A 144,179-nucleotide genomic window follows, 5' to 3' on the forward strand; every position below is an offset into this window, starting at 1 on the left:
TATAGATATATCTATATCTATCTATCTATCTATATATACATATATATATATATACATATATATATATATATGATAAAGTTTGGAAAGAGGTAGGGATAAAAGAGACCCTTCCTTTGCCTAATGGTCATTATAGATTACTTCTAAAAGGAACAAGAAATCTCTTTAGGACTTTAAAAATGCTATTATGAAAATAGTTTTAAATGATGTTAGAGTTATTTTAATGACTATTCAATATGGGCCATATCTTCTTTGTGAAGCTAAGAATTCCTCATTAACCTCTTGAGAACTGAATTGGCAAGCCTAAGTATAAAGCAGCAAGAACTGTCACATCTTCCAAGGTATCATTTAGTATGGATGATAAAAGAGAATTCATTTTCCTTATCACTGCTTCTGATCAGTAATTTGATGTATTGATTCTACTGGTGAGAATTTATGGTCAAGTCAGTGGAAGATGGCACCATGATAAGCTAATGTGGGAGAAATATCTTGGAACTGATAGAGCATGACAATATCCTTCAATCACACAGAATCACAAAAGATAAGAGGGAAAAAAGTATCTTAGAGGTTATCTAGTCCAACTTCCTAATTTTACAGATAAAGAAACTGAAGTTCAAAAGGGGGAAGTGACTTATTCAAAGTCACACAGGTTTTAAATGGCATTTAAACCCTAATCTTCTGGCTCAAAGGTTCTGGTCATTTCTGCTATTCATTGATGGCAACTTAGCTAACCACTCACTGCCTCTGCCTATATTCAGAGCAATGAGGTATGGTATTCTCACTATGTAAAATAAAGCAACCTTATTTTCTTTCTTTCTTTTTCTTCCTTCTTTTCTTTCCTTCTGCCTTCTTTCTTTCTTCTTTTCTTTTTTCACTTTCTTGCTTTTCTAGAGTAAAACTCACACAAATTGAGCACACCAGAACCCAAGCACAGTTTGTATAATACAGGGTGTACCAAAAGACTTGGTGTGGTGTTAAGTTTTATTTACTTAAGGGTTTTTTTTTGAAAATCTTAAAGTTGCCCCCAAATTTTTTGGACATCCTGTTTATCCTGGTGATTAAAAAAGAGAAATTTCATATGAATTTTTTTTAAATCTCACATTTTGGGGTTGTGTTGATTTCTTCCTGCTTTTTCTTCTCTTCTTCTATCACCTTCATTTTTTCATCATATTCATCAGCTCGGGATTTCCACTCCACCCTGTTGTTTTGAAGGCCATTCAACATTGGTGTAATTTCTTTGTGAAACCGGGAGAATTCCTAAAGAAATAATTATTAGTGGCTGATTGTACAATTCAAATCTGAAGCTTTTGTTTTGCTTGAGAATAATGACATGTCATTTGGGGAATAATAAGCCAGAATTCAAGGCTGACTTAGAAGGCCAGAAACAAAAGTTTGGCAAATTTGCTTTCCAATAGAAAGGTAGGATGACATATGCTATGAACAAGAACAAGGTTCAGATTCCTAACTCCTCTTTAGGTCTTGGTGACTCTAAGTAATCTTTTAAATTCTCTGAACCTCAGCTTTCTTATCTGTAAGGAGAGGATATTAAGACTTGCATTATCTCCCTTGATCATTGTGATGATGAAGTAAGATAATACATGTAAAACAGAACATCTCAAAAATTTTAGGGTGGTTTCAATCCTACTGTAGCTTAAAACTGCACTAAGACATTTGAGACCACCGTATAAATGAAAACACTTCTTTGTTCTTTAGAATTGGCAATAGTTTTAAGGCTAATAATAGAGTATAATAAACCTGTTAATTGGGCAGCTATGTGGTACAGTGACTAGAGAGCTGAGCCTGGAGTCTGAAAGATTTATCTCCCTGAGTTCAAATATGACCTCAGATACTTACTAGTTGTGTATCCCTGGGCATGTCACATAACTTTGTTTGTCTCAGTTTTCTGGAGAAGGAAATGGCCAATCATTCCAGTATCTTTGCCAAGAAATTCCCAAATGGAGTTAGAGATTTGGACACAACTGAAACAGCTGAGCAATAGTCAACTGGTGAAATATTATTATCTCTATTTAACCTCCCCCCCAAATAAGGGATTAGGATGGAATAGCTATTACTATTCACAACTATTCATTACTAATTTTTATATAGTAACTTAAGTTTTGTAAAGTGATTTACAAATATTTTATCATTTTATCCTCAAAACAACCTTGGGGAAATAGGTCCTATTATTATATGGATTTTACAGATGAGGAAAATTGAGGCAGAGTTTAAGTGACATGTCCAGGGTGAAAAAGAGAGTAAATATCTAAGGTTGGATTTGAATTCTTGTCTTCTTGAATTCAGGTCTGGTGCTCTATTCAATATGCCACCAAGTGCTAAAGTAAGACAAATGTCAAAATGCCTTATGCATTCATTCTGTGCTCAGGAAATGCCTTCCTGGGTATACTTTTAAAAGATCTCTCTTCATTTTAACTGAAGCCTGCATGAAGAAATGATCTTTCCAACAATGATAATCACAATAAAAGAATCAAATCGAACCTTCTCACCTTGTATATAAAAGTACACACAAAATCGATGAAGCCAACTTGGAGCTTGGGAAGTTCATCTCCTTTTTCTCTGTCCATCATAGGCTAGAAAGGAAGAAATTCCCTTATTTGCTATTTCTAACTTTTCATCACCAAGGAGACTCTCTTATTATGACTGTTTTTGGAGGAATGGGATGCTGCAATACTTTCTGTGATTCATTGTGGGGTTCCCTTTTCCACCCATGAATATCTTACCTCCTCTGCCCCTTAGTAAGAGGGTCTATGAAAGCTGCTGTGGCTAAAACGTTCATCTCCCTCTGATGATATGACCGACCTGGGAATGTGCCAGGCTGGTCCCCAAAAGATAGATGTGCCATCCATTACCACATTGAGTCTCACCCTATCTTACTAGGTTCTGACAGGGATTATGTTTTGCTGGCACAATTTTAGAGTGCCCATGCTCTGCTCTATATTGTGATGAGGCATCAGAATAGGATACTAATGAAAGATTTCATAAGGATTTTAAGTTTTCATAGGATATTAATTCTAGTTAACATATCAAACCCCTTACAATTGGTTGTTGTTGCAATACTGTTCTCTCCAGGTCTCCTTGTTCCCAAAATTCATTTGCAACCATAAGGGCTACCTGCAATTAAGAAAGGTTTAGTTTACCAAAACCTGATTATTAACAGAAAAAAATGTCAGTAATAGAGACAAGCCTTAAACTCAGATTTTTGTGACTCCAGGAAACCTGTTGTTCCTGGTTCTATCTTCCAATACCAATCAGAATAAATTTAATCTCTTTTCTACTCATGAGGAAAATAAGCTTCTTGAGGTCAGGGAACACAGCTGATCAGTACCTTACACTGTGATTTCATATAGCAATTTATTATTTATATATTTTTATTTGTTTTTTATATATATATATATATATATATATATATATATATATAATATTAGATGTTGATGTTTATCCTTCATTCTCAAAGAAAACCATGACATTAGGAGGTGCCATGACAAGCACATGAATTGGATTTGAGTGAGGAGTGCTGTGCTATGTCACCAGCCTCACTTTCTCCTCCAGAGCCAACTGGGTCCAGTGGACATATATGGATCAGGACAACTGGAGATGGCCTTGGAAGTGAGACAATCAGAGAAATATATATATATAGAAAATAGTTATTAAGGATCTACTGCATACAGAGGAGTAAGGCAACATGAAATCATGGCAAGACCTCCGACTCATACTGCCTTTGGGACCTTGGTCAAGTCATTCAAGTATAAGATGAAGTGGGGCAAAAGAAAGGAAGGAGCCTTTATATAGCACTGTGTGCTAAATGCTAAACCATTGTAAACAAATGTTATCTCATTGACTTCTTGAAACAACCCCATAAGGTAGGTACTTATATTATTACCCATTTTATAATTGAAGAAACAGGCAAACTGAAGTTAAATGACTTGCTCAGGGACACACAACTAGTGTCTGAGGCTAGATTTGAACTCAAGGACTTCCTGGCTCTAGGCCCAGCACTTATCTGCCCTTAGTTATATAATAGCTTATAATAAAATAACTTATAAATAAAAACAATAGCTATAGCCTTGCATCTGCTGAAAGGGTTCTAAACCAAAAGTTTCCTATATGAGTGAAAAGTTTACTATACCATCCTCTTCCCTATCCGCCAAAGTACATAGCACCATTTTAAGTTCTAAGATGCCAAGGCAAATATGAAATAGCCATTAACTGCAAGGAAATTCATTCTCCTGTACATGTATGCAATTAAATACAATATATAGAAAATTAAGGTGTGATTAGTCCTGGTATGTGGAGGGATCAAGGAAGCCTTCCTAGGGATTGTGTCCCCTGAGCCAGTTCTCAAATGAAGACAATATGTTAAGGCAGAAATGAGTAGAGAAGTGCACAGAGGATAATCCATGAAGGCAGGAGACAGGTGGAATGTCACATCTGGGGAACAGCTAAGAGTGCAGTTAGGCTAGAGTAGAGTGTTCTTGAAGGGGGAATAATGTGAAATAAAGCTGGAAAGTTAGGTGGGAGTCAGAATATGGAGGACTTCAAATATCAGTCTGAAGAGTGTTTTGAGCAAGGGATCAACATGAACAGACCTGTGCCTTAAGATTATTTTGGAAATGGATTCAAGAGGGAGAAAGACTCCAAGCAGAGAGCCCATTTTATTTGGGAAGAACAAGAAGGGGACTAATACAAGAGATGTTATGGAGTTAAAACTGGTAGGATTGGATCACTGAATGATATAGAGGGTAAGAGAGAAAATAGAATCAAGAATTATCTCTGAGGTTGTAAACTTGGAAGGATGAGAAATAGGGAAAGGTTTAGAGGGACCTAACAAGTTCTGTTGGAGTTTGAGACAGTTATAGTACACCTAAGCAGAAATGTTCAGCAAATTGATGCTAAATTTGAGACTAGATTTGATAATACATAATTAAAGTTCTCAGGAAAAGGAACCAGATATAAATATATATATTATATTATATATATATATATATATTACACACATGCATATGCACATGTATAAACATACATGAGTATATACATATAGACAGATATTCATATATATATATCCATATCCACAGGTATATACTTATACAAATATGTATAGGCATTTCCACACACATACACAAGTCATCTGTGAAAAGAAGATATTTGAAATGAGAGGGGTAGAAAACATCATCAAATGAAGTAAATTTTTGCATAAGAGAACATACCAGTCCTTATACTGGCTTTCATCATTAGATGAGACTTCCACTCCTTCGACATTGAAAAATCTCTAAAGGTGAATTTCTCTAGATCTTTCTTTGAACTGGAGGGTCCAGATTTTCATCAGCATTTCTTCCATCTTATTGAAAACTTCCACTATAGTGACATAGCTTTTCAGGATTATTTCCTAAACTCTCTGCCTTCAGTGCTCTGAATGGATTGAAGTTGTCCCAATCAACTTCAAGAAATGAAGTTGACCCAATCAACTTCAAAAAAAATCAAAAAAATTTAGATATATGGAGACTGGTTCATTCATCTCTTTCTGATATTTGCATCATCTCTAAAGAATGCCAAAATGAACTATGACTATAACCCAAATATATAAGTGGTTCTTCTTTTACAATATGAAAAGTCCTAGTTCCTATAGGGCCTAGAAGTGTTCACTGTAGTATTCATAAAATAACTGAAATATCTTTTTTAATATAATTTTCTGGTACCCCAAATGACTCCTTTACACCTTCCAGCCTAACCATCACTGCCACACAGGCTTCAATAACTCCTGATGGAAAGGATCCAAGGATCCAAGAAAGGTTAATGGGGTCTCGGTCTATGACTCCAACCCACTTTATACTTCTTAATGTTAATTTAGTGTAATTCAGCTCATGATAAAGGAATTTCAAATTTTTCTCCAAAGTATACCCAAAAAGCCATGTTTAATTGTGGCAGCTGAAGGTCACTCATCCTCTTTAAGATACTCTGTCTAGGTGGATGCTGATGGGAATAGCCTTGATCTTTAAATCTAAAACTCCTTGAGTCTTTGGGAAGAAGACTCTGACTAGTGATCAAGCAAACAGGAGACTTGACTTTACCAGCAACACTGGCATCATTTTGGCCTCTAAGTACCAAATTGGTGGGGGTCACTTTTTATTGCCTTAGCATGTCTGTTCTCTCTGTTTGTATGCTTTTCCTTTGCCTCCTAAATTGGTTTAGTTCCTACCATTTATTGTTTTGGCAATTATATCTATGCAAATATGACTGATGTTCAAATGTTCCACACCATTTGGAGTTTTCTTGACAGAGACACTGGAGTGGTTTTTCATTTCCTTCTCCAGTTCATTTTACAGCTGAGGAAACTGAGGCAAACAGAGTTAAGTAACTTGTCCAGGTTCACACACAGCCAATAAGTGTCTGAGGCCAGATTTGAACTCAGGAAGATGAGTCTTTCTGACAGGTACTCTATCTACTTCACCTCCCACCTACCCAAATTGGCAGCTAAATTATAGTTACAGGTTCAGTGTAAAAGAGATTTTAATTAAAAATAACTTTTGATTTAGAATACACACAATTTTTTTGCTTGCTTACATGATTCATTTTGTGAGAAGCCTCACTTCATGGATCTCTCATCCTAACAGAGTTAAGAAAATAGTGCTCTAGAAAGCATACTGATCCTCATATATTGATCTCTCCTATTTTTACATTCCCTACCTATCCCATTTATTCGATACTAAGAGAATCTGCTCTGGAAGAAAATTGTTAACCTAAAGTATAAACATTAAAATAATAAAAATTGTTCCATTGGTCCCTCTAATCATATACATATATATGAGATTACACATGTTTTACATATTATTTTACATATATTTTATCAAGTTATATATCACAATATATCAAATTTATGATGCAACAATTATGTGCCTAAAATATATGGCCTTGCATCACAAATTTCCATATAAGCAGACTCATTGCATGTGGGTCCCTTAGTCATGCTCCCAAGACTGGTCCCTCAATGGATAATCCCCCACTATAATAAACTTGAACCCAGATAACTCCAGAGCCTCTTTTTGCCTGGGTTTATTCTATAATTTCATTATTGTTCTGAGGCCTCTCTTTTGGGGGATCAAAACCTTGTCAAAGACTCAGCACATTTTTATACTTGGGAGTGTTCTTGAGAGGTATAACCTGGTATAATGAAGAAGGTCCTTATCATGCAGACCAGAAGACCTGCATTCAAATCTGTCTCTGATACTTACTAGCTGTGTGTGTGTGTGTGTGTGTGTGGTTATTTAGCATCTCTGAGCCTCAGTTTCTTCATCAGTAAAATGAACATAATAGCTATAATATTCACCTCACAAGGCTGTTGTCATGACCAATGAACTTATGCATGTAAAATGCTTTACAAAGCCATCACACTAAAAACAGATTCCCTCCTTTCCCTGTCCCCTGACATCTAACCTCCCAGAACCCATCTGACTATTCACATGGTTTGGATGAGGTGAAAATCACCAACTGTATTTCTTCATGTAATATGGAAAGCCTCCAGGTCTTGCTGTTTTCAATGCAGCTGAACTTACTTTTCATGTCTTGTTTTCCCCCATTAAAGTGTGAGCTTCTTGAAAGAAGAAACTGCCTCAATTTTTCTATTTGCATCTGAAGTGATTAGCACAGTTCTTGAGACATAGTAAATGCTCAATCAATCAATATTTTTTTGACCTCAAGGAGCTTACAATCTAATGGAGCAGACAAGCCAAAAAACATGTACAAACAAGCTACATGTAGTATAAATAGAACATAATTAGCCTAGGGAAAGCACTGGAACTAAGAGGGGTTGGGAAAACCTTTCTGTAAAAAGATGAGATTTTAGTTGGGACAGGTAGAGTTGAGAAAGGAGATAGGGAAAAACCAAAGAGAATGCCCAGAGCTGAGAGATGGAGTGTCTTGTTCATGAAATAGCCAAGAAGCCGATGTCACTGGATTGGAAGGAATATCTTTGGGAGTGAGAGGCAAGAAAACTGGAAATGTAAGAGGGGACTAGTATATGAAGGGTTTTGAATGCCCTTCATCATCATCATCATTAGTGATACAATGGAAGAAGGCCTATGGGAATCAGGAGACTTGGCTTCTTGACTTAACTTGGTTACTAATCAACTAGGTGATCTTGCACTGTCTGTACTTTAGGTCTTTTATAAAATGAGGAATTGGACTTGGGGAACTCAAAGGTTCATTCTGACTCTTATTCTGAGAAGCAGCTTTCCATCTCTGTCTCCTTTTAGCCCGATGTAACTGCTCCTCCCAAACAACTCTGAAATTCCCTGAACAAATTTCAAATGCATTTTTACAATCTGTTCCATCATTGGTAATGCTTTCAGATAAGCTTTTATGATTGTTATCTAGGTTACCCAGGGAAACCAACCTCCCCTCCTATTTGCCTTGGCTAAGATCTGAGTCGTCTCCCTGGTGCTTGAAACCTTGAACCACCTCAGTGCTCTTTCATATTTTGCACTCATTGAGGTAAAACAGAAAAATATATCTTCTTTCTAACTATAACTTACTTATTTGCCTCCCTCCTCTCCTTCTTGGCTGAAGAGATAAATTCAACCAAGTAAAGGACAATTATCTGTATAGTCTTCATAAAAGACAAGTGTGACTAAAATCGGCTGGAATGGTAAAATACACTTAGATAAGACTTGGACTCTAGTCGTGTCACAGAAAAAATCTAAAGAGACTCAGACTCACCTGGCTTTGAATCTCCCAAGGCTTGGTTATGGCAGAGAGGTCACACCCTGTCATCATCATTGCCCTTTGTGAACAAAGCAAAGAAAGGCTAAGCAAAATCATGGGAAACACAGATTTGTATACAACAATTTAGAATTAAAAGGCAACCACCTACATGATAACTTCTTTTTTGGTTGGATCGATGGATATGTACTTAATGATCTCCTCTTCAGTTTCCATTTTTTCACAAGTGTCAATAATCTTCTGAAACATGGTTCTTTTTCTGCAAAAGGTACAAATGTGTAGGTGTAATAACTGGGACAAACAGGAAGATCTGCAAAGTTCTTTAAGTTCCTAAGCACCAGACTTCATAGTCATATATATACATATATATATATATATATATATATATATATGTATAATAGTAATAATAAATAATAATAATAATAGTTCTGTGATAGACACTGTTCTAAGCACTTTGCAATTATTATTTCATTTGATCCTCACAACAGCTCTGGGAGGAAGGGGCTATTATCCCTTTTTAGAGCTGAGGAAACTGAGGCAACATTAAGTAGCTTGCCCAGGGGCACATAGCTAGAAAGTGTCAGTCTGGATTTGTACTTAGGCATTCTTGTACTCTATCCACTGTACCAACCAGCTACCTCAAATATAACCTTAGCAGGGGGATGTCTATGGATGGGAAAAAATTTCAAATTCTTGGGGGCCCCCAGAAGGAAAAGATCTAAAGGGAGATGAATTAGGAGAGTTGAAAGATAAGGAGTGGCTGGAGATTTGTGAAATGGGTGGGGTAGCATTACAGGGCTAGTAAAAGTAAGAAAGCACAACACATAAATTCAGAACAAAATGTCATTGTAACAAACAACAACATTAGATTTCACTCAACTCTTTTGCAACTTTCCTATTTATGTAATGTTGAATATTATAGTGATGTGTATTTATGTCTTATTTCCCTTTTAGGATGAAAATTGCATGAAGGCAGGATCAGTATTTTACTGAAACTTTAAATCTTCCTTGGAATCTATTACAGTATTCTGTTCACAGTAGGCATTAAATAAATGTTTGCTGAGTGAATTGTTTCAACATTAGCTCATTGTATGTGTATCCACATGGTGATGTTGCCATGTAACCTATTGGTCTACATTTTGCTTTTAAAAAACCTACCAAGGGGAGGCTAGGTGGTGCAGTGGATAGACCATTGACCCTGGAGTCAGGAGTACCTGAGTTCAAATTTGGCCTCAGACACTTAATAGTTTCTTAGCTGTGTAGTCTTGGGCACACCACTTAACCCCATTTGTCTTTCAAAAACCTAAAAAATAAAAAAGCCTACCTATTCCTAAGAAAATCTTTTCTTTTATCTGATTTGACACAGGAAAGAATCAGTAATCTGATCAAAGATTGTCTATATTGTCTTGGAATATTTGGCGTTTGCCACATTAAGTCAATTCCTTAGTGGTTTAAATGAAAAAATTAACCTTGCTCTATTAATGGGAAGATTAATTCAGCATTCACAAAATGCAATCTTGTATGAGTCTAGTAGTCTCAGCGTCTGACCTAGCGGGACCTTATTTTCATTGCTCTACTTACACACTTGCTTGTGTATGTAAAGTGCTTTTTTTTTGCCTCTTCTGGTGAAGGTTTATATGTGGGGTAATTATCTCCGTGTCACGGACCCCTTCAGGGGTCTGGTGAAACTTATGAAGTTCTTCTGAAAATTATATTTTTAAATGCACAAAATAGAATAGAATGTATAGGAAACCAACTATTTTGAAATCTATTTATCAAAATTTTAAAAGAACAAGTTTAAGTTCACAGACTTCATCAATGCCTCTGATTTTGGTTGGTTTTAAAAGGTACAAAAAAAGGAAAAGTATTTTATTTGTAGGGGAAGAGGAGAGGGACAGTGTTGAAGAGTAGGATCTGTTATGTATTTTTTAGAAGATTCAGCCTCTCCGAGCCGTGGCCCTGCAATTGGCGACATGGCTAAACTACAAAGAAGGTCGGGAGTGTTGGTAAATATGGAACACGTTATGGTGCAACCCTCAGAAAAATGGTGAAAAAAATTGAAATTAGCCAGCATGCCAAGTATACCTGCTCCTTGTGTGGCAAGACCAAAATGAAGAGATGGGCCGTGGGTATCTGGCATTGTGGATCCTGTATGAAAACAGTAGCTGGTGGTGCGTGGACATACAATACCACCTCTGCAGTCACAGTCAAATCTGCCATCAGAAGACTGAAGGAATTGAAAGACCAGTAAAATCTTTTTATCTATTATCTGCAGCCCATAGTCCAACAATAAATGGATTAATTTGTGGAATAAAAAAAAAAGAAGATTCAGAAAATAGGAAATCTTATTTTGTGTACCCAGGACCAAACTGAATTTCTATACCTTCTTTTGTGAGTTAAAAATCTCTTAAGGGATTGAAGAGTGTACTTCACAAGAACTAGATGCACATGAAAATTTCTTTAAAAATGTAAAGATTTGTCCGGTAGAAAAGAGATTAGGCCTCTCTGGTTTGGCCCCAGAGGGCAGATTTTGGCAACAATTTACAACCATCCCCGAGCAGAGAGGGACACCTTACAGAAAACTCAAAGAGGAAAATGAACATTTTCTTTCAGAATAATGACCTTATAAACATCAGCTCTGTAATTATCTCTCTTTTTTCCTTTTTTTTAAGGTTTTTTTGCAAGGCAAATGGGATTAAGTGGTTTGCCCAAGGCCACACAGCTAGGTAATTATTAAGTGTCTGAGACCGGATTTGAACCCAGGTACTCCTGACTCCAGGGCTGGTGCTTTATCCACTGTGCCACCTAGCCGCTCCTGTAATTATCTCAAAGAAGAAAAAACTCTAAGTTAAAATGTGCAAGGAACCCTACAGAAACCCAAGGACTTACTTGAAATATAAAGCCAGGTCAGTTGCTATTATTGCCACTTCAAATAGGTGAATGACAGTGTCAAATTGGCGCTTATTGAGATTCTGGAAGATGTTTAAACTCTGTAAGATGGAAAATCACAAGACAATGAAATCATTCGTGTGTCTTCAGTTCTTTAAACCAAACCAAATAATGACCATAGCTGATATTCCCACAATGCTTCAAGGCTAGGGCTTTCCATACATGATTCCATTTGTCCTCAGAATAGTGCTGGTTGGTAGGACTGAGTGGGTTTTGTTACTCATCTAATAGTGTTAGTATGTCCATTTTATGAGAACTTGAGTAAATTGCTACAGACCAAATAGAAGACAGATGCTCTGGTATCTTATTGTTCTATGTTGTTGTTGTGAAGTCAGTTCATTTATGTCTAACTTTTCATGACCTCATTTGGGCTTTTCTTGGCAGAGATACTGGAGTGGTTTACCATTTCTTTCAACAATTCATTTTATATATGAGGAAAGTGAGATGAGCAAGGTCAAGTGACTTGTCCAGCTAGTAATTGTCTGAGCCCAAATTTGAACTCAGTCCTCCAGTCTCTATGCTTGGAGCATCACCTAGCTGCCCAAAAGTTATTCTATAGCTTCTTTTCATTTATTTATTTAAGGCAATGGGTTTAAGTAATTTTCCCAAGGTCACATAGCTAGGCAATCATTAAGTGTATGGGTTCAGATTTGTACTCAATCCTCCTGACTCCAGGGCTGGTGTCCTATCCACTGTGCCACCTAGCTGCCCCTATATCTTCCTAATAATAGCTTGTTCGTTGCATGGCAAGGGCAGCTAGGTGGCACAGTGAATAGAAAATAGTGAAAAGGACTTCAAATTCAGTCTCAGAAACTTATTAGATGTATAACCCTGAACAAGTCATTTAAACCTATTTGCTCCAATTTCCTCATCTGTAAAATGAAGAAAATGGCAAGCCACGCCAGTATCCTTGACAAGAAAACCCTAAAGAGGGTCACAAAGATTTGGACATGACTGAAATGACTCAGGTTCACAAAAATTGATTGTTAAAATAGTCGTTACAGTTTAGAGAAGAAAAATTTCAATACCTCTTTGCTTTGGCATTTACCCTAAGGAATGAATCTACACACACATAACACACACACACACACACACACACACACACACACACATCACACACCACACACATCACACACCACACACACAACACACACACCACACACACCAAACACAACACACACACCACACACACACACACACACACACACACACACACACACATCCTTGTACTTCATCATCCTCTTGCATTTATAGATTCAAAGAGTGAGGTCACAAGAATCAAGAGACCCACCAGTCTGTGGGCCCTAAATAACTCAAGTCTTCCTGATGTTAGGTCCAGTTTCTATATCCTCTGAGCCACCAGCTACCTCATATTACTACATATTTGATCTTTACAGTTACTCAATCATCAAGTACCTATTAAATTCCCATTATGTACTCTGGACTGGGAGCTGGAAATACAAATAAAAAGAATGAAACAATTGCCTACTTGCAAAGAACTTATATTTTAATGGAGAAGACAAGTACCTATGCCATGAATACATGTATTTGTATGTATGTATGTGTATAGATACATAGGTAATAAGCATATGATAGTGTGTATGTGTATACACATACTAATGTAAATACAAATATCCATGCATATGTGTATTTATGGATGGATGGATGGATGGATGGATGGATGGATGGATGGATGGATGGCTGGCTGGATGAGCTCAATCTCCCATCTTTGAGGAAGACAGACTAGAAGTAGAAAACTTGGTGAGGTGGGTGTAACAGAGCTGGTGTGGAGGGGTTTGACAAGGTGCATAGTACCTAATATAAGCAAAGATGAAAAAGGGAGGAGCCTGGCAACACTTCAAACAGAGCACAATGAATCACCATTCTGCCCACAACAGAAAGAAGGCATCTATTTTAGTTAAAGAATGCCCAAGGGCCCAAACCCAGGTTCACTGCTTTTAATTAAGAATTCTCTCTAGATCCACCAATTAGCTGTTTGTTTACTTAGCTAATGAAGAATCACAAAGATCAAAGTATTAAATTATAACCCTTGACTTCATCTGAGAACTCTAATTGCCTATTACTGTTAGCATTTATTTTTCTAATACAAGTACTCTGCACTTCAAGAAATCAGATTATGGTCATAAAACTTCAAAAACAAAATTCAGCCTTAGAAAACCTATCTATTGGGGATGATTTAGCTTCATTAAAAATGTGAATCCTTCACTTTATAAGGGAATTTGTCACTGGATCTTTTTAGAAAATATTCCCAGAAGCACAGAATTCAAGAGTTGGAAGAGATCTCAGCTTCATGTCCTTCCCATGTATGAAAAAGAATCCTACCTAACCCTGGATCATAGAATCATGTATTTTCATGGTGGGCAAGCAACCGGTCCAGCCTCTGCTTCAAGATCTCCAGAGAAGGGGTCTCAAAGTATCCCATTCCATTTTTAAAAAGTTTTCTTTGTTAATAATAATGCAAATATTAATAATAATAGTTATTATTCACATTTATAGAGCACTTTCTCTGGGTCTGACACTGTGCTAGGCCCTTTACAATTATTTCATTTGCTCCTCACAATGACCCTAGGATGTATGTCCTATTATTTCTCACATTTTACAGATGAGGAAATGGAAACAGAGGTTGAGGGAGGTGTTCTTATTAGCTCTATTTTATATGTGAGGAAAATAGGGGTTAAATGATTTGCCCAGGATCACACAGTTGGTAAGTCTCTGAGGCTGGATTTTAACTCAGGTTTCTTCTAGCTACTGAACCAGCAGATACTCCCAGTTTTTCCATCACATCCAAGCTAACCTGGTCTCTTTGTAACTTCCACAAATTGCTCCTGGCTCTTCCCTCCCAATCCAAATAAAATGCATTAAAGCCCTTAAACAAACAATATAACTATCATGTTTCCTCTTTTTTGGACTATGGATGCTCATTTCTTTCAACTGATTCTTATATGCCATGGAATTAATGCCCTTCATTAGTCTTCCTCTGAACATTCAAGATATGTATTTCTTGAACTGTTGGGCCCAGAAAGGAACACAGATGAGGTCTGACTAGGACAGAGAACAGTGAGATGATCACTTCCTAATTCAGGAAACTCTGTCCCTCTTAAGGTAGCCCCAGTTTCCATAATTTTTTCTTGTTTTTTCCATACTGCTGCTAACTCATTTTGAATTTGTGGACCACTAAAACCCCCAGGTCTTTTTCAGAATGTCTATTTTATCAAGCCTGCCTCATCTTGCTCTGGTGAATATACCTTTTTTTGTGCCCAAAATGTTAAATCTATCCCTATTGAATTTTATCTTAATGTTGTTGTTCTTCATTTGAGACTCTTTGTTGACCCCATTTGGGTTTTCTTTTTGCCCAAGATACTGGAGTGGATTGCCAAGTCCTTCTCTAATTCATTTTATAGATAAAAGAATTGAGGCAAACAAGATTAAGTGGCTAGTCCAGGGTCACACATCTGATGAGGGTTTGAAGTCATATTTGAACTTAGGGAAATGAGTCTTCCTGACACCAAACCCAGCATTCTCCACTGCGCCATCTAATTGTCTCATTTTATCATTAGATTCAGTCTAATCAATCCTGATTAGAATTTTGGATCCTGATGGTATTATACAGAACGTAAACTCTCCCTTCTAAAGTTGCATCATCTAAAAATTTGATTAACATACCATCTGTACTTTTACCAGAATCATTGATAAGAGGGTGAAATATTCTTGATCTTCTGGTCCAAGGATAGGTCCCTGGAAGACTCTGTGGGATATTTGTTGTTACAGTGACACAGAACCATTAACAATTTTTATCTTGAGTTTGGCTGTCTGATCATTCTGAATCCATCTGATTTTATTATCTTAGATCCCATCTCTCTCCATCTTCTCTACCATCAGAGTATGATTATTTTAATAAAAACTTTGTTAAAATCTAAATATGCTATAATCCACAGCTCTCCCTCATTTACTGGCTTAGCTCCCTGCGACATTTAAAGGGTGGTTCAATTCACATATATGTGTGTATATGTATGTGTGTGTGAATGCATATGTCTCTTTATATATTCATGTATGTATATTCATCTATATTTAGAAATACTTGTATTGCATTAAATCAGAAGTCTCTTCTCTTGCCAAAGTCCTTCCTGCTCTTCCTATCTGTAGAAATCAGTCTTGAGTGTCCTTTTTTATTTGTTTAATTCTGGATCCACTTAGAGAAGAAGGGAATGTCTTCCTAGCCTAAGGAAGGCATTTAAAACAATTTACAGAGGAGGTAGCATTTTTTTAGGGTTTTTTTGCAAGGCAATGGGGTTAAGTGGCTTGCCCAAGGCCACATGGCTAGGTAATTATCAAGTGTCTGAGACCGGATTTGAACCCAGGTACTCCTGACTTCAGGGCCAGTGCTTTATCCACTGAGCCACCTAGCTGCCCCTGAGAAGGTAGCATTTTACACATACATACAAAGAGATAGTTGTACATAAATATATCTACCACATGATGAATTTTTTTCTGACCCACTTAGTGATTTTATAAATGATTTAGATGAAGATATAGCTCCACAGAGAGGTGACATGACACCAGGTGGGATTATCAGTATGACAGGTAACTAAATTGGAATTCAAAATGATTCAAAATTCAGATTAGAATATATGCTAGGTCAAACCAACAAGTTAAAACTCCCAGAGAGAAACATAAAGTTTTGCATTTATGGCCTTCATTACCTAGTCCTCTCCTGTCTTTCCAGTCTTCTTAAACTTTATTCCCTAATATATATACTCTTTCCATCTAGGAACAATGACCTCCTGACTGTTCCATGAATAAGATCCAACAACTCTCAGCTCTCTGGCAGATAAAATCTGGATCCTTGGAATGCTCTTCCTCCTCAAGACTTCCCTAGCTTCCTTTAAGTCCCAATTAATATCTCATCTTTTGCAGGATGCCTTCTCCTATCCCTCTTAATTCTAGTGCATTCCCTCTAATGATTATTCTCAAGATGCTGTTTGTAACTTATTGACATATATATTTATGGCTGTCTTTTGTCTCTCTTTGTATCCCTTTCACCACAATGAATGGCAGATCGTAGGCACTTAAAGAATGTTGATTGATTAATTGATTGATTTAGGTTTCAAAACTTAATTGTATAATTATAAAAAACAGAAAGAGATCTTTTTTGATAATAGTGTTATGTGAAAAAAGACCTAGGGGCTTTAGCTGATCATAAGCTCAATACAATAAGTCATGTAATATAGATGCTATAAAATCAAATACCATCTTGAACTTTATTAATAAAACATCTACTTCAGGAAAGATTAGAGCTCTGCTGGTCTTCAAAAGGCCAATCTTTTCAAAACAATACTTGGTTTATGGTGAAACCATAATGAGAAAATAGCTTTCAGTTCTAGGTAGCATAAATTTTGAACAGCTTTCAAAAACTATAGAAAAGAAAGAAAAGGGTGGTGGAGGGTCAGGTAACTAGGTCACACAAAGAATAGTTGAAGGAATTGGAGAAGAAAATACTTTAATTGCCAACCCTAATTGCCCAAAAAGAAATGCTAAATATTAGATCATTTCTATGGTCCATTGGTGGTGCACCAGGCCTGGAGTCAGGAAGATATGAGTTCAAATCTGGCTTCAGACACTAATTAGCTGTGTCACTTAACCCTGCTTGCCTCAGTTTCCTCATCTGTAAAATGATCTATAGAAGGAAATGGCAAACTACTCCAAATTACTACAGTATCTTTATCAAGAAGACCCCTAAAAGGGATCACAAAGAGTTGAATATTACTGAAAAAAATAACTTAACAATATCAACATGGCCCATGACCTCTATGAATGTTGCTTCCATTAATGACTTCCATCTCTTCACTGATGTATCACCATAACCAAAAAATACATCACCAGTAGCTAATCTATAACTGGTGAGTCCCTCCACACCTATCTAGCATGGTCCTTCTGTCATTGGTTTCTTCTAGCTTTGTTAGGACCTTCTGCCAGACCTCCCCAGCTTGACCTTTAAAAACCACAAAACCTGGTCATGCTACATCGAGGCACTTGAGAAAATTTTGGTTACCCATTATGTGACACAGTAGATCTGTTTCTGATATTTCATTGATCTAATGGGTGACAGATGATGCAAGGGACTTGGAGAGATTTTTAGTTGCAAACATTAAGTATAAAAACAAATAAAAAATTAGCTGGGTAATTAAAGTACATTTCATCCATGATTGCATTCATTCTAAGAATTAACTTTATTTTTAAAACAAAGTTTGACAATTATAAGTCAGATGTATTGTCTTGGTGGTGTTAAAAAAAAAGAAATTGATGGGGTTGCTAGGTGGCACAGTGGATAGAGCACTGGCCCTGGAGTCAGGAGTACCTAGTTCAAATCTGACCTCAGGCACCTAGCTGTGTGGCCTTAGGCAAGCCACTTAACCCCATTGCCTTGCAAAACCCTAAAAAAAACTTGAGGAATATGCTGTTTACCAAAAAATATAACAGGCCTCTTCAATGACTAAAACCTTCAAAACAGTTCAGTGTTATTGACTGTATGTCAATAAGCTTTGAATAAGTCCACTGCCCGGCAACATTGTTGACAATGATCTCCAACTCGCACTTTAGCTGGGTGAGTCGTGCTTCAGAGAAGCTCTGTCAAAGGTGTTATGGATTATCGATGGGCAATATTTCTTTTTAGAGACGACAATTAAGTCATTATATGCCCATCAGAACCAGTTCAGACTACTGAGCAAATAATCTGAATAAATGAAAAACTTTTAAAGCCTCCCCAACCCCATTATAAACTCTTAGACTGCAGAAAGGATGCGTAAAGAATACTTGCTATGCCAACTCTATCCTGCAGTGCCAACCACTCAACATTTGAATGTTGAGGTGATTAGTTCTAATATAAAGTCAAACCCATGTGCACTAAAGGAGAAATGATTTCTGTGATTTTTGTGACCCAGAAATCAAAGGATTTAACTCATCAAGGACTTGATTCCTCACAAAACATTAGGTAAGGCTTTACATAACTAAGGGCAATATACATAGATGGAATATTTATCCCTGAAAAGAAGTTTCATATTTATTTCCTTCTTTTATATTTCACAATCTGGCAAAGTAGATAGGTGTTATTACCATTTTACCAATAGAGAAAGAACAAGAACCCAAATATCCTATGTCTACTGGGTGGAATGAATGGTCACTCTAGATCAAATTCTGGGGCCACTGACCATTTGCTCCTCTCTTTCCCCACATATGTATCTATGTTTCTATTAGTAACTTATTCTAGAATTGCCATCTATGATATAGTGAACAAAGAACTGTTTCTATGTTTCATATCCTGAGTTCAAGTCTGCCTCTTCTATAAACTGGCTATCTGATCCTGGGCAACCTCAGATCCTAGGTTGTAAAGTAAGGGCGATGGACAGGATGGCTACCATAGTCCCTTCTAGCTTTAAATGTATAATCCACGTTCCTATCATCCTTTTGAAAGTATAAAGACATTTGCAACCAGCACCACTTTTTTTTTTAAGTTTTTGCAAGGCAATGGGGTTAAGTGGCTTGCCCAAAGGCCACACAGCTAGGTAATGATTAAGTGTCTGAGACCAGATTTGAACCCAGGTACTCCTGACTCCAGGGCTGGTGCTTTATCCACTACGCCACTTAGCTGCCCCTCCAGCACCACTTCTGTAAGGAACTGATATCTGTGAGTTTTCCTACCAGCTGAGTAAAATTGTGCTTCCTTTAATTTGAACCACATTTCCCCATTTCAAACTGCAGCAGGTAAACTTCCTATTTTCGTGTTTCAAGGTCTGATAAACTAGGTCTGATATTCACCTTAACCATGCCCTTTGTGATTTCCTAGACTTTGGTCAAATGTCCCCTGAGTCTTAATCTTTCCAGATGGAAGAAACTTCATCCCTTTTTCATCTGACCTCCTATACAGCTTTTCAGCATCTCTTGTTTCAGTTAACAATTTTGTACTTCCACTAGTATTAAAAATAATAGCTAGCATTTATATAGTTTCTTACTATTTGATATCTAATATATATATATATATATATATGTATATATATATAATATACTTGTAAAGTACCTTACAAATATCTATCTTATCATCATACCCTGTGAGGTAGGTGCTATTAATATCTTCATTTTATGAATGGAGAAACTGAAGCACTCAGAAGTTAAGTCACTTGCCCAGTGTTAGTCAGCTAGTAAGTGCATGAGGCAAGATTTGTACACAGAGCTTCCTGCTCCAGGTCTAGTACTCTTTTGTTCCTTCTTGAGATCTGTGCTTAGAATTCTTGGTTTAACATGCACCGAGACCTTGGAGGACAGACAGCAAGATCCTGTTTTCAGTTTTGTTCTCAGCTTTTCCTGAGAATGTCTTGAGTTTTGATAGCCTTTTAAAACCACAAAAAGGCAATGAGATGTAGTAGAGAGTATTTTGGGCTTGCCTCCACCTTATACAATCTCTGTGGTCTCTGGGTAGGTCACTTACACCTTCTGAGCCTCAAACAATTCTCTAAAATTTATCTGCTAAGATTGTAAGTGGGTTCTGATTTTCTTCATTGGAGAGAGTTCCTAGACAAGAGAAATCTTTTGTGTATTTTTATTTATTGCATTCTAATGGGAAGAAGCTTATTAAGAAAATGGGATGCCATATAAATATTTCCAAATGTGATCATTATGTTTTATTTTCTAGTATTGTCCTATTCAGTTTTCCCCTATAATCTTTTGTATTATGGATTAAAATTTATAACTATTAAAAATGGGATGGAGGGAAATACACAGTTAACAGTCATAACTGTGCATGTGGATGAGATGAACTCACCCATAAAATGGGAGTGAATAGCAGAAGAGATTAGAAACCAGAATCCAACAATACGTTGTTTACAAGAGATGTATTTGAATCAGAAAGAAATATGCAGAGTTAAAATATTACCAGTATCTAAGATGCTTCAGCTGAAGTAATCATGATAGCAGACAAAGCAAAAGCAAATGTAGACAATTAAAAGAGGTCATTGGGTAAATTAAATTTTGCTAAAAGGTGCCATAGACAGTGAAATAACATCAAACATTTAACAATAAGTTTCTCTGATAAAGATCTCATTTCTCAAATATACACTTCATATAGAACTAAGTCACATTTATAGATTAAGATCCAGTCTTAATAAATGATCAAAGGAGATAAATAGGCAATTTTCAGGAGAAGAAATCAAAGCTATCTACAGTCATAGGAAAAAATGCTCTAAATCATTAGAGCATTATGATATTAGAGAAAGGCAAATTAAAACAACTAAGGTAATACCTCACACCTATCAAAAATGAAAAATAGTAGAAAGAATGAGGGGAAATAGGCAGATTAATGAACTGTTGGTGCAGTGAATTTGTCCAACCACTCTGGAAAACAATTTGGAACTAGGCCCAAAGGGCTATAAAAACTGAATAATATCTTTTGACCTAGCTACTATGTTTTGACTCAACTACTATGTTTTTATCTTAAAGAGATAAAAGAAAAATGAAAAAGACCTATACAAAATTATTTATGGTATTTCTTTTTGTAATGGCAAAAATTAGAAACTGAGGGGAAGTTCATTATTTGTGGAATGGCTGAATAAGTTGTGATATATAATTATGATGGAATTCTATTGAAAACTAAGAAATGATGAGGGTGATGGTTTCAGGAAAAAAAAATACATGGCAAGGCCTATTTGATCTGATGTAAAGTGAAAAGAACCAGGAGCTATTTTTCACAGTAGCAGCAATGTTGTAATAAGGATCAACTGTGAAAATTTGACTATTCTGCTCAATACAATGATCCATAATAATTCCAAAGGGCTCATAATGAAAACATGCCATCTATCTCTGGAGAGAAAACTGATGAACTCTGAATGCAAACTGAAGTATTTCTCACTTTATTTTTCTTGCTATTTTTTGCAATATGGTTAATAAGAAAGTGTATTTTATATGATTTCATATGTATGATTGATATATTGTTTGCCTTCTCACTGAGTTGGGGAGGGGCAGGAGGGAGAGAATTTGGAACTCAAAATTAAAGAAAAAAGCTAAAAAGAAATAATGTTAAAACGGTTCTAATTTAAAAAAAAAAAATCAAGAGAACAGACAGATGGGAGTAGTACCAAGCAAAAGCTGTGTCCAAACCCCACCCCTCAAATCCCAGAGATGATGATCCAGGAGAAGATGGTGATCAACAAGGTAAAGGGAAGAGAGTTCTAAGTTAGGTGCTGAAGGATGTAAGCATATCTTTGACTTGGGGTAAGACATAGTCTCCCTCTAGCCCTCAGTTTTCTCATCTGTAAAAAGAGGTCATTTGACCAGGTGACCTCTGAATTCCCTCTCAGCTCCAAATCTATAGATTCTCTTGGACCGTTGTCATTTGGCTGTTTCAGTCATATCTGATACTTTGTGACCCTGTTTGAAGTGTTTTTTGGCAAAAATATTGGGTTTGTTTTCCATTTCCTTCTCCAGTTCATTTTACAGATGAAGAAAATGAGGCAAACAGGAATGAGTTGTCCAGGGTTACACACCTAGTAAGGATCTCAGACAGATTTGAACTTGGGAGGATGAGTTTCTTTGACTTCAGTTCCAGAACCCTATTACATTGTGCCGCCTAACTTCCCATGCAACTGTTATGCATAGAGCTACAAAACTTGTTACAAAATTTATGTTGATACAATGATGTTTTATATTAAGTTTATAATAAATCACTTAAAATAACAGCTTAAGTAACAAAAATAAATAGAAACAAATATACATAAATGATAGATGATAGACAGACAGACAGACTGACAGACAGATAGAAACAGAAGAAGGTTGATTACTGGACAGTTAATAAATATATTAAGAGTTTTTTATTTTTCCAAGGACGTTGATAACTGTTGAGGTACAAAAAAGACAAATCCAGTTTCTTTCCTTGAGAAGCTTACATTCTAATGGGGAAGAAAACAGTTATATAAAAATACCATATGAGGTAGTGGATTATTACAAACAGACCCTATTGGCAGATAGAGTCATTGTGTTCATTTGTTTTTCTTAATAGTATTTCTTTGTTATAATGGAATTTTTAATGAGAAAAAAGAAGTGAGAGCTATGTAAAAAAAAAAAACAGGCACCAAAAGGAAGGCTTCTGCAATTGAGGGAATCTGGAGAGGCTTCCTCTAGAATCTAGAAAGCTGCAATTGAGCTGAGTCTTGAAGAAAATCAGAGATTCTAAGAGTCAGAGGCAAGAAAGGTGAGTATTCCATGACTGGGGGTTCAGTCAAAGCAAAGGCCCAGAAATTGAAGGTCATTATGGATGGATTGTAGAGAGTACAGAGAAGAGTAAAGTACATAAAGACTAGAAAGTTAGGGAGAGGAATCAAGCTGTTAAGAGTTTTAAATGTAAGAAAGGACTTTATATTTGATCCCGGAACTAATGGGTAGAGAGTGATGTGGTCAGATGTCAAGAAAGTTAGGGAAATCAATTTAAGATCAAAGAAAATAGAATTAAGAGAAGAATATATAAAATGACCACAAAAATGTAAAGGAAAATTCTAAAAGGCATCAGAATTTAAATCATTGCCAAAGTCAACAGAGAACTGATGATGACATGAGGTGGTAGACCACAGACAGACCCTATTGCAGATTGAGTCAATGTATTCATTTGTTTTTCTTAATAGTATTTCTTTGTTATAAGGGAATTTTATGGGGGGAAAAAGTGAGAGTTATATAAAAAAAATACCAAAAATCATTAAAAACTTTTCCAAAAAATTAAATAAAAAAAGAAGTACATTGAGCCATTGTCTCCAGCACTTTTCCTGGCTCACTATTGGTTGCTCAGAATCCATTATCTTATTTCAAGCATATATTAAATTGTTTTCTCCTGAAAATTTGGTACTTTTTCCATGTACGGACCAGAGGGCAAAAAAGCTGTGTTCACATTCCAGCTCTGTCATTTACTAGCTGTGTAACCTTGGACAGATCATTTTAATTGTTTGATCCCATTTACTTATCTGTAAAATGGAACCTAATTCACAGGGTTGTTGTAAGAAAACAGTTTTGTGAACAGTGGAATACTAGATCCATATAAGCTATGATGATAATATTAAAGCATTTGCCACTTCCAAGATCTTTCCACAATTTATTCCCATCAGTTTGATTTTTTACTACTGAAAAGGGCAGTGATGTGTGAAAGCTTCTGTTTTACTGGAATTTCCCATTTCCAGAAAATATATATATATATATATATACACACACATACTAAATATATTTAAGTATGAAGACTTTCCTCACAAAGAAGTTCAAATTGCCTACTTATTCCTGTCTCTTAATTTCCTATCTTTAAATATTCCCTATCTATGACAAAGGAGCACTTTCCCCACACTTATTAAGAGTAGTTCTTTTTTACTTTTGATGCAAGAACTCATAAAAGATTCTTGAAAGTGTAAATAGATTATATTCACTGGTACCTTATAGCCACATTATTTTCAAGCCCTTGAATATATATCTAATAATTTAGAGGGGTATGACTTATTCTTATAGAAATTATTGCATTTTTCATAGAGGATATGCCTGTATAACCATTCCTAGACTCTTAGTTATTTCTCTACTCTCATCTCAAACCTCAAAACTAGGTAAAGAAATGCTTGCCTCCATTGTATTACTTTGAAGGAAGGCAAAATGACTTATCCTTTAGTTCATATATGAAGAGACTGAGACATAGAGTTAGCTTTAAATTATGGTAAAACATGGCTAATATAGAAATTCATTTATATGAATTGTGGAAATTCAGTGCTGAGTCTGAGTACTATTAGAGCTCTCTGATTCCCAGGAGGTATGGTTTAATGGAAAGTCTACTAAATTTGAAGTCAAAAGACGTAGTTTTGAATCTCAGCTCTATAACCCTTGATTGATCATTTTCTTTTCTAGGGCCCCTTCCAGCTCAGGTCCTAAAACATTTCTGCACATTATTATTTAAGTTGTTTAGAAGCTTACAGCAAATAATTCATCAATTGCTATGTTCACATTTTAATATTTGCTTTGTGGGTTTGTTTTGCCATTAGGGACATTCATTAATCTAAAACTATGTCAGGAGCAAAGTATTAGATTTGCTCCAGACTCAAATATTTCCATACCTCATCACGCAGCAGAGTCTTGCTGAACTCCAGGTGATGTCTCTCTAAAATGGAAGATCCATGAAGCTTGGCTAAAGGAGATGCTGATCTAGGAAGAAAAGCAATGTGCCCCAAATTACATTTACATTCTATGGAAATATCAGATGCCTAAGACATTTCCCTAAGAATGTCTGAAGTATTCTTTGTTATACTAGATAAAAGAGCATCATAGAATCATAGAATAATTTTGGAGTTAGGAGAACTCAGTGGTCATCCAATCGAATACTGCCCCCCCCTTCCAAAAAGTATTTTCACTGCAAGATAATGGTCAACCAGTCTCTATTTGGACTCCTAAAAGAGGGTGAACCACACAATGCTGACCATTTCATTTATGGATAGTTCTACTTGTTAAGAGAGCTATCTTGAAATTCATTTTAAATTCACATTTTTTTTTTGTTAAGAGTTAAAGGGTTTTTTCCCTAAAGCTACATGTTCTAGTAAAAACATCACTGTATCAAGAAACCTGGATTCATATTCTGATTATCAAACGCATGTAACCTTGGGGCAGTCATTTCATTTACTCCTATGTTTTAGTGTTTTTATCTATCAAATGAGAGCCTTAGACTGAATGATCTCTAAGACTCCTTTTCCTATGATCTTAATCCTTTTGTTTCTTGTGGTTCCAAAAGAAACTAATCCCTGGAACAGCATCTTGCATGTAGTAGTTGCACAGTGAATATTTGTTGAGCCCAATAACAACAGTAACAAATTAAGATTCCTGATCCCCTATTCCTTGCATCTGAAGTACAGAGAATTTACAATTGTAAATTATCTCTCAGGTTATCTAATCCAAGATCCTAACTTACAGATAAGAAAAGTGGCACCCATTTCAGAAAAATCTGGAAAGATTTATAGGAACTAATACAGTGTGAAGTGAGTAGAACCAGGAGAACATTATATACATTAATAGCAACATTACATGATGACATAATAGCTTTTCTCAGCAGTACAAGGAACAAAGATAATTCCAAAAGACTTGGGATGGAAAATGCCATCAATATTCTGAGAAGGAACTATGGAGTCTGAATGCAGATGAAAGCATACTTTTTCCACTTTTTAAAAATTGGTTTTATGTTTTTTAAAAATTTCTCATGGTTTTCCCTTTTTGTTCCGATTGTTCGTTCACACTATGACTAATATGGAAATATGTATGTTCAAAATGATTGTACAAATATAACCCATTTCAGATTGCTTGCTGTCATAGAGGAGAAAGGGAGAGAGGTAGAAAAACGTGGAACTCAAAATTTTCCAAAAATGAATGTTGAAGAGCAGCTAGGTGGCGCAGTGGATCTAGAGCACAGGCCCTGGAGTCAGGAAGACGAATTCAAATGTGGCCTCAGACACTTAATAATTCCCTAGATGTAATACCTTGAGCAAGTCACTTAACCCCATTGCCTTGTAAAAAATTAAAAATAAAAACAAAAACAAATGAATGTTGAAAACTATCTTTACATCTAATTGGGAAAAAAATTTAAAAATTTTTAAAAGGGGGGCAATTTGTTCAAGGTCATCCAGGAAACAAGGATAAAAATCTAAGGTTCAAGTATAAAAAAAAAATCAAATGAAAAATTGTAAAAACACAAAAAATTATAAAACACAATTTGTCACATTATAATAGGATATGGATAGAGATAGGGACTGGAATTCCTAGATGAAGAAACTTTCTCTATGGATGCAGAAGACCTTATCTGCAGTTATAGACTTGAGAGTTACCCAGAGTCACCCTCCTGGGGTCACATAACTAGTATAGGTATGGGGCAGGACTTGAAGTAAAGTCTTTCTGGTTTGGAGACTGGCTCTCTCTCCACTATCCAATGCTGTCTCCCACTATAGCCTGCACAGTCTACTCAAGTCTCCCTTTGATTTCTTCTCATGATTTGGTAATGATACCTGGCTTCTCAAAGATCGATATCAGTGAAGTATGCTTATTTACCAAAACTGACTTTAAAAAACTTTCAACTCTGACCACAATTCAAACCCTTATCTCTTTATATATTTGCAAAGGAGAAGCTTTGGGAAGCAACAAAATTGGAATAACCTTCACCAGAAGACTATTTTGAAAGAAATATTTCATGCTTTAAATTTTACTTATTGGATGATGTCTAAAAGACCTACACTTTATTTCTTCCCCATTTATCTGTTTATTTGTTCCTTAGGTATCAGAAAGGAACTTCAGGTTGAAATCTAAATAAATTGGGTCAGGCAGGTGGTGCGATGAATAGAGCACCAGCCCTGGAGTCAGGAGGGCCTGAGTTCAAATCCTGACTCAGACACGTACTGATTAACTGGCAAAAACCTAAAAATAATATATCTAAATAAGTTGTAAATAGTCTAAAATGATCCTATTTTCACAGATTGAGTTTCTGATTCAGTTTTCACAATTAGATTTTGTTCCAAAATATGGAGAATGTTTATAGAAAGACAACTTGGCAATGAGCATGGACAGTCTAGCATAGCTGGGTTAGTATATAAGGTAGGTGGATACAAGAAAGATCTATGATTTCTCACTACATCAGTAGATCACAGTCCACTATGGTAGATTGGAACAAACCATTAGATTTGGAAACAAATTGTTGCTGTTCAGTCATTTCAGTGAGGTTAACCTCTCAGTGAGGTTAACAGGGATAAGTGACTTCCTCAAGGTCACACAACTACTAAATGTCTGAGGCCAGATTTGAATTCGGGAAGTTGAGTATTCCTGACTTCAGATGTAGCACTCTATCCACTTCATCCCCCACCTGCCAGGATCAGAAGACTTGACTTAAAATCCCAGTCACCCAGGTTCACAACCTAAGAATCATTCTTGACTGCTCACTTTCACCATCTCCCCAAATATAATCAGTTGTCAAGTCCTTTTGATTTTACTTTTGTAACATCTCTCAAACATGTGCCCTTCTCTTCTCTGACACTGTCACTTCCCTGGTGTAGTTCCTCATAACTTTATTCTTAGCCTACTTCAACAGATTGCTGATGAGTCTACCTGGCACACGTCCCTCTCTCCTCCAGTCCACCCTCCACTCAGCTGCCAAAATTGATCTTTCTCAGGCACAGATCTGACTGTGACATGAATAAATTCCAGTGACTCCCTATTAACTCCAGAATCAAATATAAATTCCTCTGTTTGGGTTTTAGAGCTCTTTATAACCTGCTTCTCTCTTACTCTTCCAACCTTCTTACACCTTAGTGTTCTCTCTACATGGTCTACAATCCAGTAACACTGGCTTTCTGACTTTTCCTCACATAAGACACCCCATCTCCCTTTCTCAAGCATTTAACTCTCTCTCTCCCTCTTCATCTCTGCCTCCTGGCTTCTTAGCTTCCTTCACCTAAGAAGACTCTTCCAATCCTCTTTAATCTTTGATACTTTCTCTCTGAGATAATCTCTCATTTATCATCTATATATTTTTGTACAATATATATGTTTGCACATAATTGTTTGCATGTTGTTCCAGCTGTTAAACTGAGATCTCCCTGAGATCAGGAGTTGGTTTTTGTCTTTCTCTATGTCCTCAGTGCTTAGCCTACAGTAGTCACTTAATCAGAGCTTAATGCCTGACTAATACTAATACACAGCTCAGCAGGATTGAGAGCTTTTGACTGAAAATGCAAAGGTCCTCGATTCAGTTCCAGCAGAATGTGTCAGCCTTGTGCTGATGCAAATTGTTGTAGAAGAAAAAAAATGCTCTCATAGAAAGAAGTTCCAACCCTGAATAATAATCTTTGTTCTATCTATCTACAAGGTAGATGATCATATGTATGTATAATATATATATATATATGTACACAAAGATAGATAGACATATAGATAGATAACTAGATAGCTAGGCAGACAGAGAGATGAATGGACAGACATAAAGATGTTAGATGGATAGAGACAGACACACACACACACACACAGAGAGAGAGAGATGGATGGATGATGAATGGATGAGGATGGACAGATGGACAGCCAGACAGAGATGGTCAGATGGATAGATAGATGATAGAGTAGATAAAAAGTACAGGTCACTGTAAAGTGTTATGAAAGTGAAATATTGTTGAAGCAACCCCTTTAAATTCTAGTGCCTCCCTATGGTTAATTATTTGCTATTTATCTTGCATAGAACTTGTTTTGAATATATGTTTGCACATAATCTCACCCATTAGATTGTAAGCTCCTTGAAGGCAGGGACTGTCTTTTGCCTCTTTTTGTATCCTCAACACTTAGCACAGTGTCTGGAAGATTATAGGTGCTTAATAAATGTTTATTGATTGAAGATTCAATGGTCTGAGAGTAAGGAAACCTGGGTTCTAGTCCCAGGCCTCTAGCTAAGTCTGGATAATAGAGTTACACTGAGAGGCAGCATCAGGTGGAATTTAGCATCTGGCTTCAAACCCCAGGTTACAATACTCCTTCCTATGGAAATAACCTCAGTCCACTAACTTAATCTCTGTGGGTATCAGTTTTTTAATCTGTCAAATGAGGGTATTGCACTAGATGACCTCTGAGATCCCTTTCATCTCTAGTATTCACTTATTTTAAGATTCTAACAATAACAGTAATCATCATTAATAACAGAAATGCAGGAGTTGAACAGAAAAGGATTTTCTTTTTTTTTTTCTTGGGTGGGGAGGGGGACCTGGGTGCTCCATGATTTCTTCAAGAATCCATCAATAGATGTCATCATGACCCTCCATTTGCACTTACTTCATCTGAAACAAGTTGTTGGTACCTCTGTGGTCAATATCATGACAGAAAGCAGCTGCAATCATAGCAAAGACTTCTAGATCAGTATAATATTTCTTCAGTTTTCCTGTCTGTTCAAGGAAAAAACCACTAGATGAATAGAAGTATCCTGGTATAGTGGAAAGAACACTGTGCTAAAATGTCGGAAGACCAAGATTCCCCAGACCAACTTTGACACCTACGAGCTGCATGTATTTGGATAAATCAGTTTATTCCTCTGAGACTCAGTTTCTCTATCTGTAAAATGGGAATAAAAATACACTATAATACTTCCACTTGCATGGTTGCTGTGAGGAAAGTACTATGTAAAAGAGCTCTATAAATATAACTTGTACTTAGTATGATCTACTTCCAGAGGTATAACTAGGACAGGATAACTGGAGCATTGTCCCAGGATGCCAAAATTTAGAAGGCACCAACAGTGTTTATATCTGTTCAGTAGCACCGAAACAATAGACCCTTGACTTTATTTAGAAGGAAAAATAAGTTAAAAAGAAGAAACTACCAAATGGCACTGTTCAAATAAGAGTCTTGATTCCTCCTTCCCCATTAAGCTTTGGCAATAATTTCTCAGACAATCTCTCTAGGGTCTCTTTCCATAATTAGGAGCTTCTTTTCCCCACCTCCTCAAACAAACAAACAAGAAAACCCTTGAATTTGTCTTTAAAAGCTAACATCAGGGCAGCTAGATGGCTAGTGGATAGAGCACTGGCCCTGGATTCAGGAGGACCTGAGTTCAAATCCAACCTCGGACACTTAATAATTACCTAGCTGTATGACCTTGGGCAAGTCACTTAAACCCATTGCCTTGCAAAAACAAAAACATAAACAAAAAAGTTGATATGAACCTGTATTTTGTATTGCTTGCTTCATCTGGAACCTTAAGATATCTCTGATATATAAGGGGTGTGTGTGTGTGTGTGTGTAGATAGATATGTGTGTGTGTGTATGTTTGTATGTATGTATGTGTAGGGTATATATATATATATTTAGTCATAAAAATTGAAAATTAGTGATTTCAACCTTTTTGAGGATGAGGCTTGCTTTTTGATGTCAACAAAACTGTCATAGCATCATATTTTCATAGTGTTAATACTATTGAAATCTAATGATTGTGGATAATATGGACATAGGTTTTATATTACTGCACTGATAATCTAAATCAAACTAGTTACCTTCTCAAGGAGGGGGAGGAGGAAGGAAGGACAAAGAGAATTTAGAACTCACATTTATAAAAATTAAGTTAGAAAATTTTATTTAGATGTAATTGAAAAAATAAAATACTTGATAAAAACAAATAGTGAAAATTTGAATATTTTTCAATTATTTCATCATATTAATCATAATAGTATCTACATACATTTGAAAATAATAATTCATAAAATCATAGACTTAAAGTTGGAAAGGATCTTAGTGGTCATCAAGTCCAACTTAGTTATTTTGCAGTTGAGAAAATGGAGACTCAGAGAGGTTGTAACTTTCCCAGGATCTGAGACAGGATCTGAACCTAGTTTTCCTGACCTCATGTCTATTGCCTCTATCCACTACATCAAGTTGCTATGTGAAACATACTTCAGAGGAGGGGGACCAGCAAGGAGGATATTAGACTTGCAGACAAAAAAACATTGGGTTCAAATTCCTTCTCTGATATATATTAGTTTTGTAACCTCAGGCTATTCACAAACTTCTTTGGACCTCAGTTCCCTTTTCAGTAAAATGAAGAAACTGGACTAGAGAATCTTTAAAGTTCCTCCCAGCTTGAAATCTTCAATCACTGTGACTCTACTGGTGATTTCTTTAATCAAGCTTTCCTTTGTGATGAAGTCTTGGCAGAGCTAGGGAAAAATTGGTAAGCCTTGAAATTCTGTAGTGATATAAAATATCATACTTATTGATATTATTATTATTATATTATCTTCACTATAATCATCAACATCATCACCACCATTATCATCATAAAAATATAATTTCTACCACCACCACCATCACTACCATCATTATCATCATCATCAACCTTTGCGATTTTCTGCAAGGTTCCTGAACTCACCATTAGCAGGGTAAACATTGTCTGTCCCACATTGAATCCATGCCGCCAATTGTGATAGGTGACAGATCGGTAACCTTTTCTCACTGTGTACATCCATCTGGTAAGGACCTGAAGAAAAAAGAAAAGAAAAGAAAAGAAGAGAAGAGAAGAGAAGAGAAGAGAAGAGAAGAGAAGAGAAGAGAAGAGAAGAGAAGAGAAGAGAAGAGAAGAGAAAGAAAGAAAGAAAGAAAGAAAGAAAGAAAGAAAGAAAGAAAGAAAGAAAGAAAAAAGACACGAAGGAAGAAGGAAGGAAGGAAGGAAGGAAGGAAGGAAGGAAGGAAGGGAGGAAGGGAGGAAGGGAGGAAGGGAGGAAGGGAGGGAGGGAGGGAGGGAGGGAGGGAGGGAGGGAGGGAGGGAGGGAGGGAGGGAGGGAGGAAGGATTAATAAGGGGTAAAAAAAAGTTCAGACTTTGGAATATAACCCCAAAGGCTAAGAGGGTCTGGGATGGTGTAATTGATAATCTCTCTTATCTTAAATAGGTCACTTAGTCTTGTTTAAGTAGGTTTTCCCCAAGAATATTAGCAAAGTTAATAATAATTCTTCTCAGTCAAAACCCGAACTGAAAATTCACTGTTTTTAAACCCAAAAGACATTTTTCATAAGAACTATAAGTGATCAAGTAAATATCATCTGACCTCTACCGGCACTTTGAACTTTTCCACAGCTTTTATTTCAAAAAATAACTGGATCCCACATTTAATCAATTCATGCTCTGTAATGGGAAAGTCACTGAAGTGGAATTCATAAAGTTCTACGTCCTTTGGGTTCGGCAGCTCTTCTTTCTGTTAAAACAAAAATGATACATGCCAGATAAAACTGACCTTTCAGTTCTTTTTATACTCATAGCAGTGAAACACTCACAATGATGGAGGGTTGGTCAGTGGGAAATCCATCCAGTTATGAAGTGGAAAGTAGGTCCTCCATTACAAATGCTTGGAACCAAGGCTGACTCAAGCCTCCACATGTTGTATGACAGTGGGGAAAACATTGTAGGCTGAGAGGATGGGGTCAATCCTTTGTTAAAAACGGCAAATTGGGGCGTCCAGGTGGTGCAGTGGCACGGGCCCTAGATTCAGGAGTACCTGAGTTCAAATCCATTCTCAGACACTTAATAATTACCTAGCTGCGAGGCCTTGGGCAAGATACTTAATCCCATTTGCCTTGCAAAAACTTAAAAAAACAAAACAAAAAAAATCCAGCAAGTTGCTTGGATAAAATATCTAATGTTGTTAGCAGTCAGTGAGTGCCTGTGTTCTCTCTCTCCAGCCCCCACCTTTTCCTATTGTTTCATCGTTAATTAGAGAATAAGCACTTTGAATTTAATTCAATTATTTATAAGATGGTCCAAGCACTGAGATACTAAAGAAAGAAGTAATACAAGGGACACAAATGAACAGCCCCAACTTTCTACATCTGGTGTTCTTAAACTGGTGCATGTGTGAAACTCATTTTTAAACATGTACACATATATGCATTATTTTAATATAATTAATTTTTTTTATAATCCTATGAAGTTTATATTCAACAACCTTATCCTGAAAAAGGTATTCTTAGGTTTCATCAGATTGTCACAAGGGTCCATGATACCAAAGAGGTGAGAAACTATTAGTCAAATCAATCCTGTTCAGACTTGAGCCAATGTAAGTCAAATCGATTTTGTTAAAACATCTATGAGAAATATAAATCCTAATCCTGGAAAGTAGGATGTTTCAAAGAAATCCCTTCCTCATTGAATTACAGGCTCTTTATTCAGAGAGACCAAAGGAATGCTGAGGAGGCTTAGAGAGATTTATACCTTTTTATTGTATAACCTTTGCAGCAGGAAACTGCAGGGTCAAATCCACACATAGATCTATCTGCATAGCCCAAGTTTGCTTATCAATTCCCTAAGTTCCTAGTCCACTTCTCCCTTGTCCAGTCTTCTCCATGTGGTGAGTCATTGCCCACTTGGCCCAATCACCCTTGAGCTGTTCTCCGTTCACTGATGTCTATTCATCTGCCCCCATGTTGTTGTCATTGTTAAGTGAGAGTCTTTATGACCCCATGGACCTTCTTTCCTTCCAAAGTTTGTCCAAGTTCATATTCATTGTTTCTATGATACTGTCTCATTCTCTTCTGTCCTCTTTTCATTTTGCCTCAATCTTTCCCAACATCAGGGTATTTCCATTATGTGGTCAAAGTGTTTAAGCTTCAACTTAGTAGTTGGTCTTCCAGTAAATAGTCTGAATTAATTTCTTTAACCATTGATTGATGTAACTTCCTTGCTGTCCATGTGACTTTCAAAAGTCTTCTCCCATACCAAAATCCAGAAGTGTCAATTCTCAGCTTTCCTTATAGTTCAATTCTCACAATAATATCTTGCTACCTGAAACTACATTGCTCTTGTCTCCCCATAATTCCTACATAGGAGGTCCTTCCCACTAAGCTGTTGCTTTTTTCCTAGTTCTCTTGGCTTTGTGTGGATAACAGGGGAGGATATCATGGAGTATCCCTCGTTCTTGCTAGGTAACTGGTCTATTTTTTTTCGAGTCACATACTTCCCTGAAGATAACCTTTATGTGTCTTCTCTTGTGTAAATTCTTCATTTATAATGTGTTGCCTATGACTAAAAGTTCAGTATATGTTCCACTAAACGCTTGAGAGACAAATAAGTAGAATCAGATGAGAAACTGGAGATTTTTCAAGCAGAAATGACTTGTGAAAAAAGGCAGAACAGGGTGAGGAGGCTCTAGAATAAGAAAGGGTAACTTGTGGCTAAAGTTACTGTAAGACTTAGCCTTTTCCCAAATAAGTAGGTATATAAAAGTTTTATATATATATATATATATATATATATATATATATATATATATATATACATATATATAGATGTAGAGATAGGGATAGAGATAGAGATAGAGATAGAGATAGAGATACATAGATATATATATAGATATATAGATATAAAATTAAAATAGCCATGTCTTTGACCTTCTGGGCAGCATGGTCTAAATAGATAGAGAACTACTACTCTGAGAGTTAAAAAGACCCCAAATCAAGTCTTACCTATAACATATACTAGCTCTGGGAACAAGGAAAAAAAAAACCAGTGTCCCCAGGCAACTAATCTAAACTATTCAGTCCTGGATGAGTTTCTGATCTGCATTAGAAAAGGGAATTTCTGTAGAAGAAAGTTCCTTCTCTTTAGATTTAAAAAATAAAACCCTAATCAAGATGGGAATATGGTTGTAGGATTTGGGATGAGGCTCAGGGTTCACAGGGTAGAGTATGAAAAGATAAAGGAGGAAAATCTCAGAATATGATAGAAATTTCAGTCCACAATATTCTCCTAGCCTCAAATATACCATCAGTGTCAAGGGGCCAAGCTTCAAGACTCCAAGCTATAAGACAACTTACAAAAGTATCAGGAACTTTCCTACTTTCCTATATATGACTGCCTCCCTGTTAGGCAAGTCACTTAACCTCCTCTCATTCCTTATATTAAAATGAGAAAAATGGATTAAATGAACTCTAAGGTACCTTCCAGATCTAAATTTACTACTGAATTTGAATTCTAGATCAAGGAAATATGATCTGGACCCCCCCCCCCCCATCCTGTAAAAACTGGAGTTAATTGCCATTGGCAAATCTCTGCTCTTATCTGGTGGTCCAGAAATGGCAACATGCCTGAAAGATTGGGAAATGAAGAGTGTCTGCTTTCAGGTGCCAATCACCCTATTAGCCAAGTAGATCTCATGTTCTTTGCCACATCTGGAAAGCCATATGGTTGAGATGTTACTTTTCTGAGGACACAAAATCATAGAGGAAATTGAGGAGGCAATTCAGAGCTGTCAGGGTTTTGTTGAGTTGATTGGATTTCCAAACTCATCTTGATAACATGGATTAGGAGCTATGTGTCAACAGACAAAAAATGCATTTGTTTTGCAACTATAATGGGAAATGCCCTAAACCACTGAATGTGGCAGTGTGTTCCTTCTTGAAAGGAAAACCTTAGAGACATTATTTGCTAGTTTTTACTCATTGCTGGGATAATGTGAAAGAAATCAGCTGGTCTAAACTGGTTTTCTAAGTGTGGCTGGGTCTGAGGAGTTAATCAGTAAGAGGAATCATAACATGGAGGCTTTTATCAGCATGTGGAAGGTTGACCAGATTAGCCAGGATAGGACTTGATAATTCCATTCTTAACTCTCCAGGGGACAGAGTAAACATCCACAAGGAGAGACTCCACAGGACTGACTCCTTAGGGACTCAGCTTAGGACTTCATGGGGGGAAGGAGAATGTTTTTATTTGGGTAACAATCATCAGAGGATTATTCTCCAATTTCTTCATGCTAGGGGGTTAACTTAACCAATTTTCATTGTGAGCATTTGCATCATGAAAGCCATCTAACACTATAAATCAGGACTTGGCTTCTTGTTTTGTTGATTATCTAGACATAAGAAAGTGTAGGAAAAAATGCAAATGATGTAAATTACACTTCAAAGTGTGTCTTGAACACATTTCCCCTTCCCTTTCGGATGAACCCTATTGGAACCTTTAATTCAGTGCATCTTAAAATGATTTGGGAGGTGATAGAGAATTAAGGAAAATAGGTAGTTAACCTCTCTCTTCAGAAGATTATATCCTAACCCTACTACATGCTAAGATACATGTATTTGTCTGTAGGAAAAGTAGAAGACTCTTAGTAGGCCTATCTGCCAAATGGCATGTCATGGAGTGTGTGTCAGTAGATTGTAGAGATTTTTGAGTACATATTCAGTGTATATGCATCAATTTGTACAAAATGAAGCTTTTGCCTTCACTGAGTCTCTCTTATCTTCTAGGAAAAAAGTGATTTGGCGTTGTTGGCTTACAAATGGGTTATTCCAAATGTTAATTTTTTAAAAATTTTGTTGTTTGGGACTTGAAACATAAATCTTCTATAACCTATTAGATTATTGGGTTTTTCTGCAAAACTTTGTCTTACTTCTAATATAATATGAATAGAATAGAACTATAGTATTTCTAGTGGCTTAGAACCTAGTTAGAATTGTGGCTACTCTGAAGGGAACAGCCAAGCCATCCATGAAAAAAAACCAAATGGAAAAATATTGTATAATATCCAGTTTATGACAAATAGTTGGATGGCCAATCCACTGAATTGTTCCATCAATGCATGTATTTTGGACAGACAGACAGACAGACAGACAGAAAATATGGATAGTGACCTGGGCCCAGAACTGAATAGGAGTGGAGTTAGATCACATTGGGAAATTTTGACCATGATTCCAAACTAGCCCATGACACAAAAGTTGATCTTTTAGCACCAACATTCCCTTAGGCATCCTCCAATGCTCCGTTGTGATATGCAGGTAACCACATTTTCTCAAAGACCCTTCCACAAACTTGGGGTAGATCTGTTTTGCTAAAAAGACTAAGTATGGTCTTGCTAAAATAGGGATAGAAGTGAACATGACTTCTTCCAAGGGACATGCTATCTCCTCAAATGAAGGTTCCCAGGAAAAATTCACCATTTGGAGCAGGAAGACTTGTTTTTACATTCCCAGAACTTAGAATGTCCAGAACATAATAAATTCTTAATAAAAGCTTTATAACATCTAATCTACTTGTTATCCTGTGATATTCTGTCTTCTGTCTTCCAAACCCAGAATGTGCTTCTTTACCTCTACTCTTTGGAGTTCCTAACTTCCTTCAAGAATCATTTCAGGTGCCATCTCTTCTAGCTTAACTGTTAGGGGCTGACCCTTCCCTCAGAGATAATGTCTGTATATATTTTGTGTTTATCTTTATGCACATTTACTCCACCACTAGAATGAAAGGCAGAGACAGTCTTTGTATTTCCAACTCTTGGCATAATACCTGTTTCATAGAAAACTCTTAAAAGTATGTTGAATTAATGAATGAATGAGTTAGTAGCCAAGTGAATGCTCCTTAGGCAAAACAAGTACAGCAGTGTGAACTATATCATTATACATCTAATCTGCACGTGGACAGCTAGGTGGTTCAGTGAGTAGAGGACCAGCTTGGAATCAGGGTGCCATGAAATCAAATGTGACTGCAGGTGTTTCATAGCTGTGTGATACTGGGCAAGCCACTTGATGTTGCAAGTTCAGTCTTTGATTAATAAGAGTAATCTCTCTCCACATTTTGCCCAGGGTGCTAGGAGAGGTAGTCTGAGAAACTAGCAAATTTCTCTTAACATATATATACATATATATATATATGTATATATATACTATATATGTTATATGTACATATAGGAGCAGCTAAGTGGGGCAGTGCATAGAGCACCAGCCTGGAGTCAGGAGGACTAGAGTTCAAATTCTGCCTCAGACACTTAATAATTACCTAGTTGTGTGGCCTTGGGCAAGTCACTTAACCCCATTGCCTAAAACGAATATATATATATATATATATATTTATATTTATATTTATATTTATATATATAAATATATACACACATATATGTGTATGTGTATACATATTTTATATTATATATAATATAATATGAATATTGTATATATAACATATATAAGAAGCCCTTTTGCCTCATGAAGTCACTAAATGTAATATGGGAGTACTTACCAAAATCTGAACAAGTTGTTTTTCTTCACAGTCTTCAATAATATTTGTATTCAACTTCTCTTTGTATTTCTAAAATGTAAAAGTCATTGAGATAGTAAATTTCTCTGACACAGAAATTAACCCCCACTGATTTCTTCTACTATTAATAACAATAATGTTAATAAGATTTTAAGAGGAAGCCTAATTTTGTGAGTTTCTGGGAGATGGACTTTTAAAGTGAAAGAACTATTGTATTTTCACTCTGGAAGAAATTTGAGGACTCTGTCCATTGGAAAATGTTTCTCTTTGTAACCATGCAATATGACATATACTTGGAACTGAAGCCAAGAATATAGGGGTATGGTTTTAAATATTTCTTCATTCTCTTGAGGTGGCTATTTTTCTCATAATGTCTTGGAATATTCTTCTTCCCCCCTCCCAAACTTCTTTCATACTCTCTCACCATTTGTAGAGAGCAACAATCTTCCTACTGACGTCTAAAGCAATAATTCCCAAGATATGATCTATAGACAGTCAGTGCTCCCCAAGAATCTTTCAGTTATTGTCTGATCTGGTTCCTAGAAAGAAGAATATTTCTCTTCTGGAGCTTCATCATCAAGTCATCCTCATGGGTCTGTACTATGAAATTGCTATATTTTTATCCTATGTTACCTTTCAGATGATCTTTCTTTAAGTAAATGAGAGAGGTGAGAAATGAGAGGTAAAAGATCTGGGTTCTTGCCCCATAAGATTTTAGAGTTAAAAGGTTCCTTAGAGATTGTCTAATCTAACCCCTTCATTTTGGAAGGGACCTGCCAAGATCCCATAGTAGGTAAGTAGCAAAACTAAGACTTCTATGTCTCTAACACATAGCTCAAAGCTCTTTCTAGTAACAACACTGCCATTTGTTGATGGGCTCAATGATGATGATGATGATGATGATGATGATTTTGAATTTTTCCAAGTTACTGCATTAAGTTCTGGGCACCACTGTATAAGAAGAATATCAATAACATTGTTGAGTATATAAAATATAAAAAATGTAGTATTACTATTTTAACTGCACTTTCTCAAAAGTGATTTAATTATCCTATTTGCTAAAGTTCCTGCTTATTAATCATTTTATATTTTATTTTATTTTATAGCTACAACGGCAGCACATGGAAAAAATTGCAATGCCTTCATTATGAAGATAAAAAAAATAAAAATAAGAGTCTTGAGTTGATCAACAAGACTGTTGTTGAAAGGACATTGTTCAAGTAACGTGGAATTGCAAACTATTTGATTAAGTAGTTTTTCCTTAATAACCACTACTAGATCTAAATTCACCTTTTCTACAGTAAATCAATGGATGTTTGCACAAAACAAATATAAGGTATCACTACTAATAAGTCCCTTTGAACACAAGTACAAAATTTCTCCATGATAGATTTTATTTACTTTGAATTCCATACCTGTCTGGTATAATGTAAAGATCCTTAATCTGAGAGTCAGGAGGTATGAGTTCTAGTCTTTGCCCTGCCACTGACTAGTTTTATACCTTGGACTTTGGGGGGGCTTTCAGTTTCTTAATGATTAATTAATTAATAATTAATAATTAATAAATAAAATGAGGGATTATTCCTAAAGTCCTATGAATGGTGAGTTTCCAGTGTAAGGTGACAATATCGGCATGCCTCCCCCCCACCCCCAAGTACACTCCTTTCTTTCATTGATTTTGTTGTTGTGGATAGCAGCTATTGACTTGACTGTCCTGAAGTCAGGAAAACTCTTCATGAGTTCATGACTCTGGGCAAGTCACTTATCCTTTTTTGCCTCAGTCAACTCATCAGTTAAATGAGCTGGATAAGGAAATGGAAAACTATTCCAGTATCTTTGCCAAGAAAATCTCACATGGGATCATGAAGAGTCCACATGACTAAAACAACTGAACAGCAACAGCAACAACAGTTTGGGGCATTTGCAGCTTGAAGGAATTGGAATCTGCTGATCATAGAGTCTATGCAAAATGACAATGCTCCCTTCACCCAAATCAAATGAGCTTGGCTCATAGAGATTTTGATTGTATTAGATAGGGTCATAGGAAATGATCTTTCGCATGTCAAAACATCAAGGATCTGTGATTTTGTCTATGAAACCACACATTCTATCCAAGACAACTCTGTAAAAGAATATCAGTTGAGAGTACAGTGATGTCCCCAACATACAGTAGGCTCTTAATAGTTGTTTTGACATGATTGATTTACATGACTCAATGGATCAGTCTCAGAGTTGTCTGAGGTTTAGAGAGATTAAATGATTTGCCCATGATCACAGAAGATGTAATTTCTACCCAGATCTTTTGCAAGTCTGACATTCTATCCATTATTCCATGGAATAATTCATATGATAAAATCAGAGATTTAGGTGAGGTCCAGAGATTTTAAGTCTCTAGCCAAAGGTCAATTATTTAAAATAATTATTTTTTAGCTCAACTACTATATATGCAAATGTTTTCTAGCTAATTAAAAAAATCCATACCATTTTAAACCCTAAGTAGGGTGGTTATTCCTAGCATCCATGCTTTTGAACTATCTCATATGTTTTAACTATTGGTATTTATGCAGAAAGCATGATGACTTGCTAACTAGTCACTTCCCTCTCTGTAGAATGAGCAGATTGAACAGAAAAGGTCTCTTCTAGCTCCAATACTCTCTTCTTCCTCTGATCCATGAACTGGGAAGAGTGAAGGGTTAGAGGTGGTCTGGGCATGAAAGTTCCTCTATAAGGGACAATTCTTTTTACTCATCAATGAACTTCAATGAGCCCAGGCACTGCTTTGTTTGATCTGCTCCTGAAGTGTGAGAATATAATATTTCACTGTGTTTAATGAAATTCCATTTTAGAAATTCTGGGTGGGCTGAAGAATTTATCATATAGAAATCTTATCTGTGGTAATTCTTAGATTGGTCAGATTAGCTAGTCTTCCTCCCTTTCATGGCCTCTCGGTAGGAGCAAAATCACAACTCACAAAATGCATGTTGTTTCCCACTCCAACATGAGTTAACCACACCTCAATTCTAAGTAACTTGGGGGAATTCCAAAGAAAATAGGTAGGTAGTTAACTGTCTGGAAAGTTAAACTATACACTTACCAAAATAGACTCAATTTCACCAGCAGTAGCTTTGGTCTGGTACATGAGCATTTCATAAGCGATGTCCTTTCTATTTTCAAGTTTATTCATTTTATCATAGGTGTCAGTATTTAAAAGAGACCAACCAAGAAACTGTGTGAGAATCTGAAATAAGAGAAAATAGTCTGCTTCTTGAAGGTAACTAGAAATAGTGATTTGGGTATGAAAAACTTTGTAGCTTCTTGTCAGTCAATGTCCTCATTCTCAACCTTCTAGATTCTTGCTTTGATCAAGTAAGAACAATACTAATAATTATGATAGCAATTAGGGTCAGTCTTGATTGCAGATCAGAGGTAATTGGGTGGGACAGTGGATATAGAGCACCAAGCCTAGAACAGGAAGAGCTGAATTCAAATCCAGCCTTAGATAATTTTGTGTGACCCTATTTCAGGTTCTACTTCTAAGGATAGATAGATAACATTCTTAAAGCATGTAGCAAATTTCAAGGGCTATATAAATGCTATCTATTATTATTCGATAGACTCTATGACTAAAGTGGTATATTTCCACCTCCAAATTTTTTTCTACCTACTAGTTGCTGCCTGAAGTTCCACCATTAATACTGAGCAATAGTTGCCTTTATTTTAGGGTTTGATCCGTGTTAGACTAAAAATACTTCGAGAAGGAGAGATAAAAGTGATATAAACCTGAATGAAAAAAGAATCTAAGGACAATGTTGTTAGGGAAGATTAGGAGTATATAGGGGAAGACCTGGAGAGTTATATTTATCTATTACTCTGCCTAAGATTGCCCTCAATGGTAATATCATAATATAGTGAATGTGAAAGCTACAAAGGAATTTTCATCCACTCTTCTGAAAGATAATTTACTTTATGTCAGCTTTTAATAACATGATTTGGAATATAAGATACAGATTCAATTGACCAAATATTTAATAAGGGATCATTATATGAAAAGCACTGTACTGAGAACATACAAATGAAATAACCCTTAGGAAGGTGACATTCTACTGCTAATTGTTAAATAGCTAAATCCTAGGGGAATTTTACTACAGGTGTTAATAATGTCTATGACCAGTAAGGTGAAACAGAGCCTCAGATGGAGGTAAGAAAAAAAAAGGGCAGTAAAGGGGAGGCGGAAGCATCACAGGATTATGGGATCAAGTATCTAAATCTGAAAAGGTCCTTAGGGGTATTTCAGTCCAACCCTCTCTTTGAGCAGATGAGGTAAGTGATGTAATTTGTTCCAGGTCCAACAATTCTCTTAAAAATGAGAAAATGAGAGTTGGAAAATAGGATGATAATGGGACTATAGGAGAGAGAATGAAATAAGAGAGAATAGAATGAGTTGCATAAAACAGCCAGAAGTTCAGCTACCCACCTCACAACAGGAGGTAGAACTATCTTCTCTCCATTACCTAATTTGAGGAAACATCCTGGCAAGTCCACATTTTAAATTCTGACTAAAAATGTACCATGGGTTGGATAGAAAAGTAGCAATTTGGGGAGGTAGTTATTTTGAGCACTCGTGAATCACTACATAATGAAGCTTTCAAAGGAAATACAAGCACAGGAAAGCAATAATTAGACATTTATCCTACATTCATGAAACTCACCTCAGTGATTTGCTCATCATATTCATCAAAGGGCTTTGCGTCTTTTCGATTGTAAAACGTCACGACTCCCACAATATCTTCCTTCTTGTTGACTATGGGCAGGGAGAGGACATTTTGAATGATCCAGCCTGTTTCATCCACGGGTCCTTTCTATAAAGGATAAAGAACTGTGGTCATTTATTGACAGTCAGAGTCGAGAAGGGATAGCTGTGACCCTGTCCTGAAGGCCTGAAAATGGTGTTTTGGGAGAGACCAGGTCCTTTCTTTGAATAAGAAGCTGCCACTGTGGGCAGACACTATCAGACACTAGAAATAAATATGTCCAATGCTTCAAAGAACCCAATAGTCTATTCCTTGCTGTTCATAAAATGTGACAATACTCAAGAGCAAGAATTTCCATTCAGTGAGAATAAACCTGATAGATATGGGGCTAGCTCCTGGATTCCCAGCCCCTCCCATAACCCCACTGGACTGACCATCAAGAATTCTAGCCCCAAGCTTTGCTACAAATGACTTCTCTGGGCTTCAGTTTCCTCATATGTAAAATAAGGAAACTTGATTAGCCAAAACAGTCACCTGGAGTAGTAGATAGGATGTTGGACTTGGGAATCAGAAAGAGCTGAGTTCAAATCTTATCTTAGACATATACTGGCTGTGTGAACTTGGAAAAATTATAACTTTTCTGTGCTCAGTTTCTGCATTTATAAAATAGTGATAATATCCTACTAGTAACAGTTGTTACTAACTCTTTTGGTGATGATGCCTTCTAGTTTTGAAAAGAAATGATTCTAAGATTCTCTTCTATCAATTCATAAGCAGAACTTTATTTTATCTAAATTTCAGATTTTCCCAGCATTTAGTATAGTACATTGTGCTGAATATCTATGAATAAATATCCATTGAATGATTTGATCAATTCTCTTTAGGTTCACATACATTTAGGAAATCTGATTCTCCCTCCTTTGTGTTCTCTAAGTTCCAAAAGAAATGATTCTACTCATTTGTCCTGCCCATGACCATGGCCCCAGGCAAGCTTTGGTTGCAAGGAAAAAGCTATAACCCTATCCTCCAATTGGTGTTTTCATGCTTTCCATATGATTAAGCAAGTAGATTAGCACATGGACTAGTTAGTTGCTTTCCCTGGAACTGAACAAACATCAATGCAAGCATGTGTGGATGTATAGACATGCATGGTTCTTTGATTGGCCTGACCACTGAAGCTTTGCTTTTTTTGTTAAGAAAGTAATGCATAAGAGGCAGCTAAGTGGCACGGTGGATAGAACACCGGCCCTGGAATCAGGAGAACCTCAGTTCAATTCTGGCCTCAGACATTTAATAATAATTACCTAGCTGTGTGACCTTGGGCAAGTCACTTTAACCCCATTGCCTTGCAAAAACTGAAAAAATAGAAAAAAACATAAATAAAGAAAGCAATGCATATTCAAAATCAACTCAGCAAACATTTATTAAGACTGTATGATGTGCAAGACACTGGGCTAGGCAATAAGGAAAAAGAAAAAAATGAAAGTCTCTGTCCTCAAAAAGCTTCCATTCTAAAGGGTGATACAGAATATACAAATAAAAAAATTCAAAAAAATAGAGAGAGAGAGAGAGAGAGAGAGAGAGAGAGAGAGAGAGAGAGAGAGAGAAAGCATTAAAAATTGGGAGAACGGGAAAGGCTTGTTGGAGGATAAGTACCAGAACTGAGATGGGGAAGAAGACAAAGATTCTGAGAGGCAACGATAAGGGAAGAAGGAATTCTGGGAATGGGGGGGGGGGAGAAATGCTTTAAGTGAACTGTATGGGAGGATAGCTTTGAAAGGAATATGTCTCTATATATGGCAAGTTATATGTCTTTTTATAGGTTATATTTTATGTACTAAATCTATATATTATTTGCCATACTCATATAAGTTACATGTCTCCATATTGTTACATAAGTGATATCTTTATAAGTTATGTCTCTCTATATTGTTATATAAGTTATTATATATTATATATATATTATTATATTATTATTATATTAAGTTATGTTATTGTTATCTTTTGTATCAAGAGGGCAAGGTTTTCACTTGCAAGTGAATCAGATTTAAGTGAAGCAGAGCTATGCAAAGTCATCAGCCTTACTTTATCCAGCAAAGTCATTGGAGTACAATGGCTACACATAGGTCAAGACAACTGGCCATAGCCCTAGATGCAACTGGAGCCCTTGTCCTTTTTATATTTTGGTCAATATAAGTATATATCTATATATTATGTTATATGTTATCTCTATATATTTTATATATCTCTCTAAAAGTCTCTCTATAGTATAAATATATATATATATATATATACATATATATATTTTAAATCTATATAGTAGGGGCGGCTAGGTGGCGCAGTGGATAAAGCACCGGCCCTGGAGTCAGGAGTACCTGGGTTCAAATCTGGTCTCAGACACTTAATAATTACCTAGCTGTGTAGCCTTGGGCAAGCCACTTAACCCCATTTGCCTTGCCAAAATCTAAAAAAAACAAAACAAAAAAATAAAATCTATATAGTATAGAAGAAAAGAAAAAGAGAAGCAAGCTGTATTTGGAGTTTTATGTATAATATTCTTTTCCTGTTTTAATATATATTTAGAAATCTTTATTTTATTTGTTGCTTGTTAAAGTCATAGAACAATTTTATATATATGTATTATGTCCAGATAACAACTCATCATCCAGAGTGGTTGTGGCATAGATTAAATGAACAACAATAATATAAAACTAGATTGGAAAGATAGGTTGTGGAAGATACTATATTCTAGTCTGAGAAGATTATATTTTATCCTAGAGGCAATAGAGAACCATTGGAGATATCTGAGCATAAGCGTGACATAGCCAAATTTTGCCATAGGAACATTATTTTATTCATGCACACTGTATTTTTACCATATATATATAGACAAGGGCTGAAGTGGTATGTATGTCTGTATATGTGTCTGTGAGTTCATAAGTGTATGAAAATTAAACTTCCTGAATGTTCCAGATTTGTAGTAGGCAAGTCCTAAGTTAGTCCTTGATTCTAACTGGGAATGGATCTTCTAGCTTTAGCCAGAAGCTTATTAAACATAAAGGGATAAGTCCCAGAAAAACATGTCCCAACATCAGTGCCAATCATACCTCCAATAGACCCAGTAGGCAGAAGTAGGGCACTGATGTCAGAGAGGGGAGAAAGGAGGAATCTAAGTTGAGAGATGTCACTAGATCCATGATTGTGATGTAGGATGTTGTTGAGGAGGGGGAAAGTTGGAATGAGTGCCTAAGGTTATGTCTATCTCCAAGAATGATGATAGAAAAAAAAGGGGGAAAATTGGGGAGGGAGGTACTGTAAGAATTAGCATTCCAAGACTGTCCTGGATGTATAGTGAGGTCCCAAATAGGGGAGTTGTCCTAAGGAAAGCAAGATGATGAGTAGTAGCATGAAAGGGCATAGCATCAGTCAATGGAAGTCATATTTTGGGGTGTGGGGGTGAGAAATTTGACAACAGAGAAGTTCAATAAACACAACAAAATCTAAGCAGCTTGAATGCCACCAAAGAATTATCAGAGGGAACTGATTTCATGATGAAGGAGGTATATTTCTGCCACTGAGAGTAGGAAAGGATGGTATTGTGGTAGGGGTACATCCCCTCTCTAGGATGCAGGCTCCCAAGTGCCAGAATGAAGAGCAAGGTATATTTTTCTCCTCTCACTTTTTTCCCCCTCAACTATCTCCCTCCTTTCTCTCTTCTTCCCACTTTTCCCTCCCCTTAAGTATCTGTATCTAGAGTAAATGAAGGAATAAACAAATTTCTACTTTTGTATCCTCATTGTGTGTTTTTCTCCAAGTGGGTGTTTCATAAATGTTTGTTGATCAGTTGCCAAAAATTAAACCAATTAATATTTATATTGCTGAACCTGCCAGTCACTCCCAGCCACCAATCAATAAAATATCTGTACCAATTTGGAATAAGAGAAACAAGATTGAAACTTTGTCAAATGAATTTCTCTTTCTGGGTCTCATTTTTCTTATCTGTAAAAAGGAGGGGGTTGGGCTAGATGAGCTTTAACTCTTAATCTTATAATTTATTAAAAAAGAACTTGAGTCTTATTGTCTCCTGGAATAGAAGTGGAGAAAAGGAGGGGAGAAAAAAAGGTGAGGATGGAGCTCAATAGTGCCTTACCTGAAATGTGAAATATTCATCTGCTGGTGCATTCATCATATTACAAATCTGCAGGAAGAAGAAAGTGTTCAGAAATAGTGGGACTTAAAAAATAAGAGGCAGTAAAACTTACATCAAATACAGCAATTAGCTTTTTTATTTAAATATGTGTATATGTATGTATGTATATATATTTGTTTTTCCAACAATATGCAACAGTAGTTTTCACCAATCTTTTTTTTTGGAAAGTTTTGAGTTTTACATTTTTCTCCCTCCCTCCTCCCCTCTCCCCCTGACCAAAAGTGATCTAAGATAGGTTTTATGTGTATAATTATACTAAACAGAGATACATGTTAATCATTTTGTGAAAGAAGAATCAAATTCAAACAGAAGGGGAAACCAACATGGTACATAAGACAACTTTTAAAAATTGAAGATAGTAAATTTTATAGTATAATTACTTTCAAAATTATAACACTATTTTAATAATTGGTCAGTTACCAATTTCTACAGCATAGAAATGATATGCACTAATAGAACCAATATTATGGGATTTATGTTACTGTTTTATGGGGGTATTTTGTAGGTCTTTGATGTGACAAAACAAAATTATTAATATCATGTCATGAATCATTTGAACCTACCCAGTTATGTGAAAACTAAAGCCCAGTCATTTTCTTTTAGAGTACATATGGAGTCAATTCTTAATGAACCAGGCAGATTTTTCAAATAGCAGCTTATCTATAGAAAACAGTCAGCTAGGTAGTGCAGTGGATAGAGCACTGGCCCTGGAGTCAGGAGGACCCAAGTTCAATTTTGACTTCAGACCCTTAATAATTACCTAGCTGTGTGACCTTGGTCAAGTCACTTAAACCCATTGCCTTGCAACCCCCCTCAAAAAAAGGAAAGAAAATATTCATCAACTTCTTATTAATATTAACATTTATTTTGCTTGTCATTTGTTGATTTAGTTATTTCTGTTGACCCATACTTCCTTATGCAACCTGATTTATAAATCATTTGAAACTAAAGCATTTTATTTCTCCTCTTCCAGTAAGATAGGGATGCAGTGTGTGTGTGTGTGTGTGTGTGTGTGTGTGTGTGTGTGTGTGTGTGTGTGTGTGTGTGAAATCTTGCTTAGACTGGTGGTTTGTATTAGAGGATGCTAGAGACTGTATTGGCAATACAGAGTGGGATTAAGGAAAGAGGAGGGGATGACCCTACTAGGAAACTAGACAGTTTTCCAGCTCCTTCTGAATTAGGTTTTCACAGAGTGACTTCATTATTTTAAATGTTGTGAATTCTCAGAACATCAGATATATTTATATTTAAATGTATGCACAAGATGACATTCCATTAACAGCTATTTTTGGTTTCCAAATAGCAGATAATAGAGCTGTTACTCAGCTTGGAGTCCATAATTACTTGCAAATTTCCTTTCCTCCTCTCCTCTCTCTGGCTCCACTCATTCCTCTACTTTGTGCTTCTACCCTCCCACTTCCTCAGTCTAGCTCTCCTATCTTCCCCTCCCCTTTTTCTTCACCTCTCTTTCCTTCTCTTCTTCCTTGCTCTCCCCCATTTTCCCCTTTTAATCTTTCCTCTTTCCCTTACCTTCCTTCACCTCTCTTCATTTTGCCCTTTCTCTTCCTTTCTCCTTTGCTTTTACCTCCTTTCTTCCCTTTTTCTTCTTTTCCTTTCCCTCTTCATGCTCTTCTTTTTCTCTCTCCCTTCTCTTCTCCTTTTTTCCTCTCTATTCCTCTTTTTTCTTCTCCTTTCCTTTCTCTGCTTGCCTCTCCCTTTTCTCCCCTTCTCTTCCCTTTCCCATCCCTGCCTCTTTTCCTTTCTTCCTTCCTTTAATAGTCTATTAAAACTACACTCCAAGCATAGAAAAATTAGCCACAGAAGAAAAATATCACAAGGTCTAGATTCTAAATAGAATCACACTGACTGCTTTGTAAATCTCCATGAGTCATTATGAGTCATTGGAACTCTCAACCCAGGTGGCCAAAACTTAATGGAGGCTGCCAAAGGTGTAGAGAAAATGTTAGAGGAAAAGAAGAAATTATGCAAGTAAACACAGCAAAAACCCACTTCAGGTGTCAGACTGTGAAAAGAAGAGAATCCACGGTAACTGGAAGAAAAAAATCTGACTCTGGTGACCTTCTGTTGAGAATGGACAGACTATGATGTTGATGAATGGGGAGTCAGAAGCCAGGAAGACAGGAATCAGCAGAAATAGGACTATGACAAGAGCAGACAGATTTTGGGTATTATATTAAGCAAGACATTAGAAGATGAGAAGAAACAATGTATCCTTAAAAAGCTAAGTGAGGAATAACAGACAGGACAGGAGATCTGGGTTCTCCAAATCGTTGAGTGTCCTTGGACAACACATTTCATTTCTCTGAGGTATTGTTTGTTTGCTTGTTAATAAAACAATAGTATTGGATCATATGACTTCCAACTTCTTCAATTCTAAATAAGCAAGGGAGGGTTATATTATGATGAATGAGCTCTGATACCATTTGGCAGTAGTCAGCATAGTTGTGGAAAAGGAGGTGTTTAACATGGAAGAAATTGGTGCAGATTTCAGCTTTCCTCCAGTGCTCAGAGTATCAAAGAATTTTATAACTAGAAGAAAGTAAAGAAGAAAATTGAGGGTTTATCTTTCATTGGCCATGCCTTGTTGAGGACATGAAACAGATAATAAATTTGGTAATTCATGAGTATTCAGTATGGGAGGGAAAAAGGAATAAAAAGGAACACTGAAATTATAGAAGAAGACTATAAAAAAGAAGAAAAACCTGAAACTGAATGCTATATAATTATGAAGACCAAGTTCAGCCCAAGAGAAGAAATGAGAAAGTGTCTTTCCCTACTCATCTTTGCAGAGGTAGGGGACTATGAGTGTGGAACAGAGCACACATTATCAGACATGAAGAATGTGATGACTTTGCTAAATTATTTAAAATATATCTATACATATTTTACATATATATAAATATGTGTGCATTTGCACATATATTTAATATTTGGGATTGCTTATTCATATAAGGAAGGGAGATCAATTGGAAAATAAAGATGTCAGAAAAACAAAAGAAATCAATAAAAATAAACATTTTTTAAAAGAACAATATAATGAGGATATTTATAGAACATTACAATGTAATGGAAAGAGTCCTTTTGGACTTTAAAGTCCAAAAACTTACGTTCTAAGCTTGACTGTGAGATATCCCTTTGGCTATTTAGAAGTCTTTAAGTAGCTCTATGACCTATGTTTCTTTTTGTATCAAAGTTGAAAGAAGGGTCTGTCCTTTATTTTCAATTTTTGTATTATTTTCAATCTTTGAGCTAAGATCAGCTGATATCTACAGTTTGATAAATGATAATTGCAGAAAAACTTACAAATCCATGTTCAGCAACATATGTTGGCAACCCACTAACAAGAGACCAGTGGTCTGCAGGAGGCATCCTTTAAATTTAAAAAAAAAGAAATTATGGGACAGACAAATAAAAGCCATATGAAATCTATTAGTACACATGAGATAAAGATCATATGCTATTCATACAGCAATCTCATTCATAAGAAAACTCACTGTATGACTTTGATCTCTTCTTTTCCATGTAGAATATAATCAATAATCTTATAAAAGATAATTTCCTAAATAAAAGAGACAGATTAAGAATGAGTCAGAATGAACAGAGGTCTCCTTGGGAGGAACTATAGTTTAGCGTCTTCTCTACCAACCCTGTTCCCTAAAATTCTTTTCTTCCTGATAGAATGTCTGCTTCAAAGATTAAGATTGTAGTAAAACTAAGCATAGGTCACTGCCTATTTTGTTACACAATAAATTTTTTTTAATCAAATTTGGTTGTTTAAAAAAGTTGAATTTTGGTCACATTTTTGTGTACTTTTTTTGAGGGGAGGAGTAAAGTGACTGTAAATTCTTTCATCATATTACCAGATTTAATCCTTCCTCCCCCCACCCCCAAACTTTTTGCTTTAAATTATGTAGAAATAGCCTCTTAGGGATTTACATCTGAAGTCATCTCTAGCTCAGTTTTCAGTGAGAATTTTATTTTCCCATTTGTAAAATAAAGTGCCATAGAATCTGTCTTGACGAATGAATGAATGAATGAATGAATGAATGAAAAAGCATTTATTAAATACAATGCCAAATACTGTGCTAAGTACTGGAGATATAAATTAATACTGGAAATATAAATAAAAGGAACCCTCAAGGAGTTTTCATTCTAATAGAAAGAGAGAGTATATATATATATGGGAGAGGTATTCCAGGAAGGGCATTTTAGTCTTGAAACTTACAGTAATGGTGATTTAGGTCATGGAAGGGGAGAAACGGAACAACATAACCCTTCTAGGAACAATGATTGAGATGAATAAATTGGTGTGAAATTCAAGTTTTTCCTAGTGTTCTGAGAACCATAGGATATTTTAGAATTAGAAGAAGGTGAGGAAGGAAATTGAAGATGAATTTGAATGACTGTCGAACTGAACTGGGGAATGAGGGAAGCTTACAAGATGGCTATTAAGGTTGAAAAGAAAGATGGCTAGGAGTAGAGCATGACCCCAAGCATGGATGGTATCTTTGTGAAGTAATAAATCAGAAGCAGCAGTTCCAATTTTAGGACATTAGACCCCATGGTATACCATCCTTAGAATCTAGCACAGGATTTTATACCCTGTTTTTTTATTTATTATTTTTTGTGGAATGGATGAATAGATGGATGGATGGATGGAGGGATGGAGGGAGGGATGGATGGATGAACCTCTCTCCCAATATGTGTTTAAAAGGAGCCTACTCCTGAAAATGGATCTAAGACCCAGGATTTTCTTCTACCTGGTACAATATGGAATGAGCCAAGAAAAATCTTTGTTAGAACTTACTCTGCCATCTGGTGTCTTCGGACCTTTGTAAGGTTCTGCTTCTCCAAGCTTGATTGACCATTCATCATAGAACTCCTACAGACAATTAGATATGAATGTTACTGAATAAAATATTTCACAAATCAATCTACTCTAGATACATCTTTGTGGTTGTTTAATTCAGTATATTTCATTTGTATTCCTTATTCATAGACACAGTCTTGTCTAGATTATTTTAGAGGTCATCAAGTAGAACACCTTCACTTTATAGATGAAGAAATGGGAAAAGAGGTTGAATTACTTTCTTAGGGTCACACAGCTAGCTAATTAACAGAACTATGATTAGAATTCAGGGTAGAGTTTTTTCTATACTACCACACCTCTTTGCTTCTGACAACTGGAGCTGACCCTGATTCATATCTGGCTCTGGAGGAGAAAGTGAGTCTGGTGGTTTAACACAGCCCCTTCTCACTCAAATCCAATTCATATGCATGTCAAGGCATCACCTCTCTGATGTCATTGTCTTTGAAAATGAAGGAGAAACATCAAGGGCATTAAGAAAAAGTGTTGGTTTTCAGTAGTATAATGAATGAAATCAATTTATTAATTAAGGAAGGGGGCCAAAAGTCTTCACTTCTTCCTGCTGAGAAAGTGGCTTGATCATGAGACTCAATAAACAAGGCATTTGGGCTGGGGAAGCCGTTTCCATCAGGACCTCTAACTCATTTTCTTCTTCATCAGTTTAAAGGGATCAAGGACTGGGTGTTCTTTCTCCTGGCAAAGATTTGTCCAGACTGCATTCTGTTTACATTTTAAATAGAAATTAGGTTTCCCAGTTAGGTAGAGTATCCCCCAACCTATTTAAAAAGTAGTCTCATCATTCAACCTTGTCTTTCAGAGACTGACTGACTTTTTTAGAAGTTGGGGTTTAACAAGAAAGTAAAGGGAAAGAGTACATTACAAATTAACACTTAGTTATTAATATAATAGTATAATATTAATTTCTCTCAGCAGATATGGAATTTAGTAATTATGGATTGAAAATAGATGAGTAACAAGCTCTTTATACTTCACCAAAAGTGGTAAACACTCTTACAGATTCTATTTTTCATTTTTTTAACACAAAGCTAAGAGCTGCAATTTCATCTGAGACAGGTACTATCTATTTTTAGTTAATTATTTAAATAGTTCAAGTGAATCATTAAGTTAATTGCATTTTCTATGACAAGTATGTGATTCACAGGAGACTGTAGGTGGGGGAAAAAAATCAATGGAATGATGAAGACCTTTTCTTTGGTCATATCCAGTAAGCCGATGGAGTATCTTTCACAGTTCAAATAGGCTCTAATGGTATATAGGGCTTTGTGAAATTGTCTTTCAATATCTGTAAGTTCTTCAAATACTTTGTTGGCTGACCATAAAAGGACCTGCGAATAGTTACAAGAAAAAAAGGGAAATATATATAATCTTTAGATAAAACATTAGAAAGAATAGAATATTCACATCAAGGAAACAAAATACTTTTGCTGATATTTTATGAATATATATTCAACAAGCTCCTAATGTACCCAATTCTCCCTCAAGTAGAAGTGAGAGTGCATAACTGAAAATATACTGAAAGGATATCCTTCATGAATTGGCCAATAGGGACAAAGAAGATGATGCAGTATTCTAACATGCAGAATTGTAACCTGGGGGTGGCTAGGTGACACAGTGGATAGAGCACCGGCCCTGGAGTCAGGAGTACCTGAGTTCAAATCCCACCTCAGACACTTAATAATTACCTAGCTGTGTGTCCTTGGGCAAGCCACTTAACCCCATTTTTGCCTTGCAAAAAAAAAAAACCTAAGAAAGACAAAAGAATTGTAACCTAGGAAAAACTTGATTGTATAACTTTCTGAATATGGTAGATGAGATAAGATAAGGGCAGGTTGAATTAGTAACCTAGTAAGCATCTGAGGTCAAATTTGAACTCAAGTCTTTCTGACTCCATGCCTGATGTTTCTAAGTGTAGGTGCTTTACACTTAGCCACACATACCCTGCCCCTCTCCCCACAAGGAAATAGTGATTACAAATGGCCATCATGATTTCATCAAGAATAGGTCACATCAGCAAACCTTGTTTGCTTTTTTGATCAAGATACATACTATAAGTAGATAGGAGAATGCTGCAGATATGAGTTTACCTATATTTTAGTAAAGTATTTGACAAAGTCTCTCATCCTATTCTTGTGGAAAATAGGGAGAATGGTGGACAGGATGGTATTATAATTAGGAAGATTCAGAACCAGTTGAATGGATGAACCCAAAGAATAGTTATTAATGATTTGATATCAACTTGAAAAGAAGTCTCTAATAAAAGATCTCAGAAATCTGTGCTTTGGTCATATGCAATCTACCATTTTTTTTCATGATTTAGATAAAGGCATAAATGACATGTTTGTTTGCACAAGAAAAAGTGCTGAGTTTGCTAATATACTTAAGAACTAAATGAGATTAAAAAATTGACAGAATTGAGCATCATGTCTACCCTAATAAAAATATTTTAATAGGTATGAATGTAAAATTTTGAGCACTTGGGTTCAAAAAATCAATTTTCTAAGTACACAAAAAAGAAGGAAAACAATAGCAATTTGAAAAAGATCTGAGAATTTTAGTGGATTGAAAATTTAATATGAGCCAATAGTATTATATTTGTAAACAAAAAAGTTGTACAAAAGGAATACATTAAAAGAGGCATAATGTTAAGGACTTGGAGATAATAACAATATTAATAATTATATCTAACATTTATATAGTCCTTCAAAGTTTGTAAAACAATTTCCCTATATCATTTCATTTGATAACAGACCAACTATATTCTACCCAGATCAGATATCATCTGGAGTATTTTGTTTTGGGTTCCAGATATCATTTTCCAGAAAGGCTGTCAGTTTGTTTTGTTTTTTAGAAAGAAGTATTTATTAAGCACCTGCTATATTCCAAACAGTTTGTTAAATGATGGATGTTCAAAGACAAAAACAAAATTGTCCTTGCTCTCAAGAAACTTACATTCTTTTGGGAGAGAAATATATATATATATATATATATATATATATATATATATATATATATGTATACAAAGGATGTACAAAATAAATACATATCAAGGGATGGGAGAGATCCTAGCTGCTGGGGGTTCAGGAAAGGCTTCTACATGTAAGTAGTAGCATTTGAGCTAAGCTTTGAATGAAAGTAGGTATTCTAAGAGATAAATGTAAGAAGGATGGGTATTCCAGGGATGGGAAACAGCCTCAGATCAATCATGACAATCTTTGGAACTGTCTTTTGCCTTGATGAGACTTTGACATGTGTTCACATAAAAATGCACAATAACTTTCAATCACTGACTCTGAATTCCCTTATGCTCCCCTTGCTTTTTTTTTTCCACTGGAAAATAACTTTAGGCTCAGAACTGTACCTACTGAAATTGTTTGGGTTTTGGCATCATAATCCAGAATGAGACTAATTCGAAGGAGATAGCACCAAAAATTTAGCACACATTCAATTACAGGGGTTGAAAGCCAAGGCAAAGGAAATCGGTCATAGTATACAGTACATTTCTCAGTATTTTGACTGACTATATTCAACAACTTCTCTTTCTTCCCCCAAAAATCAAGAGGATAGACTTTAGACCTCCAGCCTGAACATTCAACAGTGCCAAGTCTGGGAGGAGTAAAGAGATTCCTCCTTATATTTACCACACAGGTAAGACTTCCAGGAATCTTAGCTATAATACCTGTGCTTAAATGAGACTTGGCTTATCTTTGGAATTCTGGAGGAATTAAGACTCATTGACCCTAGTATACATTCCTCAGAATTGTTAGCAAAAGAATATATTGGTGATTTCATTATACCTTTACCTGAACTTTTCTAGATTCAACACTGTAGAGGTATGCCATGTGGTGCTGCCTTAGAACAAAAGAAACAAAACTGAGGTATTTGGAAAAAACCTACAAAGAAAAAAAGAAAATGTAATTAACCATTAAATTCATATTTTTTCCCCCTTGGGAGGGGACAGGGAGAAGTAGTACAATATAGGGAATATAGCTCAATTAACTCCATGTGTGAAAACTTCCTCCACTGATTCAGATAGACTATTTATGTCTAACTATTTGTGGCCCCATTTGGGGTTTTCTTGGCAAAGATTTTGGAATGGTTTCCAATTTCCTTTTCCAATTTATTTTACAGATGAGAAAACTGTGGCAAACAGGATTAAGTGACTTGCTCAGGGTCACACAGCTAGTGAACTTATGAGGCCAGCTTTTAACTCATGAAGGTGAGTCCTCTGTAACAACCAGCTGCCCTATATAGACACTACTTACCTTTTTTCTTTTTTTAAGTAAGATTTTTTTTTTTAATTTTGAGTTCCAAATTCTTTCTCACTCTCCCTTCTATTGCCTCTCTCTGAGATGGTAAGCAGTTTGATGAGCAATCATGCAATTCCAGATTAGTCATGTTGTGAAAGAAAACAGAGAAATTTTTAAAAACAAAGAAAATGGGGCATCTGGGTTGCACAGAGGATAGAGCATTGGCCCTGGAGTCAGGAGGACTTGAATTCCAATTCGACCTCAGACACTTAATAATTGCCTAGCTGTGTGGCCTTGGGCAAGCCACTTAACCCCTATTGCCTTGCCAAAGAAACAAAAAAAAATTAAAAGTAAAAAATAATATTCTTTGAGTTGCATTCAGATTCCATCAGGTCTTTCTCTCAAGGAGGATAGCATTTTTCCTCATGAATCCTTTGGAATTTTCTTGTATAATTGTACTCCTGAGAAGAACTAAGACATTGACAGTTGATCAGTGTATAATGTTGCTATTACAGTGTGCAATATTCTCCTGGTTCTGCTCACTTCACTTTGCATTGGTTCAAGTGAGTCTTTACAGGTTTTTCTGAAATCCTCTTCCTCATTATTTCTTAATTAATATTTTTTTCCAATTACATGTTATGAAAGTTTTTCTGTATTCATCTACTAGCATATGCATATTTTTAAGTTACATAATTTCCTTCCACCCTCTCTTCCCACCCCCCACCTCAGTCAGGTGAATATTGTACAGATATATTTCTGTTCAACATGTTTACAGATTAGTCATTTTCAGTATGAGGAATTAGGATTAAGGGAAAAGAACAAAAACCATGAGATAAGAAAGAAATCAATAAGAGAAAAAATTTTAAAAGTGAATGTAGGATTCATTCAGATTCTGGTAGGGATTTTTTTTTGTTTTTTTTTTTATTTTGTTTTTCTCCCTCTGGATGGGAGTAGCATTGTCCATAGATGATCTCCTAGGGTTGTCCTAACTCTCTGATCTGCTGCAGCTCATTATTTCTAAGAGCTCAGTAGTATTCCATTACGTTCATATACCATAACTTGTTCAGTCATTCCTCAATTGATGGACATGCCCTCAATTGCCAATGCTTTAACACCACAAAAAGAGCTGTAATAAATATTTTTGTTCATATGAGTCCTTTCCCCTTTTTTGTGATCACTTTGGGATACAGAGTTAATAGTAGTATTGTTGGATTAAAGGGCATACACAGCTTGATAGTCCTTTGACTTTATGATCCTTTCATATTGAAACAAAAAGAAACAAATGAGAATAAAATCTCATTTCTAATTCCTTCCCATTAAAAATAGAACCTGCACCTACTTCTTGTTCCCATGCCCACCATTACCTCTTCATCCTGCTTAGTAAACCCAGGCTCATTGACTTTGTTCACAGCCATCATGACAGCGAGGACCTCCTTGCCCATCATGATAGGCATTGCCAACATATTCTTAGTGGTATAACCAGTTTGCTTATCCAGAAAGTCAGAAAAATGGCTGTTCTGAAATAAAAGAAATATTCATTCATTTATTAAAGTAGTTCAGAAAAACCCATCCCTCACCTAAGGGCCTTGAGAAAACTTGATATTAAGTGTCTAATAATATATATGTGTGACAAGCTAGTTTGTCACTCCCTCTCACTCACCTCTTTCCCCAACTCTTAATGAAAGGGAGCTACTCTCCCTTTGGGTGAGTTCTTTTTAAAACCATTTACTCCCTCAACCTCTTCTCTTTTGGAAGAATGATTTCTCTTTTAAATTAGGTTGTGAGAAACAAAGGGGGGGAAAAAAATCAGAAGGCTTCACCTCCAACACCATCCCAAGCTAATCAGAGCCCATCTTCCCTCTTCCCCTCCCCTAGATACTGCTGAATCATTTATTCATTGACTAGAGATATCTTGATAGAAGTTTCTCTTTCCAACCTGGAGAATTTTTAAAAAATTAATTTCTTTTTTCAGTTTTGAGCTCCCACTCATTAGGTTATTGATATATTTTTTAAAAAGCTGTAAAAAAATCGCAGTTTTAAATGTATTTTCCTTCCCAGTTGCCCTCCTAATTTCCCATTTCTGATTCAAGTAAAATAGATTAGCAGCCTCCCACCCATTCCTCTCTCCAGGAAGGTATGAAAGGAACAAAAGAAACATAAAAGGAAAAGGGAAATGGATTCTGTAGGGGATTGGGAGGTGGAGTTGGTCAGCAATACAGCCTCTTTGTGCCTCCATGCCAAATGTAATATCTATCTATTCAGTTCCGTCCTGGAGTCTGGTATTGATGTCTCGTAGGTCTGTTCCCACTTCCACAAGCTCATGAGACTTCTCTGGCTATTCCTTCTCATCTTCCCCAACCCCATGATTATATGCTCCTCTGATTTCTTTCCCCATAATCACTCAGAGAGAAAGAAGCTAGTATATTGGCCAAAGTCATATGGTCAGGGAAAAATTCCCTGGAGGATCAAAGAAGGTGATTTTTGTCTGAAAAGATTGCCATTCTCCTGGTCTCCTTGGCAACAAGACAATGTTACAAGTAAAAATATATTATAAAAGGAGTGAGAGTAGTGATTTCACAGGAGTAATTTTCTAAATGGGTTATTGGTTGAATTAAGTTAGAGTTAGATTTTGCAGCATTATTGGTGGGGTTTTAAAGAAAGAGAGATGCACTGGTTAGGTGGTGAGTGTGAGGGGTAACAGATAGCAAATATGCTCTATTGATATTCTCTCACTAACATTAGAAAGCAGAGAAGGTTTCCAGTTTGGCTTTCTATAGTAAAATTATGGGAGGAGATGGGCAAAAGCCTCATGGGATAAATGAACATGATAAGGTGTGATCTATATGGTAGAGTTTTGGTTATAATCAAGGATGTGGTGAGGCTCAAATGAGGTAATTAATATAAAGTGTTTTACAAACCTCAGAACTCAACATAAAATCAGTCCTTATATAATAATAATAATAATAAATTATTATTATTATTATTATTATTATTATTGTTATTATCTAATCACTCCAGTCTGTTGACAGCTTTATTCTTTGAATTTTCTAATGTACATAAGCACTGCAGAGCAATATAGAAGTGTACTGGAACCTAAAAAAAAATGAAGTGTACTAGAAAAAATTTAGCAACCAGGCTCTTGGGGGAAATTATATATATATATATATATATATATATATATATATATGTATATATATATGTGTGTGTGTGTGTGTGTGTGTGTGAAACTATATAAACACACATATACTTTTAAGTTTAATCAGCATTATTAATACTTTATTATGCCTAGATATCAACAAAACAATAAATTAAACTCTGATTTGTAGTGGTTGGGAGGTCTGAGATACAAATGAACATTTAGCAATGATCTCTTACAAGTTAGAACTGGCTTCAGTATAACCTGAGAATTCAGGAAATTTTTATATATAGTAATAATAACTGATACTTCTACTGTAGTGAAAGTTTGAAAATAAGGATTGAACATCATTTCATTTTATTCTTAGCAACAATCCTTTGAGATACTGCTATTGTTATGTTCATTTTATGAATAGGCCTGAGAGAGTGCCCAGGATCATATAGCTTATAAGTGTCAGAGTTGGATTTTGAATCCAGAACATTCTGATATCAAATCTAATATTCTAGTCAATGTACCAGACTGTCTTGTCTGTAACAGTAGTGCCCAATTGTATAACTGTAGGCATTGGTAACATTTTTAAGTAGCTATTTTTCAAATACACCACAGAACTAATAAGTCTCAATTTCAGAAAATATTAAACCAAAGTCATTCAAGATAATTCTCTAAGTAAAAAAGGGAGAAAAATTTGGAGGAGACACTCACTCTAGGACTCTGTTCATGTTACCAAAAAGATTTTCTTTTTCCATCCACTATTCTTTCTGTGTCCTCTTCTTGTGCTCTTTGGATATATAGCCCTGTGCTAGAAATCTGCCATAATTCACACAAAGATTTTTGCCCTTTCTGGACCTCAGAGAATAATGTTAGTAGTATAATAAAATTGTGAGACATCTTTAGCAAATAGTTTTGAGGTCAGGGGATAGAGACTAGATCTGTATTTTCACTGGTCTAGGGAACATCTGAGTGAAGTGACTTTTTTACATACATCCCTCATTTTAATGCACTTTACAGGTATTTTGGGGTTTTTGCTTTTTGTTTGTTTTACAAATTTAATGATTGTAGCAAGTCTATTGGCAGCACTTTTCCAACAGCATGAGTTCATGTCAATACCTCTGTGTCACATATTGGTAATTCTCACAAAATTTCAAATTTTTTCATTATTATTATATTTATTATGGTGAGTTATGATCAATGATCTTTGATACTATTGTAATTGTTTTGGGGTACCATGATCCATGCCCAGATAATATGAGAAACTAAATTGATAAATATTCCATGTGTTCTGACTGCTCCATTGACTTACTGTTTTGTATCCCCTTCTCCTGGGGCCTCCTTATTTTCTAAAATGCAACAGTAATGAAATTAGGCCAATTAAAAAACCCTACAATGGTCTCTAAATATTCACGAGAACAGAAGTCAATCGATGCAACATACTGCAATATTGTCTTCTTTTAAGAAATTGCCATGCAGTCATCCTACCCCTTGGCAACCACCAAATCATTCAGCAGCCATCTACCTCAAGGCAAGACTCTCCATCATCAAAAGGATTATAGTTTACTGATAGCATTTTTAACAATAAAATATTTTAATTAAGGTTTGTACATTGCCTTTTTTTTAGACATAATACTATTCCACTATATTATGGTATAAACATAACTTTTATGTGCACTGGGAAACCAAAAAGATTCACATGATTCACTTTATTAAGACATTTGCTTTGTTGCGGTGTTCTGGAATCAAACCTGCAATATCTCTGAGGTATGTCTGTAATTAGACAGAGGATGGTACCTTTTTTTGCAAATTCTTATCCTAGCCCAGTCTAAAAACAGGCTAATGGGGCAGCTAGGTGGTGCAGTGGATAGAGCACCGGCCCTGGAGTTAGGAGTACCTGAGTTCAAATCCAGTCTCAGTCAGACACTTAATAATGACCTAGCTAATGTGGCCTTGGGCAAGCCACTTAACCCCATTTGCCTTGCAAAAACCTAAAAAACCAAACCAAAAAAAAAACAGGCTAGTGGGTTTTCTTAGTGGGGACTATGTTTCCCTTCACTAGATTTTCGTTGGAAGGTTGGTTGGGTATGTCATGGAACCTCTTCATCAGACTGGATTAGATGTTCACAGTCCCTTCCAACTGTGAAATTGATTCTCCATTGCAACCATGGGGTAGGTAGCATTAAAAATCATTAATACCTTTTTATAGGTGAGGAAACCGAGGCTCTCAGATGTAGAGAGACTCGTGGTCAAGAGGCAGAGCTAGAAAACAATCCAGAATTCTGATTCCCAAATCATTCATCTCCTATCATATTTCTTCTCATGATGTACTATGTTTCCTCTCTGGTGTGCTATCACATTATTGGTTCACACACCATGTTATCCTCAGATGTTGAAATGGTATTTTTTAAACAAAGGAAATTTGAAAAGAATCAGATATAGGAGTCCTTTAATAGCAATTGTATTGTGGGTTGGGGGAAGGTGAGAAATAGGAATGGCCTCTACCATTAAACTAACCATGGTTGTAAGTTTCATTACACGCACTATTTTTTTAATTACCTAATAAACTTGATTTTTAAACATGACCATTTTTCCATTTTCTTTCCTAGGAAATTAAACCCTTTTAATTCTTTCCCACTGTTTATTGAATGCATCACAATATATTAAGTCTAGATGTTCTGGAACATGCATATGCTTTCAGGCTGTTTGATTACCCACTGCCACCAATGCATGTAAATGGGGCCAAAAAAGACTGAAACTGGATAGGGCTGTATGTATATAATTGTCTCAACTTCATTAAAGCAGGAAATTTGTCTTAATTTCCAGCATTTATGTCTAGACTGTTCAAAAAAAAAACTACATACATTAAAATATAGGATTGTTTGGGGGAGCCTTTCCAAAGTTAAACTTTATATAAAGAGTAATTTTATCTTTCACAAAATTAGTTACATGAATACTTTCTTTTACAGTGTATATCTTCTTAGGAAGTCTCATCAAAACATTTGCTTTTTCTAGGGGTGACTTGATTGCTGCTAGGACAGAGAAGAGAAGGAAATAATAGTCTAACTTTCATAAAGGATATTAGAAACATTTATGGATAAAATTGAAAATATGTTTTTTTTCTCTTAGAATGGTGAGCTCTTGTTTTTGAGAGAATTGCATGTGGACAAAGCTGTTCTTTGACCCAGAAAGGTCTAAGTTTAAGTTCTACTCTTGGTAATATATTTCTCTAGTCAAGTCACTTAGAGCTCAATGCCCCTGGATAACTTGGTAATATTAGTATAAAATGCAGACCACTGCCAGTCTGAATTGATGGAGGGAGTTTCTTCATTGGAAGCTCCTTATGTCATGAATAAACAGGTCTGGTCCAAGCCATTATCTTTGTAGAAACATAATTTGAAACACAATCTAAGCAGTCTCTTCTGGCTATGATGGGAATTTGCAGGACTTCAGAGTGCTAGGTTAATGAGCATTTTATACCATTACAGACAAAAAGATTATTTTGTTACAAAAATAATAAGGATCCATGAATCTAGAGAGTGTTTTTCAATAATTTCCATCTCCTTCTTCACTCTGTCTTCAAAACATCCTCTTCCTGTATCTGCTCACCCCCTAGTGGAAGTGCTAATAAGCAATCAAATAATTAAAAGGTAGACAGCTGATGAATGGAGAAGTGATCACCATTCCAAATGCCCTCTTCTCCCACCAGTAGAGGGGAATGGATCTCAGAATCCTCTTAATGGATCTCTTCAGCAGCCTTCTCTCGAGTAAGGGGTGTGGCAAGGTAGTTCATGGGGTCTGTATTAAAATTATGTTGAATTATGTAGTTTCATTGTCATTTTGTGAGTATCATATTAGATAGAGGGTCAGTCTTGGAATTGGAAAGGCTTGCATTCAGGTCTTACCTTTGACCTAGCTAAATTTCTCAGTTTATGCAACTCTCTAAAATTATAAATTGCATAACTGCCAATCTGCCTTGGCTTTAGTTAATCTACATCAGACAGTCCTTACACTCATAAAGTTACAGGCCTGGACCCTGGCCCACTCCCCGAAAAAATCATCTACTTGCGTTAACACTGACAAGTCAATGTTTTCTAATTTGTTTCCTAATTTGTTGATTGAGAGGGCTTGGTTTAAGAAATCTGTGGAATCCTTTCCATTCTAAGGTTCCATTGATTTTGTGATTCATCTTCAGAGCTCAGTCTTATGCTGTTACAGGCATACCGCTCATTCCACTCCATTTAGAATCAGGGGGGAGAGCAAAAAGGGAGGGGCACAGATTCTGAACCTTAATTCCCTTGTTTGTAAGAGAGGAAGTTAGAACTATTACTCTTTTAAAGGTCCCTCACAGAGTGGTTTGTTTAAGATTACATGTCATTCTCTGTAACACCTGCTGTTCTTCTAGTGTGCAGACAGGTGATCAAGGACAGAAAAATCCCAAGGCTGCAGTGTGTTGAAGCACCCCGCTTTGCTGATTCCTTAGATTTGAGAATCCAAACTCATTCATTATATAAAGATAACAAAAAGAAACAAACCAATGTTAAAAATAAATCCTTTTTTCTCTTATTAAAAATTAAAGGAATCAAAAATCTTTTGACTTTGTGTTTACTTAATAACTCAATGTCCTACTAATAGTGAGCAATAAATTGACTAGAGATGTTATGATTCACGAGAAAATGTTCTGTATTTTCTTTCCTGTGCAATTACCCTGAGCAAAAAAAAAAAGGAAGGAAGAAAAAGAAAAGAAAAGAAAGAGCTTTCTGGCAGCAAATGACCCAGAATGTGGAGCTATCATCCTTCTAGTTGATCAAAGCACGTTGCATCAAGAGTTTACAACAATGTGATGTCCTCCCTAAATGTATGTCCATCACCTCTAGAAGCAACATGGGTCAGCTTCACCAGAGAGGATATAAAAGGAATCACTCAGGTAGCATCTTTTCTCTGTATAATCAGCTTCCTGAATTGAGAAGGATTATCCTTCCAGCCTGCCCATGGATTATTAGAGGCAGCCCAACAGAGAAAACATTTTTAATAGCAATCCAGCACAAAACAGTTCAGAATAGCGGTCTTTTCACAAGACATTTACTTCCTCCCTACCTCATCTTAACACTGTTAATGATGACTTGTATTTGTATTGATTATTCCCTTCAAAAAAGGGAAGGAAGGGAGCTGATTTTAAAGACTGTGGTTAAAGTCCTGGCTCTGGTTCACACTAAATGTGTGACAATAGGTAGTCTTTTAACCTCTCAGTACCTCAATCTACTATATATCTATATTGAAAAAAAATTTCTATAACTGGAAATTTCCCCACACCAATAAAATAATATAACCAGACCAGATTCCTTCCTCTTCTCTTCTCAACAAAAAATCCCCATGATGTAGAAAAGTTCCAAAGTCACTTGTATTTAATTTTGTCCCAAATTCCATGATAATGTTGAAAAAAATGAAAAATGAAAAACCTGAACTTCCACTTAGTATCTCCCTGTAGAACCTAGTTTGAATTTCTTCTACATGCTTTAAGTAATCTATAGATAGATAAACAGTGTTCATAAGTGAACCTATTCAGTTAGATTAAAGGGAAGACTTCATGGTTAAATGTTGGAGAAATACAGAAACAATCTCAGTAGCACGAAGGAAAGGCAAATAAGTAAATATATTGAAAAAGAAGAGTAGGAGCCATTTTTGATGTTTAAATTTTTCAGTTATATCTGATTCTTTATGATCTCACTTGGGATTCTTTTAGCAAAATATAGTGGGATGGTTTACCATTTCCTTCTCCAGCTCATTTTACAGATGAGAAAATTGAATCAAATTAAGTGACTTGTCCAAGTTCATTCCGAAAGTTTCTAAGGCCAGATTTTAACTCAGTAATATGGTCTTCCTGACTTCTGGCCCAGCACTCTATTAATTGTGCCACCTTACTGCCTTTTATAGGAGTCATAGACCTAGCTTGTACGAGATTTTGGATAAACCACTAAAATTTCTCTGAGCCACTATATCTGCAAAATGAAGACTTTAGATCAAATGATCTCTAAGGTCCATTCAACTTCTTTGATTCTATGTTAAAATTCACATCTCTAACAATAAATAATTTCTTAGAATGGTAATTCAACCCAGACTCCTGACTTTCTTAAGGAAAAGAAGGGGGGTGGCTAGGTGGTGCAGTGGATAGAGTACTGGCCCTGGAGTCAGGAGTACCTGAGTTCAAATCCGACCTCAGACAATAATGACCTAGCTGTGTGGCCTTGGGCAAGTCACTTAACCCTATTTGCCTTGCAAAAATCTAAAAAAAAGGAAAAGAAGGTAGCCATCACAAGCAAACTTCACCTCCATGAAGCATCTTGGGGATACACATTAATTTAAAGACATCCTGGCAGAGGCAAAATTCTCTCATCTTGGTAAGTAATCTCTATTTGTCTACCCCAGAACTTTCCTGTTTAGAACTCTACTCCCATATCTCAAAAAAAAAAAAGTTATCTCATTTCAGGAATTTCTTCTACTAGGATCATGTTTCCAGATTGGAAACAATCCTGGCTTCATTTTCCACAAGCACCAGGGACAGTTTTCTCTCCCAGCAGTTTGTTCTTCTTTTATCATGAAAAAAAAAAAAGATCAAATTTGTTTTTTGGGACACCTTTTGTCTTCATTAGAAAACATTTCCTTAAAATGCCCCTGAGAGATCATAGAGACTTTCACGAAGTAAACAGCTAGTCATTATGCTCAATCCTGAAGAAAAACATTTACTCATCAAGAAGAATTGATGAACTGACAACATATTTGGAGCAAATAATCTATCAACCTCAGAAGCTACTTAGAAGGTATGTGAGCTGAATAAACCCTCAGCAGAGCCCAGGGTCTATTAGATAATTGCAAAAGGGTGCAGTAAATACAGGAGAAGGTTTCACATACTGACCCTGTATCCAGTTAACTAGCAGTAAGAGCTGATGCTTGACTAATAGGAATTATGCAGCAAGTTTCGCTTTTCCATGAGACCCTCCCCTGAAAACAAATACTCTCCCCTAGATATTCTTTTTTCAAGTCACCTACCTTGGTAACATCTGGAATATTAAAGAATTTTTTAGTATGAGCAACCCAACCCACAATCCCGATGTCTAAAGGAAAAACAGCTTCTTTGTCAGCAGACATGAGGTTGTCGTCCAGCTTGGAGGTTGGGGTGACATCGAGCAGCTTTGATGCCACCTCTGGAATTCCATTGCGTGATCGGCAAATGAACATGCTACAGCGGTCCGCAGACAACAACTGGCATAGTCTCCTGAGACTCTTGTGCACCACGACCTCCATGCTGATCACTTCATCTTGCATGTTCTGCAGCAACTCAAAGATCAAGGCTGATTCCTCTATTTGGGTCATCTCATTGAAGGAGATACTCTCCTTGATGGATGCTGGGCTATTTATAAAGACTTCTCCTAGCACCTCTACCCTCAACTTCTTGTCAAAATACTCCTTAGCAAACTGAGGGTTGTTTCCTAAGTATTTCTCTACATCCTCCTTGGTGATCTCACTCATTTTGTCTTTGCTTTTTTCTTCTTGCCTCTGAGAAATCAAATTGTCTATGAAGTAGTAACAATAGGGGGACAAAAGCAATAAAACTACTGAAAAAACAGTGAAAGCTATGTACCACTTTCCTGCTGAGACATGTTGCAGTAGCTTCCCATCCTTCTGAAAGACCAGAGATGTGACAGAAGGTGCTGGCTTAGTGTACTCTTAGAGGGGTAGCCTGGAAACTGTGACTTAGTCATTCAAGGACACTAAGCCCTATAAACACAATTAACTCCTAAATCCTAAGAGAATCATTTGAGCATCTTAGATCAATCCATTCTTAGACTTCAAATCACAAGCAAATATGTCATATGGCCTAGCACTGGTAAACATCTTCTGTGAGGACAAAAATATAGGGAATTTCACAAATTGTATGTATTCAGCATTCTCAGTAAAGATGACTTTTCATTTTAAACCACTGTTAAGGGAAACTACATGGTTTCAGAAATGTGTTTAAATTTATCGAGTCATACTTCTTCAAGAAGGTGGGTTTGACAGATCATTTGCAAGTGCCTTTAATTTAATCAAGGAGTATGACTTTATTTAAACAAAATTTAAACAAAATCTATTGAAAATTAAGTTATTGATGGCATAATAATATAGGATTTGAAAAGTACAGGTTTTTAACCATTAGAATTCAACAGTATATGGTTTTAAATAAACATTTAGGGTAAGAAGATATTATGGCTAATGGCATAATACAAAATAAGAGCCACAACAGGGAAGAGAATGGAGCAAATTGATGGTGTTTCTGCTTGCAATCCTATTGTAGTAAACATGATTTTCATTACTCTACATATTTTAAGCAGACATCTATTGCTTTGATCATGGATGACTCAGATAAACCATGTTGCTAGGTCCTTAATCAAAATCAAGCATAGGGTTTTTTGCATATAACATATATTTAATAAATACCTGTTGATTGGATGGTTGATATATATATATATATATATATATATGTATATACATATATATATATATATAAAATCTTGCATGTGAACATGCCTCCAAGTTGACTGTAAGCTCTCTGAGAGCAAGGGACTGCTTGGTTTTTGTATTTGTATATCTAGGCCCTAGGATAATCAATGTTTTGCAAATTGTAGGCATTTAATAAATTTCTGTTAAATGAATAATAAATTCTATTTAGACTTCATACATATCATCATCCATGACATTGGGGAACATCTTTGGGGATCATTGGCTTCCCTGTGTGATATTTTGCTTTTAATTAGCATATTAATAAAAAGAATTATTGCTGTGGTATGTGTCATAGAATATTAAATATACATGGAGACATCTTGGATTAAGAGATTCCTTAAGTTACATTCTTCTCTCCTGAGTCAAAGTTTTTTGGTAATTAATAAAGGATAAACATGATTAGATATTATACTTTGATTATATTATAACCCAAGGCAAGAGGTAAGCTGACTACAAAATCCTCTGAATGTTAGTTTCTTTTTTTTCCCCAAACTGGGAAGAACCAAAATCCTATGGACTTTTATGGTCAGTTTACCCCTTACCCTGAATGGTTACAACTATATTTTCTATTTCTTATGTTTTCTATAATTACGTCAATTATGTAATTATGAAATTGTGGTTTATTGTAAAAACAAAAACAAAACCTGCCTATGAAAGTCTCCTTGTTCTCTTGTAGTATTTTCACCATGAATGCCTTTGTTGCAGTAATAGGCATTCTTAAAAATTTTATAGAGTACATATATTAGTTATCACAAATCAGAGTATGAATTGGTTCTTGGAAAATATACCAAGTCAACATAAGCTTGATTGTACCAAGCTGGAAAGAGTTCATATAATCCCCAAAGTGTTTCCCTTTTGAGGAACAACCTACTTAAATATATGAAGCCTTATGACCAGGAGGTGGATAGTTGTTGAATTCTTTGGTCATAATGATCCATGAAATAGATATAAAAATAAAATTACCCTTTAGAGAAAATGATGAAGGCATATTTATTCAACCCACCCTTTTAGCAATTTCAGAAAATGAGAACTGCTAGATAAAAATATTGACATTGCTTATCAGCTTTTCTTTGAAAAAATTTCAACTATGTGTCACAATCCAAAGTTGTTAAAAGAATATAGAATACTTCATTATGTCTTATTGTTACTAGAAAGACATGGTATTCAAGGATAGAATTCCAACTTAATTGCAAAAATTATAGTGGAAAATGATATAAAATCAAAAATATCATTGCCCCTCTATCTATCCAAAAGTAGGAATGGAAAAAAGAACCACAACGTTTACTTTATTGTTATAGTCTTCATAAACCCAGAGCGACCACCATGTTACAATGATACACTGGAATAGTTTCAAAAAGTTTCATTAAAAAGTATCAGTTTTGAAAGTCTAGGTCAGGATTGAGAAGATTCCCATCAATTGAGAAATGACTGGTATATGGTAAAAGAATGCCAAGAAGTACTATTGTTCTACATGAAATCACGAATGGTTGGACTTTAGAGAAGCATGGAAAGATTTGCAAGAACTGATGCTGAATGAAGTGAACAGAACCAAGAGAACATTGTACAGATTAACAACAGCATTGTGAGATTATCATCTATGATGGATGCTGCTCTTTCAGAGATCAAGGACAATCTTGAGAAATCTGCTATGAACAACACCATCCACATCCAGAGAAGAAACCATGGAGTCTGAATATAAAGCAAAGCATACTATGTTCACTTTTTAAAAACTTCTTATGTATTATTCCTTTCTCTCTCATGTTTTTTTTTTCTTTCCCCTTAATTCTAATTCTTCTTTCACCATATGACTAATATGGAAATATGTTAAGCACGATTGTACTTGTAGAACTTTTACCAGATTGTTTGCCACCATGAGGAGAGGGGAAGGAAGGGAAGGCTATAAAAAATGTGAAATTCATAAACTTGCAAATGGATGGATATTGAAAACTACCTCAGCATGTAATTAGAAAAAAAATTTCAATAAAATGGAAAAAAAAGAAAGTCTAGGCCAGAAAACCAAAAAAGATAATGAAATATTAATATACATTTCCTTGGTGTATAGATATAAAATAAAGCAAGTCACTGAAAATATTTTTAATTGCATTTTTTTAAAAAATTACAATTTTAAATTTCAATTTTTTAAAATTTAAAAACATTTTTAAAATTTTTTTTAAAACCATACTGGAAAACATGTTTCAGAATTAAGAAATGAAAGAAGCCATAGACTTGAAAATTAGAAGAAAAAAAATTTTAATAAGTTTTAAAATTTCAAAAAATTAAAAAAAATTTAATTCAGATTGCATTTATTAAAATAATAGTAGCTTAAATTTACATAGTGCTTTTATAAAAACCTCATATTTACATAATTATTTTAGATTTACAATAAAAGAATTAAATTATTGCAAGCCCAAAATCCAAAAATTTGTCTCTAGAAAGTGCATGGCTGCATGTCAATATAGTGGCCTATTCTTTTGTCAAATATCAATTTGATCTATGAAACAATAAAATAATACTCTGAATCTTCAAGTATAATAGATGTATTTTATTACATTTCTTTGTTTTCTTTTGTAATAGTGGATCATTTTCTTGATACATTATTGCATTATGACCAAGTATTTCTTTTTAAAACTCTTTTCCATGCAACTGGGTTGGCCAAAAAAATTGTTTGGAAGGAAAACTTTCATTCAGATCATCTGAAATCTACACTTTTCAGTTTCAGTCTTGGACTTTTCCATTTATTCCTTTGCCTAGTTCACCATCCTACAATTCTCCTCCTCTCTCTCCCTGACCCCTTGTCTTCCTCTTTCCAGCATTACATTAAAACCATGAGTTCCAGTTGATGTCATAGTACTCTTTTTTTCTCTTAACTAAATTGCAGTGAAATCTTCTGATTGGAAGTGAAAGGGGAAGGGAAAGAGAAGGAAATAAAACTTTTATTAAGCATTCACTATTTATTATCTCACCGGAGTCTCACAAAAAAAAAATCTTCTTAGGTAGGTGCTATTGATGATATCCATTTTACAGTTGAGGAAATTAAAATAGACAAATGGTAAATGACTTGCCCAAGGACACATAGCTAGGAAGTATATGAGGCAAGATTTGAATTCAGCTTTTCCTGACTTCAAGTCAAATCCACCCTTTAAACACTGAACCACATAGATATCTCTGATTGATTTTGGCTTAAATGGAGAAATGGATATAACTAGACCTTTCCTTGGACAAAAATGTTGAGGTCACTCCAGAGATAAAGCGGGTGTTGTTCTATTCAAGTACATGCAGTCTAATTTTCTAGCCAAATGAATTAAATTGATTGATTGCTTTGGTGGAATTGAAAGCATACTAGAGAGAGAAAAAATAAGTCAAAACAAAATATTAGGCAACTGAGTAAAGTTTTCATTTTTTTCAGTTTGGTTTTGGCATCTTGTAAATAGACTCTGGGATTAAGAGTACATGGTCCATTCTGTCTTCTTTTTCTCTTGTCTACCATTTTGGATTGTCAATGAGATGTTCAATTCACAATCAATGAATGTTTAATTATGTATCCACAGGTCTCAGATCAGGGCTATTTTTTAAGTGAGGTAAAGCACAGTATGATATAATCAAAAAAAGTACTTGAATTAGAATTAAAAAACCAGAATTCAGGTCAAGATTCACCACCTTCTTAGCTATGTGACTTTGGGCAATCTACTAAACTAGCAGATTACAATGGTTAGAATGCTCAATTTGTAGTCAAGGAGATCAGAATTTAAATATTGATTCTGATACCTGCAATTTGTGCTGCCATTGACATGTCACTGGATCTATATCTGTTTCAGTTTCCTCATCTTTAAAATGGGGGTAATGGGACAAAAGACCTTTCATACCTCCCTCACAGTTATTGAGGCCTAAATTAGATAATCTACTTAGAACCCACTGAAAACTTTAATTCACTCTATAAACCTATATAAGTACATGAGGTAAATGTGAGCTGTTATTAAAGTACAATCTAAATCTAATGACTTATCATTATTGTTATTTTCTTTCAGTATAAGCAGTCCAAATCTGAGTGTATTTTTTAAAAAGCATTTTCCAGAAGCCAGTTTCGTCTAATGGCCCAGTGGATAGAACATTAAGCCTGGAGTTAGGGAGATCTGTGTTCAAATTTGACCTCAAACACTTAAGAGTTGTGTGACCCTGGGCAAGTCACTTAAATTCTGCCTGCCTCAGTTTCCTCAACTGTAAAAATGAGGATTATAAGAGTATCTACCTCATAGTGTTGTTAGGAGGATCAAAGGAGATAAGAATTACAAAATGCTTACCATGTAAGTGCTTTATAATTTTTTTAAAGGAGAAACAAATTTTACAATGAATTTAGCAATATCTTCCACTAAGTCAAAATATATTTTAATTCTCAGTGACTTTAATGAGAAGGTAACCAGAGGGAAGGAAGATAAAAAACATACTGGAAAACATGTTTCAGGATTAAGAAATGAAAGAAGCTATAGACTTGAAAATTAGAAGCTTCACACCCATATATAATAAATATATTTTGAAGGAAAGAGCTACAAGGTGCCAAATATGACAAGCCCAAAATATTATCACAAAAGAAATGAAAATGCTATCTCTAGTGAAACAGAAAATGACTTTACCAGTGTGGTAATCCTTTTAGGCTTGTCAAATATCACTAACTGTTTAGAGCAAAGGTAAAAAATTAAGAGAATGGATAAAGGCAGGAAGAAATTATGTACAAGTATAAAAGGTCAAACAATCTATTTGAACAAGCTGTTGACTCTCCAAATTGGGAAAAGGATAAAAGTAAAGACATAAGTCCCTTATTATTACTAATTCCTAAATTAGTTTAGCCATTATAAACTAGTTGCAATACTTGATTTTATCATAACTGAAGTTATCCTTGAAATATAACTAAAGTAACACGATTTTGTCATAACTAGAGAGATGAAGCATTCATGGACAATATTTGTGACATGCCTTGATTTCTCTTAGGTGAAAGCATTATTTTTTTCCCCTTACAATTTTCCTTTGAGTACTGTGTCTTAATTTCTACCTTGCTTATATTTATCTGTGTATTGTACATCTCATAATGTCCCAGAAAGAAGTAAGCACCTAAGACAAAACTCAGTTACACATTATTTTTCTATCTCAGCACACTGCTTCATGCATAGCATACATCTTTAACAAATACATGGATGGTAAATCAAAGTGATTTGAAAACATGTTTAGAGTACAGGTTCATTTGCAAAACATTACATAAGATTATGAAGTGTACCACTTAACAAAAACAGCAAAAATCAATGAAGGGCAAAATGACTCTGTAGAAAGTTTGACAAGAATGGAAGATGTTATCCATATTCAGGGAAAGATGCAGTCTGAATGCAAATAGAAACATGTTATTTTCATTTTTTATGAATTTTCCTTTCTGTTCTGTTTCTTCTTTCACATGACTAATGTGGAATATTGAAAATTATCTTACATATAATCAGATAAAATAAAATATTATTTACAAAAAAAGGAAGAAGAAGAAAAGAAAGTTTGGTATGAGATTAAGCCAGACCATCACAAAAGCATTTATAGATGAAACTGGAAATAACACCAGAAATAAGTGTCAAATGGAATAGATTGGTCAGTAACCAAATTATCATTATCATTAACCAACACTTTGAACTATAATATCTTACTCCTTAGTGTAAAATATAAGGAAGTAGACATATTTTAAAAAATGAAATTGGGAAGAGTAGCAACCCTTGATCATGCAAATGAAAACCAAACTTGAGACTATGAAATTTGGAAAGCACTCAAATCAGTTTTTAAGATATTTCAAAAAGAGAGAAAAATCCCCAAAGAATGGAGATTACAATTTATATTAATATCAAAAGGTGACCATGAAGTCAATAGCAGGTATTGACTCATGTCTATTTTTTTCTGTAAAATCTTCAGAGAAGGATTTATAGATGCATAAGGGGGGAACTGCAACAATTCACAGATTTATTCAATACCCCAAGGCTTGCAAAGTGCTCTTCTCACAATAAAGCTGTGAAATGGATAGCAGCAATAAATACAATAATCTCCATTTTGCTGATGAGCAAGAGATTCAGAGATGGAGTTATTTGCCCATGTCCATGATTCCTTGGGATTATTTGGCAGAGCTAGGATTTGAACTCAGTTATCCTGACACAGAGTCTCATAACACTCATTATGAACATAGTAGAACATACTGCTTTGTAAGAAGGATTGTTTGTATTTTATTTTATTCTCTGAGATGTTTGGACTAAACTGCCCATGTTTGTTTGCTCGGCCTCCCTTGTGACCACATATTTTTTTATGATTTGCCTGCTTAAAGTGAGGTCAACTTGTCTGACCAGGTCAATTTCTTCATGTTGAAAAATGCCCAGGTCACTACAGAGGAAAATGATGACCCTATGACCTCATTACCTCCACACCCTTAGCTTGGAACAGAAATATATTGCAAGTGTGTGTGCTCTCATATACCTGATCTGAGAGGTGGCACTGAAGGGCAATGGATAGGGCTCAAGCCATGAGGCTCAAGGACAATTTCTAACCTCAAGTTCCTGGACCTTACATTCCTAGAACCAGCTGTGGAAAGGCACGGGTGGAATCTTAAAGCCCAAGAGGTGGCAAACAGGAAGAAAAGAACCTCACAGTCAAGTGGTAGAAGCTCCTGAAACCCCAGCCTTTGAGCGGTGGTCAAGAATTCTTGTACTAGAATGTGGTCCTGGGATGAAACCACAAAAGAGACTAACACCAGAGCTTGGAATGAGCCTACAGCAGGCAAGGAAAGCTAAGAATAACAAAAAGGGCTGCTCTTGTTTTGACGTGGTTGTTAAAGCTACATTGTAGCAAAGAGAAGGAGGATCAAAGAGAGAACAGACCTGCTGCTTGCAACAATAATCACTGAGTGAAAGAGAGCTGCCCAATCTTCATTTTGCTTTTTTTCTTTGCCAAGGAGAAAGCTCTTTTTACTAGGAGGGACAGAATAAAGATGGCTAACGCGATGCCAGCACCTGGCTTTCCTTGATTAACTCATGTCACCTGGCCCAGATGAGTTACATCCCCAGGTACTGAAAGAACTGGCAGATGTGATTGTAATTGTGAAGACACAGCCAATGATCTCTGAAAGATGTGGAAGCAGGAAATGAGCTCTGGGATAAGGGAAGGGCAAAGGTTGACCTAATTTTCAAAAAAGGGTAGAGAATTGAGTCTTGCAAACAAGAGGCCAGTAAGCTTTGCTTTGATTTCTGGGAAAGTTTTAGAACAGATAATTAAAGAGCTTGTGTCTGACACATTGTAAGCTATGTTTGATGCTTGATTGTTAGTGAACATCTTGAAAAGGAAGCAGTTATTTTCACATTAAAATTTCACATTAAAAAAGCCAATGACTATCAAGAATAGATCAACCCATCCTAAACATATTTCCTTTTTTGAGAGGGTTACCAAGCTCAGGGAAGAGGTCAGGTGGCAGAGTGGATAAATAACTGGCTTCCATGCAAAGAAGACCTGGGTTTGAATCCTAACATTGATAAGGTTAGAAGTTCAGGTTAACCTAAAGTAGTAGGGGAAATTTTTTATATTCTATAAAATATCTCATAATCTTCTTGGTAAAAAAAATATGAGCTAGAGGATAATAATATTAGATAAATTAGGAATGGGTTGAATGGCAGGACTCAAAGATTAGTCTTTAATTGCTCAGTATTAACTTGGCAGGAAGTCTCCCAAGAAGCGTCTTGAGAAATTGGGCCTGTCTTTGTAATGTTTAATATACATAAATACATACATATATTTTATATATATATATATATATATACACACATAGATACATATTGATTATATCCATTTGGCTATATATATATATATATATATATATGTACATATAAAACCAAAAAGTTGGAAGGTATAGATGACATGCTTATCAACTTCACAGATATTGTTATTGATAATGTTGTTGGACCATTATTTTCAAAGGGGACAAAGTTAGGAGGGACAGCTCACATCGTGGCTGAAAGAGTTGGAATCCAACAAGCTCTTGACAACTTAGAACTTTGGGCTGAATTGAATAAGATGTATTTTAATTGAGACAAATGTTAGGTCTTAGACTTGGGTTCAAAAATCAATGTTGGAAGTAAATGAAGGAGTGTGTCTAAATTATAATATGCAAGAAAAAAGATTTAGAGGTTTTGATGGAAGCTCAGTATGAGTTAGCAGTATGGACACTAAGAAAAAGTTAGTATGAGAAGAATTAGAAGCTTCCAGGAATAAGGAGACAATTCTGACCTGGTCAGATCCCATCTGGAATATTATATTCATTTCTAGATATGATATTTTAGAAAGGATAATCATAAGCTGGAGAATGTTCAAAGAAGAATAACCAGTTTATAAAGACTAAAGTCTATGTCATATAAGGATTATTTGAAGGAACAAGTGATATTTTAGCCTGGAGAAGAGAAGATTTGAAGGATTGTGACAAGATTTTGAAAGAGGGTATTAGATTTTTTTGTTTGACTGCAGAAGAGGGTGAAAACTGCAAAGAGGCAAATTACAAATTTGGGCTTTATATGAAGAAAAGGAAAAAACAATTAATTGTCTTAAAAATGGAACTGTCTACTGGAGGTAGTGGTTCTTCCATCTTGAACTGAGGCTTCATGATCATTGTCAAGTAAATGGTAGTGGAAATTCATACTGGGGTATGAGTTGGAACAGATGTGTGTCAAGGTCCTTTTCAACTCTAAAACATTGTGATTTCATAACAGACATATTTGAAAAAGAGAATGGATGCCTAGTTATATAGAGAGAGCAAGGAAAAAGAGGACCGTCAGCTTTGAACTGTAAACAGTCCACAGGTGTTAGAGGAACTTAAGTCCTTAGCAATTAACTTCATCTCTCAGTGCCCTTTACTTCTTAGACTAAAAATTTCAGAATAGCTGCTAATCTCCATAGTCAGGGGAAAATTTTCATCAGAAGTTCTCCATGGCAATGAAATCACAGGTCTAGTCAAAAATAAAAAAGAAAATGGAAGGGTAATTTGAATGATATACTGGTATCCATAAAATATTAAATGACTTAGATGAAACCTCCAGAATGTTGAGTAGATTCTCTATGGAAGACTTATGAAAAAAACTGTGGATAAATTATGTCAAGAAGTATTTGCGAAGTGGCACTATGCCAAGTGTTGAGGATGCAAAGAAAGGCAAAAATATTTTCTGCCCCTGAGGAACTTACAATTTAAAGGAGTGAGACAACATGTGAATTACTATGTTAAAATAAAATGTAAACATGTTAAATTGGAGACAATCTAAGAAGGAAAGCATTATAATTTAAGGGGACCAGGGAAGGTTTCTGGTAGAAAATGAAATTTTAGCTGAAATTTGAAGGAAGTCAAGAGGTGGAGACAAAGAGTGGGAGCATTCCAGGCATTGTAGACAGTCAGTGAAAATTCATGATACTGAGGGTTGGAATGTCTTTTGGGTTGAAAAGCAAGGATGCCAGTGGCTTTTGATCTCAGAATATGTGAAGAGAAGTATGGTGTAAAAAAATCTATATGATGATGATGATGATGATGATGATGATGATGATGATGATGATGATTGTCCTTCATGCTTGAAGAAGACCATGACATCAGGGAGGTGATGCCTTGACAAGCATATGAATTGGATTTGAATGAGGGGAGGGCTGTGCTATACTCTAGGTCACCAGTCTCACTTTCTTCTCCAGTCATCTGGGTCCAGTGGCCAAATATGAGTAAGGATGACTGGAGATGGCCCTGGATGTGAGGTAATTAGAGTTAAGTGACTTTGCCTAAAGTCACACAGCTAGCGAGTGTAAAGGGTCTGAGGTTAGATCTGAACTTCGGTCCTCCCAGCTCCAAGGCCAGTGCACTATCCATTGTACCACCTAGCTGCCCTAGAAAAGTAGGAAGAAGGCATGTTATGAAGGACTTTAAAAGCCAAATAAAAATTTTTGTACTTAATCCTGCACCATTGGAACCTGAACCATTGGAATTTATTGAATGGTGAAGGGTGAGTGTAGAGTTCCAGTGCTATATGATGTAAACAGACTCTTGCTTGATGAAGATTACTTTGAAAGCTGAGTGGAGGATGGGCTGGAATAGGTAGAGACTTGAAGAAGGGAATACAATCAATAGTCCAAGAATGAGGTGATAAGGGCCTGTACCAGGGTGGCAGAAATATGAGAGAAGAGAAAAATGAGTATAGGAAATGTTAGGAAGGTAGATATAGTAGGACTTGGCAATAGATGGATATGAGGAGTGAGAAAAAGTCAGGAGCTGAGTATAACAGCTTGGTTGTGAACCTGAGTGACTGGGAGGATAATTGAATACTAATAAGCAGTTTAGGAAAAGGGGAGGGCACTAAGGGGAAAATAACTGCTCAGTTTGGAGCATGTTTTGTTTGCAATGTCTAATAGGCAGTTGGAAATATGAGTCTGAAGGTCAGGAGAGAAGGGAAGGTGAAAGGATACCCTATTATGATCAGATAAAGGAATTTCAGAATTCATAAACATGGAAGTGTATGACCATCTCTGTGTGTAACTTAAGTAGGATGGAAATAGGAAATATATCAGTTGAGGACCTGGGAAATTAGTATATTTAAGGGAGTATCAGTATGTATGTTGAAGTTCCCTAGAATTGTGAAAGACTGGGGAAGATAGTCACTGAACTCATTAAGAAAGATGTATGTCCTGGAAGTCAGTCAATAATATTTATCTTGATATGGTGATAAATGGATTGAATTAACCTTAAAGGAGAAAAAGGTCACTGAGTGATAGTAGTAGAGGAAGGGTCTGGAAATGGCAATGAGGAGCATTCCCACTGACCCAATATGACCAGGAGTGTGAGTCAGGAGTGTGAGTTAAAGTGCAACCAGAGTTGGAAAGAGTGACCAGGGAAGCTGCATTATCAGGAGGGAGCTAGGTCTCAGTGAGTACAAGATGGAGGAGTGTAAAAGGGAAAGATTTAAAATGAATCAAAGAAAGTATAGGATAAGAAGGGTAGAGAGAGTGCAACTTGCATCAATGAAAGGAATGAAACACATTGACAAAATCATGCATCTCTTGGGGTGTAAAATAACCAATTTCAGTAAGGGAAGAATCAAAACAAAATAATAAAAATTTAATGCATACAGTGCAATCGGAAGTATGAGAGCATAGCTGAAGAAAAGGTGGCCTTTGAGTCAAATAGGGGGTTCATACTTTGCATCTGACACAATCTGGGTAAATCATTTAATTTCTTAGTATCCTGGGCAGTTCTCTAAGATGATGTTAGAATCTATATTAGGTGGAGAGAATTTGTATAGCAGAAGTTTCCTAAACTGAAACATGAGATATGCAGGAGATACAAAGATATATGTGTGAGAGGTTACTTGTCTTTGTAAAGTATGGTAAGGAAACTTACTTTTTGATGTGTAACATGGAACAGGGATTGAATCTTTGATTTTATTGGTATAGGCAATGTCTAGGTGGGAAACAACATCCGATAATTCCCTAAAAAATGACCACCTTTCTTGCATGGTCTTGGAGAATTACCTAGAATAACAGAAGTTAATGACAGAAGGATTGAAAATTGAACTAAAATAGTCTTTCATTTGCACAAGACTATATTATGGAGTAAATCTCAATGTGGTTCAACCTTATTTTACTCACCAAAGCAAAACTTGAGTTGACCTATATACAAGTATTTGTAATCATGAAGAAATCTGAGTAAGTGTGCCAAAATCAACTCTTAATTTCATCAAGACCAACTAAAAACATACAAGAATAAATATTAAGTGCCTCTTTCCTGGGTAACTAAGAATTATAAACATTTTGTTGTAAACAATTACATCAAAATGATTAGCTGTCTCCCCCACTCCCCATACTTATAGTAGGTATGATAAGCATAGTTTTAGAATCACAAAAAAATTAGAAAAGACCTTACTATCTAATTCAAACCTGGCATTTTTATAGATGCAGAAATTGAGATCCAGAATGGGGGAGATTAGCCCAACTTTATATAGCTAATCAGTGGTAGAGAGAAGTCCTGACTCCCAGGCTAGCTTTTTCTGCTGCATCTCACTTTCTTATAGGAACAACAGATCTTGTCTATAAGATTACAGAGGTGAAGAGAATCTCTTTAAGATGTGAGTGGAATTATATGTTCCCACCAAGAAACTGTCCAATTCTAACCTAGTCCTGTGGCTTATAGCTGGAATCATTAGTATTTTCACTGGAGAAGTGATAGACATCAATGTGGAAAATATTCAGTCATTTAAAAAAAATAGGTAGGAAACAAGAGGAGTAGGAAATAAACCGATGTTAAAGAATGAAATCATTCCATGTCTTTTTAGGAGACCCTGAAGCCATTCCAGTACTTGCCTAAAATAACCATTTCTGGGAACCAAGGCTCTCTCTACTTTATTTGTCAGATAAAAGATAAATTTGTCTGTGAAGTGATTTGCAAACTAACCCACTTTTTAAAAACCCTCTCATCGAGTACTTGATTCATTTGTTCAAAGGAGTCTTTTGATTCCTGCAGATGTGTGCAACAATACTTGTTGGCAGCATAGGGGCAGCTTATTGAATATTCAATGAAAGACCCCATTTCTTGGTCTTTTGGCCAATTCCCTTCCTTTCATCCAAGGTTGGGTCTTCCTCGGGCACTAAGAAATAAACTGATTCCTTGGCTATCTCCCTAGACAAGGACAAAGCAAACCTTTTAGACTCGGAGAAGCCAGTCCATCTGAATATATAGTATTGTGTGGACACTGGAATTCCATTGCCTTGGGACATAGGTCCGTGTTGACTCCAGATTCTTCCCAAGATCGCAGTTTAGGGGGAAAACCCAAACAAATTCCTATGGAGCCCTAGGCTGGTTCACTTCCTTTGCTGGGGGGGGGGGGGGGGGGCTTGGTGTAAGGAGGTCACCTCTGCGATTTTTGAATTTTCTCTGCTGTCCAGGGTTGCACTGGTTAGAGAATATTTAACGGGATTGTGAATGTTGAAAGGCTGGGACAAATATTGACCTAGGGGCACCACCACTTTGCCAGAAGGAGAGAAAAATAAGTCCTTTCTGTAATAAAGAGCTCTTTGGCTGAAATTCTTCCACTGTCCTTCATAATTTCTCCTCCAGTTGGGAGAAGGAAAACCTTTGGCAACGGCAGCTCCATGGTTACCGAGATAATGATGACCACGCTGATTTCCACAGGGACCTCCGGCTTCCGAGGAGTCGTTTTCCTTCTCCAGGGCCTTGGGATACTGAAGCTACGACCCTGCAGCTGATGGGAAGCAGAACCCGGGCGGGACCTTTAGGCTCCGGCTGGGACTGTATGAGAGACCCTTTCAGTTCTAGCAGCAGTCCACAGTTTGACGTCCCTCTCCAAGACCCCGCGTGTAGAGATCTGCTGAATGGGGTGCCCCTCCCCGCCCCCCGAAGGCACCGCTGATAGAAGACCCATAGGCTGCCTTCACGGCCCCCACCCCCTGCTGAGCTTGGCTCAGCGCGCCCCCTCCCCCAACTCGCGGGTCGGTCAGTCGGTCGGTCTTTCACCCTGCAAAGTTACGAAAGAGCGGCCCACCCCGGGGGTATAAAAGGGGCGGCGAGCCGGCGCCTCCGCTTGGCTCTGCAGTCGGCGGCAGCACCCCGGAGGCTCCGCCGGACGCCGGGACCTGAGGGAGTCTGTGTCCGGCCAGCCGGGCGCTCGCCTGGGGACCCGGGAGAGGAGGAGGAGGAGGAGGAGGAGGAGGGCAGCGGAGGAGCAGGCAGCCGCCGCCGCCGCCCCTTGCCCGTGCCCGCCAGGCCGGAGCGCAGGAGCGGGAGGATGCAGCGGGCCCCGGCCGTCCTGCTGCTGCTGCTGCTGGCGCTGGGCGCCTCCGGAGCGGAGCGCGACTGCCGCGTGGACAGCTTCCGAGTGATGGAAAACTTCGACAAGGCCCGAGTAGGTATCCGCACGGCCCCGCGCCCAGCCCGCCCGGGACCCCGCGCAGGGCCTGGCCGGGCTCAGCCGCCCCCCGTGCCCCCGCCCCTTCTCCTTTACAGTTCTCCGGGACCTGGTACGCCATGGCCAAGAAGGACCCCGAGGGGCTCTTCCTGCAGGACAACATCGTCACCACGTTCTCGGTGGAACCGGACACCGGCAAGATGAAGGCCACAGCCCGGGGCAGGGTCCGGCTCCTCAAGTGAGTGGCCGGGGTCCCGGCTCTGCGCGCCCGCGCACCTGGGGGGAGGGGGCGGCCAGGGGGCCGGGGGCTGCGGCGGCCCCGCACGATTGACCCTCCCTTTCTGGCCCCTTGGCAGTGACTGGAACGTGTGCGCGGATATGGTGGGCACTTTCACTGATACGGAGGACCCTGCCAAGTTCAAAATGAAGTACTGGGGGATGGCGTCCTTTCTGCAGAGAGGAAGTGAGTACTGGCGTGGTCTCACGGCCACGAGTCTGGGATCTGTGGGGCAAAAGCGTGTTTCCATCGAGTCACCTCGGTGCTCCGAGCAAAAGCTACATGTCACCTCTTGGGAGTGATGAACCCGAGAATAAAGTGGATGCGAAGCCTGAGAAGACTAATTGGCAGGGTCTATGGGGAGTGTGGTGGGGCCTTGGCGTTATTCAGACTGCTCCCAGGACCCTTGGTTCTACATCAAGGGAGTCCCAGATATCAGACCGTTGGACAGTGCGCTTCCTTCCAGTCCTCTATCTGGTTAAATAGGCACAAAGCACAGGTTTACCTTCTTATCTTGGAGAGTTCCATTCTAGTGTAGGGAATCTTCCAACGGTGTCTCGGCATAATGGCTATCATTGACTGTGCACTGAGTGAAATCTCCTAAATTCCATTGATGCTACCAGTTCCATGAGGTAGTTTTGTCATTTTACAGATGAAAAGGGAGGCTTTCTAATCCTCTCCTTTCCCCACTCCTTGCCTTCTCCATCCACTCAGTGATAAAAGGATAAGGGCTTCATGCTGGCACAGTTGCATTCTCTTGAATGTACTTTTCTAAATAGGCTGTTATCAGGGGCCCTTGAATTCGTGGGCTTTACTGAGTACTGAATGGAAAATCACCAACTCACAGGCTCCCAAGCTGGAGAGCATCGTAATGATCAGCTAGACCAAATAACGGGCTCGTTCCTTCATTCAGCGATACAGTGGATAGACCACTAGGTCTGCAGGTTGTTGTTCAGTCATGTTCAGCTTTTCACCACTACATTGTTTTCTTGGCAAAGATACCTGGAGTGATTTGCCATTTCCTTTCCCACCTTATTTTACAGATCGAGGCAGAGTTAGTAACTTTCTCAGGGTCACACGGTTTATAAGTGTCTGAAACAAGATTGAACCCAGGTCTTCCTGACTTCAGGCCCTGAACTTTATTCACCTACCCTAGGAGTCATGAAGACACAAGTTCAAACAGCCTCAGACACTTTCTAGCTGTGTGACCCTGGGAAAGTCACTTAACTTCTGCCTACCTCAGTTTCCTCAATAATAAAATGGGGATAATGGCATAAATGAGATAAACTTTGTTAACGCTAAGCATACAATAGGAGCTATGTAAATTCCCTTCTCTTCCCCAACTAATCTTTATTGAGCATTTAGTAGCTATTCATTAAGAGAGCGCATGATAGGGGCAGCTAGGTGGCGCAGTGTATAGAGCACCAGCCCTGGAGTCAGGAGTACCTGAGTTCAAATCCGACCTCAGACACTTAATAATTATCTAGCTGTGTGGCCTTGGGCAAGCCACTTAACCCCATTGCCTTGCAAAAAACCCGAGAGAGAGAGAGAATGATAATGATGTCAGAGGAGGTGAGTTCAAATCTCACTTCTGACATTTGGGCAAGACATTATGAATCTATTAAAAAAAAAGAATGGACTAGATAACCCTTGAGGTTCCTTCATGTTCTAGAAATGTGGTCATATGAGCCTATGTTTAGCAAACACCATTGCCCTAGATATCAGAACAAAAAAAAATGAACCAAAAATTGTTTGCTGACAAAGAATTTAGATATCAATAATAAGATATTATAAACATATACATAAATATAAAATAAATAATATCTCAAAACCATTGACCTCATTTTACAGGAGTCTTTGTGGACAATAACAGAGCCAGGTCCTATCTCCTAACACTATGTTCTTTCCATTTTCTCTCAGCTGCCATAAGATGTACATGGATCTTGAGGTCTTTGTGGTTGATTCAGTTCCTTCCCTCACTTTGCCCTTGAGAAAACTTCAGCCCCAAAGGGTTAAGTGATTTGTCCAAGATTACAAAGACTATGAAGGGCTAACAACATTACCAGCCCCCTGGTTTGTTCTTTCCACCATGCTCTTGTTTTGTCATTAAAGCTAAAAGAGAGAAGATGAGATGGATATCCCATACAAATGCCAAATTAGAGGAGGTGGGGGGTAATTTCAGCTATTTGAAGAGTAAGCTAGGTTGTAATACATCCCTCTGATCTATGATCCCGCTCTGTTGACAATTCTTGGACATTGTCCCCTTGGCTAAGTGGCATAATGGCTAGATCGGTAGGCCTGGAGTTGGTAAGATTTGAGTTCAAATTCAATCTCAGATACTTCCTAGTGTGTGGCCATGGGCAAGTCACTTAACTTCTGCCTGCCTCAGTTTCCTCAATTGAAAATGAGGATATTAACAATATTTACCTTGCAGGGTTGTTGTGAGGATCAAATAAGACAATATTTGCAAAGCACTTAATACATTGTTATATAAATTCCCAGCATCATTCTAAAATTCTAAAGCTACTTTCCAGAATAAATGTGTTTAGAACTTATTTTTTATAAATTATTATTTTGTAAGGTGGAAAAAGTGCTGACTTTAGAATTCAGAACCTGAGTTTGAATCCCAGCTTTGCCACTTACTCCCTGTGTGACCTTGAACTGTCCTCTTCACCTCTCCATACCTCAGTTTCTTTATCTGTAAATGGAGGGGATTGAATTAGCTGGCCCTTGGAGTCCCTTTCAGTTTTACATCTAGTATCCATTAATTTACCCATTAGGTGACTTCCTAAAAAGTTATGTGTTCTATGAAACTAGGTATATCAAATTTTATTACAGCAATGTTTTACATTTTTAAAAAGGAAATTAATTCCCACAGAGGAAAAGAAGTTTCATCCTAAACCTACTAAATAAAGCAGGAAAACTTTAACAATAATACATTTAAGGGAAAATTGAATTTTCTTAAAAACAATACTATTTCTAAAAATGAATCATGGCTACAAAACCTCAACTGAAATATGATTGAAATCAGAAATCATGGATGCATATTAATATAGAGAAAGTGATACAATCTAAATGACTTAATCATTAATTCCTTCTGATGTTAGGTAGTCATAGGAAATATTAAAAAATATTTGTTTATACATTTAAATATTTATATGCACATATATATAATTTAAACATTTATATATAAACATTTGTATATATAAATATACAAACATACATTCATGCATTTGTATATATGTAAAAACAGCTTTAAATACTGATTGTCAGAATTGGCAGGGGTCATAGAGCTCATCTTTTTAGCTCAATCTTATTATTTCATAAAGGAAGAAACCAAGGTCCAGAGAATTTTTTTTCACTATTTTTGATTAGTGATGTGACTTGTCCAAGACCACACAACTGATTGGTAACATATATAAGCACGAGGGTTCTTAAACTGAAGTTGGTAGACTTGTTTCTTTAAAAACATTTTGATAACCATTTCAATATAATTAGTTTCCTTTGTCATTCTACATATTTTATTTTATGGGTTTAAAAACATTATCCTTATTTACCAGACTGTCAAAAAGGTCCATGGAACAAAACAGTGAAGAAGCCATCTTAGGAGCATTTGAGTCATGGGATTTGAATCTTTTCTTGGCTCAAGTGGTTCCCCTATTTTCAAGCTGTCTGAGACCCCTTTCAGTTCCTGTAAACTTTTGTGTGTTCTTGTTCCCAACCCCATGCCTTTTATTTAGATTTGAATTGTCCCTCACATTTTTTTATCTACTTAGGAGAAAGAGTACTAAATTTAGGCTCAGAAAGGCCTGGATTTGAGGTACTAGCTTTGCCACCTTGGAGATGTCACTTAAATGAGCCTTAGTTTTCTCATCTGTAAAATAGCCATAAGGATACTTGCCCAGTTATGCCTCATAGGAGTTCTGTGAGGAGAAAATGAAATAAAATCTGTAAAATGCTTTGTAAACTGTAAAGTCCCATAAAAATGTATGGGACTTTTTTTAAAAAAATAGCTTATTCCTTGCTTCAAATTTATTTTCTCTTTAGCATTGTACAATGTTAATAACAGTGGATTTGGAGGACAGTTACCCTAGGTTTAAATTCTTGCTCTTATACTTGCTGTTTGACCTTTGGCAATTCAGGGCCTTTGACCTTTAGCTTATCATGGCCTCTGAGCTTTAGCTTATCAGGACCTCAATTTCTCCATCACCAAATTGGGGGAAGGGTGTTGTTGACTTAGATGATCTCTAAAGACTCCTTTCCTATCTAAATTCTTTGATTCCCAAGATATTTAAAGGGAGGGATATTTACATGCATGAAAGAATTCAAATGTTACTATTTAATAATAAAAATTCACTTTTTAAAAGTTGCAAAATGCCCCCTCCCCCAAAAAAATCCCCCACCATTTTGCATTTAAATAAGTTTCCTTTAATTGAATAACTGCCCTGACACCTTTCCCTATGAATTATATATATATATATATATGTATACATATATATATATATATATGTCCTATAAATGGAAAACAAAGAACTTCCCTCTGTTCCTGTCCCAAAAGCACCATATTCCTATTGAGTTGTGGCTAGAATTTGGGGTGATGGGGGAGGGGAGAGGCATAGAGAACTTCAGCCCTTCAAACATTCCAGCTTGGCTGATTTAGATAATTGAGTTCAAAGTATTTTCTTTGCCTCTTCTAATCTTAATACTTTTTATTTCTTACCAATTTTGTCCACATAGAGGATTCCAGAGTAAACCTGTTTGATAAATAAGGAAAAAATCTCAGTCACAATGTTTGTTGGATTAATGGGGAGGGGTGTTATTTTTAAGGTGAGGGGCAAGAGAATGGCGATCAGAGTAGGTTAACCAAATTGTGTATGTACCAGCTGATATCTTTCCTTTTTGGGTCCAAGGACTTCAGGCAACAGACTTCCCACCATCTCTAGGCCGGGGTGGGGAACCTCTCTGCATGGTGGCAGTAATGATTTGGCATTCCCAAGGCAACTGCAGACTGAACACAAAATTCAATAGATCAAGTAGCTTTTTAGAGGTGAATTGATTAAATATTTAACTAAATATAGGAGACAAATGATGTTATAATTATCCAAATTGTCCCTTGACAGAAAAAAGGTTCCCCACCCATGATCTAGACCTTATGTCATTCTACCATTTGGGAGTAAGCTCCCTGCATAGGGAAATATCATGTAGAATACTAGGATTAAGTACAGATGAGCATCATTAGTAAATGGAGTTCCAATGGATTTATGAAGGCCTGATCCTCCTTCAATATTAGTAAAGTTCTAGGTTTGATCTTTGTCAGTGAGCCATTGAAAACATCCTTACAAAGCTAAGACTTTGGCCAATAATTGTCACTGTGGTATTATTTCTTAACACTATCACTAGGGCATTAAACTGAAAAGAAAGGGTCTGAGGAAGAGATGAGAAATGACTCTCCCTCTTTTTCTTGGAGAAATGGGAAACAATGGATGCAGAGTGTTGCTTATAGTATCAGATATAGGAGCTGTGTGGATTGCTTTTTCTTAACTTTTTCTCTCTCATTTAGAGGATGGAGAGATAGCTTTGGATGGCCTGGATTAGAGTACCATTTTAAATATATACTATCTAGGAGACCCCAATCAAGTTAATTAATATTGTAATGCTCTAGATAATTATGACTGCAAATTGCAGAGAAAGTACTGAATTCCATTGGGTAGGGGAGGGAGTTCACAAATCCTATATCTATCTCCTTTCCTCATTTCAAGATAAGACTTCTTGGTTGGATAGATGGATGGGGTGATATATCTAGAAATGACTATATTGTAAAAACAAAAAGCATCAATAAAATTTTAATAAAAAAAGACTATGGGTAGGTGTAATGGGGGTAAATCTAAATACCCTCCTTCCTTTTAAAGACAAGAACAGGCATAAATTTGACATAACCAAAAAAGCTCAAGTAATTTTGGTTTCAGAATTTTGTATTCTCAGAGTTATTTGGGGAAATTCACAAGGCACAGATTTGCTGAGCTAGTCACTGCCTGGAGAGTTTATTTAAGTAAAATGTCAAAGAAGAATGATCTTTACCTTTATAGAAAAAAATCATGCTCATTTATGAATCATTTTAAGGAAACCTTAAGGGGAGAACAAAGGAGAATTCTCTATATGTCTTGGAGTCTATGAAGGCTTGAAAGGAAGTAGCACTTATTCTCGTGGTTTCTATTCTTGGCTCTGTGGTTTAAGAACTAGCTATGTGATCATAGACCAGTCATCTAACAGATGCCCACCAACTCTTCCATTAGTAAAATGAAGATAACTTTACCTAACATAAAGGTTTGGGATTTTGGTTTGGAGAAAGTATCAAAAACATTTATTAGATGCCCACCTATATGTCACTTTACAAGGCCCAGCCTTATAAAGTAGGGCCTTAGATCAAATTCTTTCCCCTTCCTTGGCTGGATTGGAAAAACAAAATGGTGGGTCTTGGAACTAGGCCTCAGCTCAGCCATGGGTTGCTTAATGGCAGTGATTAGGACAAGACCACAATTTATGTCTAGAAGATTGCTGTGGGAAACCTCTTGCTAAGACACGTTTGTTCCTAACGTTTGGTTCATAACCTTTGTCCTAGGTTACATGTACAAGTGCCTCAGGACAAAAATTAGGGCCCATCTATGAAGATAACTCCCAGATCTATATACCTAGTTCTTAATGGCTACCTTGAGCTTCAGTCTCTCTGCCTATTGGACATTTTAAGCTAGATGTGTCAGAGACATCTAAAATTCAACATATCCAAAACATAGCTTATTATCTTTCCCTCTATGCTCTCCTCTTCCTTCCCTTTCCTGTTCTATGCTTCAAGATTCTTTAAATATCTCATATTTGTAATGTTGGTATTATTCTTGACTCTTAATTTTTTCTCATCCCACATGTCCAATCCATTGCCAAAAGTTTACAGTTTTCAACTTCCACAGTATTTCTTGCATGTGACCTCTTCTCTATACTCTCACATCTACCATTTTATCTTAGGACCTCATTCTCTTTCATCTGTATTATTGCTAATTATTCATACTGCCTCAAGTCAATCCCAGATCTAGTCTTTCCTTCATATGGCCTCCAAAGTGATGTCAGTCCCTTACTCAAGTGATTCCAGGGTCTCCCTATTTCCTTGATTAATAAACCTACATGGACAAATTATTATGTAGAGTACTTTAGGATAAAGTTAGTTTATAAAGTCCCTTGTATTCTGGCCCCAACTATCATTCCAGGCTTATTGGACGTTATTCTCTATTCATATTCTGTGATCTAACCAAATTGGCCTCTCTGCCCCTCATATGTGACCCACCATCTCAGGACTCTTATGCTTGACCAACCATCTCTCATCCCTGGAATGTATTTTCTCCTTAGCTCTATCTTGAAGAATTACTCTTTTTTTCAAGATACAGCTCAACTTAACCCCATTTGCCTTGCAAAAACCTAAAAAAAAAAAGATACAGCTCAAATATCATCTTCTACATGAAGATTCTCCTGATCCCCAACTAACACCCTCACTCTCCCTTTAACTATTTTGTAATTATAGCTATTTGTCTCCCCTCTTAGAATGTAAGATCTTTTAGAGTATAGATTAATTCTTTCCTTGTGTTCCTAGTAACTGATACAGAGTTTGGCACTCTCCATGGTAATGACGTCTAAAGAATTCCTGGAAAGTCTAACTATCTCTGGGTAAATCTAGCCAGTACAAAGCATGAGATTCAGGAGTGTGGTACCCTGTTCCACTCCTCAAAGAAGAGCAGGAGATAACAGTCTTTCTGTATCATCTTACATATCAGAGTACGGAGTTTATCAATTGTTAATATACTTTGTTGGAGGCAAGGTGGTGTGGTGGAGAGAGCACCAGGCCTGGAGTCAGGAAGATCTGAATTCAGATTCAGCCTCAGACACTTACTAGCTCTGTGACTGGAAAATTCACTTCACTTCTATTTGCCTTAGTTTCTCATTTATAAAAATAGAGACACATTGGAGTAGGAAATGACAAATCACTCCAGTATCTTTGCCAAAAATAACTCCAAATGGGGTCACAAATAAGACAGAACCAACTGAACAATAACAACAACGTAATGGAATCAAGCCTCAATTATCCACAGATTTACCCAGAGATAGTTAGATTTTCCAGCCATGTCATTCATTATCTATGGCAGATCCTGTTTGTAAGTTTTTATTGACATCATCACCTACTCTTCTTTGTTCTGAGATAACACTTTGATCATATTGACTTGTGTTTATTGCTTACATTTAATTGTGCTATAATTGAGCTCCTTAGCTTAAAAAGTATGAGGCCTAGAGAAAGGTAAACTCTACTAAGCTTGGTAATTCACATCTTTTGAGGGAAGATGCTCTTAGAGTCCTGTAGCCAGAGATAGAAGGAATCTTGAGATCATCTAGCCCCAGTAACTTGTTCAGGGTCACACAGATAGGTAGCAGAGGGGAGATTCAAACCCACTTTCTTTAATTGGGAGAAGTTGGGCCTTTGGGTACAAAATGGTGCTCTTTCCATTCTCATCAGTTCTCAACTTCATGTGACTAAGTCTGAAATGATCCTATAGAAGTAGGAGGTTGTAAATAAGGTCATTTAGTATGAATTTTTTAATTTGAAATACTGTGAATTCCTGAACGATTTTAGTATTAAATTATAAATACTGTACCATCTTAAACTGCCTTTATTCCATCTCATGTTCTCCTAATAAACCTACTGTTACTAGCTTTGTTTCCTGGACAATCAAGCTGAGTGAGGCACCTACCTGAGTTAAGGGGGGGAAAGTCAATAATATATCTTACAATTATATTGTAATTAGTTATTTTATACTTCCCTTTTTGACTGACATATTTACATTAGGCAAAGCCTTCTAGCTAATAGCGACATTATATATCAACATTGGCTCACTTATAGGAATTACAAGGCAACATATAATAAACTGAAAATGGAAGATAGCGTTATTCTTAGAACCAATTATTAGGTTCATAGATAATCACTGAAGAAAAATGAAATTATTCTTTGTTCTTTTAAATGAAGCAAAATAAGGTCATTTCCAGATTTTTTTCAGTTCTTTTTTTGTTTTGTTTTTTTGCAAGGCAATAGGGGTTAAGTGACTTGCCCAAGGTCACATAACTAGGTAAGTGTCTGAAGACAGATTTGAACTCAGGTTCTACTGACTCCAGGGCTGATGTTCAATCAACTATGCCACTAGCTGTCTCTTTTTTTAATTCTATAAAATTATCTGAACTTTTCTTGGTCTTGGGCTTCTGAGCTAAATGAACCAAATCCTATTCAGAGTCTCCTAAGCCAAGTTTGTGTGCATCTGGAGAAAACTGCTGTTGAGTACTGTTCAGCCCCAAGTATTATCTTCTTAACTTCACTGTCAAACTATGTCCCTCACAAGTATTTGACATCTTTATTTATGTGATCCTAGATGATGACCACTGGATTGTGGACACTGACTATGATACCTACGCTCTTCAGTACTCCTGCCGCCTCAGAAACCTTGATGGCACCTGTGCTGACAGCTACTCTTTTGTGTTTTCTCGGGATCCTCATGGTTTACCCCTACGTGCTCAGAGAGTGATTAGGCAAAGGCAAGAAGAACTTTGCTTAGGGAAGCAGTACCGGATGATAGTTCATGATGGTAAGTGCTTTTCCAATTCCCTCTGGGTACATCTAATCAGTAGCTGATGAGCTTCAAGAGTGTGGTACTGCATTTATCTTGATGAATTATGATGAGTCTTGAATTTTCTGATAGGCAATGAGTTGGTGGTGAATCTTGTAGAAGTAAAAAGTTAAAAAGTGAGTTAAAAAATGTTAAAAAGCCCTAAAAATCCAAATCTTAATTTAAGGTTTGAGTTCACTGTTATTTTATCTTCTCTATTACTCTATCCTTGGAGGGGCTCATGGACTGGAAGGATAACAATACAACCAACTGAAAAATGAAAAAAATCAAATATCTCACATACCACTGAATTATCAAGGATCACATTCTTGTGGAAAATCTGGAAGAGATATCCTCCAATACTTGCCTTAGGAGAGGCTGCCATTCACAAAATAGGTCTTCAGGATGAATGAGAAGTTGTTGGTTCTGACTAAATGGCCTAGGATCCATTCCAACTCTAAAATTCTCTGAGCAACTAATGCTATCTGAGTACCAGGAAGATATAACTGTCATATTTTATGCAAAAGGCAAAAGACTGAAAAAATATTTATATAGTTGCTGCCATAAAGAGGTTCAAATGTGAACATTTCAGATAATCTTTATTTTTTTTCCCTATGAGCCCAAACAATAGTTTGTATTTTTTCTTCTAAATAATAAGTTGATTTAATTCTTTGCCTTTTTGGGGGGGAGGCATACACTAATCCAATCACAGACCTCTTGAAGACTTTTGAGAGAGGAGATACCATTTGGGTTTTGCATGTTCAATACCAAACACAGTGTCTTGTGTAGTAAGCACTTGATAAGACTTGTTAAATTGCAATCCTAGCACACCTCATAGAGAATACTTCTAGTAGAAGGCTGCTCGGCTTTCCTTGGCCAAACTTTTCTTAGCATGCATCCCAAGGAAAATGCAGCATCCCAGTCCTCTAGCCTGCATAGTGCAAGTCATCCAACTGTTGGTCATATGGAGATACATGAAGAAGATGTAGATCTGGAGAAGTGATAAGGGAGAGGAGACATGTTCAAGATTGATCAAATCTTGGTCATCAAATGTAGGTATACTTGGTCATGGGACAAGAGGGCCCTCTTTGACTCTGGAGGAATAAGTACAGATAATTCTTTCTAGAAGTTGGTTGTGAAGGGAAAAAGAGTTAGATGAATCTCTAAAGTGATACCTTGAGGGAATAGCAGGGATGAATAAAAGCTATTTAAGATTGGGGGAGAACTGACAAATGCAAAGATGCATAAGCTCAAAGGGACAGGGACTGGATCTGTGATTTCACTGGTATAGAGAGATCTTGGGTGACTCTCTGCCAATTCAGGTGAGGATCATCTCTACAATTTATTATTTTAGAGATTTGTCTAGGATACAATGACTTGAACTGAGGAGCCATAAAGCCAAGTTTTCTTAGCTCCAAGGCCAGCTCTCTAACCACCATGCTGCTTCCCAATAGAAATTCAGAGAGAAAATGAACTTAGGGAGCCCATAATGCCCTCTCCATCTCCCCACAGGCAGGCAAAAAATAGTAGAGGATTTGGACAGATTTGAGTGACAGAGTTACCTGTGGCTACCAAGAGAAGATTTTAAGATTGATATCAAGACTGTCTGTATTGGCCACAGATTCCTGGAACCTTGACCAATAATCCCATGTTACCATTTGGGTGACCATTTGAAAATTATGTGAATTTTTCAGTTTTCATCCAAGATGGTTTTTGTTTTGTTTTGTTTTGCTTTCATCATGTAGACAAATGGCTCTCAAACTATTTTTTGTTTTTGGTACAATATTATTTCCTTGCCCAGAGGAACTGTAATGTATTGGAACTGGGAGGTTCATGCAGGGTCCATGCAATTTTTTGTTTAAGTTCCATACAGTTCCCTAAATCTTTAGCCTAAACTTCTTACATTGCAGGGTGCCACAACATACCCTTTGAAAGGAACTGATAGAGAAAGATCAAAATCAAGATTAGAGGACATCATTTATTAGGTAATTAATTCATAATGTCACCTATCTCTAAGTATTAACTTTGTGGTTTTTTTTTTTTATTTCAGGCTACTGTGGCTAATAGAAATCCCAAGTAATGGAAACTCATTTTGTCTCACCGTGAATGTAGAGTTTCATTTAAAAACTTCAGAAAAACCCTCATTTAACCTTCAGATTTATTTATCTGAGTTGCCTAGTTTGTCTCTGAAAAATAGAGAAATCCTTACCAAACAAATGAAGAAATGCATGCTAGTTGTAATAAAATGTTCATGTGTACTATCCATTTCTTTGAAAAAATATTAACAATAAAGGTCTCAAACTGTGATAAATGTAATCTTCCATTTATTCTTGTCTTGTTTTTTGTTAATATCCAAATTAGAATACTTGGTTTCAATTTATACAAGCATAGTATAAAGAATATTGTTTGATTCATGTAAAGAAATTCTTAAGTTTTAAATTTTCTCAGCTGGAGACCCCATGTATGCCCCTCAAGAATTCTCAAGTCCCATACAAAATCACAGGTGAAGAGGGTTAATGGTTAACACAAATTTTAAGCCTGCTATAGAGTACTGGGCTTTGTTTTGGAAAACATGGTCTTCAAATCTACCTCCACTAGGCAAGTTAATCAACCTCCATGAGCCTATTTCTTTACTAGTAAAATGAGGGAGATGGAATAATCCTCCAACTAATTCTTACACATTTCTGAAAACAGGGTTTTCCTGTAATTAAGCAGGTGATCCTTCATAGGAGGCTCTATGCCTCTGCCTAACTGGGAAGGTTGACCCCCTTAGTCTATGGCAAGGCCATTGTAGTTGAATGGTAGAGCTCACTTACTCCCCCTCCCCTTTCAAGGTTTGGAGATTTAGAGTTGGAAGAAGTAATCTAGCTCACTTTACTCATTTTATAGTTGTGGAAACTGAACCCTAGGAGGTTTGGAGCTCAAGGTCACCAGTGCTACCAGAGTTGGGTTTTGAACTCTTGACCCTATAATCACTTCAATCTCCATTCTCTATAAGTGATAAATTTCCTTGCTTGTCTGTATTATTCATGTAAACTCAGTGTCCCCACTGAAAGTTATAATGTGTTCATTTACTTAGCACTGGTTTGAAAGTAGGAGTTAACAGACTAGATTAGGGTTGGGGAGGAAATGGTGCCTTTTTTTGTATATGGGTGAGGGTGTATTCCATCCTTCCCTTGCTTTTTGTAATGATGACCAACAAAGGATGTTGAAGATGAATTTCAGTCGTCTGAAGAAGCGTATGCTAAGGTGCTCGCTTAGTGCTTTACTCATAGTAGAGGTTCCCATGACTTTAGGCAGATAAGCCTCCATATTTGTCCTTCATTTTCAAAGAAGACCAAGAAATCAGGGAGGTGATGCCATGACAAGCACATAAATTCTCCTTCATCTAGGTCCGGTGGCCAGATATGACTCAGGATGACTGGAGATTGGTCCTAGATGTAAGCCAATTAAGATTAAGACCAAGGTCATAGATCTAGTAAATGGCAAGTGCCCAAGACAAGATTTGAACTTCTGTTCTCCTGAATCCCAGGCCACTGCTCTATCCACTGAAAGTCTTACCTAAATAAAATTTCTGAGAAGCTGTGGAAGGATGCTGAAAGAACAACAAATGAGAAATATACCCAGAGATGACTTAGTGGTCATCATCTGTCCACTTCACTCCTTTTCTGAAAAGAGGAAATCTCTGGGACAATCTGCAGGGTTTGCATTTATTTCAATTTCTTTATCATTATGTTCTAAAAGATACTATCTGATCTTCTTCACCTAGACATGCCAGATCACAAAAGGAAATGTTTAAGGCTTTTCACAAAATCATTTTAATTTATATTCAACTACACTTGTTCAAAAATTCTAACCCTTTTGTCATAAAGTTTCATGCCCACAATGACTTGTGTAGTAGACCTTATTTTGTTATAAGTCTGTTATGAGGAAAATCAATTAGGAAAATTCCTGGGGAAAAGAGAAAGGGTGGGACCAAAGTGACATCATGGTGTCCTGGGCTGGCATCTCAAATGGCTGTGAAATGAAAACACCTAGGAATGTCTAAGATTCAGATGTATCTCATGTCTAGAACTTGGCTTTCTGGAGGCAGCCTCTAATGAACTGAATCTAATTATTTCACATGTTCTCACTCCATAACCTTTGCCCTCCCTTTCCCTTGAGGAAGTTCATGAAACTCTTGAGAAAACTGGAGATATTCCAAGGTAACCACTGGACTAGGAGGATACAGAATGGTTGTCATGGAAAGAAGACCACTGATGTACATTACAAGCTTAGCACAACCAGGAAGTATTATCTTGTTGAGTTTAAAGTTGATAAAAATTGGAGAAATTAGGCATAAATTATAGTTTTATATACACATCACATTTTGACAAACAATCTTAATTTTAGTGCTCCAGGCAAATCATAAATTTAGAAGAAAATGTGATGGATCTTTTTGTAAAGCAAAGAATATTTTGTTATGGTAAGTAAGCACCAACTTCCATATAAGCATTTCTGTAAAAAAAAATCAACTTTCATATAGCAAACTTTCTTAAAGGAGGTAACACCTGTAATGAGGGTCCTAGAAATTCATCACAAGAAAAATCTTGCCTAACACATGCTCAACAGTGAAACCAACCCCATTCTAGTATAAACTACAGTTGAGCAATATGCACAAGGGGAGAAAAAGTCCATAACCCCCTCGTTCAGTGAACTCCTCAAGTAGTGACCACAGACAAGTCATTTCTTCTCACAGAAGTGTCTGTAGCAAAGCCATTCTTCTCAGGAATCGATGAGCAGGAGAAAAGTACTTTCCACCACTCCTTCTGAAAGTGGGAGGCACTGTACAGAATGGGGTTGACTGCCGAGTTGGCAAATGTAAACACTACAATCCAGAAGAACAACGATGGCCATATCACCAGATCCTGTTGAAAGTTCTGGATCAAGATCAAGAAGATGGTGATGATGATGGGGCTCCACATGATGAAAAATGAGACCATGAGCACCAGAAGAGTCCGAAAGAGTTTGTAATCCTGTTGGGAGACTCGAATATGGCGGTCTTCTGAGTAGGCCAGGTTGACATTTAACCTTTTTCTGGAAGCTTTGGTAATCTGCAACATGGAAACAAAGTATCAGGTGATACTGACTGATAACTGAAGCATTTTTATAGTAAGAAATAGACCCAAAGAGTTCTGAAAATCGTATTGTCTATGTCCTAAGAAGCATGGCTTTCTTAGGGAAGCCTAGGAAAATGTTCTATATAGCTGTCAGACTTGTGGAAAAGTCTTGAGAAAACTAGACTCAAGATAACCCTAAGGCAAAAAACTAAAATGTCACTAGGGAATGTTTAACCAAATAAATAAAAGTACAATACAATATTGATAATGTTAAGCTGTGGTTTTCTAAGTCACCATGCAGGGCTGGCAGGGATTTCTCTCTGAAACCTGACCCACCTGCTTTATATCATCAATTAATAATGTTTCTTATAGGGAAAGAGAAAGGGGAGAAAGAAAAAAGTAAAGAGAAAGAAAAAAAAAGAAAGAGAAGGAAAGGAAAGAAAGGAGTCCAAATTAGAAATAGAAGACAGGGTTGATTTAGTGAAAAAGAAAAAAAAGGAAAGGTGAGTAGGGTCATGATAGAAGATAGTCATCAGCTTATTTCTATTAAATAACAAAGTAAACTGTATTAGAAGGGTTCAGAACAGCATAGTACAATGATAGGTATTGTGCAATGGACCTGAATTCAAATCCTGTCTCCACTACTGACTACCTATGTGACACTGGCCAATCAATCAATCTTCCTAGGCCTTTTGTTTTCTTCTCTGTAAAATGAGGACATGAGTCTAGAAGACTTCAAAGGTCCCCTCTAGCTCTGTTCTGGCAATGGTCAGTGAAGTGCATTACATCACATCATTTCATGAGATTTCTCTCACTAAAGGGGAATAAGTGAGAACACGTAATTCAGAGAAGTATGAAAAGATATGTATGAACTGGTAGGGAGTGGAATAAGCAGAACCAGAAGAATGATACACAGGACTACAACACACTACATGAAAAACTGATAATGGTTCAGGAGAAAAGATGAATAAATGAAACAAATGAAACAAAAAATATAAAAAAACCTCAAAATGAAATAAAGCTCTTTCCTCTCTAATCCCAGAGGCAGAAAAGAGAAAAACAGACAGAGAGAGAGAGAGAGAGAGAAGAGAAGAGAAGAGAAGAGAAGAGAAGAGAAGAGAAGAGAAGAGAAAGAGAAGAGAAGAGAAAGAGATAGAGACAACATGAAGGGAGGAAGAGAAAATGAGTGTGTGAGTATGTGTGTGTGTGTATGTGTGTATGTGAGAGAGAGAGATGTGCATATTATGTTGCCTAATTTTTTCATATTCCTTTGAGTCTTAATAATAATAATAGTAATAGCTATCATTCATATAGAGCTTTCTGGTTACAAAACATTTTAAATATCATCCCAAGAATACCATGGCTTATACAAGAATTAACTTAATTTACAAATTTACAAATAAGGGAACAATGCTCTGAAAGATGTTGCTTAGTTCACAAACTATTAAGAGGTAGATCTTGAGTCTTAAAACCCAAGCCTTCTACCTCCATGTTCAGAATTATCTTTCTCCTCTATACTATGGTTCTTCTTGATATATAATCAATAAGACTGCAAGGTGTATTGAGTTCCTGAAAGGTACAGGCATTCATAACATAGATCACAATGGTTGATAAATACTATACAACCTACCATAATATCTCACTTGGAATATTCTAACTGGTCTTCACATATTTGATGAGCTGGTATGTAGAAGAGGGAACATTTGCCTGCTTGACCCCCAAGGACACAACAAGGACCATCAGGGGAAGTTATAAGGAGGTAGATTTTGGCATTAGAAGGAACAATCTCCTACCAATCAAATCTACCCAAAAGTAAAATGGGCTGCCTTAAAAGTGATAACAGTAACAATATAAGCTGGGGTGGTCCTTTAAAAAGGCAAGGCAACAAGTTTGCTTCCTGGGATATAAAAGGCCAAGATCAGGAGAAGTTGCAGTTAGAAATTTCCTCTTGCTATCCTCGTGGGAATGCTTTCCTGGATTTCTGTTGTGTTGATACTTCAGGGAAAGCTACATATTATTTTAACTTTATATATTTTTAGAGTTTTGTATGTTCTTTTAACTTGTAAACTGGTAAAAGATTGTTCTTTAATAGGATTCTATGGTCCATAAGGACTTATTTTAAAATCTTGAACTCGAGTGATTGGGCTAATCTAATTTAAGCTTGGCCTTCCATATTTGGGAAGTAGTAAGTTCTCCATATACAGAGAGGTCTGCAGGTAGAGGTCAGATGACCATTTGGAAAGGATGTGGTAAATACAGTGTAGGGAGAAACAGAGCCAGCATGGAGAGCCCAGGCTCTGGATTCAAGAGTTCAAATATGACCACTGATATTTATTACCTCTATGACCCTATACACATTATTCAGTCTTCCTCCCCAGATTTTGGTTTCCTCATTGCAAAATAAGGTATTGGACTAGATAGCCTCTGAGGTCCCTTCTGGCTCTCTGGTCCTGTGATCCTAGTCCATTCCCAGTAATTTGTAAAAGAAAAACACACATTACCTGTAAGATTTTGGAGTAACTGATCACAATAACCATTCCTGGGACTAAAAAGTTCAAAATCGCAAACAACACATCCCAAGACACTTCTCCTTCGATGCTGGGCCAGACCAATGTACATATCTGAACTTCCTATTGAGAAAGAACAAGGGGAAATTTCTGGATTAACTTTTTGCTCTTACCCCAATAAAAGGTGGTAACTTGCAAATAATTTTCTTCTGGTCTTTATAATGAACAATGTAACAGGGTTTAGAAGTGTCTTAGAGATCTCAGAAGGAAAATGAGATGTGGGAGCATCCCCTGAGAAGATGGTGAAATATAGAAGCTGGTAACACCTGTAAGTTTTATTCAATACCTAGAAAAATTTCACAAATAAAGGGATGGTTGGTGTACCTTTGGAAAGGGAAGCAATGTGTTTTATATCACTGTCCCCTTTGATTTTGTCAAAGCATCATCCAACTTTCCCCTTTCCCTCTTTTGGCCCATGCAGCCTGAATCTGCTTATTTAGGATTGCATCCTCAAGGCTGGAGTCTATTAAACTCAGATTATAGCCTGGGATGCCAACACCTCCCATACGAACTTCCTTATATTCCCTTGATTCCATATCCACTCTATTTAAATCATCTGCCTTCCCAAAGGAAGGCCATTGAGGTAGGGATATCTCTACAACCTTTGTCATCCTGAGAGTTAGAGAAGATGAGACATTCCTCTCTTTTCCCCAATGAATTTGACTTACCACTCCTTGAGGGGGAAATGAGGTGACTGAACCTCAATAAAAGATTTTTCCCCCCTCCCTCAGTAGATCCCTGCCACCAGGCATAAGACAAGCCTGAATACCCCTTCCATAGCCTGAAAAAATTATATCTCTGAGCTACCACTCTCATCTATATGTTACCTCATCCTCCTGTATCTTTGCCCCTTTAAAAGCTCATCACCTCCTTAATTAAGTTACTGTCTCCCTTTGTGAGACCAGTCTGCTCCTGAGGGGCATGATCTCCAAATAGCTGCCTTCACTTGAATTGGGGGGACAAGAAGAAAGGGAAGCATTAAGTATCAGTATAATTTATAGGATGGCAGGCAGATTGATTTAGAGCTGGAAAGGATCTCCAAGGTTATCCTCACCAATATTAAAGGACTTCATTCATTTGAAAATCTTTGGAAACATGAAAATGTTACATAAATGTCAGTTATGTTGATGACAAGTGGGTCACTCAACCTTGATTTCATTTCCTTTTTTAAGGGTCACTATATCAGAAGGCTACTTAAGATTCGATATACCAAGACTGTAGGAAGGCATTTGACAGACTCCAATACCAACCTGGCTGTTGAGATTTAAAGATGTGGGGGAAACATAACAGTCAGATGGATTTGAAACTGGTTGAAAAGTGCTTAAGGTGTTACTAACTATTGGGATGCTAGACCAGATCCTTGACAGGCTAGAACTACAATATGAACTCTAAAAAGATGAAATCTAATAGAAATAAATGTGAAGTCCTACACTTGGGTCAGCAATAGTCAACTACAGAAGTACAAGATTAAGGAAGGCATGACTATAGGGGTTCATATTTCAGAATGTGCTGGAGTTTTATTGGACTGCATCAGTGATGGTATTTTTTTAGCTTAGCCTTTCAATCATTTTCAATTGTGTCCAACTCTTTGTGATCCCACTTGAAGTTTCCTTAGCAAAAGTACTGAAGTCACTAATTATTTTCTTCCCCAATTTATTTTACAGATCAAGAGCTCAGTTCAGTAAACAGAGTTAAGTAACTTGCCCATGGTTGTGCAGCCAGTAAGTATCTGAGGATAGATTTGAATTCAGATCCTCCTGATCAAGGGTCAGCACTATAGCTGATACACCACCAAGCTACTCAAAATGGGAGCTTTAAAGACTTAAGGCAATCCTGGGTGGCATCAATTAGTGTCTGGAATGACAGATGTGACAATTTTGGTATACTCTACTATGGTCAGACCATATCTGTTGTGTTGTGTCCAGATCTGAGCTTATCATACTAGGAAGGGCATTAATGAACAGAAATGTGTCCAGAGGAAGACAATCAAGGATCAGGCCATATTTAGGATTGGTTAAAGGAAACAGGTACATTGAACCTACAAAGGACGAAACTTGATTTAGATAGAAGGGTTTTCTTAGTGATGAAATTGTATTTGTTCTATGTATTTCCAGGGAACACGATGTAAATGGTAGAAAGGCAGACATAAGATTGATTTAAGTGTCATGGAGGAAGTTGATCTGATAACTGTTTTCCCCCAATTCAGGTGATATGATCTCAGAAAGTATTGGACCAATAAGGAGTTCTTCAGATCTTTAAGTGTGAAGAAGTTCCCATAATAAGGAGACAGAATGGGGGTTTGTGAGTCAATGGTCTAGCAAAAGGTTTAACCACTTTCTTAATGGTCCTTAAAAAAGCAAAGTCACACCTGTTAAGGGAAAAAAGATAACCTTGGGGAGGAATGTGACTCTAAGAAGAGAGCTGGTTATGGATTTAAGAAAGAATAGTGAGGAATTGAATTGAAGAAAGGAAGCCCAGATGATCAATCTGCTTACTGGAGATAGTATACTCTGGGGGAGTGGAATGGGGAGAAAGATCACTGAACTCTACAATGCCTTAGCCCTAAACTGCTTTAGCATTATGCATTCCTCCATATAAGTACATGTTTTTGTCCACTCTTTCCACTGATGTGCCATGAATTTGAGGAAGAGTGTTTTCCCCAGGTTTATTTTGTAGCTACTGTTCTTATGATATCATCTCAGTAAATGCCTTTGCTTTGAGCTAATTGTGTCTATAAGCTGACTATTAAAGGGAAGTATATTGGCAGGGGCTCATGAGTTATAATTTTAGAAGTCTAGACCCCAAAATTGAACTTGGAGGAGCAGTCACCTCCTTCTGATCAACCTGAAACATGTAAGTATCCTCAAAGAACTGTCATATGAAACACTTTATATGAATAGGCTCCCATAAAAAGTAGTCAATTTTGCCTCAACAGAAGTTGACATATAAAGGATAGATGATCACTTCATGGAAATATTGTAGAAGAGATCTCTGTTCATGTTTACAATTCTTTCTGAAGTTAGGGTTTTCTGAATGAGAGTAGGAGCTTTCAAATAGATCTATATCTAAACATATAGATATATTGTATACTATGTTTATGTTCATGTATACACATATATGAATGTATATAAATACTTATCACTGGGCTAGAACAGTGGGCTGAAACTAACAACATGAAAGTTATTAAGAATAAATGGTGGGGGGAGGCTAGGTGGCACAGTAGATAGAGCATCAGCCTTGGAGTCAGGAGTACTTGGGTTCAAATCCGACCTCAGACACTTAATAATTACCTAGCCATGTTGCCTTAGGCAAGCCACTTAACCCCATTGCCTTGAAAAATCTAAAAAAAAAAGAATAAATGAAAGGGGGTGGCTAGGTGGCATAGTGGATAGAGTACCACCCTTGCAGTCAGGAAGACCCGAGTTCAAATGTGGCCTCAGACACTTAATAATTGCCTAGCTGTGTGGCCTTGGGCAAGCTACTTAACTCCATTGCCTTGCAAAAAAAATAAATTAAAAAAAAAAGAATAAATGAAAGACCTAGATTTCAGGCTCAACAAATCAATTGAATAAATACAGTGTGGGGTGTGGAAAGATCCTGTCTCAACAGGAACTAGGGCTAGAGGCAAGAACTGGGAGTAGTTTGTGATCTGCATACCCCGTAAGTCAACAGTGTGATGGCTTCCTGAAAAAAAAAATCAATATAGCCTTAGTTTACATTGATAGGGGAGGAATACTGTGTCAGAAAAAGGAAAGGGTCACCCCACCACCACCCCAGCTCAGCTGATGTCCTGCCCTGGTCAGGCCACATTTGAAACACCTTTTTTTCAGTTCTGGGCAAGTCATGGTAAGACAACCACTGACAACTACAAGGAGACAAAGAGGATGTTGGGCCTCTAGAAGAAAGAAGACATGAACACCATCTTTGGATATCTGAAGGGAAGCAGATAAGTATAGTAAGTAGACAGAATACTGATCTTGGAGTCAGGAAGACCAGTCTTGGACTCTAACAAGCTATGTGACTCCCAGGCAAGTTAACTAATCTCTTTAAGGCTCAGTTTCTCCATCTTTAAGTAGTATGACATTAACAGCATCTCCATCAAAGGCTTGTTTTGCACGTCAAATGAGCTAATGTAGATAAATTGCTTTGCAAACCTTACTCTATCGATATCATTTTCTAGATGAGGGAGCAGATTTATTCCGTCTGGCTCTGAAGGTCAAAACCAAGACAATCTGTTAGACATATTTTTAGCTCTATCACAGTTAAGAACTTCTTAATAAGTTTAGAGCTGTGAAAAAAAGTGAAATGGACTCCCTATCCCTGGAGGTGTCACAGCTGAGCCTCCACTACCCATAAAGAATGCTTTAGAAGGGATTCCTGCATCTGGCAGAAGTTGGTCAGACAAAAATGACCTGTTAGGTCATTCTAAAATCCTTATATGAGTCTATGGCTTAACTTCCTCATGACTGGAATAAATATATTTAGAGCAAAGTTATGTGTGTTAGGTTTTTTTTCCCTTACTAAGTTTAAATGGCACACATAAATTATTGATATTATTTTTAGAGATCAATTTAAGCCAAAAAAAAATCCCTCAATAACATGGACATGTAGAAAAAGCAAAAGAATAAACAGGAGATTTGGGTCCTAAATCTGATCCATAACTACTCCTTGACTCTGTTTCCTCATCTGAAAAATGGGAAGTTAGACTAGAAATTTACCCAGGTGCCTGAACTTATTTTTAAAACTATTTTGATAACTGTATTTCAACATAACTAGTTTCTCTTGTAATCCCACATATTTAATTTATGCCTTTAAAAACATAATTGTGAAAAAGGGTTCACTAGACTGCCAACAGGGATCATGACACAGAAAAAGGTTAAAAAAGCTCTGGTCTAGATGATCTGTTGGGTTCACTCTATTTCTGAAATATTAAAATTTCTCTAATTTGTATTATTATAAGGAGAATCACAATTCCTACATGTAAATAGAAGTAGGATTTGATGTAATTCTCCTTATAATAATGACAATTACTAAAATTTCTCTAATTTTCATTATTAAGAGAATCTCTTTTATTTTAAGAAGAATTCCAACTAAAATTTTCCTAGTTCTCCTTATTAGAAGAAATTGTTGTGATTTTCCTTATAGCAATGACAACTGAGGAAATTTTAGTAATTCTCACAAATATCATGAGACCCATTTGAGGTCTGAGTTTTGTCCTACCAAGGAACTTTCATGACTCAGAGAGAGTGAGGCAGACCACTTTGGGCAACTTTGCCTCACTGTAATTCAATTCACTCACAAGTCAAGACATTAGCCTTGATGTCTCTGATCCTCTTTGAAAATGAGAGATGATAAACACCAATCAGAGATCCATTTAAAAAAAGATGTGAGATGATTTTTCACAGAGTCAGAGAGTTAACAGTGTCTGAGAGAGATACTTGAACTCAGGTCTTCCTGAGTCCAAGTTCAGCACTCTATCCACAGAAGCATCTAGCTGCCTTAGAAAGGTGAAGGGTAGGATATGAATCCAGTTCCTCCCTCAAAGTTGAGCACCCCATCTACTTTACTTATGAACAAAGGGAATCTGAAAAAAAATCCCATGTGAAAAGTGTGCTACAGGAAAGATAGGAAGATTACTCAACTGCCCTTGATTTTTACAGATGAGTACACTGAGGCCCAGGAGATGTGGCATGGCCATGGATGATAGGGAATGAACTTTAATTCAAACCGTAATATGGACAATAAAGAAGAAATTGATGTAGGATTCTAATATGCATCTTCCAAACACTGCCCTTCCCAACCACATCCCACTTTTATCTTCATGTTTGACGATGAAAAGAAAAGCAGAAATTCCTCTCTGACCCTTCCCTTCTTCCTTTTGTCCTCTTCTCCTTTTCCCAGAACCCTTCTTCCTCTCCCTTCAAAGACAGGGAAAAGGCAGGTGTAGCGGGAAGTGAATGTGTTCCAAAAGGTGGGGAAGCCAGGAGCTGATGCTCAGCAGGCGGCTGATAGTAAGAGAGGAATTAGAACAGAAAGATGTGGGATTCACCATGCTATAAACTACAGGGATCCTGGAGAATCTGGCATTCAAATCCCGTTCTGATACGCCCTAGCCTCAAGGGCTCTGAGCTTCAGGTTGTTCATCAGTAAAATAGGATTCACCAACCACCAGAACCGTCCCCACCACAGCAGAGCCGTCCTGCAAGGTAGGGAGGGACTGTTTTCAGTTTTGATCTTTCCCACTCTAAAGCCTAACTTTTGGGTAGAGCTGGCCCACAGGAAGCACTTAATAAGCGCTTGCTGAATTGGATGGCAAACTTGAAAGGTGATGGAAATATCAGGTGTTTCTATTGTCTTCACAGAGAAGGAGCAGGTGAGATCACTATGGCAGCAGCTGAGCTCTGGCTTCGAGAGGAAAGAGAAGAATTGAGCCAACACATTTCAGCTTTACATCTACCCCAACACAATGCTCTGTACACAGGAGAGGCTTAATAAATATTTGGCGAATGAACGAATGTTCGAAAACCCGGTTACCCAGGTGCTGAGGATTACAAACATGTGTCTAAAGTTAAAAGTTTAAAAAAAAGCTGAAAATCCCTTACTATTTTTAGAACTGTTCCTTAAAGATAAGAGAGATTGCTGTAAATCTTAAAATGTTACTTCTCTTTTATTTCCTTGACCCACTGGAAGGAAAAGGGGGTGGAGGACGGGACTAAGAAACAACAGAAAAAGGAGCGAGTTTAGACATTTTCGGAATCAATTTGATTTGACGCTGCATTTGATGCGGCTACTCTTTCAAACAGGGACCCAGAATAACACTAGTTAACGCGAGCAGGAGCTGCTTCAAGGTTCGTTCACAAGCGGAGGTGGGTGATCCGCGTCTATACACGGTGGGGGGGGGGGGGGCGTTAAATGGTTCTTTGAATGACCTTCGAAGCGAGGGGAGGGGAGCCACCAAGAAAACAATTCGTTTTCATTCATCGTTTCGGAACGCGAGTCATTCTTCATTCTGGCTGCTAGCATGGAAGCTGTGAACAAATGCGCCCGAGCTGCATGCGGGCTTAGAGGGGAGTGCTGCACCTCCTAGCTCCTTAGGCTATTCGCTGTAAAAAGAAGGTTTTCATAGTTGTATTTCAGGAATGGGGAACATCGGCCCAAGGCTGTCACCGGGCACAGTTCTCCCGGCCGCCCCTCCGGAGGTCCCGGCTCTGAGCTCTACCAGCACAGAAGCTTCGCAGGCCCCGGGGTGCCAGAGGCGCACCGAGGGAGGGAGGAGGGGTCCTGCCCGCCGCCGGGCTCCTGGCAGGCCCCGGGGTGCCAGAGGCGCACCGAGGGAGGGAGGAGGGGTCCTGCCCGCCGCCGGGCTCCTGGCAGGCCCCGGGGTGCCAGAGGCGCACCGAGGGAGGGAGGAGGGGTCCTGCCCGCCGCCGGGCTCCTGGCAGGCCCCGGGGTGCCAGAGGCGCACCGAGGGAGGGAGGAGGGGTCCTGCCCGCCGCCGGGCTCCTGGCAGGCCCCGGGGTGCCAGAGGCGCACCGAGGGAGGGAGGAGGGGTCCTGCCCGCCGCCGGGCTCCTGGCAGGCCCCGGGGTGCCAGAGCCGCACCGAGGGAGGGAGGAGGGGTCCTGCCCGCCGCTGCCCGGCCGCAAGGAAGGAGGAGGGGGCGCGGCCCCGCGGCGCTCACCTGGTCGCGGCCGTCCGGCCGCTGGCGGCGCACGGAGAAGAAGAGGCCGAGCGGCAGCGAGGACAGGGCGGCGTAGAGCCAGAGGCCGGCCAGCAGCGCGGCGCGGCCGCGGGGCCCCGGGCCCTGCGCCGCGCTCTGCAGGCGCACGATGCTCACCACGCGCTCCAGGCTGAGGGCGGCCAGCGACAGCATGGTGACGCTGCCGCTCAGGCTCATCACGTAGACGAGCAGGTGGCAGGCCGGCTCGCCCAGCGGCCACTCGTCGGCCCAGCGCGCGGCCAGCACCGGCGGCACGGCCGTGATGAAGAGCAGGTCGGCGCCGAAGAGGTTGAGCACCAGGCAGGCCGTGGTGCCGCGGCGCCGCTGGCGGGCCAGCAGCCGGATGGCGCCCACGTTGGCCGCCAGGGACGCCGCGAACACCAGCGCCAGCGCCGCCGTCTCCACGGCGCTCAGGGCCAGCCGCCGCTCCCCGCTGAGCTCCGAGAAGAAGGGGAAGAAGGTGCGGTTGGCCGCGGGCGGCGGCATCGCGCCCCGAGACGTCCGTCCGGCCGCCGGCCGAGCCCGGCAGGAATGAGGAAGGGGGCGGGCCCGACATCGCCCCTCCTGCGGGCTCCCGGGGCCCCGGGGCCGGGACGAGGAAGTGCCTGGCGGGGCCGGGAGGGCCGGGGCGGGGAGCGGCGCCCGCTTCCCAGCTGTGGCCCAGGGGAGCCCCGCCAAGCCGCCCCCCGCCCCTCGGGCCAGCCCGGCCCTGGACTAAAGTCCACCTGCAGCTCGCGGCCTGGCGCCCGGGAGGCCCGGGTTCTGGGCCCCGCGGGGCTGTCGGGCACGAGGGAATCCGCGTCTGCCGGCTCCAAGGTGCTCTGCGTGGTCAGCCGTCATCGCTGCCGGCCGGCCGGCTCTGTGCCTCCTCCTCCCTTAAACACGAGGCCCTTCTGACTCTGAGTTTCACGAAAATCGCCAGTTCCCCTTGGCTTGGAAAGTCACCGTGCCTGGAATTGTCTCCATTCCCTAGAACCTTTCCCTGGCACAGCAAGCGCGACTTTCAGAGCTGTCCCGCGCGCCCTGGCTGCTGCGGGCTTCCCTCCCTCCCTCCCCTTGTCTCTTTGGGGAGCTGCTTTGCCTCCATCCCGAGAACCTCCCCCCACGCCCATTTTTCACCTCCATCCCCACTCTCTCTAACGGGTCTGATTTTACTATTTACCTTTAAAGACTGACTCTGTTATCTGCCCACCGTCTCCCTTCTGTTTTCGAGTGTCTCCAGGTATGGCCTCATCTGTGTAACAAGTGGGTAGCTGCCGCGAGGCTGGGGCTGTCGCTGCCCAGTGACCTGTGCCTGTCTGCCCGGGTGCGGGCACATTGATGACAGGGTCTGTTCTGTGTGACCCAGGGCGGCATGGGGAGAATCCAGAACTGATTCCCGATGGAGAGGACGCCCGCAGGGGCGCATCGGGGTGAATGGTCCAACAAAGATCAGAGCTCAGAGTGTTTGTCAGTGGTATTCTCATGGATCAGAAAGGGTTTAAAGGGTAGAAAAATCAGTGGGAACAGAGATGGGATCCATTCAGAATAAATATGTGGTCCAAGTCTATCACGTTTGTGTATGCACACGTGTATGTAGGCATTGACACAAGTGTTTATGTATACAATGGCCAAAGGGTGTGTGGGGGGTGTGCGCCTGTGTGCACGTGTGCTCAGTATCACAAAAGGATGAGGTAAAGTGCTTCCATGTGAGGCTGAAAATGTGCCTTCTAACAGGTTGACCTACCAGGGTCCCACCAGGATTGGTCCATGGTTATGATGGCAAATTGGAACTGTCCTCACATGGTTAGCCAGTCTAGTCAACTCTTCCTCCATGAATATTATATCTTCTCTACTTCTCACCTGTGTAATTGTATATTCTCTTCCTTGGCCTCCTTGCCTCCTGGGTCCCTCTCTTCTCCTCCCCCAAAGCATTCCAGCTGCATGTCTTCTTCCATTAGAAGATAAGCATCTTGAGGGTAGTTACTGTGGGGTTCTCCAGAGTCTGCAGCAATGCTTTTCACTTAACAGAGAATGTATTTTTGTTTTGTCTGCATATTTTCCCTCATTCTGTAACCTTTTTGTAACTTTTAACTGTAGACATTATAAACTCCGATTTGGGAAAAGTTGCCATTGAAGGTCCAGACAGTGAGTTATCTCTCATTCAGTTCTACATTGACTAAACTCAGAAACAAGCAGAAGGGACCTGAAACATCTCATTCAGCTTCCTCATTTTACAAATGAGGATATTCAAACTCATATGAGTTGAAATGACAGCAGTTAGTGGTGGCCAGGTCTGGAACCCATATCTCCTGACACACAATATTTCATTTCACAACATTCTTCACCTTGGATTGAGCAGTTTGGAAATTCCTTTCTCATTTAGATCCTGCACACAGTCTGGAGAAGAGATTCGAGATTCAAGCAGAATATTTATTGGCGAGGGAGGGAAGAGGTAGTACTGATAATTGACTTTTATATAGCATTTAAAGGTTTGTAAATTGATCCCACATATATGATCACATTTGTTCCTTAAAACAGTCCTATACAATGGGGACAAGTATTCGTGCTTTCATTTTTTCCCCAATCAATACATTATAAAAGCTTTTTTTTTTTAACATCCGCATGCATATGCATATCTTTAAGTTACATAGTTTCCTTTCACCCTCCCGTCCCAGTCGCAGTCCCAGTCTGGTGAATATTTTATGGACACAATTGTGTTTAATATGTTTACAGATTAGTCATATTCTATATAAGCAATTAGGAATAAGGGGAAAGAAAGAAAACCATGAAATAGGGAAGAAATACATGAGAAAAAAAAGTGAATGTAGTTGGGGCAGCTAGGTGGCACTGACCCTTGAGTCAGGAGGATCTGAGTTCAAATGTGACCTGACAGTTATCTAACTGTATGATCTTGGGCAACTCATTTAACCCCTATTGTCTTACAACCCCCCCCCCCCCAAATGAATGTAGTGTTCAGATTCTGTAGGGGATTTTGGTTTTGTTTTGTTGTTATTCTGTCCATAAATGGTCTCCCAGGGTTGTCCTAACTGTCTGAACTGCTGAGAGGAGCTGCATTCATCAAGGCTGATTAATTCACAATGTTGTTAATTTGTACAAAGTTCTCTTGGTTCTGCTCCTTTCATTCAGCATCAGTTCCTGTAATTTGTTCCATCATGCTTTCATTTTACAGAATAGAAAGCTGAAGTTTCATGTGTGATTAAGGACTTTTTTCCAGGATCATGAGACTAATAACTGTTTGAAGTAGGATTTGAATCCAGGTCTTTATGGCTCCAAGTTATACTGTTATTAAAAGTTTGTGCAGTCATTTATTATTCTCAGCAAATCATTAGGAACAGAGAAGGGATCTATCTGTTCAGTATAAATATGGCCAAGTCTGTTTGACAATCTAAGGTGGTGTTATAGAGAGGAAAAAAAACCACTGACCCTGGAGGGGAAAAATCTGTTTTTGATCCTTTGCCACTCACCACATGTGTGCCTGAGCAAGTTATTTCATCTCCCATAGGTCTATTTTCTCCTGTCAAATCAGGGGTTGGACCAGATGAATTCCAAGGTCCTGTTCAGGTCAATATCTGTGATCCTGTGAGATGAATTATGTTACTAGGTGATTTTTCTAAAGAAGCTTCTTTTCTACTTCCAAACAAATGAGAATAACATGAAATTTGAATTGATAAGAGCTTTTTGTTTCTTATTTGGAAAAAAATAAAATTCCAAAAATTTTTATTCAAAGAGAAGTAAAAATAATTTAATATTTTACGTTTTCTCCCCAATTACATGTAAAAACAATTTTTTAACTTTTTAAAAAGTTCCAAGGACCAAATTCTATCCTTCCCTCCCTTGCCTTCCTCCCAGAGATGGTAAACAATCTGATAGAGGTTATACATGTGTAATCATATAAAATATTTCCATTTTAGCAATTTTGTGCAAGAAGACATGAGAAAGAAAAGAGAGGGAGGGAGGAAGGGGGAGGAAGGAAAGAAAGAAAAATAGTGTGCTTCAGTCTATATTCGGATAACATATGATTTCATAGCCCTTTTCATCATGAGTCTTCCTGGACTGTCTTGGATCATTGTATTGCAAGAAGTGAAATATTAATATCTTATGAACGAGTTGTGCTTATTGTGAAAGAGTCTTGTTGAGAAAGAATCGAAGAAATAACTGTGGTTCAAAGACAAAATTTTAAAAAGGAAACTAGATAAACTCAAAATTAGTTTATGGTCATAACCAAATATATTTCCTAAACCACAAATGTTTCAAAAATTAGATGTATTTGCATATGTACACATTAGCAGACACTAAAGTACTGTCTAACCAATTTAAAGACAGTCCTTAAATTTATTTTAGTTTATTTCCAATGTTATTTTTCAAAAAACAAAACAAAACAAAACCTTTAACATATCAGCAAGCATAGAGTCCATAGATATTAAGTCCCTATGATATACCAGGCTAAGTGCTGGAGATTGTAACAAATAAAAAAGTCTGGCTTCAAGGAGCTTACAATCGAATGGGGGAAACCATTAAATAAAGAGAAGTTGAAATGGAGAAGGACTCCACCAGAAGGCATCTGTCAGAGACATGGTGTTGCTAAAGTTGAAATCAAGTTGAGAAACTAATACAGAGTGAACTGGGAAATTCTGGGGTACCATTTGTCTGTGTGCTCCTTTGGGGCAGGGCTTGTCTCTTGCCTTTATATCTGCTTATGGAGCACTGAGACTGGCTCATAGCAGGCCCTTGAAATGTTTATTCCCTTCCCTAGGTGTTTAAATATGCCTCTGAGAAGTAGCTCCATCCTGCCCTCTGGTGGTAGTTGCTTGCTTGTGGACTTTCCCCTTTTTTGCCTTTTGTCTGATAGTGGTCTTTGGTAAATAGGACCTCAATGAGGCTTCATAACCTGACACACGTTCCTATGTAAAAGCTGAAATTGTTGTACATGATGTCCACGGTCTTTGTGTCTTTAGGTGATCCCACCTCTCAACAGGATCCCTTGCTCTACACAAGGAAGGAAAGATGGCAGCTGCAGGGGCTCCCTGTGCAAGGCTTCAAATTGGCTGGTTGTGGCAGAAGAGGAAATTTAGCATCTGGGAAAGGGACAGGTCTAGAGGCTTCCCTTTTTGGTCAGTTCTCTGCCAAAGAGGATTCTCCTGTCTCTGTCTCTCATTATCTCTGTCTCTCTCATGTTTACTAAAGGAAGTTAGGGAACACGTCTTTTCTAGCTCCATGGCCTTTGGACTCTCAAACCACCCTAATGTGGGTTTTCCTCGTGGGAGGCACCTACTGACAGGCTGGATCAATAGCTTGCTTCTATTTCTTGTCAGCCGCCTGGCCTGACTGAGGTTTATACACGAGCTGTGTGTGAACCGTCTGTTAGATTTTTTTTTTGTAGAAGTGAATTGTTTTTAAGGTTTTAAGAGAAAGTAGAGCTTAAGGAACACACTCATTTGCATATATAAATCACTTTGCATTCGGGGTCCTTGAATCCTTACAACAGATACCTTCGGTAGGATTACACTTTCCAAGAGAGTATTGGTAGTATTGGTCTTTGTGGGTCCCTCTTCCATCAGAGTTAGTGTGGTTGAAAAGGCTCATTTCCTTCAGTCTATGATAAGGGCAGATTGGATCCCCTTGAAGATCACAATGAATAAATTCATCCATCATTCATCACCCATATGTTGTGATCATGTTTTAAAATCATTGACAACTTCTTCCTGAGACAAAAGACTTGTTTTTAAAGAATACTAATATTTTACTAGTGTTGGTATAATGAATGGAATACTATGTTATCTAAAAACTTGAAAATGAGCCAGGTATGGTAATATCTAGCTGTGATTCCTGCTAGGGGAAGCCTGGATGGTGTCTACATTGAATTTGAGAGGAATTAGAGGGACAAATGAGCCAAGATCAGAAATAAGCAAATCAAAGTTTCCATGACAGGCCCATGAGTGCCCCTATGGTTTCATTCAGGTGAGAAAGGAAACCCAGTCTTTAAAAAAAAAGTCATCCAGAGGATATTGAAGAGGTCCTTGGATAGTGTGAGTAGCTGCAATACATATTATAATGAACATAATCCATCACTATCTGTCTTTCCAGATTATGCTCTACCAGGGCTTATGCTCTCCTGAAACAGGCTTTAAAAACCAAGGGTCATCTCCATGACCAGATGAGTAAGAATTTAATGAAGGCAGTTAGTGTAAATAGTAGCATCTTCATATTATAGATGAAGACACTGCCACTGATGAAGCTTTTCTTAAGTTCATACAGCTAATATTTTTGAATCCAATCCTTGCCAGCACAGTAGGATGTGCCAACCCTTGTGCTCTGTTGTACCCTCCATGATAGATTAGGGTCAGGTAACTTGTTTCAAGTGCATGAGGTGTTAGTGGTAGAGCTAGGACTTGGACCTGGGTCTTGACTACCGTGTTCATTGCATTATGCTAACACAGTCGTCCACCTTAATCTTTTTACCTCTCACTAGAAAATTGTTCCAATTTACTTTAAATCCATTTGATGATTAGGAAGAATCAAGCTCTGGAAAATAACTGAACTCCTTCCCACAGGGTTTCTTTTTTCTCCATTTCACCAATGTCACTGTTCTTGTAAGGGGAGGGAGGGGGTTCAGGTGGGGACATGAATGTGTACGTTAGGGTTGGCCAATACCAGTCAGGACCAGGTGCCAAAAGCAATACTCAGGTTCACTTGGTTACAATCACACCACAGTATATGTTTTTTTCCTTTCTTTCTAGATTTCAGAGTAAGTTTATAGTATGTTTTGTAATATACTCAGAAATGATCTGATACAAAGGTCTAGCTACAAAAGTGATTCCCATGCAAAACAAGCTTGCTTTTGGATCTTGTGCCTTAGCAACATTTAGAAGTCTCTAGTTTTCTCTTGCTTGTCAATGAAACCTACTATGAAATTCCTGTTACCCTTTTGATTTTCTCCAAGTTATTTTTTAGTTTAGTGGTCTTTTGGATAAAGAACATAAACCCTCATTTGTCTTGCCTATGCACCTTGAATGGTCAGTACCCTTCAACATTACATTTATTGCAAGGGGTTGTTCAGCTACCAGAAAGAACTGTGACAAAACTGAAAACCCCCTTGGAGTATAGGAGGACTTTGCAATAGTTTTAAACTTGGAGATGAAGATATTGTTTAAACACAGAAGTCAAGAGTGATTTCTAAAGGCAAGAATTATTTTTTTGAGAAGTATGTTATGTACGTGATGCAATTTCTCAAATATTTACTTTCTTTATGGCTTACATACTTGAAGCCTGTTTTGTATACTATTTGATACATACATATTTGAGTATTGAGTCATGTTCCTCAGTTACTGTATATCAGAAATTCTAAAGATATTCTATTTTGCTTATGAGCAGACATATAGAAATGCAAAAATTATTATAAGAGCTTTTTGGTTTCTGATCTTGTCCTACCTACCTTATCAAGCCGGTTTACCAAACATACCAAGCATAGGATCTAGATAAAAGGGGTAGGGAGATGAAAGAGGTAATATCTACAGAGGATGAGGTTACCACGAAAGTGGTAACTGACAGTGGATCTTTGAGGGTACTGAGCACCGATGTATTTCATTTTATAAAAACCCCTAAAGCCCCCCAAAATTATTGAAGCATTTGCTTTCACACAACACTGTAATAATCACTCAAACAAATCTGACAACAGATTTCCTGAAAACAGTAAAGGAAAGTCACCTTTATATTTAATTTATATTTAATCATTATATTATATTTTTGATGGATTTAACTTTTCAGTTTTGTAGCTTACATGATTATTAATAAATCAGCAGAAAGGAAAGACACATTCTGTCATTTTTCTCCAACACTGTCTGTAGCTTTGAACTGAATTGTGTTCCCTGCTAGGATCTCTACTTACAGTTTTGTCCTCAGAATGGTTATAAAGTACTCTTCTTTTTTTGTCTCTGCTTTCTTCTTTCTGCACTATGTTGTACAAGTCTTCCCATGATTCTAAAACTTTCATATTTGTTCTTCCTTGTGGTTCAGTAATCTTCCATTACATTTACACATTATATACACAATTTATTCACTCATGCCCTAATTCCCAGGAACATATATCTAGCTTCCAAATTTTTATCATTACGAAAAGATGCTGACTAATATTATTTTTGCATATGAACCTTTCTTTTAGCTTTTCTATTTTTATTCAGTAGAGATGACAAAGTGCCTTTCATTCTGCATTTTCCTATTATTTCCTTGACATTTTTGAGCTTTTGTTCTTCCATATTAATTTTGTAATTACTTTGTCTAATTCCTTAAAGCATTATCTGAGCAATTTGATTGGCATAATGATAAATCTGTAGATTTGAATAGTTATAATTGAATATTTATACATTGTTATAATTATATATAATTATAATCTCTTTGCTAACATTTTAATAATTATTTTGCATCAGTATTCATCTTTGATATTGGTCTGTGCTTCTTTTTCTGTTTTCTCCTTCCCTAGGTTGTTTCAGAATCATATTTATTTGTCTAATGAAAGCGGCTTCTTTCTCTGTTTCTAAAAAGTTTACGTAGCAACAGTTTTCCCCCCTTTAAATATTGAAGTTTACTTGCAAATTCATCTGGATAACGTTTTTCCTTTGGAAGGACTATTATGGCTGACTTAATTTCTTTTTCTGAGATTAGATGTGTAAATACTTTATTTCCTGTTTGATTCATTCCTCATTCATTGTGAATTCTTTCCTGTTTTCGATTTTGGCAATATGATTTTATTTTTGTCTTTGAAGAACTAAATTAGTTAATAGTTTACTAACATTGTTACATTAATATGGGAACAAACTATTTGTTGAAAGGATTTTGTAACATGGCAGATTTTTCCCCCATTGTGGGAAAACTTTCAAACAGTGAAGATCACAAATCATTTATGACAATAATTATGTCTTGGGAAGCTGTCTGAGGCATATAGAGGGTCATAGCTGGTAAGTGTCAAAAGTGTGATCTGAACCCAGAACTTTTTGACTAGAACTCTATCCTTATCTCTATGCTAGAGGTCACTTGAATTTGTTTTTTAAACATTTTGATGACTGTATTTCAATATAATAATGTCTTGTGTAACCCTACATTTTATGTGTTTGTAATACTAATAAGTTTATACATTTAAAACATTATTGTGGGGGCAGCTAGGTGGCACAGTGGATAGAGCACTGGCCTTGGAGTTAGGAGTACCTGAGTTCAAATCCCGCCTCAGACACTCCATTACCTAGCTGTGTGACCTTGGGAAAGCCACTTAATGCCATTTGCCTTGCAAAAACCTAAAAAAAAAAAAAAAAAACTCAACCAAAAAAAAAACATTACTGTGAGAAGGGAATCCATGCAACAAAAAAGATGAGCCCCTGATCTATAGTCAATCAGTCAGTCAATAATCACATACATTTAAGTGCCTACTAAAGTTTCAGGCATTGTGCTAGGGATACAAAAATACCTTCAGGGAGCTTACAACCTAGTGGAGACACACACACACACACACACACACACACACACACACACACACACACACACACAGAGACCATTTTATTTTCATAGACGTTTTTCAGTTTAAGTCTTTTTGTTTTCCATTTTATCACTCATTTTCTTTTTAAACTTCTTTTGACAATGGCAATGAAAAGAGCACTATTTAAAAAAAACAATTAAGGTCCTGAAGGTGAGATAGCAGAAGGGTAGGGTACTACTACTACTGAACAGGATACTCTATAAATTATCAGACTAGGTCACTGAACTAGATAGTTTTGCTTAGCTGCATTTCTTTATCACAAGGGAAGGGTCAGTTTGAGGAATGGGGATGAGCATTAAATGATGATATATGAACAAAATATGTTGAATTTCATACTTTGATAATAATTTTTTATCTTTCATTAAAATGTTCAGGTAAAAGAATTATTCCAGTTATATTTAATAAATGTTGTTTCATTGTTATTATTCTTTTTACTATAATTATTCATTGGCTTTATAGTTTGTTCTTTGACTGAATCATGGAATCACAGGATTTCAAGGCTAGTCAGTACTTCTGTGGTGAAATTAACCTTTTAACAACATAACCTCTGCTATCACCTCCCAAAGGAGCCCATTCCACTTCTGAATTTTTGTAATTTTTAAGAAATTTGTCCATTCTCCTCCTACTATTGCCCTATAACAACAAGCAGAATGAAGCTTATCTTTTTATATGACACAGCCCTTCAAATACTTAAAAAATAGTTTTATCTTCCTACATCTGTTGCAGCTTAAATATCCATGAATTAATCTTCACATGACATGACCTTGAGACCCTTCATTGTTCTAATTACTCTCCTTTGGATTCCATTTGTCAATGTCTTTTCTTAAATATGGTTTCCTATAGGGTATATTGTTGAGCACCTATATTTCCTGCTATGAGAGAAGGCTAAGGTTGGGTCAGTCCCTTGAGTCTGAGGGTGCTGATAGATGCTGAGGATGCAATAGAGCTAAAATTAAACGAGTCTCTGTCCTAAGTCCACACAGGCACAAATACAATTGAGACCTTGGGTAAAGGCAAGTTGGAAATGGAGTATATTAAAGTTCCCCTGCCAAGCAGCAATGGATCCCAAGTGAGTGGCCTCTGTACTTCTACCTGGGTGAGATAAGGAGAAACAGTATCCTAAAAAAAAAAGTGATAACTATATAATTCCAAAGAGTACTCAGAACAAACATAGTACTTCAGTTGTGATTTGACAAGGGTTCACTAAAATTGGATTATTACCTATTTATTCCTGGATGCTATATCTTGCAGTCAATTATTTGGAAAGAGAGCTTGTGTTCTTGCAATTATGTGTTTTTTAAAGTTCTGATATGTTTTTATACTTCTATTTTTGCACTGTATTTGCTATTCATTTTAAGACTATACTACTTGGCTTTAAAATTTTTCATCATCTGGTCTATAACTACTGATTCTCTTTTTTTGCTTGTTTTTAAGAAATCTAACTTAGGGGGCAGCTAGGTGGCACAGTGGATAGAGCACCGGCCCTGGAGTCAGGAGTACCCAAGTTCAAATCTGGCCTCAGACATTTAATAATTGTCTAGCTGCATGGCCTTGAGCAAGCCACTTAACTCCATTGCCTAGCAAAAACCTAAAAAAAAAAAAATCTAACTTAACTAACCCTAAAGTTTGAAGTTTTCCCAACATCCAAGAGTCTAGATGCCATTAATACTCTATTACTCTTTTTCTCCAGAGATTTTGCTTTACTTTTTCCCCCATTCACTATAATTAAAGCTTCTTTTGTTTTTTCACTTTTTCGTTCTCTGCTGTTGGTTTTTGTTTTTTGTTTTTGTTTTTTTTTGTTTTTAGGTTTAGCAAGGCAAATGGGGTTAAGTAGCTTGCCCAAGGCCACACAGCTAGGTAATTATTAAGTGTCTGAGACCGGATTTGAACCCAGGTACTCCTGACTCCAGGGCTGGTGCTCTATCCACTGAGCCACCTAGCCACCCTCTGCTGAGTTTTCTTTAAAGTTTTCCTTTATTTGAGTCCTTTCTTTTGATATTCTTCTTTTATGTTACTTGGTTCACTTTTTAAAATTGGGAGGTGATAAAGGGAAGGAGGAGAGAATAAGTATTTATTGGGTGTCTACTATAAACCAGCCATTGTACTTTTTTAAAAACAAATATCTCATTTGATAAACATAACCATTCATGCACCTTGAACAATTGAGAAAAATGTCTTTTTCATATTTTCCCAACTTCTTAGACTCTCCAACTAGGATGGTTAGTTTCCCATACCTAGTCTATGCTGCTAATGACCAAGGTCATTCTCTCTAAAGTAAATCAAAGTTGTGTCTTATAATTCCAAAGAATTCCAATAAACTCTTTTCCATCTTATTTCCTTTTGAAATTGAGGCTTTCATAACAATCCAAACTATGGAAAGTTTAATTTTCTCAATGAGAAAAATAAATGAATAGCTAAACTTGTGCCTTTGCAAAACCACTTGAATGAGGGAGGGGGAAAGGTTGAGGAGAAGACATAAAGGGGAAGAAGAAATAAAGAGGGATTTGCATGAACTGATGCTGAGTGAGATAAAACAGAACCAGAGAAACACTGTACACCCTAACAGCAACACTGGTAAGCAAGGGAATAGCGTGAATATTCGAATCCACCTTAATCTAAAGGACACTTCATTATTCACCTTCCTTGAACAGATCTTTTCCACTAGTTTTGATGATCCTAGTCTCCAGGAGTTCCTCCTACTTCTCTGAAGTCTCTTTATTTTCTTCCTTGATTTCTCATCCTCTTTCTGCTCATTAACTACTGGCAATCCCTAAGGTTGTCTTTAGTTTTTCCTATTCTTTTCTCTTTAAATTCTCTCTTGGAGATCTCATCCAATCTCAAGGATTTAAAATGATCACAAAATATTTATAACAACCAGCATCCATATAGAGCTATAAAGTTTGCAAAGAGTTTAACAAATATTTCCTCATTTAATCCTCACAACCCTGGTAGGCAGATGATATTACCATACCCATTTAGAAGCAACTGGTGGTTCAATGAAGAGAGTGCTTGCTGCACCTACAATCAGGATGATCCGGGCTTAAATCCAGCCTAAGATACTTACAAACTGAGAAGCAAGAATTCTTACCAAAAAAATCTTTAATTCTTTTAAATGCCCTTAGAATCCCTTTTGAAATGCACTTTTCTGCTAAGTACCATAAGGATTTGTCTTTGGTGGGTATTTTCTGTGTTTGGGATATTTTTCAACATTTCAATACCCATTCATCACCTGTGGTTAGTCCTCCTAAGCTTAGGCTATTCCTCAGAAGACAGACACTTGGGACAGGCACTGGACCTGTATTTAAAGTGGGTGGGACCTGTCAGGGTTTGCATTCTTGATGGAGACTTCAAGAATCCAGGGTCATTTGAGTATTACAATGAGAAACCAGAGTATGACACCAAATAGTGAAGATACTGGCAGTGGGTTACAATACTATTTTTAATGATACAGGATTTTACAAATCTAGTTTCAAATTATCTCTGTATTGTATGACTGGATGAATGAACAAATGAATGTTAAAGAATTTATCAAGAGCTCACTTTACACCAGGTACACAGTGAATTATCAGGATATAGTCACAAAAGGCAGTTGCTGCCCTCAGAGTGCTTACATACTAATTGGGGGGGCAGTGCTATTATGACAGAAAAGGAAAATGATAAATATTGGAGAAGATGCAGGAATCAGGGCAGGAATGTAATGTTGGTAGAGTTGTGAACTAATCCAACAATTTTGGAGAATATTTCAGAATTACACCCAAAGGGCTATAAAATTGTGCATACTCATTGACCTAACAAGACCACTACTGAATCTGTACCCCCCAAGAGATCATAAAAAAGGGGAAAAGACCCATATGAACAAAAATATTTATAGCAGTTCTTTTGTGGTAGCAAAGAATTGGAAAATGAAGGGATGCAATCAATTAGGGAATGGCTGAACAAGCTGTGGAATACAAATATAATGGAATATTATTGTTCCATAAGGAATGATGAGCAGGAAGATCAGAAAAAAACCTGAAAAGACTTACATGAACTGAGTTGAGTGAATAGAACCAGAACATTGTACACAGCAACATCACACCAAGTGATGATCAGCTATGAGAGATTTAGTTTTTCTCAGCAATAAAATGATCCAAGACAATTTCAAAAGACTCATGGTGGAAGATGCCATTCACAACCAAAGAACAAACTGTGGAGTCTGAATGCAAGATGAAGCATATTATTTTTACTTTTTTTCTTTCTCATAGTTTTCCCTTTTTATTATGATTCTTCTTTCACAACATGACTAATGTGAAAATATGTCTAACATGACTGATTTTGCATTTATAACCTAAATCAGATGGCCTGCTTTCTTGGGGAGAAGGAGGGAGGGCGAAAAATTTGCAACTCAATCTTACAAAAAAAAAATGAACATAGAAAACTACCTTACTAGTAACTAAAAAAAGAAAACTATCTTTACCTCTAATTGGGAAAAAAAGAATACTATTTAAAAAGAAAATAAAAGAATGAGAAAAAAGGGGGAGGAGTTGTAGACAAGATATTTTGGTTTGAGAAGTTACAGGGATGAAGAGTACTAGAAAAAGGCAGTTGATTGACCCTTTCCAGGAGCAATGGTATTGTGGATTTGATCACTATTACCAGAATAAGAATTGTAACGTGGAGGTGAAAATGCTGAAGAGGATGCCCAATATAAATTATAGCTGGGTAGAGCAGATGCCTCGATATAAGGGGTTTTCAACAATCAGGACAATAATATCTATTAGATGTAGGAAGGAATCTATAACTGACGATACCACTTGGAGGGATTAGTTTTAAAAGAAACATCTCCAAGCAATTTGGAATTGCACCCAAAGGGCAACAAAAATGTGCATACCCTTTGATCCAGCAATACCACTATTGGGTCTATACCTTGAAGAGATTATGAAAGAGAGTAAATAAAAACAGCACTTGTACAAAAATATTCATAGCAGCCCTGTTTGTGGTAGCAAAGAATTGGAAATCAAGTAAATGTCCTTCAATTGGGGAGTGGCTTAGCAAACTGTAATATATATATATATATATATATATATATGTATATATATGTCATGGAACACTATTGTTCTATTAGAAACCAGGAGGGACAGGATTTCATGGAAGCCTAGAGGGATTTGCATGAACTGATGCTGAGTGAGATAAAACAGAACCAGAGAAACACTGTACACCCTAACAGCAACACTGGTAAGCAAGGGAATAGCGTGAATATTCGAATCCACCTTAATCTAAAGGACACTTCATTATTCACCTTCCTTGAACAGATCTTTTCCACTAGTTTTGATGATCCTAGTCTCCAGGAGTTCCTCCTACTTCTCTGAAGTCTCTTTATTTTCTTCCTTGATTTCTCATCCTCTTTCTGCTCATTAACTACTGGCAATCCCTAAGGTTGTCTTTAGTTTTTCCTATTCTTCTCTCTTTAAATTCTCTCTTGGAGATCTCATCCAATCTCAAGGATTTAAAATGATCACAAAATATTTATAACAACCAGCATCCATATAGAGCTATAAAGTTTGCAAAGAGTTTAACAAATATTTCCTCATTTAATCCTCACAACCCTGGTAGGCAGATGATATTACCATACCCATTTAGAAGCAACTGGTGGTTCAATGAAGAGAGTGCTTGCTGCACCTACAATCAGGATGATCCGGGCTTAAATCCAGCCTAAGATACTTACAAACTGTGTGACCCTGGGCAAATCACTTAATCTGTTTGCCTCAGTTTCCTCAACTGTAAAATGGGGATAAAAATAACAACTACCTCTCAGGGTTGTTGTAAGGATCAAATTGGATACAATTTGTAAATAGTTCTTAGGACTGTGGTTGACACTGTTTGACAAAGTGTTTGATGTGGTAGGTACTATATAAATGATTATTTCCTCCCCCCCTCTTTTACAGATGAGGAAACTGAGGCTGACAGAGGTTAAGTGATTTACCCAAGGCCACACAGTCAGTATCAGAGGCCAGATTTGACTCTAGCTTCAGGGAATCTCTATCACACAACCCAACTGCCTCAATGGAGGTAACAGTCCAGGACTGTTTAATTGGGATGGATATTATATCGACTTGGATGCCCTGCTAGTCTCTTTAAGGTCACTATGTTCAAAACCAAGGCATCATGTTGGCCAAAGGATAAGATAGTTTAGGGCAGGGAGTCTGAGGATGAGAAATGAAAAGATGAAAAAAATTACTCTCAACTGGCTCAGATGTAGTTTTACTAGAATGAAGGAAGAGAACCTAGATTGCAAGGGATTACAAGAGAGATTGATGAGAAATTAGAGGCAGAGAGTCTGGTGCATCTGTCTGACATGTTGTAGCTGTCAGTTTTGGTAGCTGGTATCAAACAAGGGGAGATTTTCTCAAGACAAAGGAATTATTTGGGTGAAGAAGGAAGAGATAAGAATAGGAAAAGGTTCCTTAGGAGACAAAAAGAAATCATTAAAGCAGAGTCAGGCTCACTAGCAGCAGTGGAGTGACTCATGCCCACAAGGGATGGGGAAATTGAGATGTTCAGCATATTTGAGGAAATCAGGAAACCATAAACAGTTGATGATACAGAATACACTTGCAAGTGAGGAAGCTGTATTGGTGGCAGTGGTCACATGGAAAGGCATCATGGTGGGACAATAGTTGGGTATGAAGTATAGGGCTTGAATGCCTTAGTGGCTCCTATAAAGCCTAAAACCAAGTACCAATGTTATAAAAGGTTTGTTATTCATGTGAGCTAACTCTCTCTAGGGTAGATGAGCCTGGTAGTCACAGCTCTTTCTAGAAAAAGGTGGGGTAGAATGTAGACTTAGGTGAGAACTATCTTGTGGTTTTGACCCTTGAAGGTTATCAGGGCTAAAACACTTAGTTTAGTGTTTTTGTCAATCTTTTTGGTCAGTCTTTACTTTGGTGGAATGACATGGAATACAGTATCTTGAGGAATCTGATCAATCAGTATTGTGGGGAAGTTGTCACAAAAAGAATGGGCTTCCCAGAAACAGATGATTCTCTCTTCAAAGCAATGTTAGTTTTCCAATTTATTTCTTTTTGATTACAACAGAATAAGTTGTAGGCTGGTCACACTTGGCAAGATAAGTCATTCTTAGTGATTGATGATCTAAAAACTGAAAGAGGACCACAAGAAAGCCAACTCCCAAAAGCAAGCACCTTTATCTCTGGGATCAAATAAGCTCCACGAGTCAATGGAAAGACTGGAGCACAGGAAAAAATATGGAAATATAGTGAGTGTTCTTTAGCATTGAACAAATTGTGATTTAGGATTATAAAGGAATATTATTGCACCATTTGTTATTCTTCAATCATTCAATTGTATTTGGCCATGCTGTCCAAGGTATATTTTTGGCAAAGATACAAGAATGGTTTGCCATTTCCTTCACCAGTGCATTAAGGCAAATAGAAATTAAGTGACTTGATCAGGGTCATACAGCTGGTAAATGTCTTAGGCTGGATTTGAACTCAGATTTTCCTGGTCCAGGTCCAGCACTCTATTCATTGAGCCAGTTGCCTCTATTATTGTAACAAAGAATAACAGATATGAGAAACTTCAAGACACATGGAAAGCCTGTTACTGATTGATTTAGAATGAATTAACAGAATCTGAATAGGACACACCGTGAAAACAACACTAAGAGGCAACCAAACTCACATTAATAGGGATGATCTCTGTCTAGGAGGTCAGATAATGAAACATACTTCCTTTCAGTAGAGATAGTGAACTATAAGCGCACAATTTACAGTCAGTCATGGTTGTTTTGTTGGTTGCTTCTACTTAACTGTATTATTTGTTATGGTAGGGGTATACAAGAAAATGATTATTGAAAAGATTAAATTGAGTGTATAATTTTTTATTGATCCTATTTATAATTAATTTTGTCCTATAACTGCCTATGTCATGGTTCTTTATCTCTAAACTTGGTTCAGAAATTCAGCCAGCCTGTAATGAGTCAATTTTGGAAATTCAGTTCTCTAATCACTGTTTTATCCTAGCCTCAAGAAAATCTGTTGTACTTGGGAGATACCTGGGGGTCTGGTCTAGTATCTTTACACCATCAAGCTATCCTTCAAGGAAGTCTGACTTTGTTATCCAATGTCTAGCTCACTATCTTTTAACCTTGCAGATAAGACTAAAACAATGAATACTTCTTAATCACAGGAAGCAAAGAAGGGATTGTTGCTAGCCCCTAATTCCCAACTTCCAATCAATCATATCATTTCCCCCCCCAGACCTCAGTTATGCAATCAATCATGTTATTGTATAACCCTTATGATATCAACAACCTTATAACTAAATTATTATTTCTGTCTACCCTGTTTTGCTCTGTTCTAATATAAAAAGGAATTGAGTTTCCCTCTCTGGCTAAACTGAGGCAGCTACTGACTACTCTATTGGCAGGAAGCACCCCTGTTAATAAAATATTATCTTGCTTGGAGAAAATGTGCCCCAGTCTACCTTTGGTGAACTTTACTCATGATATTATGATATAAAAACAAATGGGATTGGATTCTAGTACCAAAGTCATGGAACTATAGTGTAGCGACCCATTTATAGTTAAAAAATTACTTACAGTTTGTCCATTTTGATTTTTTTTACATCTTTAAGTTGAGATAATAGTGCTTGTACTACCAACTTCATAAGACTGTTATAACAATAAACTGACAGGTCAGAAATTTCCTTTCAAAAAAGTTAAAAGTATTATTTCTTTTGTGATGGGCAGTATCAGCTCACAAAGAGTTCTACACACATCATCTTATTCAGCCTCCTAATAACCACACAAAGTAGGCAGTACAAGTGTTCCTATCCCCATTTTAAAAAGGTTCGTACAACTATTATTCAATGGTAGATCTGGATCTGGGGATGGGGGCCAAGCTTACCAAACACCATTGTGCTCTAATGCTGAGTCTTTTGCAGGAAGAGGGATTCAAGCAGAATAGAAGGCTCATGAAAGCAAGCCATAGGAGGCAAGGTTGGTGAGTTAGGAAGGGGGTGGATTATAAAGGTTTTGAATGCCAGTTAAATTTCAACTATCTTATAGATGACAGGAAACCTCTAGTCTGAAAAATTACATTTTCAAAGTTGTATGTCAGTAGCAAGGGCTTTATTGGCTGTGTAACCTCAGTAAAGTTATTTACCATCTATTAAAACAAAGGAATGAGTTGAGATCAAGAAGGGTCAAACACACTTGTGATACTGCAGCCATAACACTCATAGGGTAACCTGAATTGGGAAATATTTAACAAAATAAATGAAAATATAACGGAATGTAGATGATTTTAATATGTGTCCCACAGGGATGAATGCATATACACATTTTAGTAGCCCTCATTTCTCTACAAGCTTGACACCAGTGGGTTAGATGATTTCTTGTGTCCAGGTCTACCATTCTATGATTCTACAACTATGTCACTCCATATCCTTTATAATACAGGATAAATATCTGTGTGAATTTTAATGTCAGGGAAAACTTTGCTTCTGCAAATGAATCTGAATGCTTTCATCAGCAGGAAAAAAACTATAGAACAAAGTTACCTTTTTGTTTACTTAGAGCCAAAATATTATAATCTACTCACTTCAGGCACCTAAAAAGCATGTATTTAACTTCTTTGTATGACTTCTACTAGCCAGGTGTTAAATGTTTAATTTTTTGCTAGGTTTTGATCTGTAAGTCATCTCCATTTGTTTCAGTAGTAACAAGGTACAATTTTTACAATCTACCTCCATATGTATACTGTGCACATTAAAACTTATTAAAATTATTTTATTCTTTTATTTTATTTTATTATGAATAACAGACCAGTGTCAACTTTAAAAAACAACAAAAAAAAACATTTAAAAGCAATTAGTTTATATTAACAGTATGTATATATATATAATATATATAAATTTATTCTGAAAAGTTACCCAATATTTACATTTCCCAATTTAAACTGTAGAATACAGAAATGCCAAGGAAAAATTTTAAAATGTTTCTGGTTCAAATGAGAGGCCTAGATGATTTCGGCAGAATTAGTTTTAATTTTTAGTGGATTATCATATGTTATTGAAAGTCTGATGAAATACCTTTCCAGTAATATGAAAGTAAATATCATTTGCAGCTGCTTATTGATTACTTTACTCTGCAAAGACAATCTCTGTTTTACACTCTGAACAAGGCTGATATTGAAGGCACATTAACAAGCAGCTAAAACATGTTGCTTCTGATTTTTCCAATACTATACTATAATGTCAAATAAAAATAATGAATAATGCCACTGCAGTTTTTTAAAGGATATGTAAACCAGTATTTGCAAACTGGTTTTATTCTAAGTTTATAAGTGTTTGGACCAAAAGATAAGACATATATATATATATATATATATATATATATATATATATATATATATATATATATAACCATTACTGATTTTCTACAAGGTCCTTGCCAGAGTTTGTTTTATTGCACCATTGAATATAACATATTTGATGTGTGAGCACTAAAAAATAATCTGAACACCCTATGCATTTCTATTTCCCAAATGAATTATTTTATAGTGCAAAATGTCAGTAGTCTCAATATGCAGAAAAGTCTAGTATCATTAACATGCCTGGATGATGAATGAACCCTGGGAAATATTGCTGCAATGGAAAATAGAAAGTAGCCAGATAAGTACAATGATTGACTCCTTCAGCTGGAATCTGAAAGGCAGGCAGGCAGTGTCTTCTACAGTTTTAAGTGAAATGTGAATTCAAAGTGTCCATAAGCTAATGTAAAATAAAGTATTGGGTCTTTGTTACAAAAATACAATTATTACCTTACTAGTTTTCGCAGAAATCAATATGAGCCAACAATTCTCTGTGCTGACTCGTTGGGTACTGTGCTTTACATTTGGGACACTCCAAGAAGCTCTCATCTAATAAATTGGAGTGCTTTGGTGAATCTGTTTTTAACTTCTCCTCATGTTCTCCTGGGAAAAGATCAGATGGCCCTATGTGGACATACTCCTGGAATTGTTTCTGAAAAAAAAAAAAGATTTTCATCTGAAGTCACAGTGCATAAAAATACAAGAGTTGGGTTTACAGCTGTCTGTAAACACCTTTATTCCCTCAGCTAGATTTTCTTGTGAACCTCCCCTTCACAGCACTATAGTGAGGATTCTCTGAGCACCAATCGCCCAATAAGGTGTTGAATATCATTATTTTCATTTTAATTAAAATTCTCAGCCATAACCAATTTCTCCCCCCACCCACCCACCCATCACAACCACCACCATAGACCAATGCTAATTTGCAAAGCTAATTCAGCTTGTGAGAAGGAACAGATCCAGGAAGAAACTACAGAATACTTGTAAAACTAAAACCTTGTAAAAACATCACTTGTACAAAAATATTCATAGCAGCCCTGTTTGTAGTGCCAAAGAATTGGAAATCAAGTGAATGTCCATCAGTTGGGAATGGCTTAATAAACTGTGGTATATATATTTGTGATGGAACACTATTGTTCTATTAGAAACCAGGAGGGATGGGGATTCAGGGAAGCCTGGAAGGATTTGCATGAACTGATGCTGCTGAGTGAGATGAGCAGAACCAGAAGAACACTGTGTACCCTAACAGCAACATGGGGGTGATGATCAACCTTGATGGACTTAGTCATTCCAACAGTGCAACAATCAGGAACAATTTTGAGGTATCTGCGATGGAGAGTACCATTGTATCCAGAGAAAGAATTGTGGAGTTTGATCAAAGACCAACCTTAATTTCTTTAAAAAAAATTCTTTATCTTATTATGTAATTTTGCTATCTCTTATACTTTATTTTTCTTCCTTCAGGATATGATTTCTCTCTCATCTCATTCAACTTAGATCAATGTATACCATGGAAACAATGTGAAGTCTAACAGATTGTCTTCTGTGAGGTGTGGGGGGAGCAAAGCTAGATTAGGGGAAAAATTGTAAAATTCAAAATAAATAAATTTTTAAAAAATGAAAACCCTGTCATTTTATCATTTATAGAGGATTCTATAAACACTAAAACTCTGACCAATGTTTAAGACACTCTGTGAAGACAGAAACAAAAAAAGAAGTATAGAGAGACTGACAGATGTCCTGAGAGATTCCTGAAGTTTAAAATGCACCTGGTCATGCATTAAAAAAACCAATGTATTTCATTTTTAAAAAAATTTTTAAATCAGTACTTTACTAGATATTAGGGTAGAGGGGAAGAACATGAGAGTGGGAAAGGCAGAGAGACCAGGTGCTCTTCCAAGATCTTATGATTCTGTCATAAAACCATTTGAATTAAAAAACTTATACTTAAACCATTTAAACTACCAGCATTTATGTTTAAAAACACTGATACTTTTTTATTCTTAAAACTAATGGCACAATAATAGTACCTTGTATATAAACAGTCAATAAATATCTATTGACTTCCTTATTTAGATGGAAAAATAGGGCACTTATTTGTCTCACCCCTGCCTTTCTGTCACTCATAAATACACACATGCTACTATGGAAATATATTCCTTTAGAATGAAATATTTTGAAAAAGAAATCCTTAGCTCTTAAGATATCTTTTTAGTTCTAAACACAAAGATTAAAAAGTGGCTAAAGATAAAGACAGTGCAAATTTAATATTCTGAGTCTTAGTACAGTATTTCTAGCTAAGATTATTCACATTTATAACTGTCAGAAACAGTACCTTTCATTGGTATAAGTACCTCAAATATAAAAATCTATTTGATGTGTCATTTTAAATTAATATCTTTTTGCTTATGTTAATCAAATATTTACTATTTGTCTATGTATTTACTACATCATTTACCATAAATTACTTAATTTAAAAATCTAAACAGTTCAGTTTCGCTGCTCATTTAAAACATAAGAAGTGAAAGACAGGCTAATTTAATAACTTGAAATTCACATGGGTAACAAAAAAATTATTTCTCCAAACTTTGTTCTGTGATGATAACATTTGGTGATACATTAGAATTAATGACATACCTCTGGTTAAAAGAGGAGGCATTTTATCTACTAAATATTCTAATTAGATGGATCTTAGAGGAATCTTTTAGGGGTTCTAATATTGGATATATAATTCAAATATTTTTCAAAACACAGCAAATTTACAAAAAGAAATTTTCTAACAATTTTTTATTGGTGGAAATTAATTGCATTATTTGGTAACTTGATATTACCAAAATTGCAACTTTCAAACTGTGATTTTAAAAATCAGTAGAAAATTTTGTTACATAAATTCAGTTAATTACCCATGTGACTGTCCATGCAAGTTCATAATTAAGTATTAGCTGTGTAAGTAATTAGCACAATTAAGTATTTTCTTTGCACAAATTAAAGAATTAAGAGTTTGAATTTGCTTTCTTATATATAAAATCTTCTTAGTGAAGAATATCTGCAATTGTTTAAAATTCAGAGTGATAGGTTTCTGGATGTTTATGTAAGATAAGGAAAGTTCTTTATTATAAGTTTGTTTTCAGTCCAGCTGCTAAAAACATGTAACATTTATTGAAAAGGCCTGCAGTAAAGGAGATACAATAGTTACATGCCTTGATCAACTTTAAATAACTTTAAGTGACTTAAATGTACTGTGCAGAATTCAGTATTGAAGGTCTAATTAAAAATTTACATAGTTTACAGCAAACATTTGAATAAAACTTTTCTAAAATTTAAAAAGTAATTTGATTCAAATTACATTTTTACTAAGGTAGGGTTTTTTAAAAAATGTTTAGGTTTAAAATTTGTATAACTTCTTTGAAGTAAATGTGGAATTTTGGCGTTATAATCACCAAAAAATTGGCTTTCATTTTTGAAAAAGGCTGACTTCATTGTCAACTGCAAGATTAGTTTATAGTGTATGTAGAACGAGTTGTCTAATAAAGGTATGCAGGGTTATATATTGCCATGGGTTCCAAATGTGTTCTGCTCTAGTTCCTAGAAAGACATTTGCTATGTCCAAAAGGTGGTTGTATTACTGGGGAAATATAAAATAAGTCATTTTAAATGTCTTGCTTGCAATCGCCCCAAACCAAAAATTTGGCAAAAGCGGTTCTAAATTGGCTAACCTTAAAATATGTCTATAATTGGTAATATCAGTTGTTAACAATGGTTCAACTTGAAGTTGTAGACTTCAAGTTTTGTTAAGAAACAAATGAAAAACAAGGCAATCAGGAGAGTAGTTATGTTGTCCAGTTGGTGTACAAGATACATGTTCTACCATGTATACATACACACATAAACACTCTCTCCTCTGAACTAAATCAGAATGGCTAATCCCTCACTAGATCTGAACAGAGCAGCATAGATCCAGTGGGACTTGCCTGGAGTTGAGATGAGATTATTAGGAAGAAGCTCTTTTACCTAAATGTGAAGAGTGCTCTGGGCTCAGAGACCCCTCTGTCCCTTTCTAATCTAGCTCAGTTAAGTGTGTTTTTCACTGTTTTATTAAATAGCACTGAAAAACGATACAGTCAAAAATAAAACGGTTCTCTAGTATTCAGAAATATTTAAGAATCTTAACACCCAGGGGCAGCTAAGTGGCGCAGTGGATAGAGCACCGGCCCTGGAGTCAGGAGTACCTGAGTTCAAATCCAGCCTCAGACACATAATAATTACCTAGCTGTGTGACTTAACCCCATTGCCTTGCCAAAAAAACCCTTAAAAAAAGAATCTTAACACCCTTTTACTGTGTGGGGGAAAGTTAAAGATGTGGTTTCACTGCAAAAATCTGTGACTTCTATTGAGAAGGTAGTTGGATGATATATACTTTATGAGCTATCCAGGGATCTTAATACTTGGTCTTGGTATTATGTATTCAACAGTTACACCAGCAAATAAATGAGTTAAAATATTTTGCAAAAGTATAACACCAATAATCTTTCCTTTTCCAAATTTGAGTCCCAAGTAACCTCTAATTTCTTTGATAATAACAACAGTATGTGAATGGGGAGAACATTTTTGAGATGACTGATGAATCAAAGGCAGCTACAATAAAAGAATGATTTACAATGAAAATATTTACATTGATTAACTTTGAGCAGTGGACATGTCCTAATGTGAGACACTATGCTTAGGACCAAGGACAATGGGAAAGACTATTTCCATATTGAAAAAATAAATTTCTTTGCATAAAGGAATACCTCTGGCTGAAAACTTGTTAAGCATTGGCTAATGTAATTTTTCCTTTGTACCTCTGTATAATCTTGCTGTAATTAAATAATGTGAGGGTTATTTGCTACTTCCCTGGTAAGCGAAACCTAAAACACAAAAGCAAATAAAACATGTATTTTTTTCTTCCTAAAAAAAATCTTATGATTCTGCAAGACTCAAAGTCTGCATTTTGGTTATAGAAAATTTACAGGGTTACAAATAGGGAAAAATTAAAGTGCTTTTAGTGGCCTAGATTATGATTCCCCATTTCCTACCAAAATGCATAAATGGGAGCCACCAAAACAATCTTTCATGACTGTGGGCTGCAGTCTTCATATTAGGAAAATACTCTACAATATCTCATTCAAAAAAGTTAAGACTATCTAGATTTTTTTTTATTTCTCAGCATCTTAGATGCAAGGTACTTAAAACATATGCTGAACAAATGAAATCAATACTCTGACTCCATTACCTACTAATTTAATTTGAGTAAATAATTTTTCCCCTCTGTGGGGAGGCTATAAAGATCCAAACACAGAATGGGACTTTTGGTCATATCATCAAATCTCCTCATTTTTAGAATTGAGCAAATTAAGATCTAGAGGCAAGTGACTTGCCCAGGGTCAAAGAGTTTGTCAATAGAAAAGCTGGGATTTAAGCCCAGGTTCCTCTGACTTCAAGTCCATCACTTACTACTTCTGGTTCTAAAATTCTTTGAACATAGAATCAAAAAATATCTCTAATAAAATCAGTTTGCTAAAATACTTTTTTTTGGTGTTTTTTTTAAGGTTTTTGCAAGGCAAATGGGGGTTAAGTGGCTTGCCCAAGGCCACAAAGCTAGGTCATTATTAAGTGTCTGAGACCGGATTTGAACCCAGGTACTCCTGACTCCAAGGCTGGTGCTTTATCCACTATGCCACCTAGCCGCCCCTATAAACACTTGTTTTGAGAATTTGAACTTTCAATCAAGTGACTGATATTAGGGAACAATTTGAGCAAAAAAGTAAATTTTGAATTAACTTATGCTTAGTTTCATCCTGGAAATTCACACTACTTCACAATAACTCAAAAATTGCAAACCCTTTGATTCCCTCTTCTACAAGCGAATTTCAGGTCTTTTTCAATTTCAATAAATTGTCATATTTATTATAAAATTTTCTTACACAGTAAGAGTTATGGAAAAAGGAGGATTAATCCTGGTCTTCACCCAAAAACTCCACCTCTACTCAATCATCCACCTCTCAACAGCCAATTCAGGGCTGCTACTCCTAAACTTACTGGCTGCTGAGATTGCCTTTGATCCTCTAACTATGGACTTTGCCCGTCCAGATCTAGTGAGAACCAGAACCCACAATTGTCTGTTGCAGTACTTAGATATTTCTTAACCATTTTACATGTAGAAAACTGTGTGCTATTTTTATTATTCTTTCTAATGTGTCCCTGATAAAGTTTTTGAGTCATGCTCACAACTCCAATGGTTCTCATAAGCCTCATGATTTTTACTGAACTATTTTGCAGTATGATGATTTTTAGAACTCCATACAGCATGTTATACTCAGGATTTACAGTTGGATATTTTGGGCTTTTAATTTCTTTTCCTCTAAAAATTACTTTTGCTTTTAATCTTCACAGAACTTAAGCAATATTTTGGTTCAGTCCCATTATCTGTTAAAAGAAAGTTTTGTGACTTTTTACATGAATACTGTAAAGTAATCACATACTTGTGTAATATTGTAAATTGGTTCTTTGAAAACATGACTGGTTTTTGTCACAGTGGCAGAGTTAGAGCTATCCAGGTAGGTCCAGGAACCCTAGTCACACTGGTGGTGAGCTTTAGGACATTGTTATGGAAGTTATGGTGGGATGTAGTGGGCTATGTCTTAGTGATTAAAACCAAAGTGAAAGAATGTTAGTTGGGACAGTGCCCTGCACTGTATGACTAAACACACACACACACACACACACACACACACAGTCACATACAAACAGATAACATATAGATTTTTCCAACTTATAGACTGAGTTCCAAAAGTCTATAAGTTGGTTATTTGGAACTTGCAACACATTTCCCCATAAAAACACATAAAAATGGTGTTTAGTTCCCAGTTTAGTTCAAAAAAACTCACAATGTAGCTGAGATGTCATAATAATAGTACTATTTCAATTACACCTAATCCTAATTTAACTGTCCCAATAGTAAAATTGCATTCTGAGTTTCTAATAGATGTGAAATCTCTCTCTGATTCTTTCATGTATAAAGCATATATTCCAGGATATTGGTAATTATTAACTTTCTTTATAAGGAATAGAAGGCATTCTTCTATATTAATATAACTTCAAAGTTTATTATCTTCAATTTTTAAAAGTTGTCTTATTAGGGGCAGCTAGGTGGCGCAGTGGATAAAGCACTGGCCCTGGAATCAGGAGTACCTGGGTTCAAATCCGGTCTCAGACACAATAATTACCTAGCTGTGTGGCCTTGAGCAAGCCACTTAAACCCCGGTTGCCTTGCAAAAGAAAAAAAAGTTGTCTTATGCATTATCTTCCCCCCCCCCCCCTCTAATGTTTTCTTCTGTTTGGATCTGATTCTTCTCTCATAACATGTTCAATATCAATCTATGCTTATTTAGTATGGTTATAAATACAGAATTTATATCAGACTTTTCTGTCAGGTGAAAGGGGGAAGGGAGGGAGAAAAAAAAGCTCAAAATCTTCTTAAAAATGACTGGTAAAAACTACCACTGCATGTAGTTGGAAAAAAAATAAAAGGCAGCCATGTGTCTAGATATGTGGGCTCTAGGTTCATTCTCTTACTTACATGGATTCTCCCTTACCTACCTCTCACCCAGAACACACACAAATACATGCCAACAGGGTGAGATGACAGTTTTATATCTTCAAGACTCACCAAAGGCTCCAGCCGTGTTATTTGTTCCCTTGCTCTTCTTAGCTCCTTAAGAACTTTATGTAATTGATGCTGCATGTACTGACGATCAAGTTTTTCATTTTCAAAATCTGCAGTACAAGCTTGGATCTGGTAAACCCCAAAGACAAATAAATACAGAGTTACAAATATTACTGAAGTAATAATAATTATATTTTTTCTTTCTGTGTATTCACATAACTGATAAATAATAAGCATTTATTATTTTAAATAGTAAAAAAAATCAGTTTTGTTCAGAGGAATCTGAAAGTTCCAATTAATAAAAGCTATAGAACAGGGGCAGGGAACATTTGACCTGCCAAAGCAATTGCAGATAAGGAGTTTTTAGGAGTGAATTAATTAATTGTTTGAACAAATATAGCAATCTAATTTTTAAGTTGATAATTTTTTATGGCCCTTGAATGATATAATAGCCTTTGGTAGGAAAAAAAGAGGTTCCCCAGCCCTGCTATAGAATATATAAGGAAGAAGATGACTTGAGGTAAGGAAGAGGAGAAAAAAATATTTTCCCTCTTTCCCAGTGGGCTTAATTCTGTTCCCCAACTTCAAAACTGGATACAAACTGTCCTTTTTCTTTCCCTAGTTGCTCTTTTTTATTTTTCCTTATTTAGGCCTAGGTAGGTATGTGGATGTTGCCAGAGCTGGTCATTTGAGAAAGGCTGAATGGTCAAGCCAAGTCAACAAGTCTTTATTAAAGATTTGTGCCAGCCACTGTGCTAAGTGCTGTGATGCTGGGAAAAAAAATGGGTTTTTTTGGTTGGTCTTTGTGGAATTTGGAAGGAAGGGAATTATTTTAGTTCCTTTTTTTCTCTATCTCACACTTCAAGAGAAGGAAAAACAAAGTTCTTAAAAGTCACATTTTTCCTATGGGGTTATCCCTGATTTGGAACACTGTACAAACCTTCTATTTGTCAATCCAAGGCAGCTCCAAGAGGAAAATTTCCCAAGATGAGAACTGATGAAGCAGATGGAACAGAAATCCCCCTTTACTTCTATGGATCACTGCTTAACAGAACTTACCAGGAGACTTCTTTTTTTAACGGGTACCAGGCCTTCTCTCAAGTTAGCCCTGAGATTTTATAATTGGTATGGTCTACTTAAAAATTCAAATATTTCTCATGTTTTTGTAATAATTGCCCATGTGATATTACAAAGATAATGAAATCTTTTATTTTCAGTGATGGATTCATATTTAAAAGAATCTAAAGGAATACCTGTTTTTCCAATAAAACCACCCTTGTGTGTTCTTCTTGTTGCTTTAGCAGAGACGTGTAAAGAAAGTGGACCTAGCAGAGAGAGAGGAGCTACATTATAACAACAGAATCTTTTGTCACCTCCAGGGGTTGGTGTCTAAATTCATGCTCAAGTCAACAGGACTCCCTGGCTAGGTTCTGGAAAGTCATGTGGGTGCAGCCAAAGGAAGCAGCTATTCTGACTATAATTTGGGGATGAGGATAGAGGCAGTGACACGAGGAGGACTGAGAAGAGGATGAGTTATAGAAAAGGAAGGGAGCCGATTAATAAACAAGTTTCTTCAATTTTGTATCAATCTCCACTACTACTTACCACCAACAGGAGGCTGCATTGACAAGGACAAAGAAGGTTGAGTCCAGAGAGGAAGAACTGAGTTCAAATCCCAGCTCTGATGCTCTGCCCTGGGTGAACTTGAGCAAGTTCTTTAATTTTATTGGGTTTCATTTTCATCATCTGTAACTGTGGACCATATGGTCTCTTACAGTTTCTCGACCTCTTTCCCTTTCTTTTATTGGAGGGCCTAACCTTTGCCAATGGGAAAAAATGGACTGTGAGGAGGCTAGGCTCCCTAGTCCACAATTACAGCTATTTTTCAAATACAACCACACTATCTCCCCAAACAGGAAGAACTGGGTATGGTTGAAGGGAAAAACCTTGAAGAGCTATTCACCTTCCCATTTATGTCTTCTGAAGGCTTTTTTTAAAAGTTGTTTTGTACTTTTAGTGAATATCTACTGCAAGTAAGATAATAGCGTGAAGTTTGTCCCACTCATAAACACCAAAGTAAACCACTCTAACTCTAGTAATCTAGCACAGTCTGGGAATAACAGAGCCAGACAACTGCTCATCAGATGTGAACACCATGAAGGTCATGGAATCTAACTGGTAGCACACTAGAAAAATCATAGAGGCCTCACCTGAGATAACAGATCTTCAGACCTTTTTTTTTCTTCTTCAAGTTTCTCTCTAGCAATTTCATTCTCTTTGCTTAGCTTCAGTATTTTCTCTGTTTTGTATTTGTTATCTTCCATATATTGTATATCAGTCTCTCTTAGAGAAGACAGCAGGTTATTTAAATCTAAAATTTCTTTCTGGGTTTCTTCATATTTCCTTCGGAGATCGTTAAGTTCAAAATTCAGCTGGGTTACAGTTTGACGTTCAGCCTCCAGTTCCTTTTTGACATTCATCAAGTGATGGTTATAGTATTTTTGCTTCTCTTCTTGAAGATAAACTAATACAAGGGATAGTAAAGAATATTTCATTTTAGCCAACAAATTGGATCTCCAAATGTTGACTGGAAAGCAAACTGCTACAAAACCATACTTTTTCTTCAAGTTCTTTTTTTTAAAACAAGGCAATAGGGTTAAGTGACTTGCCCAAGGTCACAAAGCTAGGTAATTATTAAGTGTCTGAGGCTGGATTTAAATTCAGGCCCTCCTGACTCCAGGGCCAGTGCTCTATCCACTGCACCACCTAGCTGCCCCATTTTTCAAGTTCCAAGACTCGATTTAGAATTAAAATCACACTTGAAAAGACAGCAAATTTTTATTTAAGGTCTTAATGTTCCCTCAAGATTAGATCCAAGGACGACAGGGTCATTTAAAGAGCAGGTTTGCCTTTAGATATTCTACCTGCTATTTCCATCTTAAGTAATTCCATCTGAAATCTGAAAATTATAAAATAAGCTTATGTTTGTCAGTTTTCTGTACCAATTTGTCTAAGATTAGTGCTTTATTTGCATAAGGTTTTCTGTCTTTGGAGGATATTAACATTTTGAAGAATATTTTATTCTGTTGAAATTTATTTTTTCTAAGGTATTTATTTACAGTTAATTTCACCAAGAATTTCTAAACTATAAAGCTCCTAGGAGAATATATAATAATATATAAATAATGACCATAGGAATACTTAAAAGAATTATTTACATATATTACTTCTTCTATGGAAATAGATTTCTTTAAATTCACAGAATTTCAGAGTTGTATGGGACTTCAGAGGTTCTCTATTTTCAACCTGCATCTGATCATGAGTTTCCTTTATAATGTACCCTATAAATGGTCATCTCTGAGGGCAGTTAGGTGGCACAGGTGATAGAATGGCAGCCTCATCTTCCTGAGTTCAAGTGTAGTCTCCAATACTTTATTAGCTGTGTGACTCTGGGTAGGTCTGTTCCTTTTACTACCCAGGACCTTTACCAAGAAAACCTGAAATGAATTCATAAGGAGTCAAAAATGACTGAAAAAAGATTGAATAATAACAAAATGGTCATTTTGCCTTTACAAGTCTGGAGACTACATATTCCAATGCATCATTCAAAAGTAGTACTGACATATCTAACCTATATCAAAATTGCCTACAATTTTAGGAAGAGGAGAGGGGAGGGAGAACATTTTTCAACTCAAAATCTTAAATCTTTAAGACCTATCAGATGAATTAGCTTATCTTCATATAGACCAATCAAGAAATGCCTTTAGATTCAAAGCAAGTGTCTTATCATCTGTGTGACTTGAGGCATTAGTCTTGGTCTCAGCCTTCTCATCTGTAAAATGAGAGGGAAGGACTTGATAACTTCTAAAGTCCAACCTTCCAACTCTACATCTAAGATCTTATAATGTCTTTCTTTGCAATGGTAAGGTATATTTCAATTCAAAAGACATTAGACTCCCAAATGTAGAGGTCATCTGGCATTGCCGTCTTTCAATTTTTATGGTTCCCATTTAAGGGAATACAAGAAATAATTTACATCTAGATTAAATCTAGAATCTTTTTAAGCTCTTTCAATCTTATCAACTTTGTTTCAAATCTGGATTTGGAACAGAAACTACATAACATACAAATACCAAATCCTCCTTGGTCATGACCAAGTGTTCTTGTTTGGTTTGAATACACAACAACTTAATGATTAGATGTACTTTCTGTATCTAACTGAAATAGCTTCATTAGTGGATGGTTTGTGCATAATTCTTGCCAAGGTCCCTCCATATAAAGCATAAAACACTTTTGCATATCTTCTATTTCATATGCTCACAACAGCTCTTGCCCCATCTTTGTGAAGCCTTCTGTACAAACTATACAGGCAGTTGGTAGTGTGGGTATTCATGTTGCCTCACTCTGGTAGCTCCAAAGGGTGGTAAGTTTGAATTTCATTTGATACATTTACTCAATACTCCTGGGCAAGTCACCTAACCTCCAAGACCTCTCTAAAATGAGGGAATTGGCCTTGTAGTTCTCCAAGGCATCAGTCAGCTCTAATTCTACATTCTTAGAACTAGATCCTCCACGGTGGACTTTCATGTTCATCTTTGTATGTCTATTGCTTAGGGTAGCCCCCCAGGACATAGTACGAGCCTAGTCCATGGATCCCACTGAACTGAATCTGGGGCACAAGGGGAGGAGAGCTATTTCTCTTCACTGCATCCTCCCTCACTACTATACCACTCAGTTTTCTCCATTACATGAATACTTGTATGATGTCAGACTTGGGGAATGTCATTTTTTGACTTTCTCCTCTTCTAGTGCAGGAAGTTCTCCCTCAGCCCAAGCTAGGAGCAGGAATTGTTCCATTTCCTTTTATCTTATCAGTTTCCTGTCAGGAGCTTATCACTCCAGAGTTACCTGATCTCATCTTAAACCCCCTAACAGATAGGACAACTCTATGCAAAAGGAGAACCCCTGAGACAAGTATAGCCATTGCATAATCCCAGTTCTCCACACCTGGAAGCACCTTTCAATCAGACTCAAAACACCTGAGCTCCTGAGTCTTCCTTGGCAGGAGAGGAAGGGTCCCCTCCCCAGGTTTCCCCCTGGGTTGTGGTTCCAGGCATCTTCACATAGGCTCACTTCCAATTATAGTAAGGTAGTCTAATACTCATAAGCAGATGGTTTTAATCCTGTGTCAAATAAATAATGACCATTGGACAAGGTGTCAGACCTCAAGATACCAGAGAAACAACAATAAACCTTTAATATTTATGAGCAAAAGCAAATGATATCTGGTCAAAGGATGGCTATATCCATTTGATTCACCCACTAATTATCATACCACTAAGCTTATTCTCCTACAAAAACTACTCGATACATTAAGGGGTGCTCAGGGAAAACTTCCAAAAGGGAATTTGGGACAGAATTTTGAAGGAATAAAGAATCATAGAATGGTAAAAAGATCAGAGTAACACTGAGAAGCAATGTAGTACTGGGAAAAGAGTAATAGACTTGGCCCCAAAAAACCTAGGTTCAAATCCTACTTTGAACACTAGCAATGTAATTATGGGATAGCTAATTAATCTTTATGATTTCATATCTCTACAAGGGAAGTATTTTGTACTGTACACTTCACAAAGTTGTTGTGAAGCTCAAATAAAATCTGTGTGTGTGTGTGTGTGTGTGTATTTTGCTAACATGTTAGCTATTGTTAATCCAAAGTTGTAGTGACTAAATGCTTCATCCCTTTTAAGTTAATATTTAGGAAATTAAAAGATTTAGGGTGATCTGGAAGGACTAATGTGGGAGTTGTGAAGTTTTTCCTAGTTGCTTAGTTATAACATATGATACATTCTATTTGACAAATGATTTTGAAGAATTTATTCTAAAAAAAATTTTCATAACAGCCTGACCTTCTGAATCATCCCTTTTTGACTGCTGTTGAAGTGAACGATCAGCTTCTTCTGATTTCTGTTCCAGTTCATAGATTTTTGACATAAGTCCTCTCACATAGGCCTCTCGCTGCTGATCATATACAAGCCACTGCTGATTCTTCTCCAAAGCCTTTGAGTAAAAATGAAAAAAAAAATACACAAAACAGAAAAAGTCAAAAAAAAGACCTAAAGGGTATTTTCAAAACCAGAAGAAAGGGTCCTCCATAGAAAAAAAAACTGAATATGATTAAATAAGAAAAACCTATTTAAAATACTTGCTTCACCAGCTATTTTGCCTCCAATTTGGCCCATGTGGCATGGAGGTGATTTCTAAAAATACAGAGTAGAAAACCACATATACTTAGGAACATTTCCATATACCTGTGGTTGCTACAGTTAAATAATAGTGACCCAAATTGAAAATGTCAACAACTGACAAATTTTGGGTTATATCTTAGATCCTGAATTTGCATTAGAAAACAGAAATTTATTAGTAACTATATAAACTAGTAAGAATAAGACTATTATAGTCAAATGTGAAGGGAAACAAGACTCTTTCCATAAAAGAGATGAATTATTATACATTTATGTCTATGTTGTTCAAGTCCATAGAGAATAGCACCATAACTCAAAATACTAGAAAATTCACAATTATGTAAAGGCATTTGGGGATAACAAAATAATTATCTTTTGTTTTGCTACTATTAAAATATAATTGCATTTACTGAGGAAACACCAAAGGATGACTAGGTAAGGTGGCTAAAAAATAAGTCAAGTAATTTGAAGAAGAAAAACCAGAAATGAAAATTTACCAGGGAGAAATGCATGTATTATCTCAGCTGAATATACCATGTACAGGTAGAAAAACAGGCTGACTATATTCTGATAATCTGAGGCATGAATCAGCATTATAATTCCCTTAGTAACAATTTGCTGATTAAAAACCAATTATTCTACTCTACTACAAAAGAGAAGGTTCTGGCAAGACGATCCTACAAAATCATGAAGATTTGGCACTTGGCCCTTCAGAAAATCCTAAGCAGTTGGGAGTATTATGGTCAAGTTCAGGGTGTATCAATGAAGCCCATACAATAAGAGTCTTCTGGATTCATCTTGTGAGGGGAGAGGGGAAGAGGGATTTCCTACTGACCCTTTCTTGCTTTGGGTCCAGGTGCTCTCCCATGCAGTGTTAACAGTATTAAATGTACAAGAAGCAGAGTTTAGCAGATTTTTTTTATGAAATGCAATATTTTTTAGTTCCTTTTGGGGGGAGGGAAGTGTGGGGGGAGGGCAGAGTGGGAAAACATTGGGGTGGGAAGAGAAGACACTCCAGTGGACATGAAGCTTGAAGATGTTTGAGATTAGTGAGAATCCAAATGGATATATAACATCCTGTGATTTACAGTCACTGTTGAAAAACCCCTCTATTCACTATCCTACCCACATTCTCATCTCTGTGCTGCTCAGCATGACCCAGGTTCCTGGTGTTAGCCTCCTCTGTCCTTCCTTTCCCTTTCCTAGTAAACTTTGTGAATCTAAATGAATTGTTTAAAAATTCTCCTTTATCCTACAGATCTTCCTCTCATACTCCTTCTAGCTTGTGTCCTCAGGAAACAGATTTTTGTCTTTCCTGAAGACACTGAATTCTTTGTGCCTGCCTACTCATCATAAGATCTTCTGATAATTTGTAATCATTTTTCAACTGGAATATGGCTTTCCAAATACAGCCAGCTTTACCTATGCTTAACATTTTACCCTGGTCATCTTCTTGCCTCTTGGCTTCCTGTCTCCCATCCATTTCCTACCACTTGCCCACTCTTTTTTTAAGGTTTTTGCAAGGCAAATGGGGTTAAGTGGCTTGCCCAAGGCCACACAGCTAGGTAATTATTAAGTGTCTGAGACCGGATTTGAACCCAGGTACTCCTGACTCCAGGGCCAGTGCTTTATCCACTGCACCACCTAGCCACCCTACTTGCCCACTCTTTGTGATTTCATTTAGTTTTCTTGGCAAAGAGACTGGAGTGGCTTGCCAGTTCCTTCTCCAGCTTATTTTACATTTGAAGAAACTGAGGCAAATAGGGAGAAATGACTTGCCCAGGATGACACAGCTAATAAGTGTTTGAACAGATTTGAACTCGGATGAACTTCCTGACTTCAAGTCAAGCATGCTATGCACTGAGTCACCTTGCTGCCCTCCACCTCTAGAACCATAATTAAATTGCTACTGTCATTACTCAAGAGAAATAATATGGTGTAGGGGAGAAGAACACTGGAAAAAGCACCTGCATTCAAATCCTGACTCTATTACTTACTACTTGTGTGACCTAGGACAAGTCACTTGACCTCTCTGAACCTCAGATTACTTAACTGCAAAATGAGTTAATGAGATAGATAAGTCTCCAAGGTGCCTCCAGTTCTATAGCAATAATCCTATGATCTATTAGAAAATATTTCAGTCAATTCTTCTATGGCTCCACTTATCATCCCTGTGATTTTTCAAATTTTCAGAAGGAGGGGGCAGACTTAAAAGACACTGTTGAAGGTGAATCATTAAACCTTAGATGAGGAGCATTGAAACAGGCATTGAAAATGACTCCAAGGTTCAGAATTTTATAAAATATAATGATATTTGTTGTATTTTAAAATTTGTTTTTCAGATTTCTTTGGGCACTATTCCCCTATGTAGGCTGTCTTCCCTTTTTAGACTATAAGCTTCTTGAAGAATGTCTCACTTTTGTGTCTCTCTCCCCAGTACTTAGCACAAAGTGAGGGACATGGTAAGGGCCCATTCAGCTCTCTCACTTTCACTGCTAAATGGTCAAACCTGTCTCTGGTTCATTTTGTCATCTGGCTTCCAAGTCCACCATTCTCCTGGAACTATTCTCTCAAAGGCTGCTGTTAATCTCTTGGTGAATCCTGTGGTCTTTTCTCAATACCTTTTCTTCTTGCTCTAAATGCAGCTCTTGAAACCAATGGTTCCTTCTCTTCCTGGATAGTCTCTCCCCTTCTGGGCTTTCACGGCACTACTCTCTCCTGGTTCATCTCTTACAATCTGACTGATCCTCCATGGTGCCTTAGCCATCTCCCATCATCTAAGGAAGAGTATTTTCTGAGGCTCTAACCTGGACCCTGTCTCTTTCTACTTTGGTGATCTCGTCCATTCCCTTGGATTCAATCATTTCTAAAGATGATTCCTAAATCTATTTATCCATTCCTAATTTATCCCCTGATCTCCAGTCTTACCGACTAGACCTCCCTCCCCACTACTGTTGCACTGGCATTTCAATCTCCACATGTCTAAAACCAAATCC

At 37.1% G+C, this 144,179-nt stretch overlaps 5 protein-coding genes across 11 annotated transcripts in view; 2 read left to right on the forward strand and 3 right to left on the reverse strand.

The window, feature by feature from the left end:
• Positions 1 to 1,029: 1,029 nt before the first annotated feature.
• PDE6C (phosphodiesterase 6C) lies at positions 1,030 to 67,035 on the reverse strand. 2 transcript variants are annotated; one of them, XM_074231877.1, is made up of 21 exons: positions 66,556 to 67,035; positions 57,749 to 57,901; positions 55,938 to 56,027; positions 53,322 to 53,462; positions 52,057 to 52,131; positions 50,744 to 50,808; positions 50,553 to 50,619; positions 47,169 to 47,216; positions 42,977 to 43,126; positions 41,362 to 41,505; positions 38,250 to 38,318; positions 32,299 to 32,445; positions 31,625 to 31,732; positions 29,539 to 29,648; positions 24,813 to 24,900; positions 11,617 to 11,717; positions 8,879 to 8,986; positions 8,725 to 8,788; positions 3,052 to 3,126; positions 2,502 to 2,585; positions 1,030 to 1,254 (listed from the first exon to the last, which is right to left on the reverse strand). In XM_074231877.1, the coding sequence occupies exons 1-21, from the start codon at positions 67,033 to 67,035 to the stop codon at positions 1,087 to 1,089; spliced, it is 2,535 nt and encodes an 844-aa protein (XP_074087978.1). In that variant the 3' UTR covers positions 1,030 to 1,086. The 2 variants fall into 2 exon arrangements, with proteins under 2 accessions (XP_074087978.1, XP_074087980.1); XM_074231879.1 differs by lacking the exons at positions 55,938 to 56,027; positions 57,749 to 57,901.
• On the forward strand, positions 10,709 to 10,998 carry LOC141520454 (large ribosomal subunit protein eL43-like; the record flags this gene model as incomplete). The annotated part of the gene is made up of 1 exon (XM_074232088.1): positions 10,709 to 10,998. A coding segment is annotated over one exon (270 nt), but the record flags the coding sequence as incomplete, so codon positions are not given.
• A 14,816-nt stretch (positions 67,036 to 81,851) lies between the features above and the next one.
• On the forward strand, positions 81,852 to 94,263 carry RBP4 (retinol binding protein 4). Its single transcript, XM_074233344.1, has 5 exons — positions 81,852 to 81,983; positions 82,085 to 82,224; positions 82,343 to 82,449; positions 91,719 to 91,931; positions 94,003 to 94,263. The coding sequence occupies exons 1-5, from the start codon at positions 81,867 to 81,869 to the stop codon at positions 94,014 to 94,016; spliced, it is 591 nt and encodes a 196-aa protein (XP_074089445.1). The 5' UTR covers positions 81,852 to 81,866; the 3' UTR covers positions 94,017 to 94,263.
• FFAR4 (free fatty acid receptor 4) lies at positions 94,067 to 107,959 on the reverse strand. The gene is made up of 3 exons (XM_074233343.1): positions 107,299 to 107,959; positions 99,553 to 99,681; positions 94,067 to 97,045 (listed from the first exon to the last, which is right to left on the reverse strand). Exons 1-3 carry the CDS (start codon positions 107,821 to 107,823, stop codon positions 96,653 to 96,655), a joined length of 1,047 nt encoding a protein of 348 aa, XP_074089444.1. The 5' UTR covers positions 107,824 to 107,959; the 3' UTR covers positions 94,067 to 96,652.
• A 17,902-nt stretch (positions 107,960 to 125,861) lies between these two features.
• Positions 125,862 to 144,179, reverse strand: part of LOC141521136 (centrosomal protein of 55 kDa-like) — an 83,956-nt gene continuing 65,638 nt past the window's right edge. For all 6 annotated transcript variants that reach the window (XM_074233349.1, XM_074233346.1, XM_074233347.1 and 3 more), the window contains 5 exons: positions 140,848 to 140,998; positions 137,152 to 137,465; positions 136,195 to 136,266; positions 134,945 to 135,070; positions 125,862 to 127,888 (listed from right to left, as the gene is read on the reverse strand). In XM_074233349.1, coding sequence (XP_074089450.1) covers positions 127,691 to 127,888; positions 134,945 to 135,070; positions 136,195 to 136,266; positions 137,152 to 137,465; positions 140,848 to 140,998 — 861 coding nt within the window. In that variant the 3' untranslated portion in view covers positions 125,862 to 127,690. The remainder of the gene's footprint in view (positions 127,889 to 134,944; positions 135,071 to 136,194; positions 136,267 to 137,151; positions 137,466 to 140,847; positions 140,999 to 144,179) is intronic.

The sequence above is a fragment of the Macrotis lagotis genome, chromosome 4 (genome assembly GCF_037893015.1).
Source record: "Macrotis lagotis isolate mMagLag1 chromosome 4, bilby.v1.9.chrom.fasta, whole genome shotgun sequence".
NCBI classification, from domain to species: Eukaryota; Metazoa; Chordata; class Mammalia; order Peramelemorphia; family Peramelidae; genus Macrotis; species Macrotis lagotis.

Excerpts from the sequence above, each read along its gene's own strand:
- RBP4 (XM_074233344.1), top strand. The coding sequence starts at position 81,867 with ATGCAGCGGGCCCCGGCCGTCCTGCTGCTGCTGCTGCTGGCGCTGGGC. Across the intron at positions 81,984-82,084 it reads AAAACTTCGACAAGGCCCGA|TTCTCCGGGACCTGGTACGC; the intron begins GTAGGTATCCGC and ends TCTCCTTTACAG. Across the intron at positions 82,450-91,718 it reads GTCCTTTCTGCAGAGAGGAA|ATGATGACCACTGGATTGTG; the intron begins GTGAGTACTGGC and ends ATGTGATCCTAG.
- FFAR4 (XM_074233343.1), bottom strand. The coding sequence starts at position 107,823 with ATGCCGCCGCCCGCGGCCAACCGCACCTTCTTCCCCTTCTTCTCGGAG. Across the intron at positions 99,682-107,298 it reads GGCCGGACGGCCGCGACCAG|GAAGTTCAGATATGTACATT; the intron begins GTGAGCGCCGCG and ends CTTTCTCAATAG. Across the intron at positions 97,046-99,552 it reads GTTACTCCAAAATCTTACAG|ATTACCAAAGCTTCCAGAAA; the intron begins GTAATGTGTGTT and ends TCCATGTTGCAG.
- PDE6C (XM_074231877.1), bottom strand. The coding sequence starts at position 67,035 with ATGAGTGAGATCACCAAGGAGGATGTAGAGAAATACTTAGGAAACAAC. Across the intron at positions 43,127-47,168 it reads ATGAATATTTCACATTTCAG|AAAGGACCCGTGGATGAAAC; the intron begins GTAAGGCACTAT and ends TATCCTTTATAG. Across the intron at positions 29,649-31,624 it reads CAATGTTTACCCTGCTAATG|ACAGGAAAACTGAAGAAATA; the intron begins GTGAGTTCAGGA and ends TTCCTTGAACAG.